The sequence below is a fragment of the Durio zibethinus genome, chromosome 1, assembly GCF_047325235.1.
Source record: "Durio zibethinus cultivar Kanyao isolate XHJ-2024 chromosome 1, ASM4732523v1, whole genome shotgun sequence".
NCBI classification, from domain to species: domain Eukaryota; kingdom Viridiplantae; phylum Streptophyta; class Magnoliopsida; order Malvales; family Malvaceae; genus Durio; species Durio zibethinus.
In genome coordinates, this window is record NC_143162.1 from 36,945,329 (window position 1) to 37,064,137 (window position 118,809).

The 118,809-nt window shown below is 32.6% G+C and overlaps 12 protein-coding genes, 1 non-coding gene and 4 pseudogenes across 46 annotated transcripts; 7 read left to right on the forward strand and 10 right to left on the reverse strand.

Moving 5' to 3' along the window:
- The first annotated feature begins 1,082 nt into the window (after positions 1 to 1,082).
- On the forward strand, positions 1,083 to 2,265 carry LOC111310853 (uncharacterized). Its single transcript, XM_022910234.2, has one exon. It carries the CDS (start codon positions 1,260 to 1,262, stop codon positions 2,115 to 2,117), a length of 858 nt encoding a protein of 285 aa, XP_022765969.2. The 5' UTR covers positions 1,083 to 1,259; the 3' UTR covers positions 2,118 to 2,265.
- Positions 2,266 to 12,423: 10,158 nt separating this feature from the next.
- On the reverse strand, positions 12,424 to 15,760 carry CYP722A1 (cytochrome P450, family 722, subfamily A, polypeptide 1). Its single transcript, XM_022910772.2, has 9 exons — positions 15,448 to 15,760; positions 14,841 to 15,162; positions 14,242 to 14,391; positions 13,782 to 13,965; positions 13,619 to 13,698; positions 13,355 to 13,520; positions 13,138 to 13,244; positions 12,925 to 13,043; positions 12,424 to 12,703 (listed from the first exon to the last, which is right to left on the reverse strand). The coding sequence occupies exons 1-9, from the start codon at positions 15,690 to 15,692 to the stop codon at positions 12,610 to 12,612; spliced, it is 1,467 nt and encodes a 488-aa protein (XP_022766507.2). The 5' UTR covers positions 15,693 to 15,760; the 3' UTR covers positions 12,424 to 12,609.
- Positions 15,761 to 15,972: 212 nt separating this feature from the next.
- On the reverse strand, positions 15,973 to 19,041 carry LOC111311397 (putative jasmonic acid carboxyl methyltransferase 2; annotated as a pseudogene). Its single transcript, XR_016346245.1, has 4 exons — positions 18,713 to 19,041; positions 18,179 to 18,583; positions 17,346 to 17,602; positions 15,973 to 17,097 (listed from the first exon to the last, which is right to left on the reverse strand). The product of XR_016346245.1 is annotated as a putative jasmonic acid carboxyl methyltransferase 2 (transcript).
- A 3,197-nt stretch (positions 19,042 to 22,238) lies between these two features.
- LOC111312740 (inositol-pentakisphosphate 2-kinase-like) lies at positions 22,239 to 25,673 on the forward strand. The gene is given in 9 exon segments (XM_022913291.2): positions 22,239 to 22,428; positions 22,506 to 22,614; positions 22,760 to 22,963; positions 23,063 to 23,210; positions 23,829 to 23,869; positions 23,992 to 24,102; positions 24,298 to 24,903; positions 25,277 to 25,423; positions 25,425 to 25,673. Coding segments are annotated over 8 exon segments (1,425 nt in total). The 5' UTR covers positions 22,239 to 22,428; positions 22,506 to 22,509; the 3' UTR covers positions 25,488 to 25,673.
- A 2,727-nt stretch (positions 25,674 to 28,400) lies between these two features.
- Positions 28,401 to 29,022, forward strand: LOC149520613 (heavy metal-associated isoprenylated plant protein 12-like; annotated as a pseudogene).
- Positions 29,023 to 30,131: 1,109 nt separating this feature from the next.
- Positions 30,132 to 39,208, reverse strand: LOC111312741 (phosphatidylinositol/phosphatidylcholine transfer protein SFH8-like). 15 transcript variants are annotated; one of them, XM_089768644.1, is made up of 18 exons: positions 39,102 to 39,208; positions 38,896 to 38,984; positions 37,235 to 37,535; positions 36,977 to 37,076; positions 36,533 to 36,799; positions 36,348 to 36,425; positions 36,134 to 36,235; positions 35,984 to 36,033; positions 35,793 to 35,892; positions 35,586 to 35,684; positions 35,339 to 35,452; positions 34,932 to 35,064; positions 34,125 to 34,516; positions 33,829 to 33,903; positions 32,365 to 32,433; positions 31,741 to 32,258; positions 31,414 to 31,663; positions 30,132 to 30,792 (listed from the first exon to the last, which is right to left on the reverse strand). In XM_089768644.1, the coding sequence occupies exons 1-18, from the start codon at positions 39,158 to 39,160 to the stop codon at positions 30,784 to 30,786; spliced, it is 2,805 nt and encodes a 934-aa protein (XP_089624770.1). In that variant the 5' UTR covers positions 39,161 to 39,208; the 3' UTR covers positions 30,132 to 30,783. The 15 variants fall into 15 exon arrangements, with proteins under 15 accessions (XP_089624770.1, XP_089624760.1, XP_089624784.1 ...); XM_089768634.1 differs by having other exon boundaries at positions 36,134 to 36,265; XM_089768658.1 differs by lacking the exon at positions 32,365 to 32,433.
- On the reverse strand, positions 38,988 to 42,888 carry LOC149520614 (bifunctional nuclease 1-like). 5 transcript variants are annotated; one of them, XR_016346639.1, is made up of 11 exons: positions 42,843 to 42,888; positions 41,958 to 42,272; positions 41,645 to 41,815; positions 41,506 to 41,555; positions 41,312 to 41,368; positions 41,097 to 41,162; positions 40,888 to 40,962; positions 40,044 to 40,193; positions 39,803 to 39,894; positions 39,343 to 39,407; positions 38,988 to 39,208 (listed from the first exon to the last, which is right to left on the reverse strand). XR_016346639.1 is itself a non-coding variant. In XM_089768688.1 (11 exons), exons 2-10 carry the CDS (start codon positions 42,253 to 42,255, stop codon positions 39,346 to 39,348), a joined length of 984 nt encoding a protein of 327 aa, XP_089624814.1. In that variant the 5' UTR covers positions 42,256 to 42,272; positions 42,847 to 42,888; the 3' UTR covers positions 38,988 to 39,208; positions 39,343 to 39,345. The 5 variants fall into 5 exon arrangements, 4 of the variants coding, with proteins under 4 accessions (XP_089624814.1, XP_022769039.1, XP_089624809.1 ...); XM_089768688.1 differs by having other exon boundaries at positions 40,044 to 40,156; positions 42,847 to 42,888; XM_022913304.2 differs by having other exon boundaries at positions 40,044 to 40,156.
- Positions 42,889 to 45,635: 2,747 nt separating this feature from the next.
- On the reverse strand, positions 45,636 to 50,456 carry LOC111312742 (transcription factor bHLH110-like). 3 transcript variants are annotated; one of them, XM_022913306.2, is made up of 7 exons: positions 49,524 to 50,456; positions 48,469 to 49,159; positions 47,739 to 47,867; positions 47,515 to 47,583; positions 47,139 to 47,204; positions 46,215 to 46,274; positions 45,636 to 46,042 (listed from the first exon to the last, which is right to left on the reverse strand). In XM_022913306.2, the coding sequence occupies exons 1-7, from the start codon at positions 49,658 to 49,660 to the stop codon at positions 45,875 to 45,877; spliced, it is 1,320 nt and encodes a 439-aa protein (XP_022769041.1). In that variant the 5' UTR covers positions 49,661 to 50,456; the 3' UTR covers positions 45,636 to 45,874. The 3 variants fall into 3 exon arrangements, with proteins under 3 accessions (XP_022769041.1, XP_022769042.1, XP_022769045.1); XM_022913307.2 differs by having other exon boundaries at positions 47,515 to 47,580; positions 49,524 to 50,454; XM_022913310.2 differs by lacking the exon at positions 49,524 to 50,456 and adding an exon at positions 49,273 to 49,375.
- A 5,446-nt stretch (positions 50,457 to 55,902) lies between these two features.
- Positions 55,903 to 59,442, reverse strand: LOC111312743 (cyclin-T1-3-like). Of its 6 annotated transcripts, none has more exons than XM_022913314.2 (7): positions 59,326 to 59,442; positions 58,706 to 58,880; positions 58,374 to 58,455; positions 57,844 to 57,978; positions 57,585 to 57,757; positions 57,316 to 57,467; positions 55,903 to 56,924 (listed from the first exon to the last, which is right to left on the reverse strand). In XM_022913314.2, the coding sequence occupies exons 2-7, from the start codon at positions 58,873 to 58,875 to the stop codon at positions 56,218 to 56,220; spliced, it is 1,419 nt and encodes a 472-aa protein (XP_022769049.2). In that variant the 5' UTR covers positions 58,876 to 58,880; positions 59,326 to 59,442; the 3' UTR covers positions 55,903 to 56,217. The 6 variants fall into 6 exon arrangements, with proteins under 6 accessions (XP_022769049.2, XP_089624835.1, XP_089624832.1 ...); XM_089768709.1 differs by having other exon boundaries at positions 55,903 to 56,957; XM_089768706.1 differs by having other exon boundaries at positions 58,706 to 58,984.
- A 5,769-nt stretch (positions 59,443 to 65,211) lies between these two features.
- LOC111312744 (alcohol acyltransferase 9-like) lies at positions 65,212 to 68,044 on the reverse strand. Its single transcript, XM_022913317.2, has 2 exons — positions 67,359 to 68,044; positions 65,212 to 66,344 (listed from the first exon to the last, which is right to left on the reverse strand). Exons 1-2 carry the CDS (start codon positions 67,785 to 67,787, stop codon positions 65,412 to 65,414), a joined length of 1,362 nt encoding a protein of 453 aa, XP_022769052.1. The 5' UTR covers positions 67,788 to 68,044; the 3' UTR covers positions 65,212 to 65,411.
- Positions 68,045 to 71,100: 3,056 nt separating this feature from the next.
- On the reverse strand, positions 71,101 to 76,004 carry LOC111312745 (AP-4 complex subunit mu-like). 4 transcript variants are annotated; one of them, XM_022913319.2, is made up of 13 exons: positions 75,805 to 76,001; positions 75,483 to 75,577; positions 75,011 to 75,214; positions 74,375 to 74,491; positions 74,162 to 74,290; positions 73,617 to 73,743; positions 73,165 to 73,268; positions 72,980 to 73,084; positions 72,779 to 72,873; positions 72,254 to 72,341; positions 72,031 to 72,091; positions 71,875 to 71,948; positions 71,101 to 71,652 (listed from the first exon to the last, which is right to left on the reverse strand). In XM_022913319.2, the coding sequence occupies exons 1-13, from the start codon at positions 75,866 to 75,868 to the stop codon at positions 71,554 to 71,556; spliced, it is 1,362 nt and encodes a 453-aa protein (XP_022769054.2). In that variant the 5' UTR covers positions 75,869 to 76,001; the 3' UTR covers positions 71,101 to 71,553. The 4 variants fall into 4 exon arrangements, 3 of the variants coding, with proteins under 3 accessions (XP_022769054.2, XP_022769053.2, XP_022769055.2); XM_022913318.2 differs by having other exon boundaries at positions 75,471 to 75,577; positions 75,805 to 75,996; XR_002692955.2 differs by lacking the exon at positions 72,254 to 72,341 and having other exon boundaries at positions 75,471 to 75,577; positions 75,805 to 76,004.
- Positions 76,005 to 76,087: 83 nt separating this feature from the next.
- Positions 76,088 to 76,160, forward strand: TRNAF-GAA (transfer RNA phenylalanine (anticodon GAA)). Its single transcript has one exon. It is a non-coding gene; the product is annotated as a tRNA-Phe (tRNA).
- A 505-nt stretch (positions 76,161 to 76,665) lies between these two features.
- On the forward strand, positions 76,666 to 79,732 carry LOC111312746 (mitogen-activated protein kinase homolog NTF3). Of its 2 annotated transcripts, none has more exons than XM_022913321.2 (3): positions 76,666 to 77,088; positions 77,289 to 77,714; positions 78,638 to 79,732. In XM_022913321.2, the coding sequence occupies exons 2-3, from the start codon at positions 77,292 to 77,294 to the stop codon at positions 79,331 to 79,333; spliced, it is 1,119 nt and encodes a 372-aa protein (XP_022769056.1). In that variant the 5' UTR covers positions 76,666 to 77,088; positions 77,289 to 77,291; the 3' UTR covers positions 79,334 to 79,732. The 2 variants fall into 2 exon arrangements, with proteins under 2 accessions (XP_022769056.1, XP_022769057.1); XM_022913322.2 differs by having other exon boundaries at positions 76,673 to 77,088; positions 77,286 to 77,714.
- Positions 79,733 to 101,090: 21,358 nt separating this feature from the next.
- Positions 101,091 to 102,722, forward strand: LOC111311398 (bZIP transcription factor 44 pseudogene; annotated as a pseudogene). Its single transcript, XR_016346655.1, has one exon. The product of XR_016346655.1 is annotated as a bZIP transcription factor 44 pseudogene (transcript).
- A 3,996-nt stretch (positions 102,723 to 106,718) lies between these two features.
- LOC111311399 (protein TIC 20-I, chloroplastic-like) lies at positions 106,719 to 109,164 on the reverse strand (annotated as a pseudogene). The gene is made up of 3 exons (XR_016346286.1): positions 108,766 to 109,164; positions 107,662 to 107,851; positions 106,719 to 107,450 (listed from the first exon to the last, which is right to left on the reverse strand). The product of XR_016346286.1 is annotated as a protein TIC 20-I, chloroplastic-like (transcript).
- Positions 109,165 to 110,404: 1,240 nt separating this feature from the next.
- LOC111312747 (uncharacterized) lies at positions 110,405 to 114,751 on the forward strand. Of its 2 annotated transcripts, none has more exons than XM_022913323.2 (4): positions 110,405 to 110,666; positions 111,296 to 111,736; positions 113,066 to 113,097; positions 113,266 to 114,751. In XM_022913323.2, exons 2-4 carry the CDS (start codon positions 111,406 to 111,408, stop codon positions 114,211 to 114,213), a joined length of 1,311 nt encoding a protein of 436 aa, XP_022769058.2. In that variant the 5' UTR covers positions 110,405 to 110,666; positions 111,296 to 111,405; the 3' UTR covers positions 114,214 to 114,751. The 2 variants fall into 2 exon arrangements, with proteins under 2 accessions (XP_022769058.2, XP_089624853.1); XM_089768727.1 differs by lacking the exon at positions 110,405 to 110,666 and adding an exon at positions 110,861 to 110,878.
- Positions 114,752 to 114,930: 179 nt separating this feature from the next.
- LOC111312749 (NAD(P)-binding Rossmann-fold superfamily protein) lies at positions 114,931 to 118,108 on the reverse strand. The gene is made up of 8 exons (XM_022913325.2): positions 117,518 to 118,108; positions 117,350 to 117,442; positions 117,098 to 117,176; positions 116,892 to 116,970; positions 116,441 to 116,480; positions 116,224 to 116,358; positions 115,652 to 115,789; positions 114,931 to 115,303 (listed from the first exon to the last, which is right to left on the reverse strand). Exons 1-8 carry the CDS (start codon positions 117,739 to 117,741, stop codon positions 115,033 to 115,035), a joined length of 1,059 nt encoding a protein of 352 aa, XP_022769060.1. The 5' UTR covers positions 117,742 to 118,108; the 3' UTR covers positions 114,931 to 115,032.
- Positions 118,109 to 118,809: the final 701 nt, after the last annotated feature.

The window sequence follows — 118,809 nt, forward strand, 5'->3', positions numbered from 1 at the left end:
AAAACCTTTGTCTCAACAAACATAATAAATTGTGGAGTACACAATCATATTGTTTTATCTTTTGTATTTTGAAAATCCCTTGAATTCAATGCATAGGCATGACCATCAAATAAGTTGATGAATCTCATTATTTCCCATCCCAAAAGTACTAGTGGGAATGATAGTTAATAATTGAACTGCAATTTATAAGTAAAGGTACCTTCTTCTATCAATTTTTTTTTCAAATGACAATAGTGAGGATAGGCTGTCAACTCTCAAAGCTACCAATACTAAAAAAAAATGGATTAAATAGTAATTTTACTAAAAAAAAAAAGGATCAAATATTATTTTTAACGAGATGAGATATTTTACTACAATGGTATAAAATTTTTTTTGAGAGGGTCATGACCCTGCTAGCCCCCTAGCTACATTCCTGCCAATACTTATAGCTAATGTAATCCGAAATTTCTTATATCAACAAATATTATCTCATATTATGAATTTACTACTTTACTATTAGCATCTAATTTATTAACCAATTAATGCTTTCCAAAAATTATTGATCAAATTAAACCTAATTAAGTTGTTATATAACAAAAAATCAGACAATATGCGTTGCAAAAGGGCTTAATTTTGTAAACAATGTAAAAATCTCAAATCTAAAACTAATCCTATAGGGAGTTTCATGCTTTATTAGGAAATGTATAATCGATATATACTCTTCTGATATTCTTAATTCTCATTTAATTCCAAAAATTAGGAAAGAAATGAAGAAAGTTAAAAGGCAACGACCCACTTTTACTTTTCAATATGGGAAGATAGACATGCCACACAGCTTAATTAGAAAAACAAAGTATTGGTGCGATCCTGGGACCCGTTCGGGCCTGTCCGTTTTCCTGTGGTGTCAGCAATCTGCCCACCACCTAACCTAACTCAATCCCCTCTTCCCCCCACGCGTGGGTCTGCCCTGGTTCAGACCCGGTTCCATCGGGTTCACTTTCTCTACAGTGCTCAACATTGTTCAATAATAATTTCGATTATATATTTTTTTATTTAATGCAAAAGCAATGGCCAATCCACCTTTATATAAAGCCCTTCGAATCTATTCAAATCATGCAGTTTCCCAAGCCCCGTATCAAAAATTATTAAGTACCCAAAAAAATACTCTCACTACCAGCTTCCAACTCTGTTTTTCTTCAATTTTCTTTCTGTTTAATAACCCTCTTGAAAGCAACCTTAAACCTTACCCTCCATTTCCCTCATTATCTTGTTAAACAAGCATGGGTTCCTTTGAATTTGATTACATTAAGGCAGAGAAAGAAGATGCTCTATGGAGATACAACATGGAGTGGACGCTGAGGATCGGTCTTCGCTTAATCGTGTTTTTGTTAGTTTTGTTTTTGCTGCAATGGTCTTGGTTCCCCACTTTGATTCCTGACACCGTCGAGGTTGCTGTAGATTTTCGCCGACGTTTTATCTCCACTTTTAACAATCCTCTCTTCACTTTCATCCTTGTAAACATCATTATCCTTGCTGTTTGTCTTTTGTCTAGCCAAAAACAGACCCAGAAAGATACCACCACCCCTGATATCTACGATGAGTACGTCAGTTCTCGCCGGAGTATACCCACATCCGCCGTCTCCACCTCCACGGAGGAGACTATGGTGGACAAACAAATCGTCCTGTTAGAAAATGTGGTTGCTGTTTCTCCAGTAAAGCAGCGGCAACGTACGACTAGAGTTGATATAGTTACGGAGACAAAACGTTCCCTTTCACCAGTTAAACAACAACAACAACAACCTACAACGACCCGTAGAGTGACAAAGACAAAGATTGCCGTATCTTCAACTGATCAAGTCAAGCAAAAGGAGTATCGAAGAACTCGATCAATGGTTTCAGAATCTCGTAAACAACGTCCGCGGGAGTTTAGAAGATCGGAGACAGCTATGATCAGCAGAGAGCTGGTGATTTCAGGTACAGAGCCGCCAAGGAAATCAATGGATGAGATGAGCAGTGAAGAGTTTCAATTAATAATAGATAGTTTCATTGCTGAAACAAAGAAGACTCTGATGCAAGAAAATACCGCCCATGACACCAGGAGGAAAGACAAGTGCATGGCTATTGTGGTTGAGAATTAGGAGTTATAGAAAATTACTGAGTTAAAAAAAATCTATCTCGATTTTCGAATTATTAGGTTTTCCGGATCATATAACTGTTTGGGATGTACAGTGATAACGTTCCCCAGGTTTTGTGGGAATAAAATTAAGATAATTAAGTTTTATGGGATCTTATTTGTATGCGTGTGTGTTTTTTTTATTGTTTTTTGTCTTTTTATTGCCTTTTTTCCTTTATCTTTGAATTGGACATTCATTTAAGTGATCTGTGAATCAATGTGTTTCTGCTTTGCTGAGTTTAGTTTGACTCTGAATCATAAGCAGTTCTGGTGATATTCTTTTATGGGTAAAAAATGAAGGTGCATTCTAAGGAAAGGATTTTCGGATGAGTGAAAAAAAATTCAGGGCTAAAAATAGGAGCTATAAGCCACGGAATTCAGGGACGATAAAGCTCCTAATGTCCTGCGCTGAGTTGGGTTTGGTTGGGTACAGATTTTGGAATATTTGAGTTTTGTTTTTCAGGAAACAAAAGAAAGTATGATAATTCCATTTTCTGTTGTTTTTTTCCCTCTGACAGGAGAATTCATTTCAACTTCCCTTTTCATTCAATTTATGCTTCCTCCAATGGGAATCCTTGTGTTTCCTTGTCATCTATGGCAAATTTTAGAGCCCAAATACTTCAGATATATCTATCTTCAGTTTCGTGCAAGTTTATTGGTTAGAGCAAAGAATCTCACGATTTGAAATACACAGATTATACGAATAAAAGATATAAAAATAATATAATTTAAAATTTAAATAAAATAAATAAAATAATTTTTTATTTTTTATGTTAATATAAATTATAATATATAATTTTTATATAAAATATTTTACATGACATGAATTTTCAAGTTTAGAATCAATCCTTTGGTTATTGGAATTTTATTTCAATTCCTTGTTGCTTTCATTCTTCACAATAATAGCATAAATTTGCACGCCAATTTCGGTCAATTATATCATTTTCTTGGAGTCCACCGACTTCCATTTCGATTCTTTCTCCTACTCGTGTTTGACTATTTATTTTTCTCTGTACTAAATACTAATCAATAACCAAAAATCCAAAGGGTACAATGATAAAAGGGAAACAGTTAAAATGCTACGAAATACCACATGAAAAGCACAAAAAAGGGTGGGCATTTGCTTCATGAATAACCAATCATGAAACTTACACTGATATTGTGATTATTTTAGCAATTGTGTTACAGTAGTCCTGCATAATGGAGTAATAATTTAGAAGGTTTGAGAATTTACTACCAAAAGCTTGAAATCTTCCAAGGGAAAGTCAATAACTTTTGCTTTACTTTAGGCATGTCCTGTACCAATAAATTAATTCGGCAGCTTGTTTATCATCATTATTTACACTCATCTAGTGGAGGCATTTAGGCAACTTGAGATGCTCTTAGAGCAAAAAAGACTATATTTTCCTGCAATTACAGACAAAGAAAAAGTTCCCACCGCCAGCTTTCTGATTCTTAATTCTGTGTATTGTCCCTTGCAGTGACATGCCAAATCTTCTTCAAGTAATTCTTTTTTCCTGACTTTTCTTTCATTTTAGACAAAAACACATCAAAAACTCAAAACTCTGAAACCAGTCCAAGTACAATAATTCAGGAAGCAGTTTCCATTGACCAGCCAGGCAATTCTAATATTTCAAACAGAAAAGAACATTGTTTTTGACAAAGGGACCCACTGAGATAAAAAAGAAGGGTTGAGGTTGAGGCAATAGTGGTTTAGGCGGTGGTTGCAAGGGAACATTGGCTATGGAGTGGGGTTGAAGCCCTTGTGGGCTGTGGGGTACTTCTATTTTGTATCTATACATGGGCTTCTTTGTAGTGAAGTACCCTCTTCTTATCCACTTGTTCTGAAAATTCTGCAACAAAAAGGGAAAAAGAGGTTTTCCCTTGTTTATTAGCCATCATCACTAAACATTTTTTTTTCCTTCCCCTTTTGTTGTTTCTCATATTGTCACTACTGCCAACTGGTGTAAATAAACATTAAACTTCTCAATTATTAGGCTCCTATTGCCAGAAACTCTTTTGTTCCGTACAAATGGCAAATATTCATTTTTTAGTTAAAAAAATGGTGTGTGTGTGTGTGTATGCCACATTTCAACATGATTGTGTTATCTTATAACCATCTGTATGCTTCACTTCGTCATACTATTCATTACAAGCAAATTGATTATTTTTTTAACAATTTATTCCCTGTTACTATCATTCAACTATGAATACAGATAAAATGAGAGCAAACTAAAATGTCATTCTTCCCAACTGACAGTGGTGTGTTTATTGATAAAATATTCAATTTGTAATTCAAATAATTAGGGTTCCATATATGATAATTTCAAATAAAAAAATCATTTTCATTTCTCTAATTTTCAAATTAACATTGATTCGATCTTTAGCTATGATTTGGGATCTTTGCAACTTTTATCTTATGAATTTCCCATATGTCAAGTAACCTCGGAAATTGGAAATATTATTCCAATACTATGATTTTGTTGGATATGAACTATATATGGATTTTCATCCTTAATTAGAGAAACACAATTTCTGTTTTCATGGAAATGGAAGACCCCTATATTTCTGTGAAAGTAGGCTGGTTGTTACTTTCATGTTTTGATAGTAATAGTAACAATAAATATCACACAATTATTATTAAATATGAAAAAATGAAAGGGTAAACCAATACCAACAAATTCAAAAATTATTTTATATAATATTTGTCTTCATATTGGAGCAATAATATCTTGTATCCACAGATTGCCATTTCCATTTCTATTCTACTGCTCACTAGCTGTCATATGATATCAAAGAGGACCCATCATTAGTTTTCCTTTTTGTTTCTGAATAAGAGCCACTTGACTCTCAGTTTTCTGTACCATCCAATGGCCCTCGTCATGATCAGGCAGCAGCCACGAAAGACTCCTTGAATTTTCTTTTTAATTGCTTAATTTCAGCTCTCAACCATTTTGGTCTTTGGAATTTTCTAAAATGGTGAGTACAAGAGAAAGAAAATTCAAATTTACTCTTCCAATAATTCAACAAAAATTTATATATCAAAAACTAAGTCAAATATTCTTTAAATTGAACTTTATAAATCTTGATTTTGGTTAGGTGAGAAAGCCATTTACTTATTTCTTAGAAACAACTAGGAGACTCAGATTAGGGGCCGATCACTAGATTACATTGAGTCTGTGACAATCAAAAGAGCTTTATAAACAAAAAAAAAAAAAAAAAAAGAAGCATAATAATGCATTGTTGATTGGTCAAGTCAACATCATGATCATTAGAATAAGATTTAACAGAAGAAAACTTAACCCATGTTGCAACTTAATTTTGAAACAAACATTAATTAAAAATAAACATTTTGTCCCCGCACATTTTTTTTAATACCAAAGTTTGCCAATTCTTTATTTATACTTTTGTTGTCAATAATATATACATGTGTGTGCTTTCTTTCGTTAAACCTATTGTCTAGTAGCAATTTTTCTTCTTTTTTTTTTGGGGAACAGTCAAGGAATAGCTAGCTGGGGAAAAATGTTAAAGGTGTTGGAATTTTTAAATTTACTTTTAATGCCACCACTTAAGAATATTTACATAAATTTTGTCTGTTGAATAAAGATTTGGCCATTTATTGAAGGTTCATCAACAATTCATTATTTAATTAAGCTTAATTTGTTCCAAAATTTTGCATTTAAGTTTCTGCTTTTAAGTTTGAATTAAAGTATACCTTTTCTATTAGTTGCTAGAGAAAAACAATAGAAAAACCAAGTGAATGATTAGGGTATAATTAGGTAACAGGTGAGGGGTTCTCGTCCAATATTCCATTGTTTTTGTTTGGTTGGAAAGAGACTGGTGCCTTTTATCAAATTGATTGTAGAGGAATGGGGGATGGCAATGGGTTCTGTTGGAACCAAAACAAAGCCACCCCCACTTTAAGGAAAATATTATTGGGGAAAACCAGGAAAGTAATCATGAAACCACAAAATTGGATATAACCTAAACTGCCTGTACAAGTGTCAGTACAAATCCTTCTTTGGCATGGTGAGATCCCAAGATGCTAACAGGCAAATTAATCTCATGTTTATATTGCAGCTTCCAACCATTCCTGAAATGGAATACAGAACAGAAGTTTAAAATGATCAAGGGGCGACCTCTGTACCTCCGTCCAATTTGGGTAAGGTTGTGGAGCAAGCTGGATTAATTCTGGCCGGTATAGACAACCTATTATTATTAAATTCGGTAAAATACATAATTATTCATTGGTGTTTTTAAAATGGTACTGTTAATATTTTTTAATTTAATCATTTAAATTTAAATAAATTTTTTATCACTCAATTATTAATTTCTAACTAATACAAAAAATGAAGTCACACAGTGCTTAATAGTTGAGATAGTAATATCATGTTAGCACGCCCGATAAAATTTAATATTTAAGTGAAAAAAAGCATTTATTTAAATTTATGTAATTAAAAAAAATAATTTAATAATTAAATGACTTTTAAAAATACAACCATAATTAAATAACCAATAATCTATTTTATCCTATTAATTCTATGCAGGTTTTTTAGTCCATATGCTATATATCTTAACTTAGTATTTAATTAAACAATGTTATGTATGATTTTTTTAAAAATTTCGTACAACTATTCCCAAAATTTATTTGAGCCTAATTTTCATCTTAAACGATTTTAAAATTACATTTTCTCATGCATTTAAAATTAATTTTACTTTCGAAATGTTATCTACAAAGATCAAATCCTGATTAATAAAAGAAAAAATTTATTCCTTACGGATTACTTATTGTGATTGTATTTATAAGATACCTAAAACATGGTATCGTTTTTTCTTTTCATTGTCACGAAAATATGGAGCATGAAGCAATATTATACTACAATATCTTAATTATTTAATATTGACACCATTTTATTTATTTATTTTTTTTTCTTTTCTTTTTTTTTTTGTCAACTTTTCTGACGGCAGTTGCATTGCCAGCCGCCTGCAAGCCGCCCTGACCCTGATAACCACTAACAGCCATTCTAACAGCCAGTGGCCGCCCTAATATTAGGCTACGAATTCTATAAATAGAGCAATAAAACTGGTGGAAAAAAAAGTAAAAAAGCCCAGAGATCTTGCAAAAAAAATAACAAAAAAATAGATAAAAAAAAAGACATTGCCAAGTTCAAAAAAAAGAAGCTTTCTGTAAAAAAAAATTCACCATCAAAACACAAGCAAAATCACAGTCCTTGAAACAGGAACCACAACGCCAGTTTATAAAAAAACAAAAAATAAATAAATAAGTCATTTTAATCGAATCCTTTAGGCTAGATTTATGCGGTTTAAGGTCTCTTTTTGTGAAACTAAGCTCAGATTCATGTTTAGGAAGCTGAATAGAAGATTTTGAGAGTTTTTAAATTTTTTCGACGACTAACAGACGACGATCGACGATCACTGACAGCGGTCGACGTGACGGGGTAATTATCAAATTTTGAGTTTTAGAGAGAGAAAGAGAGCGTCCGAGAGGAAAAGAGAGAAGAAGAAGAAAACTGAAAAAAACAGCTGATTAACCCTTTAAATAGGCCTCCATAACGACGTCGTTTGGGCAACAGGTAAAACGACACCGTTTTAACCCCAAAAGATCCATGCGATGACCTGTAACTCGACCCGAGATCCCCGCATCTAACTCAACTCATCCTTTGACCTTGATCGGTCCAGCTGAATCAGCCCAGACCAAATCAGAACGACTTTGAACCGTCGAATCACCTAGACCATACCAAATCAATGCCAAACCGTCGAACAGACCTAACCGCCCAGATTGATGTTAACCGAACCATTGACCAGTTAGGTTCAAGTAAAAAAAAAATTTTTTTGAATTTTTTTGAATATTATTTTTTGTTATTTTAAATTTTATTATTAATATTTATGCATATAAAAATGTTTAAATTTACCAAAATAAATTTTTACTGTTTTATAATAATAATTAATAAAATAAATAATAAAATAAAAGTTTTTGATAAGTATAATTAAATAAAATTAATATAAAATTAATAAAAAAATAAGAAAAAATAAATTTTTATCCAACAATGAGATTTAAAGATACTCCGAGTAGTGATACCTACGAAATCTCTATGTGACAAATTTTTTTTTAAATACTACCAGTGTATTGGAGTATTTATAAAAAGTTTTCAATACAATAAAATTTTTTTTCTTTAATAAAATAATAAAAATTAATTAATAAATTAAGAATAAGTAATAAAAAAGAGAAAAAAAAATTTTATCCGATGATGAAATTCTAAAAGTATTTCGAGTAGAGATGCTTTAAGAAATTCCTAGGTGAAAAAATTTTAATAAGTTTTGTCATTTTATTTATATTTAAATAAACTCTTATATAAAAAAATTTATTTATGTTAAGAGTTTATTTAGATACAAATTAAATGATAAAGGTTTTATTTAGATACAAATAAATGATTAAAAATTTAATTAAGTGTAAATTAAAAATTAAAAATTTATTTAAATGTAATAAAAGTATAAAAAATTATTTAAGTAAAACGATAAAATTTAGGAATTTTTTTTTGTTATTTTAATTAAATCACAAAAGAAAGTTTTAAGTAGGGATAAAGTAAAGAGTATTACGAATCTCTTTTTTATACTTTATGAATAATGATGTGATTAATTGGATAAATGATTGTTTTTTATAAAATATTGTATTGCGAACTTAAATTTCATCCATAAATTAATAAATATGAACATTATTTATGAATGATTTAAAATAAATTATTAATTAATACTTGTAACAAATTATTTGCAATTGATAATTTAAGGACAAAAATTAAATAAAGTTTTTAAGTAAAATTAATAAAGTTTGTTTTTAAGTAATTTAATAAAAATTTTAATAAAAAATCTAAATCGATAATTTAATAAAATTTAATATGAAAAATAATAATATATAAAAAAATGATTAAAATTAATAATATATAAAAAATGAAAATTAATAATATATAAAAAATGCTTAGAGGAGCTTTTTGAAGATGAAATTTTAAAGTTGTTGAGCCTTTGTTAATATGAGCTTTTTCAATATTAATTTTAAAGTTGTTGAGCCTTTGCTAAGATGAGCATTTTCAAGAATTTTTAAAGTTGTAGAACCTCTACTTAGAGGAGCTTTTTCAAAATAATTTTTTAAAATTGTTGAACCTCTGCTTAGAGGAGCTTTTCTAATATGAGAATTTTAAAGTTGTTGAGCCTCTGCTTAGAGAAGCCTCTTTCAAGATGAAATTTTAAGTTGTTGAGCCTCTGTTGAAAGGAGCTTTTTAAAGATTAATTTTAAAGTTATTGAGCCTCTACTGGGATAAGCTTTTTCAAGATGAAATTTTAAAGTTATTGAGCCTCTACTAAGAAGAGCATTTTTAAGAATTTTTAAAGTTATGGAGCCTCTGCTTAAAGGAGCTTTTTCAAAATAAAATTTTAAAGTTGTTGAGCCTATGCTTAGATGAGCTTTTTTCAAGATGAAATTTTAAAGTGTTGAGCCTCTGTTTAGAGAAGCCTCTTTCAAGAAAAAATTTAAAATTGTTGAGTCTCTGCTAAGATGAGCATTTTCAAAAACTTTTAAAGTTGTGGAGTCTCTACTTAAAGGAATTTTTTCAAGATGAAATTTTAAAGTTGTTGAGCCTTTGCTAATAGGAGCATTTTCAAGATTAATTTTAAAGTTTTTGAGCCTCTACTGAAAGGAGCTTTTTCAAGATGAATTTTTAAAGTTGTTAAGCCTCTGTTGAGAGGAGCATTTTAAAAAATTTTTAAAGTTGTTGAGTCTCTGCTGAGAGGAGCATTTTCAAGAATTTTTAAAGTTAATGAGCCTCTGATTATAGGAGCTTTCTAAATTAAAAAAAAAAAAAAAGAATAGGCTTTTATGCCCAATTTTTTTCTTTTTTCGAATAAAATGGTTGTTTGTTTATCTTTGCCTTATTCATGATTCTAAAAAATAAGCAAAAAGGGATAGTTGTTGATACCATTTTATTTTATTTTTTTTCTTTTTGTCAACTTTTCTGTTGACCGTCAGCAGTCGCACTACCAACTGCCTGCAAGCCACTCTGGCCCTAACAACCACCGGCAGTCGTTCTGATAACCAATGGTCGCCTTAATACTAGGCCACCAAAATTTCAGATTTTTTGAGATTTTGGTCTTTTTTTTTTTTTTGCTCTATAAATAGAGCAATGAAATTGGTGGAAAAGAAGGTAAAGAAGCCGAGAGACCTTACAAAAAAAATAACAAAAAAATAAATAAATAAAAAACACTGTCAGGTTAAAAAAAAAAAAGCTTTCTGTAAAAAAAAAAAATCAAGCATCAAAACACAAGCAAAATCACAGTCCCTGAAACGGGAACCACATCGTCAGTCTATGAAAAAATAAAAAAAAAAATTAGAAAAGCCACTTTGGCCGAATCTTTCAAGCCAGATTTACGCAGTTCAAAGCCTTTTTTTTTGCGAAACAAAGCTCGAATTCGTGTTTAGGGGGTGAAGAGAAGATTCTGAGAGATTTTAAATTTTTTCAACGATTGACAGACAGCGACCGACTACCATCGACCGCATCTAATGCAACAAAGTAGTTGTCGAATTCTGAGTTTTAGAGAGAGAGGGAGAAGCGTCTGAGACGAAGAAGGAGAAAGAAAAAGAAAAAAATTGAAAAGAAACAATTGATCAGCCCTTTAAATAGGCCTTCAAAATGACGTCGTTTGGGCAACAGGCAAAACGACACTGTTTTAACCCTAGAAGATCCGCGCGTCGACCCGTAACCCGACCCGAGATCCACGCATCTGACCCAATTCACCATTTGACCTTGATTGGCCCAAACCAAATCAAACCGACTATAAACTGTCGAATCGTCCAGACTGGATCAAACCGACGTCGAACAAACCTAACCACCCAGACCGGACTGTTGACCAATCCGGTTCAGGTAAAAATTTTTTTTTTTAATTTTTTTGTTATTTTAAATTTTATTATTAATATTTATGCATATAAAAATGTTTAAATTTATCAGAATAAATTTTTACTGTTTTATAATAATTATTAATAAAAATAAATAATAAAATAAAAGTTTTTGATAAGTATAATTAAATAAAAATAATACAAAATTAATAAAAAATAAGAAAAAAGAAATTTTTATTCGACGATGAGATTTAAAGGTACTCCGAGTAGTGATATTTACGAAATCTCTAGGTGAGAAGATTTTTTTTAAATACTACCAATGTATTGGAGTATTTATAAAAAAATTTCAATACAATAATTTTTTTTCTTTTCTTTAATAAAATAATAAAAATTAATTAATAAATAATAAAAATGAGAAAAAAAAAATTATCTGATGATGGGATTCTAAAAATATTTCGAGTAGAGATGTTTTAAGAAATCCTTAGGTGAAATTTTTTTTTTAAATATTACCAGTGTATTAAAATATTTATAGAAAATCTTCAATATAATAAAATATTAATTTTCTTCAAAGTTTTAAATGAAAAGATTAATAAAATGAGCAATAAAATTTCTAAAAAGGAGAATAAAATGTGTGCATCAACATGATAATATTTTACATTGCATGCACGACATAAATTTTTTACGAAAAATAAATTGAAGCCTCCGAAGATGAGATTCTAAGATACTTCAAGAAGCGATGCCTAAGAAATCTTTAAGTGAGAAAAAGTTCTTCTAATGTTACTAACGTATTGGAACATTTTAAGAATTATTTTGATAAAAAAGTTTTAATTTATTTTTCTCGAATAAAATTGAAGCACTAAATAAGTTAAAAAAAAAATAATTTCCAACAAATGAAAAAATAAAAAAATTATTCTTCAAATACTGAAAATAAGATTGTTTTATAACAAAATCAAAAGATAACACGTAATTAAGAGGTACCATTTTTAAACGAGCGCTATAAAGTGCTAATCCTTCATCACGCGTAACCGACTTTCAAACTCAAATTATTTTGTATACCATAAAATTATCGTTTTAATAAATTTAAAAATCTTATTAAATCGCACATAATTAAAAAAGATTGATAACGATTCCATTATATTTTTATTTTATTTTCATCGGACGAATACAAAACTGTTAAGACATTTAATATTTGATGATATGGACATTTTCAACAGCTAGCAAACACCAACCAGTGTATGTGTCATAACTCATGATCGAGCTGCACTTAAAACAGCTCATGTCCCAACAATTTTTGCTTCTTCTGTACCAACATATGCCCCTAATATTGTTGATCCCTCTAATACTTTGGTTTTTCCTGTATAAAAATATATTACATGAACCAACTGTATTAAGATTCAAATTTAATTATATGTACCTGATTATTACAACTATATTAATATAATCAACTATTTCACAATCCGTTTTTCTTCTTGGAAAGAGTTCAACTCCTTACTTAACATATTTATTAGTAAATTTGATGATTAAACCCTAAATAATTTGGTTTACTATGCTGCTACTAAATACGTGTAACGTGCACAGGACAACCACTCCTTAATCTTGAAAAAATTGCCCAGTTCTCAGTACTTGAATCCGAGTCCATCACCTTCCACCTGGAAAAAAAACAAAAAAACAAATCCCTTATGTTTTTGCAAATGAATAATTAATTTTAAACATATATCATTCATTGATTTTGGATACCCTTAATTAAAAACCTAACGACAAATTTTATTTATTTTAAGAACCAATGATTTAAATTTTTTAAAACATAATTATGTATCAATTATTAAATCAAGTATTAAAATATCATAATATAAAGATAATGAAAACTTGCTTGTATGTGGTTAGAAGACGGTGGAGAAAGACAAGCATCATAGCTTTAGCCATGTTCATCCCCAAGCAAGTTCTTGCTCCCATTCCAAAAGCTAGGAAGCTGTACGGCTTAGATTCATCCTGTGTGCAAAGAACACATCATTCCATAACTTCTTCCATTTTCTTGTCGAGAAATTAAAACTAATTAGATCTCTAACACCAGGAAGAGACTTACATCAAACCTTGAAGGATTGAAATTATTGGGCTCATTGTGGACCATTGGATCAAGGTGTATTGCTCTAGCATCAATGTTCACATTCCATCCTTTCTTTATCTTGTATCCTTTATAAAAAAAATAACAGCAAACAAACAAATATAGGGATTTTAATCACCAAAGTTCACTATATATATAGGATAAACTTTTGGTTTGATTTTGGTGTTAGAAATTGAACCTTCAATCTCACAGTCTTGAAGCACGAGTCTTGGAAGCCATGGTACAATAGATGCCATTCTCAATGATTCTTTAACAACTTTAGAAGCATAGTGCATTTCATTAAGATCATCCAGAGTAAGAAATAACTTTTTCGATGTTTTTTCTGCAAGGTGAAGTTGCTCAGCCTGCTCTAGTCATTAAAAACAAACCCAGAAGACAAAAGGTAAATTATTGAGAATGTGACTGAAATTTTCATGCATCAGAAATTTGATTTTCCACTAGCCTTAATTGCTTCAAGAGCCTCCTCATTCTCCCCCAGATACTTGACCATCCATGTGATTGCACTTGCTGTTGTATCTTGACCTGATTTCAAACAAATACTGATTGGTTATATATAAATATGAATGAACAATGTTATAATATTAAAAATGGGTTAGTTCGGGGACCTGCAATAATCATGGTCAATATATTATCTTGAATCTCTGCATCGGTTAGCCTGTGCAATCCACCCGAACAAGAATTATCATCCTTTGCCAGAAGATGCTGCAGAAAGTCTTCAGCACTAGCATCTAAACCTCTTCTTCTTCTACTAATGATCTTCTCCAACATACTCATGATTCTTTCTCTAGCCTAATGATCAGTAATTGAAATTGGAAAGGTTTAGTGCTAAATTATGATGTGGATTCAATGGGCCAATAGCTTTAGAAGCTCCTATCCAAGGTGATTTGGACGGGTCCAGCTCCCTTCCATTTCTTTTTTTTCTTTAATTTTCAATACAACTTTAATAATTTATGAGTGGAATCTACATACGTGAATGATAGTGATAAGTATATTGAAAAATAATGGAGAAAAAAGAATGGACAAAAGCCCTATCCAATTTGAACGAAGTTTGGGGTATCAAATAACCTGAAAGCCCTTGTAAAATCTTGTCCAGGGAAACCGCAAAGGGAGTGCAAGCATTGCTTCGCAAACCCGACCCACATCCTTTTGCAACAGCTCTAGTTCTGGTCCACTCTCCAAACTCAACAACATTTTGCACATTGCTTTGAAGGTTATCTGCACCAAATTCGATTCCCAATCTATTAAATAAGAACAACAACAATTTCTTGATTTTATATTGTTTCATTTTTCCATTTTTCTTCTAAATACTCGTATCTGACACAATTCAAAGAATATAAATATAAAGGTCCAATCCGTTAAATTTATAAAAAATAATAACAATAATAAAAATTTAACATATCCGTATAAGATAAATACCCAAAAGACCATATTCGACTATCACCTGGAGCCCAAAAAAATCAGATAGCAAGAATTAATTTTACTTTGCCCTATATCTTATTGGGGCTTACTTTGTAAAGGCCCCAAAGTATTCGGCTAATTAGGCCTGAATGAAGCCCAAATAAAATGACTATAGTACTGGAACACCTTGGGCGGAATATGCAACCTGTCATGGCAAATCATGCATATCATATAAATTCAGAGGAAAAGAATGTTCATCAACAAACCTTAAGAGCTTCGTTAAGTACAATGACAGTGCCCTCATCTTCCCAGACACCAAGAGCATTAACAATGAGTTCATCGAACTGTTGAACTAACAGCGATATGGAAGTTGTGGAGAACAAATTGACTAAGCGGCCACGGAGCAGTTTATGATGGTGGGGAGAAGCACAGAGCAAGCTTTGATTCCCCACTAACTCTGCTATCGACTTTATGTACCTCTTCGTGAATCTCCCCATGTCATTGTTTAGGATTGCTTTAGCTGATTCTGTACTCGACACAAAAACATGCGTCTCTCCGAATATGCTGGTTTTGAAGCAATTCCCGTATCTGTCAAAAGCAGCAAAAATAATGACCCATCAAAACAACACATTAATTTCCAAATTCCAAGCATGTAGAGTTGAATAAATTATATTCTGTAACAACTAGATTGGATGCTGACAAGATATTATTTGTTTTGGTTCATTGAATCTCATAATTTTTGTTCTCAAAACAATTCTTTCAAGAATAGATATTATTTTATGAAAAGAAGGTGCCAATTTTGAAGCTTTCAGACTATCAGAATTTTTCATGAAAGCTGTGTTTCAATTGACTAAAAGAGTGGAGACTAAACACCTGAGACTGCGTACTCGGACAAAGTCATAGAAGCCTTTGCCACTGTTGATGGCAGCCATAAACTGGATAGTCTCCCCAATAAGCGGTAATCCTAGACTACCCGGAGGAATATCGGCCCTGGATTCCTGATTAAGTTGCCGCAGCATCTTCCATAACCGACTCACAAGAAAAACCAGAACACCAAGAATCATAACTGCGTAAAAGCAAAGGCAATAAGGACCTACATCTAGCAAAAGCTGAAACATTTTTCTTGTGTACTGTCCTTCGTTAGGTGAAATTAATGAAAAATTTCATCAACGTTTATGTTGCCCTTATACTGTTATACACCTGTATATTATTTGAACTTTGAAATCTCATATTGATCATTGCATGGGAAAACACGTGTGCGGTTTAAAAATGGTGTGTTGGTGTATTGGCCTACATAGATATGCCTCAGCCAGTGCCTGTCGCTGGATCTTTCATTGTGAAATTAAATTATACGAAAGACATCATGAATCATGATGGGATCTTGAAATTATATGTAGTCCCTAATCTATTATTCATGACAGAAAATACCACTATGTATTACTAAAAATGGTCTGGGTTTCTATTGCGATGAAATTTGGTTTGCAGTAATCTACTATTAAGCAATAACAAACCATTTTTATGTGCTGTTAAAAAGTAAAAGAATTGTAGTTTCCATAGAAAGTTACTGCAAAAAATATATTATCAAATATCAATAGTTTTTATAGTACCATTATATATCACTAAAACTTTCCAACGAACTTTGAGCCTTTTTTTTTTTTTGAAACAAACATTGGAGTCTATAAACTTTTTGGTATCCAAGTCATGCATCACTAGTAGATTTGCAGTGATACTGATATGTTGAAATCTGTCGATCTGACTATATCGTGTGTTTTGAATGTCGTTTCTGCAGCGGCACAATCTCTCTTTATCGACTTGGCGTATACATGCCTTCCTGACTCTTGATTTACAGGATCCTTGATACTTGAGTGTTGAAGGGAAATGAGTGGTTGATGATAGTTGATTTTGTGGGCAGAAGCCAATCCAATGTAGTTTTAGAATTGGAATTAATTGGTACTGAAATTTGCTTTGGTGGTTTTGGTAATCGACAATACACGACTTCAAAGCGAGGTGTGGAGTACAGAGTTTCATTGCAAAGTTCTAAAAGAATACCAGTAGTCAAACATCCAAATGAATTGCTGACAGTACTCAGTAAAACAGAAGTACGAACTAAGAAATTGCAGACTTTTCTTAAGCTGCGCTTCCAATTTGATTCGATTAGCCCTTTTTAATTAGGGACATCACCAAATTGATGTACTTGGTTCTAGACTTTGACAAGTGATTCCCGACAATATCTACATACCTGCTGAATAAATCATCCATTAAATCTTTTCCAATTCCAAAGTGAGATTCCAGCATCGATTCCACCACTGCTCTGATTGTTTTTGCCACTTGCTGTCCAATCAACAGTTTCCCTTGTGTGGTATGGATGTCACTAACAGCACCTCCATCCCAGTGAATTTCAAAAGCTTCAAGGCGATCAATAATGAAAGACCCTTCCTTCTGTATCTCCACTTTTATTTCCTCAGCACAAGGAGCATAGTAAGGGGCATTGAAAGAATCAACTTTTTCCTCTTAAATTCGACCCTGGAAAAAGTTCAGTATAGTTACTTAGTTATTCAACCTGAAAGGAAAGCTCTTCCACTTTCACCAATTACTGATTTATGCCATTCACGGATTGATTCTAGTCCAATTCTTCACGTGATTCTTTTTTTTTAAGGGGAAAAAAGGGATAATAACATGAAAATTTTCACTTATAGTGAATGAACTTACCAATTGATATTCAATGGAATGCATGTAAAATTAAAAGAAAAGCCTTGCAGTTGCAGATATACCTCTCTAACCAGGCTTATTATTGCTTGGGCTAACAGCTCCCATTGATAGTAGCTTTCTTCAGTTGTGGGATCAGCAGATCTCCTGCCCATGAAAGAAAGGAACATGCAGCCTGGGAACGTGACTTTATGAACAGTGAAAAATCATTCTGGAATTGCAACGAGTATGCTTCCAGCACGCTTTGCGGGCTGGTCTTTGAAATATATACCTTTCTCTTATTTAAATGTCTGAGAGCATTGTGCTCCAGGCCAGCTGGAACCTGTAAAAATTCAGCATTTCTTCCTTAATTAGACACACCTAAGCACCATTAAAGTTCTATAGACTTGGATCAATTGTTAGTGTCCATTTAATATTAATTAAGTTAATTTATTATATAATTACTTAATATAACCTAACAGGTTATGTCATATGTGATAATCTTCTAAATTTGCTCCTGGAATTTAATTAAAAACTTAATTAAAAAAGCTACCTACTAAATTTAGGGTTCCCACGAATGGTTGGCCCACAGCTATACGATGATGCAACCTTGGAAATAATTATTGAACTTACGCGCACAAGTGGTTGAGTGGCATTCAACGTATACAGTGATTTGATACTATAATTTCTGTATGATATCCCCGATCAAAGAGATAAAAAGAATTAGAAAGTTATTACGGCCGAGGTTTTGGCTTTTATGACTTATACTCCATCAGAGATTCTAAATAAAAGGAAGACTATAACAAAAAATAAATAATAGTATCATCCGTACGTGCATGAGATTATATTTTAAGTACAATTTAAGGGTTGTTGAAACATGGAACTCCTTTCCATGATTTTTTGGTATCATGTCACTAACCTGGGAGAGCCAGTGAACACTGGAAGAAGAGTGGATGAAGTGCAGGCTGTGGCCAGGGAACAGTCTGCCATAGAAGGAACCTGGGACAGCAGATATGAAACAGGACCCGAATCCAATACCCTTCTCTTCTTTGAGTCTGTTGTAGAATGCTGGTAATGACATGAATATGTCATTAAAATCATTGCTATAAAGATCATTCAAGAACAACCTAAACTCCCGTAATCGGCGACCAAGATGAAGAATCGTGGCTTGTACCATGTCCATGATCTCAGATATCACGGATAAGGTGTTTGGTCCTGATGAGCAACCCAAGTCTGCAATTCCCATGCTTTCTATGACATTGTTGCATATGATTTCTAGTACTGCTTCCTCAATGATTGGTTTCCCGACGGATATGATTTTGCACTAACAAATCGAAAGAAAAAACAAGAAGGCAAAGACAGATTTATAAGGAAAAAAAAAAAAAAAAACAAAACACGAATTAAACGGCAAACATGTATCTGATGTTTCAAATGAGGAAAAAAAAAAAAAAACCTGAACCGTCTAGTTCTTTGCATAACTAGTCTCGCCATTTCCTTTGTTCATGTGAAGTACTTGCATTACTTCCATCGTTTTCTTGCTCTCTTAATTTCTCTGTTTTGTTTTTATATTTAATGGTTAGAAAGCAGAACGAAGAGAATGGTGGCATTAGTGCCATATATATAGAGTCGACTGAGTAAATGAAACAGTTTGTGAACCAAATTTAAGCCCGAAGTCAATTGTTTTTCATATATTCAAAAAATAATAATAATAAAGATGGAATTGTATATGCTTGTAAATTTAATGGTTACACATCAATAATCACGTCATTAATGGTGAAATGATATAGAAGAGGATAAAACCAAGCCATATCTTTTATCTGCTTTTTGTATTGATTAAATGTGTTTAGGAATTTTCTTTACCTATCTTTCTTTAAAAAAAAAAAAATTTGTTGGATCTATGATACCATATAAAAATGATAAAAAAATTTTTAAAATTTTAAATTTTCTAAAATTTAAAATTTTAATAAAAATAAAAATAAATTTTATATTTAATATATTAATCTAAATTATGGTATAATATTTTTATATTTTATATTATTTAATACGAAACAAATACAATAAAAATAACGCAATAATTGAATTTATTAATTATATGACATGAACCAAAAGCGGTCCCAAGCAACCGCTGCACTGCTGTATCATTTCATTAGGTATCAATTTCCAATCGCATTTCAGTGACTCGTACGAAAGCTAAAACCAGACCATAGAGACCACAACCGGCTTTGTATTTAAGCTGCATATCATTGTCGGAGCCGTGCCCACTCTCTTGTGGAAATCATTCCAAATTTGCAGCTTAAGTACTATATCCTCTTATTTTTCTTGGAAATATACTTATTATTCAAAAGGAAGGAAATTGAAATTAGAAAATTATGGAAACATACTTAATTTTTCATAATTTTTTTATGAAATTACAAGTATAATTATTACAAAATTTTACATTCATATAATTATTACTGAATTAAATAAAAAAACTAAATTAATATATAATAAATCAAATCTAATCTAAAATTATATCAAATTCACAAAATAAATTTAAATTTAAAACCTCAAAATTTTTAATATCTTTGTCCTTGCACGTAGTTTCAAATTAGGACAATGAAAATTTGTGAGTTCTTTGCGACGTCTAAAACTTTCTGTCTGTTGCACTAATTAATTTTTCCTATATTATACACACATTAAAGTTGTCCTTCACATGTTGAACACTTGAGGTGCATTGATGATATATTATATCGTAATGAAGACGTATGCAAATTGCGTGCCGAAAACACAAAACACTGCCTGGCCACTAGAAAAAGATGGCTCAAAAATGCGTCCCAAATGAGAGATAAGCCTTTAACTATAGATGTTTTAGCTTCCTAAAAAGAGAGAAATTCATGGACGAAAATCAAACACGATTGGATCTCGAACTCATCTAAAATTTTATCGAGTTAGCTTGAATATTTTCTTTTTTTTTTATGAATTTATTTTTTTTATATTTATTTAATTAAAAAAATAATATATATAAAATTTTTCAAACTTGTAATCTTTAAACTTTAATAAAAATTCTATACCAACTTATTTTAATATCAGTTGATATTAATTTTAAAATTTATATAAACTTTTATCATTAGGTTTTTTTTAGTTATTCTTTTTAATGTGCAATAGTAATGTGAAAAGCATTCAACTTAAGAAGAATTGTTCGTTTTGATTCAAAAATCTCATGATTTTATCTCATAAAAAACGTTTCACAGATTTAGATTTAAGCATCAACTTATATATTATAACAGATAATCAAAATATTTTGCTATGAGATTAGATTTTACAAATTTTTCTGTTAAAACTTAACATCTTCATTAAACCTGACACAAATTACATAAATCTATTAAATTACACCAAACATTGGGTTGACTCAACATAAAATACACATAAATCATTAAAATTACACCAGTCATTAGGATTTTAGAGATAGCTCTTATAATATAACATTTAACTCTCATTTAACTGATGATTATTCTGATATTATTTGTAAAAATTCACACTCAATTTATAAAATTATTCGTTTTGACTTAAATATCTTACAGTTTTATCTCACAAATATTTTTTTACATGTTTAAAATTAAATATCTATTTATATATCATAACAAAATTTTAAAATATTTGAATGTGAAATTAAAATGTTACAAATATAATATCAATAACTCTCTTCATTTAAGACCATCATTTCTAATATTGAGCCATAATACAGTATATACCCGAAGGAAATAAGAATCTATGTTATCTACCAGTGGTCTCAGGCTTTAGGGAAAAACTTATTCTTGCGTGAGGCAAAAAGAAGTTGAAAAGAAATAAAAAAAAAAAAAAAGGGTTTAACTATCCTACCCAAAAATATTCGCCAATTCTTAGTTATCTTTCAATGTTTAGCAGACATATTTAGAACTCTCCTACCTTTTTACTTGATAAAAGATTAAAAAATGTTTTTCTCGTTCTTTTCATACTGACTTAAAAAAAAAAAAAAAAAAGTAGTCCAAAAAAATTCCAAACTTTTGAAGAAAAAGAAAAGAAAAACAATATCAAATAAGCATTAGCACGGATTTGGACGGTGGGATGGAATTCAGATTTTTTTTTACAATATTTAGGATAAAATTTATATAAATTTTTTTAAATAAAGTTTGTAAAGTTTTTTTAAATAATTTAATAAACATTTAATAAAAATCAAAATATAAAAATGGAGAGATTTTAATGTAAAAATTAATAATATGTAAAAAATTATTTATAATTAAAATTTGATTAATATTTTTATTAAAAATATTTATTTAAATAATTTATTAAATTTTTTAAAAATTTGACACACTTAATTTATTTAATAAAATTTTTTAAGTTTAGTTTTTAATAATTAATTTTATAAATTTTATTTAAAAATTTTTTAAATCTTTCCCTGATATTTCGTAGTGTAAGTGGTGTCGGTGTCCTGCCCATCTTTAATCTTTAGTGAAGAGGTTTATTGGACTTTAAACGGTAGATTGTTTTGATCTAAAAATTAAAAATAAAGATATATTTTTTAATATAGCAATCAATTATTTTTCTATAAAATATTATATTTTTTCTCATCATTATTATTATATTTATATTTAAATACATATTTTTATCATAATTATTAATTTTATTATTACGATAATTAATATAATTTAATCCCACCCTTATCATTATTTTAAATCTCACCTAACTAATTTTGTTGTCCATTGTTGTATCAAATAAGCACAACTAAAAACAATCCGAACGCATTACATTTTTTGGGGTCCACCGAAAAAAAAAAGCAGTATAGTTTTGTTGCTTGATTTTAATAATTTAATGTCGTTCCAAGAATCTCAACATCCAAAAAGGGCAAATTACCCAAATTCTCAAATTAAAAAAAAAATTACATATAAATCGGGCAAGCAATTTTATAGACAAATCGCGTTTCCCAACACTTATTATACCCAAGGCGGCCAAATTTTTAATTTGTTTGTAGTCAACCAAAAGCTGAGCTAATAGTGATTAGAGTCTCGCTTTTTTCCATTAAAAGAAAAGCTGAGCTCCAATGCCGTCTTTTCACTTCTCTACCATTCCGCAATAACGACTGTTTGGCTGTGGTTTTCTCTATTGTTTATATCTTTTTATTTGATCTGGATCGTTCTTAGATTTTCCGATCAGGTATCCAAGGCATTTTAAGTTTTTTTTTTAATTAATTTTTATATAGTGAATCTGTGAATGAATCGCAGCTGACGTAGATAGATGGAGAAAGTGATTTTAGAGCGAAAGGATGCAGTTGATTGGGTCTACAGAGGAGAAGGGGCTGCTAATCTTGTTCTCGCTTACACTGGATCATCTCCAACATTTGTAAGTTGTTCAACAAATTTTTTATTTATTTTTTCAGAGATTTTAATTTAATTTAAATAATTAAACTGGAGTTTTAATTTGAAATTGTTGTTGTTTTTTTTTTTTTTTTTCTTTTGGTTTGGAATTTTATTGATATAATAATAAGATTGGGAAAGTGATGCGAATACAAAAGTCACAACGGAACGGCAAAAATGGAGTGAACGGAAACGGAGCTTTAACAACGCATGAACGGCTTCTTTGGCGAGAAAATAAGGAGCTAACAGCGTCGCCAAACAGAGAGATTGTAGAGCAACTTTACGTCAAACATGTCATGAGCCCATTGTTAGGCCCAACACATGTCGATGCCGGGGTATATATATGTACTGGTTGTCATAATTCTGATTTAGTTATTTTGGTTTGATGAGCTTTATGATTGCCTTTGGATTCTTGGTCTTTTTGAGTTTGGCAGATGCGTGTTCTTGTTTCTAAGGAATTCCTTGAGTCTGTTGAGAAGAATGTGACTTGTCAACGGCCTGCTTGGCGAGTTGATTCATCCTTGGTTGATGTAAATCGTGATTCTGCGCTCATCATATCGGATCATTCAATCTTTCCCAATGGTCATTTCGCCTTCTCTTGATCTAGTTTGTATTTTCTCATGTTGTGTTTAGAAATGTAAAGGGATGATAGTTTCTTTTGTCACTATTATAGACAGAATAAAACAGGACTTTGTAATCCTCTTCAGCTAAGCTTAATTAGATAGCCCTATAGCTGCCTTCCAATCTTATACTTATGAGACCAAAAGTACTACTTGCAGACTTACTTTTACTAGAATGCAGGTAACAAAATGTTTGCCTGGTGCTGGTTTCGAAGTAGGGAAAGTACTGGGAAGTAGCTCACTGTATATTATCTATGTTGAAATTTGTATATCTAAAATTACTTTGTGCAAACTGGCCAGTTAAAGAATCTTTGTTCTTAATGTGATTTTGTTAACTAGATTATACTTACTTGATGTATTGATGTGGGAAAATCCAACAATTTGGGAAGACCTTGTACACATATATATATGGTCTTTCTCATTTTCGTTTTTCTAGAACTTATCTCAAATAGCAGAATACAAGTAGTTAAATCTAAGCAAACATCAACCTGGATTTTCATCATAAATGATTAAAATTAGTTTATGCAATATGGCAAAGATTGCATTAGGTTTTTATATCATTGCACTTTCTTTATTTCAGGTGCCCTTAAAGGTGGACCATGTATAACTGTTGAGATAAAGGTGGATTTCTTTTTATGCCTTTTTCCCTCAATTTCTTTGTGTCATCCCTTTTTTTTTTTGCCTGTTATGCATTTTCGTTTGGTCTAATAAGTTTTACTTTTCCATTTGTTTTGATGAAGTAGCCTAAATGCGGATTTCTCCCAATCTCAAGATTCATAGCTGAAGAAAATGCTGTTAAAAGAACCATAACTCGGTTTAGAATGCACCAAGCACTCAAGTTGCAGAAACAAGAGGTAACTTTTGTTTCTTCATATTATTAGGTGTTTTTGGGTGCTAAGTTATTACTGTGCCCGCATGCAATGTGCAAGAGAAGAGTACCTGTTCTAGCAATTTCTCACCTATATATTAGTTAATATGGTCATTTTTTTGTTAATATTTATGTTTATTCTCACACTCTTAATATTCTGATATTTTAAAAAAAATTTCAGATATCAGAATGTAGTGAATATAATCCACTGGATCTATTCTCTGGATCCAGAGACAGGATATGTAAAGCTATCAAAGCTCTATATGCCACCCCTCAGAACAATTTTCGTGTATTTTTGAATGGTTCTCTTGTATTCGGGGGCTTGGGTGGTGGAACAGACAGCACTACTGTTCTGGTTGGTGAGGCCTTTGAAGATGCACTTAAGAATGTCATTCAGGCAGATAATGGCCTGCGCACTGCTAGTTTTATACAGCTTGTTACTGAGACAGTTTATACTTCTGGAGTATTAGATCAACTTCTCGAAGTTCAGAAACTCGATACTTATGACATTGAAGGGGCAATTCATGCTTATTATAACATAATTTCTCAACCTTGTATGGTTTGTAGAGAATTGGGTAAAAACAAATTATCACACCGCTATGCCTCTTTGCACTCCATTCCATTGGATGAAAGCTTGAAGATTGTGAAGGACTATCTAATAGCTGCAACTGCAAAGGACTGTAGTTTGATGATTAGTTTTAGACCAAAGGAAGATGGAGATTTACGATCAGGATCTTCTCACAATGCTGTATATCTAGGATCAACTAACCAAGTTTTTGAGTACAAGGTATACTCCCTTGTCATTTTCATTTGACTTTTACTGTTCAATTCATTGTTATGCTAAAATATTGTATTTAGTACTGTCATTTGTCACAGCATTTGAAAGCAATCTCTCAAAATACTTTTTGGGTGCATGTTTTGGTTTTGTTGTCCAAAACTTTTTGAGGTCAAATATTTTTTGCGGTTTGCTAATACAATTTTTTTTAGTCTATATTAATTTGCTCAATCTTTAAAACGAACCTAGAAAAAAACATTATATAGCTCTCTGTTTTAATATATTGAGGAAATTCCTTTGGGCTGACATCAAAGTCCTCTATGGCAATGTTTCTTTCTTTTTTCTCGTGTTACATGCATATCTTATGTAAGTTGCTAATTTCTAGGTGTATTTCATTGATCTGGATTTGAAACCTTTGAAGAAAATGGAGGACTATTACGAGTTAGATAAGAAGATTCTCAGCTGCTATTCTGTCAAAACTGAGCATAAAGCAGATGCTGCTGTTAGAATTGACACCCATGGAAGTTTATTGAGATAAAAGATATGTGTTAGAAGGCAGTTTGTTTACTGAAGGTTCTACTGGTAAGTGCGAGTAATTCTTATATGTTTCCTGAACTGTTGTTGTAAAAGTAAAGGTTGTAAGAGTGAAGATGAGTATTGCTCATCTTTAGGCTTAAGTTCTTCCTTCACCTCTTTTTGGGGCTTTTGGATTTCCCTTCGGGAATATAATCTGTTGTCTGTATCTTTTGCGTAAAGATTTATGCTAGATAATTTCTTTTTTATTTTTTCCTTTTTATGTGGAAACTAAATGATCTGAGTTCTTTCACAGCAGTTGCATATTAACTGATTTATGCTCAGATATACATATGTGAGAGACTACTTGGTCAGAAAGAATTTAATCTTTTTCCTATTTTTTGTACAATGTCCAATGTAATGTGGACTGCCTTAAAATCAGATAAACCATGACTCTGTAACTTGCTATCCAGTTTGTCTTACTCTTGCCAGATTACAGTTACTTGATAATTTACCAAATATGTTCGTCCTATACTTTGCTCTTTCTAGTCTATAATACTTTCTTTCTCTCTGCGCTGCAAAGCTCCAATATTTCTCAACCCTTTGATGTAAAATTCTTTTATGCTTTTCAAGTACTAAGTTGTCAGGAATCATCTATGCTGGGTTTTGCTACACCTTGCCATTGAACTTCAAACTGTTTCTTTGCTTGAAAGAGTTAATTAATTTTAACTCTTGCAATGTTATATATTTGTAATGCTACCATACGGGCATGTCTCATCTGGTTTCAGCAGAGTGACAGCAGGTTAACATTCCATTACTAGTGGGTGCTTAACAGGGGAGAAAAAGGGAAAATGACAGACCAAAATGGTCTGGACTAACTGGGAAAGTGATGTATCAACTACTCACTGCCATTATATCTTGAGCCCACATGGCCAATTAAATCATACAGCTGGATATTGAATTTACTGTTTTTAGTGGAAAGTTCAATGGTATTTTATGTTGATGAAAATTCTTGCTTTAAAGTTTATCAAATAAGAATTTTTATGTAAAGGCCTAACTAATGAATTCTGTTGTTTATTTCCTTCTTAAGCCTGACCAATTTGTGTAATGTTTGCATGTGAAGGAATTTAACATAATAAACTTCTTAGAACAACAGCTTGAGTTATGCATGGAAAGGACATTAAGAGCATGTGAAGGGGGCCTTGATTTTTGGATTACAATAATGTTCACATCCGTTCAACAAAGTGGTGGTTCTTTCTAGACAGCATGAAGCTCTGTTGTCTCTTTGATTTTGCATTAATCTTCTGTGCGAGGTTAGCATTGACAATGGTCTCCTGAGCCATAAGCCTGTAACTCAAACAAGAATTTGATTTGAAGATATAACCTCTTGGTGAAAGCTCTACAATGTTTTGGGGAATAGCATATGTGTGAAATCAGAATGATTCTAACTCTTCTTCATTTGAAGTTTCACGCTTGGTAAAATTATTCCCCTTTGGATACTTTGTATTTGAAGTTTTGCAGACTTTTTGTCCAATCAGAGCTGGAGAGCTGGAGATTTCAGTTCTAAAGTGCTTGGACCATTGGAGGAAGGTCCCCCGGTTTCTTAAAGTTATATGTCTGCAATTGCGACACATTTTTGGCTTGCCAGGTATATGTTTAATGCTTAAATTTTCATTTATTATAGTATCTGATGATTCAAGACTTTCTTATTACAAAGACATTTCAATGCTTCGGAAATTGTTTTTCACCTTTCTTTGCCCTTTTGGCTTGAGGAAATTCCTAGACTACCCTTGACTGCTGGCCCTTAAACTTACTTCACTGTGTGGACAAGGCAACTCAAACTTATAGAATTATGGTTGTCTAAGATCACAACCTAAAGTCAATGATCTTTCAGTAGGATAAAACAACTTCCTAATCCTGGTCTCAGTTCTAATAGCTTAATTAAAAACTTAAGCTTTTACCTTCAATGCTGAATTGCCATCTCTGCGGAGAAAATTATATAGAAGAATCAGCTAGTTTTGAGACCGTCAAGAGGGCTTGCTTTGTACCTTATAATCTCTAGGTATAAGGTACCTAAATGAGTGGTATAACTGTATAAGTGTGACTTTTGCCATTCAGCTTGATCAACCACTGACACACACACAAACTCAATGTCACATGTTCTCCTCAAGAGGAGATAGACACATGGGTAATTACAGAAAATCCTGCTAAAGTTGTACCGAAAACCTCAAGGTCATAGGGCTGACAGCCTTCTGCAATCAGAAGGAAAGGTTATATCTAGTTACTCTGACAATATGCTCAGATAAAGCATTCAACTGTATGTACTCTGTGCAAAAATGATTGTTTGGCTGCTGACTGTTAACTTTTCATTGAGTCAATGTCATATGTTATATGTGTTACTGCTTGTACCATATATTATTAGCAATAGAAAGAATTTTCCTTAATGACTAGGAGTTATTTTGTGAGCCAGGGAAACTGCTATATTGGTGTGTTTCATTCAAAACTCATTCAAGGTCATAATGAGTGAGAATTATGAAGTCATGTTTTTGTTTCTAGGTGTGTATGCAGCGCACATGCCTGTGAATTGTAATTGTGTTTGGGATCCACGTAAAACTCACATTTAAGAGTACGATGCGATTGGTAACCCAATCAAGAACCTTCTGACTGACATTTACTTGTCACCAACTAGCACTGTCAGTCCATTTAGTATCCAACCAAACTTCTATCCAAAAGCATAAGAAAAACCGTAGTAAAAAACACATTAAAATTACATATAATCAAATGAAATTGAGAGATGTAGTAATGATTTATAAATAGGAAATTCGAATCTATTACCTTTTCCTGGAGAAGCTTGTTCTCATCCAACTTTTTACAATTGTAGTTAGTGTGTGCTTTCTCGAAAACCATGTCAAAGGTTCCTTTCCCCTGAAAGCTGAAAACCCATTTAGCTTCCATATTGCTTTTATGTTATTTGAAGTTTGTTTTGTTATGCATTTATGTATTTGACCCATCATTCTGCTCTGCCATTCTTTCCCTGCACTTACATCCTTTTAGTACGTTTACAACTCATAGGATATTGGATTGACTGTGTCTGTTCTGAGCTCAGACAAAGTACTCTTTTTTCCTGGTGCAGAAAACTATCCTGTCAGTGGAGCTGCTTTGTCCAAAGTGCAGGCAGAAGGTCATGAAGGTAATCTCTGACGTTGTGGGGATAACTTCTATCATCCTTGATGCATCCAAAAATAGTGTAACTGTGACCGGTGATGCTGATCCGTTTAAGATCATTTAGAAGGTCAGGAAATTCAGAAAACATGCATCAATTGTAAGCATAGGGCCTGCAAAGGATGAGAAGGACGAGAAGAAGGATGACCGAAAAGATCTTATGCTGTACACTTCAAAGACATGCCAGAAATGCAATGTTTGGTATGTTGTGGGTGATGATCTTTACAGTTGCTGTTCCATTTTGTAATTAATATCTCGATTTTCCAATGTATCATTTGTCGTAAATTTTCAAATTCTAATTTCATTAGATTGCAAATGGCAATTCTTTCCTGCTGGTGGATAAACATACAGCTTTTCCCCTAGTATATATCATAAACTGGTGATCGATTGACAGAATATCTTGGACTAATTTTAGTATAGTTAAAGTTGAATTTTTGCTTTATTAATGTGGTCTGATATGGTATATGAATGATGCGATATTCCTTTTGTTGGATTTTGCCAAAAGCTTGATCGAAAGAAATGGCAATGTTTATTGCTGTTTAAAATAGTAGGTTTTACACTCCAAAGTTTGACTCAATTTCCTGATCCTAGTAAAGGGCAGTGAGCCGCTGCAATTATTACGGAGAACTTAGGAATGTTAATATTATTCAATTTGATTTCTTATTTGAATGAGATGGGAATAGGAATAATTTTAAATTTTTATTAGTTACGGAGATAAAGGCTTGAAATATAATATCTGTCTTGTACTTATATATTTTATATATATATATATATATATATTTATATTTAGTAAATAAATTTTTTATTAAATATTATAAATTATTATTTTAGATTAATTAAAATTAATATATTTTTATTAAATATATATATATATATCAATATATATTACTAAAAGAAATCTAAATATACAAGATAGAAAAAAAACTAAAAAAATAAATTTTTATTTTTATTTTTTTTAAACTATAGGTATAAAAATTACCTAATTAAATATCATAGATGAGGTTGAAAATAAATTTAAACTATTCGTTAAATATTGATACGAAAATAAGTATAAAATAAAATTTTATAAGATAAGATGAAAAACGCTTTATCCTGCTTGTTAACATCCCTATTAGAACTACCCATTCTTCACTGTATATATTTTTGCCTTTCCTAATTGGAAATAAATTAATTAAGCCAACGAGTGTCTGGTTAGCTCGGCAAAACACAGAATGTATCCATATTACTGACAATGGATCCGTCACTATACATACAAATTGAGATGTCGATTTGATGAAACTATGTAATATGATATAATCTATGAAAGCCGTCTCTTTTATTGATGAATCAATATATAATATCAACTTGAAAAGCTCATTTGATCCAATTTTTTTTGTAGGAAAAAGACTTTGGAAGAGACCCTCACATGTTTTAATTTTATCTTTTTAGGTGGCTATTAACGTTGCTTGCTTGCCCCTCATGCTTTCCAACTATAAAATGAAATTAGTTACATTTTTCGCATGGGATTGAACAATTTGATTACCCCTTTCTCTATTTCATCAATTTTTTTACATTTTAAGGAGTTTGAAAGAGGGAAAATTAGTCTGTAATTCACATGAAAACTTTTGAAGTTACTGAGATAGTGAGAGTTTCGAGTTACCAGGCTTTCAAGGGAGTGTGAGCTTTTTTGAAGATGATGGATTTCCCTCTTCGGCTCGAAAAGCAGAGTCCAGAGAAATCTAGTTCCTAATCTATTGTTTTATAATTCGGAAAAGCAAAAGCCCCCATTTAAGAGATTTTTCTTTCGTTTTCTCCAAGCGAAGCAAGCAAAACCATCTAAGTTTTGTTCTTCCTTTGCTTAGCCCAAACCTCTCTAAAACCCCAAAAACGAACTCTTCTGGAAAAAAGAAACATGCGGTTTTCAACCAAAACAATGCCTTCATATGAAACGAACTCTCATCGCCTCAGCCATTCTCTTTCCAACCATTGCCAATGATTTCATCCCGGATACCATCAAGGGTCGGTTCTTGTTGCATCTACAAAACATCTCCTCCTAATGCTCTCATCTCACAGTTATCATTGAAGAGTCTGATGGACTCACCACCGCTAACAAAATCTTCCATGCTGCTAATGTTTACTTGGGGAAAAAGTTATCCTCATCGACACGAAGGGTTAAAGTTAACATGCCTGAAAAGGAGAAAGGATTGCAAGTGACTACTAATAACTGATAAGAACCAAGAATTGGTTGATGTATCCAAAGGTGTGAAGATGAAGAGGGTATTGTTGTCCTCTTCAAGGAATCATAAGTCAGTTTCTAACAAGAAAAATGACACCAATGGGATGCTGAAGGAGGAAATATGGTACTTTGAGCTGAGTTTTCATCAGAAGAATAGAAAGATGGTGTTGAGTTCATACTTCCCTTACATTCTTTAAAAAATACGAGACAAGAGAAGAGAAAAAAACCATGAAGCTTCATACACGAGAAGAGAAAAAGACCATGAAGCTTCATACAGTTGATTATAATGGTACAGATTATTGGGGTTCGATAAATATTGATCATCCAGCAAGTTTTGATACCACGGCAATGCTCATATTCACATTTAAATACCAGCAAGAACAAAAGAACAAAATATGAGGTCAAGAACAGTAGATGCAAAGAGAATCAAAGTTAAAGACTACCAAGCATTTTGTATCTATCCAGTCAAAATGGTGCTTGCCATTTGAGATAATTTCTTGAATACGTCTGAAGTACATTTAATCATCATGTCTCTCAAGAATCATCCTTGGCAGGAAAGTATAGTTTTTTACCTCAAAATTGTAGGAATTTGAACTGCCATTAGACTTAACTTCATTATTTGAAGGAGAACCAGTTGCCACAGTTCTCACACGAACATATGTTGCAAAAGAAAACCGGATATAGTTTTCTACTAATGGCTTGGATAAGTACAACGGCCGGAAACAAGACAAATCAATTGCAGGAATGAAAGTATCGCAGTCGATGCTGGTGTCAATTTCAGTAATGTGGATGGCTTCACAACCTGGAGCATTGAGTGTTTCCCTGCATTATAAAACATCAAATATGTCTCTTTCAACAAAACTAATCAACTAAATTCAACAACTGCAACTCAAATTTACCTAAATATCTGGGCACCGCCAATGACAAACACCTTCTCTATCGAAGAACAATAAGGAATCTCTGCTAATAATTCCAAAGCTGATGAAATGCTCCTACATGTTACAACATCTTCTCCAGTTGTAATATGAGAACATTCAGAACGAGTCAGGACAACATTTAGGCGAGCAGGTAAAGGTCTAAACTCAAGTGGAATACTCTCCCAGGTTTTTCTACCCATTACTACAGCGTTCTTCTTCTCAGGATCTGATGTCGTCATTGTAAGCTCCTTGAAGAATTTGAGATCAGTAGGTAGTTTCCATGGTAACTTGCCATCTTTTCCAATCCCCATTTCACGAGTTGCAGCCACCACAACTTGGTAATTCCTCGGGGAATCACTCTTAGGTAGGCTCCTTAAATTATCACCCGACACTGCAGAAAATCCATGCGTTGCAGCCTCATTGAAAGATCTTAATAGCTGAGACGATGAAGACCCAGGAATGAGATTGGAAAACCCATTATTGTAACAACCCAGAAGAACCTGAAAATGGAAAAAAAAACACAGTTCGTGACACCAATAAGTTAGGTAATCGAGAATACCAACGCTGGGCAGGATGTAAAAAGTAACCCATATAAATTATACAAACCTTGGAGAACCTCTGAAGACGCATCAAAGTTGAGAAGAAAGATGAGACCCAAGAGCCAAAATTTTTGAACTTTGGAACAAACGACGAAAACAGTCATTAATACTTAAAAAAAAAAAATCAAGGGTTAGCACAAACAAACACCAGAGGTAGAATTACAACTTTTGTGGAACCGGGAACAATTTTAGTTGCTCTGTGTCTGTCTGAAACTCAGACGGTCGGGTGTCAAGCGTGATCCATATTATTTACCAATTTTTTGTCCTGATAATTTCTCTACAAAATATTTTTACATTATCTTTTTAGCTTTACACCAACCCCCCTACCCAAAAAATTAAAAAACCGTTTTTTAGTATCTTTTTTCTGCAAAAACTATTTTCCAATTAAGTTGGTAATACCAATCAAATTCCAATTCCATGTCAAAGAAGGGGAGTCGGCTATCCATTTTATAAAAAAAAAAAAAATAGTCCTAGTTTGTACTCTTTTTGTCCATCCTCGATCTCATTATTAGACTGAGTTTGTGTACCCTTCATCCCGATTCCCATGTACCCGATATGATATTTGGCAGTAGCATCGGTATACCTATAATTAAAAGAATCCTATGGCAAAGCAAGAGTTTTGTAGATATAGGGATAAGCTGTCAAGTTTAGACACTAATCTGAATGTTCATCTGTCCAAGACAAGGAAAGAGTTTTGTAAATTGTTGAGGGTATTTTTGGTAAACAAAATTGGACTTGGCGGTGACATTACAAAAGAGAGAGACAGAGAGAGTCAGATGAAAGAAAAATAAGAAAAATATTAATAAAGATTGATGTGAAGGGATAGTCAAAAGTCAAGAGAGAGACAGGCGCAAAGTGTGAGATCTGCTCTTTGGTCACCAATTTGATGGGGTAAATACCTGATCGGCTTGGGAGATGAAGGAAAAATTCATAAGACAAAAGAGAGAGAAAGGCAAAATGATGGGCTGTCAAAGGGGTGATTGGGGCAAGATGATAGTTACTGGGGTAAGGCGTTAATGGACATGGAGAGAGCCGAAAATTGGTGATTGGGAGCCCCAGGACCCAATATGCATATGAAAAGGTGGCAAAGAAAATAAAAAGTCTTTTATCTATTATTACTAATACACAATCAAACTGTGCAATAAACCTCCAAAACGACAACCAGGTACCACTCCACCTCCAGTCCAGACGACAAACTTAGGAGCCATCTCATCTGCTACAATTGTGATATTTAGTACGGTATTTTATTTACATTGCATCAAACCCTTCGTAAGAAAGTAATATAAAAAGTATTGAATGCTGATAGAAATTCCGCCAATTCTTTTTGGTACAGAAATCTCATTCTCATCTCACCAGCAAAAAAACTTCCTTTTCTGCAATCATGCAAGCATACAAAGATGCAGTCATTTATCTAACTAATGTAAATCAGATGGCATGTATTGATAGTTAACCACAGAGTCTTTTTACTTACCCGAGACTTGGCTTCTTCTTGACTATCTATATAAGCAAGGAGTTCTTCCTGCCGCATTAAAGCTTCATGAAGAGCCTGTTCATGTATAGAAAAAGAACAATCAATAACACAAACTCAGCCAAACATATGGAAGCTCCCATCAACAAGGAAGAGAACATGCATCATACATCAGACTCTAGTCTTCTAATTAAAGAGTCATGATAGTTGGGGAAAAAGATCAAGACAGGCTTGAAATGCTTCATAAGACTAATCACGACCTTGAATCAAATAAGAAGGTGGTATCAAACAGTAATTACCTTTTTTGTGGCAATTAGCTCTGCTTCTAATGCATCCACACGACAAACAGCAGCATTCAACAACTCCTCTTTCTCATGAGGCATCTCAAATCTTTTGGATTGTAGCACCTCAACCTTCTCTTCTAGATCACCCAGCCTTCTTACAACAGATGATAGGAGGTCTGCCTCGGTAAACCTTGGAGCAGGTGAAGGGGGACGAGTTTCCTCCTTGTCCGTCGACTCAACATGCTGGTCAGGAATGCTACTTGTCAAATCAGTTATACTCCGCTTCTTCATCAGATTTAACATCATGGCTTTGATAAGAGTAAAAAAGGTCAAGAAGGCAACAATTACAGCTACGATACAACCATAGATTCCTTTCGGAGTCTGCTCTACCGGCAGCAGGGGAGTTCCTGCAATTAAAGCCAATAGACTTCATCAAAGTCAAATATATTGAAAATATAGGAGATAATCGAGCTCTGGTTTTGGTTACACTGTTCTTATGACTCATGATTTGATTAAATAAATCTGTGACAATGAGCTAAAAAGCTTTGAAAATGTGAGTGAGAGAACGAGAAAAGAGAGATGTCCAAAGCCTGGCAACATTCTGTTTATTTTGACTGTTAATTATTTATCTCTCAATAAACCTTGAGGTTGATACCATATGTCTCGCATGAGAGTAGGACTTGTAACACCATTTAAAAGGCATTAAAATTTGGCTTTAAGCATATATTTTATAGTTGAGATGACACAGTACACAAAATAGTTTCTCCTGTCAGATTGGTGGGAGTAAAAAAAAAGTTTTTAAACACAGATCATATTGCTAACCTCTTGAAGTGTATGGACTATGATGGGACACTTGTATCTCACATTCCGAATCTACAACCTTGTCAATCATGGGCACATATTCATCATACTCGGACGAACCACCAGCAGAGATTGCCTTACCAGCCATTTTAGCCTATACAAACATCATGGTATGCTGTTATTAGTTCAAGATTTAAGAATTTATAGCGTGAGACTGTAAGCTTACTCCCTCTAAACCATCTTAGGATGTTACCATGTTATTTCATACAGTGAGCAAAGCATCCACACATATGCTAGCAAGTCAAGCACTATTGGATAGACAAAAGGGCTATCATGGTGTTGATGCTGTTTTAAACTGTGAATCTGGCATGCAATGAATGAAATCCTTTTTTGCCACTTAATCATTCATCACAATTTAAAGCACCTACCTCTTCGCTAACAGGAGCCAATATTGGATGTAAATAGCTTCTTGTTGTCTTAGGAGATGCAATTTCTTCCATTTCAGATCCTGACTCAGCTGCAGATGTGTCACTACTCTTTATCTGACCCAGTATGAAAAAAAAGAAAAGAAAAGCAGAACTAAAATTAGAGAATATTTGACTAAATTCTAACAATGTAAAACTCAAAGCTGAGAAGTCATGATATGACTCTGCAAGACAATCTAGTGAACCATACCACAGGATAACATGGCTTATCACAGGCAATAACCCTTCCTTCGCTGTTTGAAACTGTCACAATCTGTCTGGAAAATAGTGCTTCACCATTGGCAATCATCTGCATGAAAACATTCAATCATTTTTCTTAAAACATGTATGAGATAACACTGAAAAAGAAGGGGATCGGAGAATAAGGGGATGTTTGTTCAGAAAGTGCATATCAGACCTTTAATATGTTGGGGTCTTTCCATGGACCTTTGTCTGATCTCATGCAACCTCCCTTATCAGCACAGGTGCAACTACCTCCCAGAAATTGAGGCAACTCACTAACCAAGTTTAAGATATCAAAAAGCTTTAGTGTCCGGTACAATTAAATGTGAATTACCCAGCATATCTGCAACCATAAAATTTCATTACCTTGCATCAATAACTTCAAGCAACTTATTCTGGTAGTTGCTACCAAGAACCTGAGAGAAATTTCGAAAATGAGGTAACTTCTATTAACTGAGAACAGTAGAAACTTTAACTCCAGAAAAAAGCCAAACCATACCAAGATTTTGAACTTACAGTAATCTTACTAGCAGTTTTAGAATCAAGAAAAGATTTGGCAGCTTTCCAGCCCATCTTAAAACCAGGACCAGCATTGATGATGAACATTCTGTAAAGAGTCTGCAGAGGGAGAATTGATGATAAACATTCCTGACAAAGTTCTATCAATACTGAAAACACCAGCAATTATCACAAAACATCTGAACACATTAGCAACTGGTACAATATCTACCTCAGGATAGTTATCACTATCAATCTTCTGCAGCCGCCTCACAAGATCTTGTGCAGACTTGCTAAAGTTTTTAACACCCTATGATGAAAAATTCCAGGGAATGAAAAACATGCAAATGCTATTAAGCAAAACATAAAATGATGGCAGGGAAGATTATAAAATCTAAGAAACAACATAAAACATACCATGCCTTGAACATCCAAAATAGTTGTGTTGGAATCTATGTGTCTCTTTGCTGCAATGGTGCAAGCTGGAAACTTGGTTGCAAAACACTTTTCAAACTCCTGCACATGGTATCTTACATATCGTTCCAAAGTTGTCACTCGCATGACCTTGTCAGGTTCAACTTTTCCTAGCAATTCAATATAAACAGGTCTTCCTTCCTTATCCACCCCATGATAACCTTGAGGGTAGTATTTCAACACTTCATTCAACTCTTTAAACTCAAAATCCTGATTAAATCACAATAACATTTTCATAAAAGTGAGTCAGCATTGATCCATTTAAAACAGGCATTAAAAAACTTAGGACATAGGCAAATATTTAACACAAACTAACAAAGATCCCACGGATAACATGGGGAATTCCTGCAATAAGATGAAATAAATAAAACCACTAGATGAGATCACCTCCAAAACAGTATCAGTACCAAAATCTTTCCTCCATTGGATCATATTTTCCCACATGTTCTTTGCTTTTTCGATATCAAACTTCCTTGCTTTTAAGAATCTGCAAGAAAACACCTATTCGGAGACAGAACTTTCCATAAACACAGAGTAAACTAAACCAATCTTGCATCATTTTTTTTACCGTCTCGACAGGAACAATTGTTCAGGCAATTATTGATAAAAGTAAAGAAGATTGCGATCTCCAAGCTAATTAAGTACCTCAATAGTATATGATAATCGTTATGTCTAGCGTGAAGCAACTGCTCAGCAATTAATGCCTGACGAAAAGCATCAACAGTTTGCAACTCCTCAATATCTCGAAAATCCTTAATGGAAGAAGCAGAAAGATCACTTTTCCTCCTACTATTTTTCTTCTTAAGAGAACGTCTGAATTTACTCGATGCCTTCATTGCTTTCTTCTTAAGATTCCCAATTCTAGTCTTCCTATCATCTTCAGAGATTTCAAAATCCGATTTCCTATCTTTTTTTTCATCATTGCTAAAAGCAATACCTTCAAAACCTACATATCAATCAAAAGGAAGTTCATCAATAATGCTCCAAATCTTATTTAAAATTGATATTCTGAAATATTAATTCAAATTATATAGCAAGAATTCCATCAAAACACCGATAACCAACTTAAACAGAATTAACAGCAGTACAATTCAAGAAAACTAATGATATGAAATCAATAACCGACTAAAAACCCTAGAATTCATAACTGATAGAACAAAACGATTCAAAACGATTGGAAAGGGAAAGCAGAGAATTTTGGATTATGAAGAGAAATTTACTTACAAGGCCTTGCGAAACGATCGAGAGGACCGGACATGTTTAAAGGATCAATCGGCCAAAAAGCATCCAACGATCAAGAAGGCCAATAAGATTGTTTGAACCACACACACACACACACACACACACACACACACACACACACAACTTAAATCAAAGAGAGTTAAAAAGAACTAAAGGGAACTATTGGGATCTAAAAAGAAACGGTAGTTCAAAGAACTCGATGTTCGCAGTTGACGGGGTTGCTGAAGCTTAGAGAGAAAAATAAATAAAGAAATAAAGAAAATAAATAGCGTAAAAAATTTTTCAATGATTGGATTGTTAAAAATTGAAATGTAGTATTGCTAGTATTTATTATCGGCAAAGCAAACGACGGGAGCCTATTGAAACGCGGATGCCCACGTAACTACGAGTTTCTCTCCCCGTTAGCGGGTGAAAACATTGGAGTGGTCCCACTTTGACAAAGTTGAGAGGTGGCAAGATAAGGTGTCGCCGTGTGTAGATATTCTTGGACGAAATTTACTGACGCGTAACGAGTTTCCGTCGCTGTCTTAAATTGTTTAATTCTGTGCTTTTAAGGGCAGATGTTTTGTGTGTCATCTACTCTTCTTATCTACTCATCAAGAATTAATTATTTATTTATGTTTAAATAAGACTTGACTACTATTCCATTTTCTTTTAATTTCTGATTTTTTGTTTACACTAAACCATTCGTATGAACCTCTACTTGGATTTAATTTTATAAAATTTATCTTTTAAAAAATTATGTTTTTAATACATGAATTAAACGAGACACTCCAAAGTATCAAGTTATATTTTGAACACAACCTTTCAAAACTCAAACTCAATCCAATCTAATAGAAAATGTAATTTTATTAATAAAATATATTTTTATTTAATGTTAATATTAGAAAATGTTTAAAATATTAATAAAAAAATAATATTTTTAATCTGGTTGGAGGTGAAGCCCAACCAATGCATATGTACTTGCCATTTTAATTGTGTGGAACTCTTTTTCTTCCCAAACACAAGCATTGCACCAAAATGTTTTATGTTAGGACTACCAATGCATACCTAAAACACCTTACCTAGCGTAATTGAATACGACCAGACGACAACCCAACCTGAGTAACATGTCAACCCAATGGCCTTATTTGGATGATCAATGCAATGAATGCTGTTTAACCCGAACATGAAAATTGATAAATTGATAAGCATAAACCAACGTACTTAAACATTACATCAACATGTTTTTAACTGTATCTATACATATATTCACATACTTCTTACATACATATTTGGTAGAAGATTAGACAACTGATCGCTGCAGGATGTTGCCGCAACCCAGTTCATCAGCTTCCAACAATAACTCTATTTACAATTTGAAGTCACCAGGAACAACTGACACAAATAACAACTTGCTAATGTCAATTGTCTGTGCTCAAAGTCGGAAAAAGAAAGGGGGAGAAGAAGAGGATAGTACAGAACACAAATACAACTTCAAGATTCAACCTAATTCAATGTATTAACATTACCTGTTACGTGTACTTTCGCAAGTTCCTTTGAGCCCGAAACTGACCAAGTTTGTCTCTCAAGTCAGCTGTCAGGGTGCAACAGATATATTAACAAGAAAAGATGAGGTAGGTCATGCTACAATTCTAATTTACAACACATTGGTTTAAAGATGTTAGAAGATCTTAAGATCTTGAGCTTGATATAATTAAAATCCAGTCTACATATTAAATTGACTTCATTTTGGATCACAATTAAATATATAAAGAGTTACTCTTTGAAATTAGGGTACAACTAGGGTACAACTTTAAAAGATAAAGGCTACAACCTATAGTGGATAGCAATTCATCAATTAACCTCTCAGGTATCAAGGAGACAGCTATCACCAAGAGAAGAAGTGTTGAAAAAACTCCAACTCTAGGTCATTGGTTATGTTTTTTACAGTCAAATGAAATATGAAAGTGAGACAGAGAGAGAGAGTACCAGCATCCTGGTAGCGTTCCTGATTAATAGCCTCATTTAAGTCATGGACAATTTTGAACTCCTCCGTATCAAGACAATGCTGACCGCTTGGCCTGAAACCATAAATTAAAGCATGTTGCATTCTAGATTCTCATATTCAAGAACAAGAATCTCCTACAGGCTACAAGTGTTAACGCATCTAATTCTCCCAGGGAAAAAAAAAAGCAAATGAAAAATTCTCCAAAGGGGTTTCAAGTCTAACCGGTCCAGTTCAGCAAATAACAAGCCATCTGAAGCTGGAGAATGCAGCTTCCCTGATTCAATCACTCGCATGCCATCACTGTATGCCAAGTACTTGTTCACTTGTATAGGTACCTACAGAGCACATCAGGTAGGCTTCCAAGGTCATATTCTGAAAAGCTTTCACATTTGGGTAGAATTTAATCAGGGCAGATATCAAACAGAAAAATAGGTATAAAAAAATTTATGTTTAAACCATATTTCACAAAACACTCTAGTTTAGGCAGCCGAAAAGCCCAAAAATAAAAAGGGGAAATACAATATGAGGTCATCACAAAAGTATAGACAGCCACAGGAATACTTCTCTACAAAAGGTACAGGATTTTTGCAATCATGTCCATAGAAATGCTAAAGTCAATTTTCCAGGATCATTACCATTTTTAGAGGTTATACTGTACTTAAAGTAAGGGGGAAATTTTCTAACAATGTCCTAAGATATTGTGAGGTATTCTTGATCAATAAACAGGCATAAACATTCAGGACAATCCAAAACCATATCTTAGGCATTCTTTCTCCTCAACACTAATCTTTGAAACCATCAACAAGCATTGCTGAACCATCTTATGTGTTTTAGCTGTTGGAAAATACTATCTAGCAAGGATTTATAGTATCATGTAAAAAAAAAATACTAATTAAATATGTGTAGCATGCTTCAACAAGGACCATGAAAGTACCCATCTTAACCATTCTCATGATAGATTGTAGCAAAACAATTATAATCGAGATACTTCAATGCTACGGGTAAAATTCTCCAAATACTATTTGGTACACAAAGAATCATGCTAGATAATAACGAGTAAGAGTACCTTGCATCTCACAGCAATGTTGATGGCATCAGAAGGACGAAGGTCAAAACTGACAGACTCTGTTTCATCACCCAACTGTGAGAACATCCAACATGAGTCAGTGAAGACTACTCCCAAGAATATCCCGCAGTTGCAAGTCACACAAATATGCCAAAAGTGTGAGGGAGAGAGGGAAAGAACACAAGTTCCATTCTGAAGTAGATACATACCTTTGTTAGGTACAACTGAGCAAAATAGGCCAGCTGCACTTTTTTAGTAAGTCTAACAAGCTTTACCTGCAGAAGAACAAGATAAATATCACAAATTCACAATCCAGATCTCAAAGGAGTAAAAACAAGTCAAAAAGATGAAAATGCCAGCATCTAGTAATGGTAGTGGCATTACGATAATAAAATGTTGAGAGATAGGAACTGAGGAATCATACCGAGTAGCCCATCTTGTCAATTATGTCCTTCACCACTTGATACATAGTAGGTCTAGCCTGGAACCAATAGCCAAAACATATATCAGCATTCACATTTCAATGCAAAAACCAAGAGCAAAGGCCAAATTCAATAGAACCAACATGCCAGGAAAACCAGAATTCTGACGCAACCAGAAGAGAAAACAATAACATACAATTTGGACATTGCGCACTGCTGCCATGAGCAACACACTCGGCATCTCCACTGCAATTCAAAACCACAATTCAAATCAAACATTACTGGAAAAAATAACAAATAGAGCCCAATGATTGGGATCATGAAAGATCACATACAAACAAGGATTGGGAGAAGAAGACCGGTCCCATCTTCCATCTTCAGAACGATGACAGGATGCGGTGCATCATGCTGCAGATGCTCACTTTGAGGATTGTTATGGACGCACCTTAAATGCCTACCATCCCTCATTTTGATCATATATCCGTCGGCCCCACTCCTCAACTCAACTAATTACGAAATACCCCAGTTAATTACTACCACATATCAACAATTCTATACATATAGAGAGTTTATATCGAATTTAAAGGCAGTAACAACAACGAAGATAACAACAATAATGAAGTAATCATTGGCTTAGAATCCACATACCAGCTTCAACCAAACTGGAATTAACATAATTTTCATCGTTTTCATTGAAATTCTCGGCCATGCTTCCATTCTCATCTGACGATGAACTCAAACTACACTGCACCATGGTCTTACACTTTCGCAGTTTCAATTGACGAGAACTGGCACGTGACTGACTCTTTCCATCAGTTACCCCTCTATATCCCCATATATCACTTCTATGCAATCTTGCCCTCGGGAAAGGCCCATTCACCGGCAACGTATAAACTTGTTTGCTCCGAACGGCAGGGCAAATCACCGGTCCTTGCAACGAAACCATCTTTCCTCTTTCACCACCTACCCCACAATAAAAAATAAATAGATTGTCAAAAATCAGATATTTATAAATTGTAATTATTTCCTAGTGAGAAAATATCTGAAAGGAAATTTACGATTTATTTTTGGTATTGTTTCTTTACTTGAGCTCCCGATTTAGAAAGAAACTAAAACAATAAAAAAAAAAAAAAAGCAAGATCCAAAAATTTTATATATCATATTTAATTTAAAGGCGGCGGATGATCCTATTTTTAGAATTAAAGCATCAAATAAACAAAAATCTACACCTGAAAAGGTAATTTCCAAAAGCTGGAACTATAACTATACAGATGAATAATCAAAGATCGGTTTTAATCAGCGATCGATCAGAGTAAAGTTTTTTGAGATTCACAAGAATCTTTCGAAGTTTGAAGGAAACTCTTGATTGATTGATTGATTAATTAATGTGTGGAATATGAAGAAGCTTTTTTTTAGATCTAATTTCTAAAGAAGAAAGGAAGAGAATGAAGAAGAAAAAGCAAAGAAAATGAGAAAAGGAAATATCGATGGAAATAACGAGAGAAAAAGGAGCTTAAAGAGTAAGCAAATAACCGGCGAGGTGGGGATCAGATGACGGAATGAAAGACAGGCTGAAGATAAGATTTTTTTAAAATTATTTTTTGGATATAATTACATAACAAGTCTGCCCTCTCCCTATCGCGTTGAATCTACGCCCTTCATCAACCTTTGAAACTCTTTTATCAAATTACGCTTCTGTCCCTGTTGGGTGTTGGCTTTTTCTTACGCTGACTAATTCGGTAATTTCGCTTTTTTTTTTTAATTTTGTTTTTAATAGTATTTTCTTTTGTAGTAAATATAATAGATTTTTGGATTATAAACAAATATTTATTTTTCGAGAAAAAAATGAAAGCATAAAGTTCCTACTTGTTAGTACAAAAATAATTTTTCATTTCTCATTATATCAAAATTTGTGTTTCATGATTGAATTTTTAATTTAAGATAAATAAAATTAATTTAAATCTTGAAAAATAACTTGTTTTCTCTTTCAAATCTAAACTTTATTTTATTTTATTTATTTTATTAAAGTCAACAATTCATAAATTACAACATTTAATTGGGATCACAATTACAATGTCATGTTTGCTTTGAATTGGATGGTGGAATAATATTTCAGTTATTAAAAAAAATGGGTCCAAATTTTGGGTGTTGACTTTATATGGCAAATTGCTATAAAATTATCAATAGTGTTGCAAAATGTCAAGATCGATGGTGATGTAAATAAATTATATGTAAACGCCAAATATTGATTATGCAAGCTGAGATATATTTCTTTAAGCTAGATAAAGGCACATGCAACCTTTATTTATACTTCTTGAATAATTAATGTGATAAATATGATGTACCAAAGTGAAGTTCTGATTGATATTTTCTATGAACATGCTTTGCCAACCTGCAAATTTGTCCATGTATGGTTTTAATAAAATGTTTAAATTTTATAAAAAAAATATGATAATAAATTAAGCTCAATTTGATAGATTTTTTATTTATTTAAAAAAATAAAAATAAAACATTAAAATATCATAAGAAACTTTAATAATTCCGAGCAAAGCTTATTTATTTGTTTTTAATGCATAAGATAGTGTCGAGTCTAATTTTATATTGAATTTATTACATTGTTTGCTAATTAAATGATTTATTTATTTATTTGAACTCAATAGTTTTTCTTATATGTTACTTCGACTATGACGGTAACTTAAAAAAAAAAATCGTAAAATAACGGTTAACATTTTGGTGATATTGTGATGGATGGAAGGGTAGAAATGGGATTTAAAATGGAAGGACAAAAAAGGGCTACCTGGTTCTGATAGTGACCTCAACATTAGCCGGCCGAAGGAGACAAGATTATAGATGAGCGCCACCTGTATACTGATTCTATCAGACAATCTGGATAGGCTCTGTCCTTAGCTCCAAAAAATATCAAAGTTATGGCCGTCCCCTAAAAATATCAAAATTCATTATTAGGGATAAACCAAATCGTTTTGAAGGGTAGGGGATGAGAGGAGAGGGTAAAATCGTCAAATATGAAATTTCCATTATTAGATTAAAATTATTATTTTTTAAATATATTTTGAAATAATAAAAATAAAATTATCAACCTTTCGAATTTTATTTATAAATTTTAAAATTTTTATTGACGGTCGAAATTTTTGTTGAAAAGATTCAAACATCGAAGATGAAGTATTAATTTAGAATTATATATTCAATTATTCATTGAAAACTACTAATGTCGTTTCCAAGTTTGAAAAAGTTGGATCCAAGCTTACAATCAAACAAAGAGATTAAATTTAATCCCATTATTATTACTATAATATTAGCCATTGTCAATGAACTCTTTAATTAACTATTTCATTAATTTTTGCAGTGGAAAACGTGAAGAAATGAATCATTAGCACCGTTATTTAAATTTGCAAAGTGATTGATCGGAAGAGAAACAATATATAACAAGAAGTAGGTGACAACACCAATGAAATCAACGCTAGCCTTGTGGATTACGAAATATGTATATGAAGAGTGAAGGGTTGTTTTGTCTTAGCAATTTGGTTGGAAAAGCTTGGGAAGCATCGAGATTCCCTACTTGAAATGATTTAAAATTATATGGTCAGCGTCAAAGATTAATTCTTTCTTTATAATCTTAGTTAATTAATGCGTACGGCAACTAAGTTTTTTATTTACAAAATTTAATGACGTAAATCTTATTGTAAAATATCCATGTGGTTGCATCGAGGGTGAAGATGCATTTGCTTGATTTGGGGCCTCAATCATATTTTAATTTATTGAATAATTTTGTGTTGCTCTATGAATTTATTTTTTTAATATTTTAAAATTAATATAAACAATGAATTTTGGTTTCTATTGAATGTACATTAAAGTTTTTGCTCAAAATTGTAAGATTAAATTGACAGATTGACACTGACTGAATCTTTTGGATTTTTGCAATATATATGATTGATCGAACAACATCTTCATGAAATAATATTATAAGTAGGCATGAACTAAAAAAAAAAAATTATACTTGCTGGGCCAAAAAAAGGCTGTGGCTTCCTGATTATGAATTTAATCCAGCCAGCATTACAAGATGGACCAAGAAACATAAGAAAGCGTTTACCTTTTTATTTATTTATTATAAAATAAAAGTTGCTTTTAATTAATTTTCTTCAAGCTTCATAGATAATAGAATTATTTTTGATTACTAGCGGTAAGAAATTTCAACCCAAATGATGAACTTTGGGGATATTTCTATCATTTAAGGCTGAAACTAACTAATTTAGATAAGCTTTAGTAAATTGCAATCAATTATTGAAAAGACAAATGTGAAAGAAGCTCTTTTAAAATCTAGAAACTATATAAATTTAAAAGGTTAAAAGTACAAGAAATAATGTAAATGGATCAAACTTGGTCCATCTAGTAATTTTAGCAAGATGACCAAATTTGTTCCATAGAAACCAAAGCTAGAATTTATTATTCTATTAGTCAACATGTGGGCTTAGAAAATAATCAGTATTTTTATCATAATGTCCCAAGATTTAATATCTCCTCTAGATTCTCCATCGGTTCAAACTAAGCTAGCAGTTGTTGTTATAAGTTCCTCCGGTGAAGTTGGGCGGTGGCCAAATGCTGCCACCGCTGTCGTTAGTCACGTAAGACATGCACGACAATGGCACTAGACATAGACCTCGGCTTCTGAGATCTCGCTTTGCTTCTTCTTCATTACCCTCCTCCATTGTTGAACCCTAGAGATCAATATTATTACAAGAGTTTCAATGTTAAAAAGCACATATAGTAATTAAAGTGATTCAAATCCCCTTGTTCCCCCCCCCCCCCCCCAAACCCAAAGCTCCCTAATTCATGAAATGACTTGAAAAAGTTATTTTCCATTGGCAATTGTAGATTGGTTTTTCTTACCCCTTGCTTGGATCTGGATGTTTTATTGCGATATGACTTCATGTATGGAACGCTTAATGTCTGCAGAAAAAACAAATACATTACTCAATGAATAAATTTTCCCTTCTCCGAGCTATATATGAAAAAGTAAAAGAAAAAAAACAATAAAGCCGTTTTTCCATTTACAATTAATTAAGTCTAAATGGGTATGGCTAAGTTCTTTTTTTTTTTTTCTCTTGTATTTCTTTAACTCATTCTGAAGAAAGCTTATTAAAGCTAGGGTGCAGGAAATGGAATGAATAAGATAGCTTCTTGGAAGTCATCAACTATGGGCAATAGCTGTGCTTTTTCCACGGTTTTCCAAGTAAGGGTGATATTAATGCCCTTCTTTCCATTAGGAAATTGAAAAGGCAGAAACCCATACGAATCCTGAGGCGGATGTGAGACTAACGTCTGAACTCTAAAGGGAGGGAAAAACAAAATAACTTTCCACTGTAGACCACGTTGATCATAAGGCATTCTCTTTCTTTTTGTGCCCAAAGAATAAACTATAGAAACTCTGGAAATCTGGTCAGAATCCAAAGAAACAAAAAAAAGTTCCACCGTTAAAGTACACAGCCTACAATTACAGCTCCATAATTATCTTTATGTTTTGTTGTTCAATGGGATGAATAAAATATCAAGGCTGTTAAATTGAAGTTGGTAACTTGGTATACCTTAAGAGAGGAAGAGAAAATTATATAACCCTTATAAATTAAGAAGCAAGAACCCTAGGGAGAAACCCTAGGAGCTAGTTTGCCTGAGTATTTTAGGGTAACTTCTAGAAGCACAATTAGTTGAGGCTAGCTTGCACCCATAACTGTAATAGTAATATTTTAATAATGTGTAAGAGAATATATGTAAGAAATGCAAAATTCAAGGAGAATGTCTGGGAAGTAAAAGTACCTCGACTTGATTTTGAAGGAATTTGATATATCCAATAGCCTCCATTAGTACGGACGCTGTATCTGTCTGTAGTATTCTCCCCCCCCCCCACCCCACATGCAAAAAATACACGTCATTTTCCATTAATTACTCACTAAACCAAACAACCTTAAACTTCTTTCTTTTTTTTTTTCTTGCAGTGGTAATAGTAAGTTGTTTTATTATTGTGCTTCTCTCCACATACTTCAAAGTTTATCATTTGATTTATATGATTATTTTTAAGTGTTATATTTAATAAATTTAAATTTTCAATTTCAATTCTTATATTTTCGTTTATCCAAACTCAAAATTGCCTATTTTATAATAAATTTTTTTAAAAAAAGGGCAAAGAATTTACCTTGCCAAAAGGAGCAACCAATTGTTGGAGAGCTGCAATTCTATCTCCCAATTTCTCTTTCCTAACCTGTTGAATGCAAACGCAAATAATATAAGGTTGGAAACTGTAAAATTAGCAATCTTGTCTTTGATCTTGAAAAAGCGTTTAGCTACCATTAAAATTAATCACGAGCTACTAATAATGTGCTCAAAATCACGTTTTTTTTTTTGGTCCTTATTAGGCACCTTAAAGGGAGGGCAGGAAGCGCGTGACTCCAAACGAGATTTCTTGGCTGTTGCACCTGCTGTTGCCTTTGCTTCCGCTAAAATGCTCGGTTTCTTTGCCTCTATTATTTCAGTGGGGAAGGGTGATATCTTTCATGAAGTGCAAAGATTAAAGATGATCAGTTGAATGATCACCAAAAAGCAGTTTAAAAAACAAAATAGAATAAAATAAAAAAGGCATGAAGTTCTGGTAAAGATATATGCATACAAACGATTAAAGCTGAAGATACCCCATTGCTTAGCAAAAGATCAAAGGCTGTATATTTCCTTTAAGTGGGCGTTACTTGGAACCAGAAAAAATATTCTTACTTATGAATAAAGATATTCAACTTTTCAGTTTTTTTCCTTAGCCATTTAATAAAGTACTTGACTAATATTCAAGGTTGTTCAACTACCTATTAATGGAGTATTAGATTGGAATATATGATTAAGGTACTGAACAGCTACTTGATCTTACTGATTTCATCCAACACTCCGATCAGAATTAATTTTCATAGGAGCTGATAAGATTACACTGCATGATTTAAGTTGAGTGCATGAGAAAAAATAATAATAAATATTGCATGCAGTGCCATATATCTGAGCCATGGCCGAGCAGTGTTAAAATTATACTGGCAATAATGTTTTGTACTGAAGGTCTGGTTTGTGGCAGAAATGAATGCTGCTACAAGAAAGAATAGAAAGCACTTACTTTACTAGGGCTATAAGCTGGCCTCTGATTTGACTGCTGAAAATGGTGGTGATGAAAACCAAAAGAAGGGCTGATCTCTTTGTATATACCAAGATTATTATGATCACGCGAAGGATTGGTAAAACTGCTTCTGCTACTAAATCTTGCAGGACTTAAGAGATCCAAGGCCTCCAAATTCATGTCGAAGGAGCTTGGGATATTAGGGGAAGATGCTTGGCTCAAATTTGAAATATTTATACTAGGATATATCTGGCTGAAATTCCTTCTACTTGGTAAACAAGTACTTCCAGGGATAGAACAATTCTGGGTGGTTGAGTAAAATTCTGATCCAGCTGAAAACATTGGAAAACCAGAAGATATTGTCTTGAGCAATAGTTTCTCGCTAAGATCATGCAAGTCTTTTTGCTCATTATTCTTTAAGTAGTTTGTAGGAGGTAGCTGACGAGAATCTCCGACATCCCTTGATGAGGTGTCGCTTAACATTTCAGTGAATCTTGTGAGAGATTCTGAGAGCTCTTCCTTGATTTTGGCCAGGTGTATGTCATGGCAAGAATGGGTGGCGAAGCTTCCTTCATTGTTAGTCCAGTCTTGGATCATGGAACTGTTTTGAGAAGAATATGCTAAAATGCTATTTTTCTGCATTGAGTGTGAGATATCCCCATTGTAAACTGGAATGAACTCACTGGTGTTCCTGCAAAAAATCAAACAAAAAAAAGGGGTATAAATTTCCTAAAATGAAAGACAAAATGAACAAGCCACTGGAGGATATGGAAAGCAATTAAAAGATAAGTGATTTTACTGTACTTTGTGAACCCACAAGTTCAAGGAATCCAAAGACAATACAAATGAAAAAGAAAATATTCTCCTGAAAATCAATTGATAATCAACAAAATCAACCAAGTAAAATTTAACTACATAATTCTGATTGATGCACATCAAATCAGAAAAGAAAAAGGAAAAAGATTCCGGAGTTAAAGTAAATTCATGATGAGTGAACTGTGAAGAGCAAAATATTTGTGTACAAAAGCTTAATTAGAGAGAGAGAAGTGACTTACAAAATAATACTTGAGGAGGTTGGGGTCCAAGAATGGGTACTGCTTGCAACTCCATAACTGGGTGGGATAGGTAAAGAAGAAGACCCAACAAGCTGGTCTTGGAGCTGGTGTTGGTGATGGACATTTTCAGGCTCCATAATGACAAATTTTTTTAAAAGAAAAGGCTTGAAAATCCCAAGATTGAGTAATTAAAATTCCACTAACCAGCTTGTGTCCGGGAATCTCTCACACTAATCAAAGAAAACAGTTCAGGTGACAGCCACATACCTTGTTGCTTTTAGCTAAGCAACTTTTCTCAGTTTTCCTCTTTACTCTTTCAGGTTTCCATCTTAAAGTAGTCTTGAAAAGAAAGGAAGAGAAAACTTGAATAATCCCTTCCCCATACCTCTCTCTCTCTCTTTGTGACTTTAAAACTTTAATTATTTATTTTTCTTTTCAGACAAACTTTTTTGCAGCTATCCCTCAATGCAAGATTTCACTCAAAAAAAAAAAAAAACTATCTTTATGTTACAATCCTTTATTGCACTCACTGCAATTACAGGAAGATAATTAATACCTCCTCTAGGCGATGATTATGATCCCTACCTTCGATCCCAAGACTTTCAACAAAGGTCCGAGAAGAGAAATGATAGCAACGACCATGCTTTCTCTCTCCCTTGCCCACTCACTGCAATTGCTTCTATTGTTATCTATTTATAAAATCAGCAATCAGGCTTGGGCTATATACAGTGAACAAATACTTCTCCAACATTTTCCAGTGGAATATGATACAACCTCTTATATTAATTCTTCATCAATAACATGATTGACACACCTTCTCTGATTTCTTGTATTTCTTTGCGTTGTGATCGATCACCTTCAAAAGTACGTAACTAGATCCCGGAATATATTTCTTTAATACGATTTTTTATAAGACAATTCGGATTATTTTTAGGCTTTAAAATCTATACTATATATATATATATATATTGTTTTGTATAACTATAATATGTCGGCTATAAGAAATAACATATGATTTACTTAAGAATTTTAGACATGAAGTTACGTTTTGAACTTTGCCCTATCCGATTCTTCTGGTGGGTTTGCACATTTTCTCACTATCATTCATGGAATTTGTGTGTGGTTGAAATCCAATTTGAGTTATTGATGATCAGATCACACCATATCTAGCTATGATTTTATTGAAGACTAGCTAGTTAGTCGGAGTTTCCCATGTGTGAGGGGCCTCCCCCAACTACGTTGATGGAGTAAAATTATATATTCCTTTTTTCTTTTGTACTAGTAATATACTCCTTTGTTATTTATAGATAAGAAGCTTACATCTCACCCTTGTAATTTCCTGTCTCTTAAACCCGTCGTTTTGAAAATTTTATATATATAAATATTTATTTATTTATTTTTTGTGTAATACGGTACAAAAACCCAACTAACAAAGGATATAGTGTGGGAACGCCACAGCACCAGCATCCGCATTGAAAATTATTTTAATTCCAGGAGGTGGATCATGAAAGACGTTCAAGTGGGGAGATTGATTGAGACTCCATTTGGCCATCCAATTTGCAGCAAAATTATTTTCTCTATGCATATTGAGTTGCAATTCCAATTGACCCCACTATAGTTTACATTTTTTTTTTACTATTTGTTTATATTTAAATTAACATTATAAAAAATTAAGATTTGCAATTTATTTTTATTGAATGAAGATTTAGATATTATAAGTTATAATATGGTAATCATGTTTTTATACACTTATAATTTTCTAATTATTGTCTAAAATATAATTTTGGATTCACTCCAAAATTGTTTCTACAGATGACATACATACATGTATTTATTCATACTATTTCGTAATAATGCCTCGGATACAGACGATTCTGATATACATTTAATTTCTCAATGATTTCGTTTCTTCCCATGTAGGCCATAGTGGCAAACAATAACCCTAGAATAAATCCCTACCCTTTTCTCTACATTTATACATACTAATTCCTTTGCGATTGTGATCTACAACCTGTAATACTTCCTCTCTACCTTCTTCCTACTACACATTTAATTGTTTTTAAAAAAAAAAACTATTAAAATTTAAGTTAGAAAATAAGTATAAGACTAAAATTATACATGTATAGAATAAAACATTAATTGACGTGCTTAATGATGAAAATTTTATATTTTCAAATTAAATCTTGATGTATAAATATAAGAGAGGGGGGAGTAGTGATTCTTACGTCTGAAATATCCTTTTTGACTATGATGAGGGTGAGGAAACGAATCTGTCAAAGAGCTTAATTTTGTCTGCTTCTGAAGATATATATGAAAAAGAGAGAGAGAAGGGATACATATAGGTAGATTAAGTATGATTAAGCTGTGATTCCGTCAAAGAACAAGTATGATAATTTGATCACTTCCTACAAAAGTTCACATCATTCCAAAAGTTGATGGGAGAGAATTTGAGATGAGAAACAGAGCATGGGGCGTCGGCCATGGCCAAGCCCCAAGCTTCACTTTGCTTGCTTTTTTTCTTTTTTCTTTTTTTTTGGCCCTTTTACTCTCTCTTCAGCACGCCCATCGCGTCTTACACCTTGTATGATATGTATAGCTTTGTTTATTTATTCCTACTTTTTGTTTAACCCTTTTCGTTCTTTATAGCCCTTTTATTAAGGGTTGTTTTCTTTTTTCCTTTCTCTTCTCCTCCAAGCTTTTCTTCTTTATTGAGAGAGAGAACTTTTATCCTTTCCCTTGCTTGTGACCTTTTACATATTTCCCAGTTTCACTATCTTCCAAGATTCATTCATAAAAGCTGCTTCTTCATCAGATTTCAATTACAATAATGTCTCTCTCTCTCTCTCTCTCTCTCTCTCTCTCTCTCTCTCTCTCTCTCTCTCTCTCTATAAATGTATTGAATAAATTTTTACTCTCACTTTCATGAGGAATCTTTTAAAGGAGGTGAAACACTGTTTATATATTAATAGGATGGCCAGTAATTATTCATAAATTATCTGCTTATCCTTGAGTTAATTTTGCTACATTTTTTATCGATAATGTTGACTAAAATGATAAAGAAATTTTTTTTTTTTTTTTGTGTAAGTTCAAATCTATTCAAAAATTATAAAAAGATAATTTTTTATATTATATGAATTTTTAAATCCGATAAACTTACTTAGACTGATAAAAAAGAGAATATATTAGATAAAATTCAAAAATGTTTTATCGCTTAAAAAAATCGCCTCAGAGTCTCAACTCTAAGGTGTCATTATTGAGAATAAAATAACCTTGGGTGCCACTTGCTAGTGAAGGATATTTAGGTTTAGAAAAGGAGGGATGAATCATATAGAGAGCTCTTTCCCCTAATTGAGAATAAAACAAAACTTAAAAGAACAAAGCGACATATACAAAAGTGATCAACTCTCATTCCTTTTAACACTACAGTTAAAAACTTTTCCACTTTGCAAAGTGATTCAAAGTTTCCATCTTACAATAATTAAGCAGATTCATGGGTTTCGAAAGTTTCCAACCTTAGTTTAGAAAATCAAATACAAAGGATGGGAAAATAAAATAGTGATAGTAAATATTTAAAAGCAGAGAAAATGCTGATTCTTCTTCTATGGTTACACTAATATTCCGAATCCTGTTGCAAACAAGAAGCCTCATTAGCCCCTCTAAAAGCATTTTTGCTATGGTTAATCACTTTTTAGGGGTCCATCATCATCAGAAAATAAAGCCTACATCACCTTTGTTTTTTAAGTGTAGCAGTCAGTCCACAGTCAAGGGTCAAACATCCACTTCCTAGTAAGATATATACTCTTATCAGTTTAGATGGTAAAGTTATCCAAATTTGTAGATAATATTAGATTAATTTATTCTAACTTTTTTTTTTCTTTTCTTTATAGAAATAATATATAATTAGTAGGCCATGATAGTGAATAAAAGCATTAACAATGTTCAAATGCCTCCTTTTCTTTTGTGCATGGACTGATTGGAAAGTATGTTAGTCTAGATTTCCTTATTATTCAGTCAAGTTGGTCTCCAAATTCACATTTTAAAGAAGTCTATTTAGAGAACTTTGCCTAGAATATTCTCAATTTATAATCTTAATATTATCTTGTCCCAACTGATATGAATTCCATGATGACCATTCTATCATTCTCGAATTAAGTGCTTAGAGCTTTGAACAATTTATTATTATTATTATTTAAAGATGATAGGATTTATTAATATTTAATCATTAAAATTAAGAATTCAATACTTTATTAACAGATTATAAAATTATTGATAAAACTTCGATTAATAATGACAAGTACCTAACAATCATCTACATCTTTCCATTAATTTGTTTTTCTTCACACATGGTCAACATCTTACCACATAATTTTTTTTTTTGTACTATATGGATTGATAGATTCACTAATTGTAATATGCCATTATCATGTATAAATCTGTATCTATAAATGCATATATATTACAAAAGTTTATGTATATATGAACCGTTCTCAAAACATAAATTTTGCTTCCTAATTTTCTATATAAACTTCATAATCTTGGTATATTTGAAGACTTTGTTCAAAAATTTTAACTAAATAAACTAACATATTAAGTCAAAAAAGTTACTATAAAGAAATCAATCTTAAAATCATTTTAAAAAATTATTACATATTATATGCAAGCTCTTTTCCCCTTACCTTTTTCCATTTCAATTGTTTAACCTCTTTTAATGCTTGTGCTTTTCCCTACTGTATATATAGATATTGCAACTTTTTTGAGTCAAAAAAATTTTACAAAGCCCTTAAAAGTGGGTCTAAAGTTTTTGTAAGACTTAAAGGTATGTCTTAAGAAGAAGACAAACACTTTGTCATGGCAGAATATATGCTTTCTCTCAAGCTTAGGTCGCCATTGAAAATCCAACACAAGGGGCCAGTGCTTTCTATTCTATTACCCCCACTAAACCCCATTCATATAAATATTTCCTTGTTCTGTCTGATTCCTTTATCTTCCTATAATCTATTTATAGGGTTTTTTTTAATAGCTTTGGTACAATTAATGCAAGATCTTCCAACAATAACGGTGCAGATTAGCCACACGTTTGCTATCTTTGTTAATATATTCAGCCAGTCAGCCCAATGATTCAAACACTTTTGCTTATCCATCTTTCAGTTTCCATCTAAGAACAGACCACTTTCATCAAAGTTTTATCTTTGGTTCTTCCGATATGAAATCTTTGATGGATCATGTTCTCTACATAATCAAAAAAGGAAAAAGGGTTTGTTTCAAGGATCATATATAGGAAACATGTAAGACAGACAGTGTTGACCAGATTCTTTTTCTTTAAACATATTTTCCCGGATAAAAAGCTAGATAATGAGGCTTCAGAACTTGTAGAAATAACCACATGGCCGCTGCCCGGAGCTTTGGAGGAAGAACTTGGTGGGTGAAGAGCTTTATGTGCATGCTTTTCAAGGCAATTGAGGGTTCCACTCCATCTCCACCTCCCACTTGAAAGAAAAGTACTTAAATGTTTCTGATCTGCATCTTGCTTCTAAGCAGATTTTAATTTAACAAAGTTCTTAAGACGTTTCTTATCCAATTTTATATGATACGACCTTCGAAAAGAAATAAAGAAATTGAAAGAGATAAAGGAAAAAAAAAAAAAAAAAGAAAGCCTTTGAATAAGTGTACGGCAAGAGAGGAAGACACAATAAAAACAAAACTAAAGGCTCACTGATTGCCTTGGTTGATAGATGATTAAAAGTTAGACGCATCCAGAAATGCGATGGAAAGGCCGAAAAGGGCATGTGAGATGCATGGGAAAAGAAAGTAATCGAAACCAATCTTTCTCATCAATATATTTCACAAGCAAAGATCATCACTTCTTTATGAATGACTTGTATTAAACGTAAAACTATTCTTTCTTCTTTTTTTTCACTTTCATTTATCATTTAATGAAGTAACCTTAACATAAACGCAATTCAAACAAGCGAAATCATTAGATTTTTGCCGTAAAAGTTATCATATATAGGCATGTGTATATCATGTGCGTGTATATGTGCAAGTAAATATATATCTACATGTATGTCTGTATTGTATAGATTTTGTGTATAATAAAAATTATCAACAAAAAAGTGATATTTTTGGATGAATATGAAATTGACATGTTATTGCCAAAAGAAAAAGGGACAAAATTTGTCTCTTTCTGGCTACTTGGTATAACTATCAAGTACGTAATGAAAGAGGAGCAGCTGAGATTAAAAGCCAAAGAGAGATTTCTTTCAAGTTTTGATACACTTACCCAGGTGTTTACTTCCATTGTAAAAAATGAAAAAGCAAAATGAAACAAGAAGAAATGTAATACTTGCGCTGGATTTTCACGGAATGGAGTCAGGAAGAGTGACCAACAATGAATCTTTTCTGTTGTTTTTCTAATAAATTGTAGAACAACTGTACATTTACAATTCCACGCAAAAGAATGGCTGTGATTCTTGCATCAATGATCTAAAATATGAATACGACTTATCGCAAAAATGTCTGGAATAATTCTATTGTACCAGAAATTGGAAATAATTAATCATTCTAAGAGCGAAACAAAATTCAGGTAGTCTTTCTTGTAATGCCATAAATGTGCCAATGGAAGGTCACTTTGATGCACTAAGTAAAAAGATGTCTAGTTAGTGAGTATCTAGGCACTACTCCCATGTTCAAAACCTCAAAATGCCCTCCTTCGCTTCTGGGAAAAGGCAGATTCCAGCTCTATTCCGGTCTCCAGCTCTCTCTCTATCCAGGCTTCACTGTCTACCTCATCATCTCTGCCTTCCACATACTTCAAATTTGCAGCTCTATCACATCTCCTCCTCTTCAAGTTCTCTCTAATCCTGTCAGCATCACTCTTACTAAAGGTATTTCGAACAGATACAATCTTAACACTTGGGTTCAGGCCAGATTCCTCTGTTCTTATCTCACACTCGCCTTCACCATTGTCAACAACAGTACTTGCACCACTATCACTGGTTTGACATGGTAAACTTTCCTTTGCACTGACTTGTTTATTGCCACAGGCCAGTGATGAAACAATTGTAAAACTTGGGTTCTGGTCAGACACCTCTGTTCTTGGCTGATCCTTGTCACTGCCATTCTCAACAACACTACTTCCACCACTATCACTTGTACGTTGTGGAAAAACTTGTGCCATACTAACTTGGCTGACACAACTGTTCATAGATTTGCTAAGTTTGCTATTCTCAGGTTCAGCACTTGACTGACTCTTGGCAAGTGACACACTCAAAGTGCATGATTGCGTGCCACTGATCAATGCCTTTCCAGCTAAAGCAATGGAATGACTGGCCCCCTCGTGTCTTGATGGTAAAGTTCGTTTTTTGTCTTGCTCTAACAACCTGACCATCTGCTGAGTGACCTCTGAAAAATTTTGCAGTAGAGTTTTCAATTGAACTACAATAGTTAAGCACACACAAAAGCAATGAAAGATAGCCATCCCCAGTTTAAAAAAAAAAAGGAGAGTTAAGAACTACCATGCATGATATTTCAGAGAAACGTTGCAAAAAGCTTGAGTCATTTATATTTATTCCATAAGAAGAAAAGCATCTGTTAAGGTTAACGAAGGTGATTTGAAACAAGGAAGTTCTGCATGATCCATGTCTACCACTTTTTCAAAGTGTGGGGAATAAATTAGAACCTCACCCACGTGTTTAATTTTTGCATATTTCCTGTTCATTAACAATATAATGACCATGAGTAAGAATTAAAGCAGATACATATAAATAGGCAGAAAGATATCTGTATTACAAACCTTGTAATTGTTTAGGTGAAATATCAAATTCCAACCACCATACTTTCCCCTTCTCCATTGGCAGCTTTACTTTTTGGAATTTAGCAGCAAGACACAAGGAACCAGCTGCAATGTAATGGGGTTTGTATTGCAAGCACAAGGTTGTACGAAGCCTGCTAGTTCCATTCATGAAACTATTTAATATCATAAAGACACAAGGAAATGATCTAAAATTTACATAAAAATAGCATAAATATGAGTATTTTTCATTAGAATGAACAAATCCTCACCAATCATTCACGAAATTCCAAGCTACTTTTAAGAGGTTAGGAAAAATTTCCAATCTCTTCACAGCTGCAACAAGGGGCTTGTAAGGGAGTTGGATATCAAGATCAAAAGCAATTGTTGCCAACAAAAGCCTCTCCCCAATCAAGACCAATTCCTTCTGCTTATCATAAACTTCCTGCATAGAAAAAAGTGAGAAAAAAATTAGGATAGTATGATTATGAGAAAACATGGAGTTGTGCTGAGAAAAGCAAATTAACATACTCTCTTTCTGATTCTTCCTGGAGCAGAAGGATCCCGTTTATAGATAATTTCATAGCCCACAACAATAACATCCCGCAGCAAGCATGGTGTTTCCTCTATTTTGCCGGCAAGAAATGTGCTTACAGTTGCAATAGTCTGCACAGTTCACCAACATGTTCAGAATTGAGAAATTCAAGACAGCTAGATTTGAACAATTTAATATTTAAAAACATCTCAGCTTCACTTTCTCTATGTTAAGAAAAGCTAAGTTTTCCATAAGACAATTATCAGACAAAAAAACTAACAAATATTAGAAAATAAACAATAATACGTAATAGTATTATGTGCATAATCATTCATTACTAAAATCAAATCACTAATGTTCTGTTTCCAAACAATGCAGTTAAATTTTAACCTAATTGTTTGCTGATCATGCACAGTACTTTACATTTGCATCTATTCTATACTGGCACCCATACTCACAAACTGAAAGTTCTATATTTTGAATGAAAAAATGAAGAAGCATTAAAACAGAGTAATACAACATCTACCTGCCAATCATTCTTTGCGTGAGATTGACGCATGTAATACCGATGGCACAACATCATTGCACATGCTATAGCCACTTGAGGCCTGCAAGTAAAATTTTCAATCACCATTTCTAGTAGTATAGTAAAACATAAACCATATTTGAGGAGTTAAATTGGTGTATCAAAAAGCAAACAGATGTATTCTACAAGCATGTTTATTATTTTTCAATCTCAAGTACAAGGAGTATGAAGTAAAAAAACAATTGTTACACCTACTAAACACAAAGCCAAAGATTAACTTTTAACCAAATCAGAGTAGACTACTTCAAAATGGACATAGTCCCAGCACTTACACTTTAAGCTTCATCCCAAGCTCTTGAATAAACAAACAATACGTCTTTCGCAACTGTTCCTCTCTTCCAAGGTCGATCCCGTCCTTCCTCGATGGAGAATGGTTTTCAATTTCTTCTCTGCTAAAGTACCACTTGCGTGTAAATGAATCCGGCAGCTCTGACAAACACATGCCAGCTGCAAATCTCGAATTCATGTGCAGCAGTTTTGCCATCATTACAATAAAAATTAAACAAGCAAAGCTCAATTAGTGGTTGTCTTATCATAAATTTCACCTCTTTCTGTTAAATCAAGGAACCAAAGTAAAATTAAACCGTCCAAATGTTGGTAAATTTCTATAGTATAACTAAAAAGCCCAATATTTTTCTCTGTTACTAAAAAGGGTTATTTGGCTAAAAAAGAAAGGGTTTTAAGTTAAAAAGAAATTAATCAAGCCCTTCAAGGAAATTAAAGTTCTGAACCGAATTATTATTAATTTATGTGACCTGATTCATGATAAACATAATTCAAAATTGACGTAAAGCACATAAAATTAAGCAATAGAAGAAATCTGGTAGAAAATGGAAACAAGAAAAGAAACAGACAACGAAATAAAATTCAAAAAAGGAAAAAAAGTAAATACCTGGGGAAAGATTGACGAGAAATCTAAAGAATTTTGGAGCGGTTTCTGTTAACAGTAAAAGCCTAATTTTTCAATTACCGATGAAACTGTTTCCTTGTTTTCAGGCAAAATTGATTTGAGTTGTGTAATTGAGTTGACTCCGGTTTTCAAGTCTTTTTCTGTTTTCCAGTAGAAAACGTAGCTTGGCAGCTACGCATGCGCGTGAAGCGTCTTGTCTGAGCGCGTGCAGTTGGTATCTAAGTTGGGATCTCTTTTACTGATTCGAGATTCCAACGGCCTGAGAGCTAAGGCGGTAGTACCCATCACCCGGCCCTCACGAAAATCCAAAAACATTGCAAATGGACACAAGCCCAATGGTAAACAAGCAACCCATGACTCAATAATAATTGGGCTATATGCTTTTGATGGCCCATTATTTGATAGTGAGGGAGCCCATTCTAGATCCAGTGACTCTAAGAACTGGGCTAAAGTGTCGTGGCCTTTTGGAGGCTTCTTTGAGCTTAGTGTTCTTAGATCTTTTGGCAGCTTCAAGTTCATCGATTATTTTACGTAAATGACGTTGTAATTAAAAAAATAAAAATAATTTTATGAACTAATTTAAATTTAAAAATCTTTTCACGCCATTATTCTCAATTACTCTTTCTTGCATAAAGGGTTTTTACATTCACATCAACAACAACAATAATAATAATTATAATAATATTATAATTATAATTATTATTATATACGTAATGGCCAACCCAAGTGATGCAATGGATGAGCCAATAAATTATTTTAGTATTATTATTTTTTATTTTTATATATTAAAAAAAAAAAGAAAGAAAGAAAAAAGAAAAGAGATGTTGGGATTTTGACTGCAGTTCACGCGATGCTGTGGCTGTTCAAACATTTTTTCCTTGGTTACGTCAACAAGATTGATAATGCTAAAGAAAATGACTATTTTCTTCATTATTTGCGCGTTTCCATTCTTCCTTTCTGCATGGTATAAAAATGCAAGACCCGCAGCTTCTTCGTTCAATTGGATAAAACTATCTTTTTTAATAAAAAAATTTTGAATTCGAATTTCGTTAATAATAATTTATTGATATTATTTTAAATATATAATTTATAATTATTTATTTTAATTTATTAGATACAATATGTTTTATTTTAATTTAAAAAATTAAATAATTTATCTATTTTAAATTTTTTTTATTAAAAAAAATGCAAGCATAAAGCACTTGATCATAGTAGTTTGGATTTCATGAACTCCATCTTATGCAAATTTTGCATAATTCTATTAGATCAGAACTCAACTCTTGATCCAGAGTTAGAGTTCAATGACTGAGATGAAAAATTTGGATAGTTGTATGAGACAAAACGAAATGTGATTTCAAAGTTAGTGATAATATGGTACAGTTAACCACATTAAAAAAATATTAACTGCTAAACCCACTTAGAGGTTTTAAAACAGAAAATTAACTGTATGTTACTATTAATTAATATATACTTAATTGTACTCCATAATGAAAGGATAAAAGCGTCTTTAAATGCAAAGCAAGTCTCTTTCAAGAAAATTGAAATTAAAGAAACAGAATATTCATCCAATTGGGTGGGTAGTGGACTCATGTAAGTTTAAAATTATTGTACATTTCAACCATCAATTTGTCATCTCAAGCAAAATGGAAGTAAATCAAATCAAATAATTTAGGGTAGGTTTGAATGAGAAAGGAATTTTATTGGTGGAAAGATTTTCAAATTTTTAAAATATTTGGATTTCAAAAGAAAGATTTTAGAAGCTTCAAATTTAATCTAAAGAGATTAATTTTGTTAAATTAGGCATAGGAAACCGTTAGTTGAATTTAGGCAATTAGGCATAGCGCATGGGCATGGCCGATGCCACATTGCAGTTACATTAATTAATCAACATCAATGGAATCCTAATGTTCCACTTTATATATTTTGCTCTCTTATCTTGTTTTCATGGTCCCTAGGAAATTCACATTTACTTTTCTAATGATAGTGGGTACAAAAAGAAATATAGATTATCTCAATAATTTGAAGCCAGATTAGAAACATTTATTTTGAGTCGGATTTGGATATTAATAAAATATAATTTAAAATTGCACAAAAATTTATCTTGTCAATTGATCTTATCTTATTATTTTTTTAATCTTAAATTAGGTATGTAATTAATTGAGTTTGAATTAATACAATATTAAATCTGAGTTCGATTCAAAATTCGAAATTTAAAACTCAATTCGAATTCGATCGAATTTTATATTTATAGCTCTAGCTTAATTCGAGATAGAAATCGAGCTATTCAAACTCACTCGATTATATTTGATTAATATATAAAAATATGTTCAATTCTTATATTCGATAAAAACTCGATTATTTATATTTGAACTCGAGCTCGAGTTTGAAATATTTTATTAATTAAAATAATAAAAATATATTTAAGTATAAAAAATTCGATTAGACTCGTAGATTACTAAAATCGAGTATAAAAATCATTGAATTCAGCTCGATCAATAAGTTAAGTTACTCGAACTTGAGCTCAATAATAATTGAGTTAAATTCAAATTTTATTCGAATCGAATTTGAATAATTTACGAATATCAATATATCATTTATATTTCTATCTTAAACAAATGCCTAAATTATAAAAAAATAATATATCTAATTTATTAATAAATTAATTAATCGCATATTCATTCTTTAAAATTTTTGGAATAAAATCTTAACTTTCTAACATTTAAAGGTAATTAAGCACTTTCATTTAAACCAATAACACTCCATCAATTGTGCAAATTATATTAATGATACAACTAACTTTCTGACCGGTCTTTAAGAAATTGTCAAGTACTGCCATATACTGCATAATACAACAAGTCAAAATTAAGTGGATTTGCTTATTTGAAAATTTTTCATCAAAAAAATTTTTAGCTATATGGGCGATGTGAGTTATGTACTAACAATTTTTAATCTTATCTTTTCCTTTTTTTAAAGGCTAATAGGGTTTATCTAAATGCTGGCACTGCTCAGTTCATTTAATATTATTGTAAATAATAGGATAACGTTAAACCAGGGCTTAATTTAGTTAACTTTTACAATTAATTTTAAAAAATAATATTTAAAATATCTGATTCGAATCCCAACATGTATCTCATATCTCTGAAACGAGGGCTGTTTTATAAAATATATATATGATAACATTAAAGTTTGCAGAATGTAAGAAGATGTGGCACGTCGCTCTCAGTCATGAAAATGGAGATGACAACCATTACTCCACCCATCATTTACACAAAGAAAAAAAAAATGTTAGAAAGAGCACATTTTCAATGAGATTTTGGCTTAATAACAAAGAAGAGGATTTAAAACTTTGAGATTTTAAATTTAAATTTTATTATGTAAGAGTTTATTTTAATTTTATGTTAGATTTATTAATTTATATTTTAATTTTTTGATTAATTTATTCATTTGATTATTCAATTACGTAATATTTTATCATGATTATAAAATATATTTATAATTAGAAAAAAAAAGAGCAAAATTTGTGATTGCGCTTTGCCACTATGTTTCCTCATTACCTGTTAAATAAATAAATAAATAAGGAAAGAGAAGAATATAACTGGCACTTGCATTTGGTTGGGGCTTTTCCTACTGCCCGCATTCTGTATGCCCACTTTGTCATTTAAATAGAAGCTAGAGATAAGAAGTGCCTTTTTCACTCAAACAAAAAACAAATATATTATTAAAAATGGTACGTATTTGACATGTACTCGAGCATTTAGTGCATAATTTTTACTTAAAAAAAAAAATGGAATCATTTTCTTTTTATTTGAAAATAAAAAAAAATTTATAAGATAAGAATCACTAACCCAAACAATAATTATATTGTCTAATTGTTCTAACTTTAGCCCTCTTTAACAAATCATAAGCAAGTTCATCGTTTATGAAAATCATTAGAAAAACCCACCCTTATCTTATTGGCCTTGTCCTATAGTAACGAATTATTGATTTTTTTTTTAATTTTTATAAAAGAGATCTTAATATAAAGATAAAAAAAAATATAAGTACTTAAATTTATTAAATATTATTTTTAAAATAATTTAATAAATTAAATGAGTTAAATTTCAAATTTAATATTTTATATCTTTCACTTGCCCTTGATTCTTTAAAAACCGTCCATAACATTATATAGCAATTTTAAATTTTTTTTACACCATAATTTCCACTTAATTATTTGATTAGTATTTAACAATTCAAAATTCAAAATCAAGCAAAGTAAAATGTTGCGATAAAAAATTTAAATTTTAATTTAGTTAATTACATTTTAAAATATATATTTTTTATTTTAAAATTACGACCTACCTTATTCAAAAAATATTGTGGAATGTATATCCAAGTGCTTATAAACTGAAAAATAATTCCAGTCAAAGCATATGTAGATCAAATTTCATTGCTTAGCTGTAATGAAAAGGGGTTAATTAATGGTTTTTGTTATTGGGTTGATGACAAAAATGGCATTTAAAAACTGAGCATGTGAGTCATGAGAGAGCCAAGTCGGGTCGGACAACAGTAAAATCCCCTCCGTTTTCCTTTGAAATTCTTGAATGACGACGATCATGATTTGCTTTTCAATAAAGGAAATTTATTCTCTTGGATGCTCATTCCAATCGATATACCTAATTAATGTCGGTCCTACTATTAATTACTAGCATCTCTCCAAAATATGCTATCCCATCTGCTTCCATTATTAATAATAATAGTGGATTTTCTTAATGAATATGCTAAGTAGAGGAGCCTATGTGCCCCAGCTCGATGCATCCAAAATATTTTTTATTTTTTTAGGGTATTCTTTAAAATTAGAATTGGCAAAACCACTATATGGGTGAAAAAAAAAATATATTTTTTAATTTTTAAAGTGAGAATACATATGCATTCTTAATTTTATTTAATTTATTATTATTATTTTTAATATATTAATTTCACTTTACTTACAATGTCAAACAATATCAAACTCGATAAGAAAGTTTGTAATATTATAGATTATATATTAAGTAGTAGTAGTAATATTTTATTTAAAGTTTCAATACCTTAAATCGATTATCGACAAGTGATTGATTTAATTAATTGAGATTCTTCTTTTTCGATAAAAAATTTTTGAATTTAAATCCTGCAATTGATCGTTTGTGATTATCTCGAATGTATAATTTACAGTCATCTATTTTAAATTATCAGATTCGACATATTTTACATTAATCTGAATGATTAAATAATTTATCTACTCTAAAATTTATCTTGCCAAAAAAAAAAAAACCTTAAATCAATTTATCATATTAATTATCAACTACATTTGATACAAAAATATTTCTATAGATAATATTAATCAAATGTAAAATTTTTTTCAGACACTAGTTAGCAAAACCCGATTAGAGAATCAAATTCAATTTAATTTTTTTAAGATATAATAATTTTAACTTCTTAAAATCTATTTAAATAAATAATGAGATTAAAAATTATAATCAGAATAAAATTAATCATTATAATGATGAAATTAAATATTATAAAAAATGTCATAAAGTAAAGTGGGGCGGGCCATCTATCCATTTTTCATTGGTGGAAATTATACGAAATAATAGCTCAGTTCATTTCAAATGGAACCACAGTGAATTTAATTTTAATTAATTAAGGTAATATATATATATATATATATGATTTTGAATTTTCTAAACGATGATGACAACTCTGTTGGATTTATATGACTTTTTTGAGATTTTTATGTCTCTTAATTTGGCACAATCTCATATTTTCTTATCAATGAATTCAACGTATTTGACATTTTGGCCTAAATTTATAATGAAAATCCGCATGTATACAAGAAAATTAATTAGCAGTCTTCTTACTCATCATAAATATCGTATGATTAAGATTTATAAAGTTATAATAAAACATAAAATCATATTTAAATACTTTTCCAAAATAATAATAAAAAAGCAGTCAGATATTCACCTTAAGATACTGAAATTACAGTAATTTCTCTCATTATTAACAGAGAAAGTAAAAAAAAAAAAAAAAAAAAAAACTTTGAAGCAGCTTCTTCAAATTAACCCATTTTGTTCTCCATTATGAAACCCATTTATATCTCCATTTTCTTCTGTATCAAGACCCTCCTTCATGTAATACTCAAACTTTTCAACCATACACTCTGGCACTGAAACTTGCACTCTTACCGCATCAAAATTACCTACCACCGGTAAAAACAAGCAGTAAATATCACTTGTCAAAGGGCCCATATGCAAAGGCTTCCCTTCCCCGAAATCTAAATCCTCTAACCCCAACCTAGCCCATTGAGAAATTACCAAGCTCAAAGAAGTATCCGTTTTGACATTTTTGTCCTCCAACAAATCAATCATTGACCTCACATGACCATCGGTTAAACTCGATTTGGCTTGCTGGATTAAGTTTACCGCGTGGTGTAAATTCGCGGTGACTAAATCTTTTACCGCGCTCTCAGCGCAAGCGAGAACAAATCCATTCCCGTAATAGCCCTGCGGCATTTCCGGATTTAATTTTTTCCTAACGTTGACGGAAAACAGGAGCTTGACGTTAAGTGAAGGGGACATGCCCAAGAATCGAACCCACGAGCGCCACGTGTGCGAGGCCAGTGCCTCGAAGGTGGTGCATTTGAGGGATGGAACGCACTGTCGTTTGAGCCGAAGGACGTGGGAGGTGGTGAAGGTTAAGGATGTTGGCACCAGTTGCTGGGACTGTAAATACTGGCTGATGTCCACGTGGCCATTGCAGTCTTTGAGGTTATTTCTGGTATATCCGAGGTGGGTATGGGTAACTTGAGGAGGATCTCGGGGTTTCAACACGTGCCGGGAGTGGATGGGTAAAATGGGAAGATCAAGTGCTGGGCTAGTGACCAAGTGGGACCAAGCGTGCAGGAACTGGGATGTGCCAATGCCGTCACATATACAATGATTAATAGCGGTGCAGAGGATCATACCTCCACAGCGAAGATTCGTTACCTGCACCAAAAATAAAAAATTAAATTAAATTCAAAGGTAAAAAAAATAAAAATTTAAGATAAAGTACTCAATTTTACGCATAATTTCATATTTGACTAATTTTTTAAAGAGTAATTTCTCTATTAAATCAATATAAAAAATATATTCTTAGGATATCACTCATAAGAAATTAAATTCAAACAAAATTTAAAAATATCATAATTGAATTGATAGCTATAATATTAAAATCAATTTCAGAATTAAATATCTCTGATTTTAACAATAACTCAAAAGACATAAAAAAAAATCGAAAATGTCCTAATTTAATAAAAGAAGAAGGAGAAAGGATGAAAAAAAAAAAAGCTCTCCAACTGGCAACTGGTGAAAGGAACAAAAGAAGAGAGAAGCAACATTTGCGAGGAGAAAGGTCATTTTCTTTGAAAATAACATGAACAAATTTTTACAAAAGCAAGGGAAAACGGTGTCGTCTGGCAATGTAATGGTTGAATGACACCAGTCATCAGATGAACAGAGTGATGTCATTTCCCATTGCATTGTACTCAAGAATTTGCTTGATGGTTGCATTATCAAAGAAATATAGTAGTAGGCATTATTATTATTATTTTGTTTGAAATATTTGGTGCGGTAATTTTTTTATTTCGATTAATTTAAAATTAAATCGAATTGAATTATATAAAAAGATAAATTTTTTTAAATTTATTCTTTTTTATATACAAAATTTCCAATCAAAATCTTATTTAAAGAAAAATGAATTTTTTACTACTCATAGTAAAAACGTTGGTGCAGTAGGCATTTGTACCAAGGAGAAAGATGACATTGAAGAACTGTACTTATTATTTATCTATAATTAGTAAACTCAATGATTTTGGAGCATTAAACTAAGTTGGGAATCTCAACTCAAAAAAGAAAAATTTTTTTATCTGGGATGGAAAGGAACAAATTGATGGAACCAAGAATTAAATAATTATCAAAAGCTAAGTACAGGGAAGATTTATTAGTTAAATGAAAGCCGACCTGAACTACAAGAGGAGGTATATCAAGGAAAGAGTGAGCTTCAACCCTGTAAAGGAGCTTCCTCCAAGACGTGTTTGGTTTCCAGGAAACCTCAAGAAACTCATCGCAAGTGATCTCCATGAAAGCTTCAGCAAAGACAGCTCCTTCACCATTGCAATCAATCTCCAGCTTCTGATCGTCAAGGCTGCATGTCCTTAACCTCCCAGCTAATGGGTAGTAATATACAAGAACTTTGGAGAGAGAATGTTTCAAGATATCTAGGCTAACAGATTTCTTGAAAAGGTAGAGATATTTAATGGAGAATCTAAGGAACTTTTGATCATCAAGGTTGGAGAGATACAAGGAATGCTTTGGGGTTGGGGTGTTCGGACTGATTAAGGTTGGCTTGTTTTGGTAAAAACATTCTGGGAGTTCTGCTGATTTCAACATGTTTAAACCACCTTTTTGTTCTTGAAACAGTTGAGAAAGAAGCGGAGAAGGGAAGAGACAGAGAGACAAAGAAGTCAGAAGGAGTTGATTGAAAGACAAAGGATGAAGAGAAGAGCTTTGAACTTTGTAGACTATGAGAGAAAAAAAAAAAAAAAAAACAGTGGGACAGGTGAAGATCTACTGTTTGATATGGTGATAGTACGATCAGATTCCTTTAGGGGAGGGGCGGAGAGTGGGGTGGTAGAGGAGAGGCTAAGATGAGAGGTCACATATGTGTGCTTATAATGAGCTCATCTTTAATTTCCCTTTTGATTTACCCACTTCTGCTAAAGCATTTTTCAGTGACATGCCAAAACCGGTTTTTAAGTACAGTACATCAGTATGTATATATATATATATATATATATATATATATAAATTTTTAGGTATCGTTCGTGGTGGAATAGAATCTTGATTCCTGGCTCAAATTCTGGGCTAAGTACTATTTTTTTGGTCTTTCAACGGTCTGGCAAAACATGGACTCAATCCTCTCTGGCTCTGCGCAACCTCTTATTTGTATCCCCTCGATTAATTAGGATTGTAAATAAATTAAATATAAATGAATAGATGTATGTTTATATTTATTTATTTATTTTTAAAGATATTTGTATTTGATTCATGTTTGATAAAAAATTATTTTATTTGCTCATATTTATTTGTTTAAATAATAAATTATTCATATTTAATTCGTATTCGTTTAATTAAGTTAAACGAATTTATTCATAAACATTAAATGAATATATTTAAGAATATATATAAATGAACAATAAATAAATTAAAACCAAATAAATTTAAACAAATAAATTTTAAACGAACATAAATGAACTTAAACAAATATAAATGAATCTTAAAATATGATTAGAATAAATGATAAAAATATAATTTTATTAATATTATTATAAACGAATAACAAATGTATAGTAAATAAATAATAAACAAATGAATTTTAAACGAATCGTAAACAAGTTTATTCGTGAACATAAATAAATGAACATACAACTATTCATGTTCAATCTATTTAATAAATAAACGTACAAATAATATTCAAGATCATTTATTAAATTTAGTAAACGAATATAAATGAACAGAAACCAAATATATTCATGAATGATTCATCAAAAGTTTTATTCACTTACACCCTTACAATTACCACCAAAGCAACTAAACTCTTTCAAAGTATATATATATTTTTTTTGGATAGTCTTAAAAGATATTGTTTGATTTATAAGTCAAAAGTTGTAGATATGCTGTAATCTAAAAAGGGAAACTCAAATGCTGCTCATCATAGTTAAGGGCCATTTTCATGGTTTCCCTTCTTCCCTCCTGTTTCTATTCAAAACCATGGGAATTGGCACCATGCTAGCTGCTGCACATTTAAATTTTAAATGAATGATGAAAGTTGTCTATTTTTGTTAGTTTTGATGGGTTTTTTTATGGTGTGGGTTTGTTTGGAAGCAGAAAAACAGCGTATCTGCCACAAGAAAGAACAAAAAGAGGGTGAAAAATCCAAATGAAGGAATTGACGAAACATATTGAAGGGGGTTTGGATTTGGCATATAAGACAATTGAAGGGACTGTGTTTCCTGTTTGGGTGTTGGGAAACTGCATCATCAGCTGCCGGAGTGGCCTTTGATGGATTTCATGTGCTGTGTGTGTATATCTAGAGTTTTACTGAAATTGGTTTGCCTTTTCTTGTTTCTATTGGATTTATTTGTAATTTAAGAAAAAAAAAAAAAAACGGATAATTGTTGGTTAACCAAGAGAAGAGATAATTTCTGCATCAAGAAACAAAAAAAACTTGCTTTCAACTCTCTAAACCAATATCAATTCGACCTTTGCCTTAATGTTAAGATCTAAGAATCTTTAAGTTGACTAGCTCAAATCCATAAGAGTTCAATTTGTTTATTGATTTTTTCTTGTTTTTAAATGTATATTTATCTAATTATGTGTTTTTTTTTTTTAATTTCTAATGAGTTAATATAATAAATGTCTCTTAAATTATAAAGAAAAATTTAATATGATACTTAAATTTTAAAAATTTGTTATTGTAATAAATGAATTATAAATTTATTAATTAATATAATATTCATTTTTAACATGATTAATTTAAAATAATGATATATGATGAATAAATAAATTTTCATACTGTATTAATTAATAAAATTTATAATTCAGGTATTAAATTAAAAATTTTTAAAATTTAAGTACTATATCTAACATTTTACCATAATTTAGAATCTATTTACAACATCAACCCATTTCTAGTCTATTCATGAGCCTCAGTCTTTCTTTACTCTGAAAAAAATATCACGCGGTTAACTCCTATCAAACTCATAACCTCTAGGAATCTGTTCAGCGTGAATGTCCTGGATTGGCATCTGTTTGAGTTAAATTTGTTTCTTAATGTATATTAAAACTATTTAGTTATAATTGTAAATTTATCAATAATAATAACAATAATAATCCCATTGGTAATTTTTTTTTAAAAAATGGGATCAGATTATAGATATTACTCATTTAAAAAAGAAATTTTTTATGCATCATGAAACAAATTTACGTATGGATTAGATGGCTTTGGATGCAAGTCAACGACCAATAAGCTTCCATGAAATTATGATTCCCTTATAGAATGAAGACTCTTATGTTCAATGATATTATTGGTATTCTTTTTCCAGACTTGTTATTTAGTAATGAATCCACCTTTTTTTTTTTAGAAGAAAAAAAGACTAGGCTTTGAGTCATTTAATGAAATGTTAATATCATTAGTTAAAAAAGAGAAAAAGAAAACCATTTGAAAACTAAAGAAACCGACTTCTTTTATCAAGCATACCTTTAATTATGCTTACGAATACTAATCCCATCAAACTTTTAGTTTCATATTCTTCTTTCCAAACTTGGCTTTGAGGTTCAACTTACTAAAAGATTCACCATTCTTTTATGCTACTGGACACGTTTAGCTTTATATTCTACTTTCAACAACTAATAAAGCTTTGTTTCGTTTCCAGCTTCAACAAAGTTTAGTTATTTGAAATGATTGAAAGCGATTCCCATTGTCGACGCACGGTAGTCAAAAGAATTGGGAATTGTAAACATATGGTAATATCCACAATAACCAATTTTTAAAAGCAAATGTGGATCTTTAGATTTAGTTATATCCTTTGGAATCCACTTTCGGCTGGCAACTTTGTTCACCATTCCAAGGATGAGCGAAAGATTAGACCATTCAACTTTCTCTTCAACGCTAATTTGAAATTTGGGGTAAAGGAGAATCGAGTTCCAAAATATATGCTATGGTTCTTGGGAGATTTTCCACAAATAGTGAAAATTTTACAGTTTTTGTTCGAGTTTTCCGACAAGCAAATCGATTGACAATCAATTTGCCAGCAGTTGTGTCATTCTAACAACATTGCTTAGGCCACTTTTGGATGATGGACATTGCATTTTGCCTAATCGTATCAGTATCATGTTCATGAACTGCTCCTTTGGAGACAAAGCAATCTCCAAACCCAATATTCCCACCCTAGAAAGGACATGACTACGATGCTGATTCCAAAACCCAAAAGCACGGTGAATGGAGACTCAATTGCACCAACGACTGCTTTGCTTCAATTAAGGCACATCAACATTTTTTTTTTATTTTTCTTTTATTCCAGCCATTTGAAGTCGTTTAAGGTGTATGAGTCATTTAAAAAAGGAACTGAAAAGGAAAAACTCCAAGGGCAAGTTATCATAGTCGAGCAACATATGAATTTGCTTGTGTGACGTATCTCACCCATCGATATGGATTATAGGTGTTCGACTTCTTTGCTATCTGTAAGTACTTAACCTGAGCCAGAAATTAAATAGAGATAGTCAGTTTGAAAATTAAAATCATTAAAATCATAACATATAAATGAAGAAATTTATATTCGAATCCAACAGCCATCATTAGATTTCTTTATGCTGTGGTTTCAGATATTATATGCTCTAGGTGACATCATCAATACCTATATCAATAGGTATATCGACTTAATTTGATTCATGCAAACAACCAAGACGTGGTTCTAACCTTAAGTCCCGATGCATTGAACATTGGGATCGTGAAAGTCATGCTTACTGGTCCAGCTTCCTTGGTGATATTCCCTGTACCAAGTAACCCATGGCACTGATTATTATGAGATAAAAAGCCAAGTTGAAAATAACAAATTAAATGAAATTATCTAACCATGTGGTTCTTGTGCAAATGTCAGCTTTGCACGGAGAGTATGTTCAGACCCACCAACAATCTGCAACATATTACAAGACTGATGACTCAATATAACACTATGTTTAGATTGAAGCTAGAAAAGGAAAGGAAAAGAGAGGTTTTTAAAAGAAAGGCTGAGCAAATGCATAAACATCAATTTAACTATCCTTTGGGACACCCAAAAAGAAAAAGTATTCCTTACCTTCTTTAAACCCCATTCAAGTCTCTTGCTTGATTCCTTAAAATCAGTTGTGTTTCCGACTGTCCCAGGCTCCAACTCAAAGCTAACCCTAAAATTTAATTTGTTTGAAAAAAAATCAAATAGTAATATTGATGGAAGTCTGGCTTCTCCATAACTACCCCCTTTCCAAACAATACAACATACTTTGACCTTTCTGTAACCCACCCATAGCCTCTTCTCTTCCATCTTATAAAATGACTCATAAGAGTGATGCCCCATTAGCAATTAAGAAGTTTTACTACCAGAGTCAGTGCAAGGTTTATGCATCACTTTGTCCTGTCATAGATTGCTCACTTATTTATGATCATAAATGCGGAGGTGCTTCTATAAATTTAGTATTCTCAAGTCTACTTGAGCAATTGAAAATAAAATGTAGTGGTGAAAGAAACTGTTGAGAACTTTGTTGCAGTGCTTGGGCAGAAAAGCAAGCATTAGATTCTGTCCATTTACCCTTGAGAGAATGTAACCTATAGTAAACAGAAATACCTAGTTGTATATATTGGCACTGGCATCTGTACTAGAATACTGTTTGCAGTAACACTTGGGGAGAAGTCAGCACGTATTTTCAGTATCACTTCAGCCTGCGAGAAAGCACACAAGATATAACACAGATCGGAAGTTTAAATCCAACAGAGGAAAAAAACCTAGAAATTTAAATCTCAGATATAGGGGCAGCTTTTAACTCACCTTAAGTGATCCTGCTGCTTCAAGCAATGCATTAATGCGAAAAGGAGGTTTGAATTCCTGAGTCATTCGGTAGTTCATGACAGAAAATTCACCATCTGATGGTACCTGTGAGAATGTGGTTGGAAAGGGTTTAGTCTAGGATAAAATGTAAAACAAGCTAAGGATTTGTAAAAGAACATACTCACCAGAGTTAGGGTCCTGTCAATGTCAAAACTATCGAGATGTACTGATTCATGGAAATTACAGTCATCAAGAATCACAGCACCTGATCCATATGAACTACTATAATCTGTCGCAAAGAGCAGCAAAATAACATTACGCAACATAGAAATAACAAGTTGGCACAATTTGGTGAAAACATTATGCTGAAGGAAAGAAACTGCAGACCATACTTGTCAATCATACTGGATGACATGATAAAGATTTAAATTCAGTTTCTAGGCAGATGAAAGATGAAATCTTCTTAGCGACACAAGTTCTAAAATCATGAAGAAGTAAGGCTCATGCGGTTTTAGCCTTTTTGATAAATTTATCATATAGTTTGTCCATTTAAGCAAAAACATAGAAGCCAGAATGTATCATATGACTGAACCTGAAAAAAAAAAATAAGTCCTAAAATATTGGAGTAGAGAAATACCATAGATAGACCTTCCACCTCTTCCAATATTAAGGTCGTCGTTCAGAGCAAGCCGAATTTCTGGATTGCCTGTAAGGTAACTCTTCATTTGAATGGTGCCATCAATCTCAAAAGTAAGTATATAACCCTGTGAAACCAAGTATTAATTAAACAAAATAAGGAATAAAGTTAAATACAAATATGATAGGAGAAAAGGGAAGAAATAGGAATATGAGGCTAATAAAACAAATGGTCGCTAGAAAAAAAAATGAGAACAAGTAATCAAACCATTTGAAATTATTAAGAAGAACTATGAGAAGGGAAAAAGGCCCCTATGAAACTCTGTAAACTTAGGAGCAAATTTATTATGTTTCTTGCACTATATCAACCATGCCAGGAAAATGCAGGTCCTCCTATGAAAATCAGTTAAACTTACATCAGTCTAACTAACATCATTAAAACTGCACTCTAATGTTTCAGTTTATTTCTGCAACAAAACGACTCCAGTTATGACAGACCACAAATAGGCAATATTGATATTGAGGCAAATGAATGAAAGTACTCACGCTAGCACTGAAAGTAACACTTATTTTCTCAATTACATCCACAAAAATTTCCTCCCTCCTCCTACCGCCAGGTTCATTTGCTATAACTGATTTTGTAATAGCTGTTCCTGGCATTCTTTTGTTCCCTTGCTGAAAATAGAAAATCAATAACCGATTTAAGCTGAAAATCAATAAAAATAACACTATTATGTGATTTGTGATAGTAATTTTTACCATAAAGATAGCCGCTGGCCCAAGGCTTGGCACATGGGCCACATCAACCAAAATTGGCTCATTAAATACATATGATTTCAAAACCTCAGTAGATGTTGTTTGCACATAACCAAAATCCTGCATGAAATTTTAAGGATCACTTGTGTATTATGCAGAAAATCAAACAAAAGTACATAGAAAATATTTTCTTGATACCCTGTAAAACTAAGCATCATGCTTGTTCTCTTTGTAGTTTAATGAAAATATTACTACACCAACCACCTCCCCCTTCCTTCTCACTATTTTGGCAGGAAAAAAAGACCTTTCTAAGAAGAAACATTTTCAGAAACATTCTTTCCATGTTTGGATCAATAACTTACTCCACTAGAATAAGCCCCATTAAGGGAGAAAAGATCCTTAAAACTAGGAAAACTTTCAAACTCACTAACAACAAGTGGACAAGTAAGCACGTTTTTGAAGATGGCATTATAGAGATTGATCCAACACATTTAACTTGCCAATTTCTCCAAACATTAACCCCATAAAATAGATAGAAGGAACAGCTGATGTGCATGCAGATAAACAATCCAATAGCAGCATATACTTCTATGCTAAATTCGTAAAGTAAGGATAGAGAGACCCAATTCGCATACTTACAATGACTTCATCCAGCAGTTCATACACGAGCACAAAATTCTTTCGCAATGAATCTTCATTGAGAACACCAAGGTAATCTTTGATGACGCGTGCAATTCTTTGTAAAAGTTCCAACACAAGAGATGGTGACACATTAACTCTTGTTGTTGCAACAAACAATAATCCAGAAACCCTCACGTGAAAGTAGTTTACACCATCCACATTCTAATTCAACATGAAAATTCAACACGAAAAAAACACATAAGAACAAATTGCAAACAGAAAAATCAAAGTCTAGGATGCATAATGTTTAACAATTTAAGCCCTGTTTGGTTGTTAATTGTTACTCTTTAAGCAAATTTTTTTAAAAAAATTTTCCTCACTTTCTTTTTGATGAATTATCAGAGAGAAATACAAGAAATTTTAAAAAATAGCAATTAATTCAGGAAAAATAATTGTAGTAGGATGACGATTATATTACGAAAATACCTACAAATGCAGGAGGAGCATCGCCGTCTCCATCATCTTTCCAGAACTTTACTTTGCGAAAAAATATCTCCGCGCTGCCTTTCTGTACTTCGCCACGATCTGTGTCGCATTAAAAAATTAAATAAAAATTAAACAAAAACAATTAATTTTTATGCTACGATTATTAGAGAAATCAGCTTGGCTGCTTTTCCTTTTGTCGTTTCCATGTTCGTCTTAATTTTAAATTCAAACGAAGCTTCAATTAAAACATGCAAGAAGCAGATAATAAAATTGGAAAATTTTAAAATTAAAATGGATAAAAAGTTAACAGAGATGAACGAACTGACAATCACGGAAGACGATGTTGTCGCCTCTTTGAGAAAGCACAAAGAGCTGCGAAATCATGGCCATATAAGCGAAACCTTGGTCCGATCACCGTTCACTCGTAAATGGTAATGGCGATTTTCTTTCAACTCTGGTTTAGTTTTTCGAAGCCGATAGAGTGGAAAAGGTTTTCAATTCGTAATTGAATGAACGGAGACTTGGCTTCAGGATTGTGGTTTGACCGATAAAAAAAAAAAAAAGGATTTATTTATCTAAGAAAATATTTAACTGAGTTGCCTTATCGAAGCGGGGATAGCTCAGTTGGGAGAGCGTCAGACTGAAGATCTGAAGGTCGCGTGTTCGATCCACGCTCACCGCAATCCGTTATTTTTTTTCCAAATGACAAAATTATATTTAATATAAAATAAATAAGATAAAATTATATAAATGATCTAGATTTATTTGACCAAAAAGCATATAATTAACTTCTAATCCTATAATGGCTACTGACCAAATCCTTATTTTATGTATCATTACTTGTTGGTCAAACTAAACGACTAGGAATGCCTAAATTCGCTGCTTTCACCAAATAATTTTGACAAACGTCCATTTCGGGCCACAGGCTTCCCGAAGAATATCCTTCGTTTATCCACAACCAGAAAAATAAACGTCGTTTTGACGTTGTTTTCCACTTCAACCGGGACGACGCCGTACGCCCAGTTTCCTTCGTAATCTAATAAAAGATCGCCTGCTTTGTCACTGCTTCGGCGGGCCCCTACGTGAATGGGAAAATATCCGCAATCCACTAGCTTTCGTTACAGGAGCGAGATCCGGTGCTCGGTAAATGCCTTTAAAACCAAAATATAATTAATTATAATAAAAATGAAATTTAAAATAAAATAAAATCCTAATAATTTGTTTGGTTTCGTCGTTGTTCTGATGGTGACGACATAACGAATCTTCCTATCTGGATAGATCCCATCCAACCTCATCGTTGACGAAAAAAATCACATTACAATCGAAGTTTTTCTTTTTTCTCCGAAAATTTGCGGACCGTGAAAGTTTCATTGTCGAGCTTCATGTTGCAAAATCGAGATCGGCCTGGCCTTGCTCAAGCTCAGCTACGACGTCCTTTCAATTAGGGTTTTCATTGAAGAAAATAGAGCTTTAATTCAAAGTTTTTACCCAATTGTTTCTGAGAAATTTGAAATGAATTCGGACGTTGCTTAGCCAACGGTATCACGGGATATTTCGAAGTTCAGTTCTTTGGGGAAAAAGAAGAATCTCTGATAAAATTTTCAGAACAGGTAAAAGATCTCTTTATGTATCTTTAGTTCTTCGCCTTATTTCATTTTTTTTATTAATTTTTAATTTACTTTATTAAAAAGAAGTCAAACCATAATAGAATCTTTTTCTTTTCCTTATTCAGCACAGTTTTGTTTATAATAGAATCTCGTTATTCAGTAAATTTTTCTCTTTTTTTTTTTCAAACTTTTGGTAAAAGAAGGAAATGGCAACTCCAGTTGAACCTCCAAATGGTGTTCATTACCAAGGCAAACATTACTTTTCCATGTGGCAAACATTGTTCGAAATCGACACCAAATATGTGCCGATCAAGCCTATCGGAAGAGGTGCATACGGTATCGTTTGCTCTTCTGTGAATCGCGAAACCAATGAGAAAGTTGCCATTAAAAAGATAAACAATGCCTTTGAGAATCGCGTCGATGCACTGAGAACTTTGCGTGAATTGAAGCTTCTCAGACATCTTAGACATGAAAATGTGATTGCTTTGAAAGATGTGATGATGCCGATTCACAGGAGAAGCTTTAAGGATGTTTATCTAGTTTACGAACTTATGGATACGGATTTGCATCAAATTATTAAGTCTTCTCAAGCGCTTACAAATGATCACTGTCAATATTTCCTCTTTCAGGTATCTACCGATTCCTCTGCCAAGGCATTATATTAGGCTAATATTGGATAACTGCTCTTACTTTGTTGCATACTTGCATTACATTTCACTTGAAAGAAGTTTATCAATAGGAGCAAGGAACTAAAGGGGTTCCAATTTCGGATGCAAGTGTTTTAAACCTAGAGAGTGTGTTGTGGATGTATAACAGAACATTCACTGATATCAGCCTTACTTGAAACTTCGTTACAATTCACTTAAATGAAGTTTTGGACAAAGAAGAGAAACTAAATGCTGAAATTTTGAATTCGTGTATTCACAACCTGGATGCTATGTAGTGGATTTTTGTATTTCTAAAAGCATATCACTTGTTGATTTATGTTATGCTAGTATATAACTTTTTATTTAGATGTTTTATGTGCTTTCTATTCTTGCAATTTTCCAATCACCAACTAGGGCCATTGTCCAATTGTTATATTAATCCTTAGCACCATATTGAATTCTTGATGGAAAAGGTGATTGTTTCTGCTAATTGATCTCCAGTGTTTTAACATGACTTGGCAACATTTGGGGACAGATATGATGGGAGCTAGTTCATGATAGGTTTTGGGAGAAACATGTTTTGGAGATTCTAGCTTTTACTTTCCTCACTAATAGTTCCAGTATGATTATGCATCAACAATCTTTTATGAATCAATGGTGGCCTATTATTCAAAATGATTTCGTTAGGAAACATATTTCCAAGTTCTGCATCTGCCTGACTGCCACTTTCTCAGAGTCATTTGGACATAAAGAGACTTCCACCGTAATATAGTAATTCAGTTGAGATAATTATGTGGGATTGGGGTTCTGGAGTTCTGCATTAAAGCTTCTATTGTGACCAGGAAATGATCAAATATTACAAAATTCTGTACTTGTTGTGTAGTAATTCATTCTTCTTCTTGCAGTTGCTTCGAGGCCTGAAGTATCTTCACTCAGCAAATATTTTACACCGTGACCTGAAGCCTGGAAACCTTCTTATAAATGCAAATTGTGACCTTAAAATTTGTGACTTTGGACTGGCACGCACTAGCAATGCCAAAGGTCAATTCATGACAGAGTATGTTGTCACTCGCTGGTACAGGGCCCCTGAGCTTCTCCTCTGCTGTGACAACTATGGAACATCCATTGATGTGTGGTCTGTCGGATGCATCTTTGCAGAACTTCTTGGCCGAAAACCCATCTTCCCTGGTACAGAGTGTCTCAACCAACTTAAGCTGATCATCAACGTCCTTGGCAGCCAGAAGGAGGAGGATCTTCAATTTATAGATAACCCCAAAGCCAGGAAATACATCAAATCACTCCCATATTCTCATGGAACCCCCCTTTCCCATCTTTATCCAAATGCCCATCCTTTGGCAATTGATTTACTGCAGCAGATGCTTGTTTTTGACCCTTCAAAAAGGATTGGTGTAACTGAAGCACTCCAACATCCTTACATGGCACCCTTGTATGATCCTAACTGCAATCCTCCAGCCCAGGTGCCAATCAATCTTGACATAGATGAGGATTTAGGGGAAGAGATGATTAGGGAGATGATGTGGAAGGAAATGCTTCATTACCATCCCGAAGTTGCTACAGCCAATGGTGAGGTGTTTGCCTAATCTTTTCCACTTTTTGGTTCTGCACTCAAGCTTACGAGGTTGTTTTACTAATGACGAGCAGCGTTTTTTCTTGGTAGTATTAGATGTTATATTTATGTCTTTGCGACTTCTTTATGCTTTTAATAATGTTGGTGAAACATATGTGATGTGTCAGTTGTCAGCTGTGATGCATGATATAACTAAATTTTGTATCAATAGCTTGTTTAGGAGCTTGAGCTCTTTACTATAGATGCAGTTTCTTTTTTAAACTTGTATATCAGGTTGCTGTTGTGTATGTACGTGTTCAACTCTGAGAACTTATTTTTTAACATGTAAATTAAGTTTAGACATCAAGAACTATTATTACTAGCAGTTTAATATGTATGAAAGGAAAAAACCACTTTCATGTTGGCTGTTGCATTTTCACCTGCTACAGTTACTCAATGCTCACTCATGCTGATGGTTCTTTGAGAAGAACGGTTCAAAGCCAGGCACTGTAATATGTTTAAGTACTTCTAAACATTAGATTTGACTGTCCAAATTTGTCATTTTACCCCCGTCGGAAATTATTAAAGAGTATGGAACACTAGCAGGCTGATATCGTGGGCTGGGCTCAATGTTATTATTGTCTGATGATATGTGGGCTTAGTGATATTCGTTTGTCCGACTTATCTGGAATCTAAAGCCCAATAAGTTGTCTGACTTCAAAGGTACCATTTTTTGATAACAAGGCCCTCATATACTGGGGCAAATGAAAAGATAACAAAAAAAGAAAAAATGGTCAAGCAGGCTAAGTTGTTCTAGGTTGAATGAAATGCGAATTTTTTTACTTTTTCCCTACATCTGTTTTTTAGGTAGATTTGGACAAAAATCCCTAAGCAGGAAGCAGGTCCACTTTTGATTTGCTGGTCTCTTCCCCACACAACCCAGCATGCTGTTGCCTTCCAAGTTGCTGCTTGAGCTTTTTATTGTTCCTGTTTTGCTGCTTTACGGCCTGGGCCAACCTTCCAAGTTGGCTCCTTTTTGACCCAATTGCCATGCACCAGCCACCTTTTTATTTTGAGGGGCCAAGACTCAGTGAAGTTTGTCCCCAAAAGACAATGATACTATGATAATAGGCTTTGCCTTGACACTTACAATTACGTAGTAATTATCGTGTTCAATACACTAGTAGACGAGTCGTCAGAGTCTGGAGGCTAGAAAAGAAACAGAGGAGATTTGATCTCCAAATGATAAATTCAAGAATATTTTTTTATCAGTACCCTTCACGTGTAATAATACTAGAGTGTCACTCACTTTCTTTCTTGACGTTCGGTTTTATTGAACAAATTTGGCCACTGTTAAGGGTTAATAGGTGACAGCAAGCGGTAAATTCATGATTTTTTAATGTTAATTTATAATATATATAAGAATATATATAAGAAACGTAGATGTATTTATTGATTTTATTAATAAAACGTGTTTTTAGAAAAAAAATTTAGGATATTTTAAGTAAAATTTTATTTTAATTTTCTTTTGAGGTTGTTTAAAGAAAATTTTATAAGTATCCAATTTTTTTTTCAAATTTTATTATTTTTCATTTTTTTGAAGATGTCTATTAACATCCTAAAGCAAACTTTGCATCCGCGACTGGTCAAAGCTAGACCCAAAGATCGTCCTCAGCAAAGCTCAGGATAATGGTGGATTGACTAATGATAAATTCATTGACTTTTGAATGATTTTATGCGTAGGGGAAGGGAAAGTGAAGGAAAAAAAATCGTCCCTAAGCTGATATTTTTCAGGAAGAATTGATTTTCTCTGGCTCTGTCTGCCACTTGGGAGAACACAGTTAAACAGGTAAAGATATTGGATCACTGAAAAAGCGTCGAACAGTTGAATTGATATTGCGTTGCCAACTTGTTTACGTATTAATCTTCCTTATGAACCCTTATTTGTTAGTAGTGCTACTACTATTTTTTTTTCTTATCTAAAAAAATATGATGAAAGAAGCAAATCAAATGACAGATGCTCTATCAATGAAAATGGGTAATAAAATATAAGAACAATATATGAGCCTATGAACCAAAATTTTCTGCGGCTTATATGGGAATTTTCTTGGGAAAAATTAATCAGATGCTGATATGATAAGATCGAACCCTAAAAAGGTTAAAGTTTATGGAATTCTTTGTCACCTTATGGAAACCTCTTTTTGTTATTCAAGTACACTTTGTTGGAGTGTATGTTTCTAATTAAGTAATTAGGCTAACTAAAATAATTAAAGCTAATTAATAAACTTTTAAAAAAATGTATAAGGCTTGTACGTTTAAATGAAAGTAATTTTTTTTATTCAAACGAATTATTGTAGCCTATTTGTAGCTAATAATTTTAAGCTTAGTAAGCAATTTATTGCACATGTCTAACAAGAGTCCTATGGTAGTTAATATTTGTGTCACTCCTTGACATGTATAATAAACTTAGTGTCTAAGCTTGCCACTAATAGACATGAAAGGGTGCATGCGTCTTTACTTAATAAAATTTGAATTATTACCAACACGGATGTTTCTGTGAATTAGAAGACTTCTTGGATGATATGTTTTTTTGGGGTTTTCGACTGCCTTGATTGACAGGTTGAATGTTTCATTAACGTTGAATTGCTTATAATTTCCAGATTAACTGGTTAACTACAAAGTGTTGCTATACCAACATATCTTCTTCCAGTGACTAAATCTTCAATTGGAGGTTTATCTAAAATATGAGTTTATAAATCAATATGTTGAAACAAAATACCCAAACCATCTGCACATGATCTATTACTTTATCGTGAGATATGTTGAATTTCCTGAATCTATCCTTCTGCATGATTTACGTTCAACTCATTTCTAATTCAAGAATTGAGACAGCACAACAGCATCCAATTCAACTATAAGAGATTGGATGTTCTTAGCATCAAACCTTCTCTCATTAGAAGCAGAATATAAATAAAAAACACTTGGAATGTGATTCTCCTTAAAAATAATATATGTATTCTTTTCTTTAGTTAACATATTTTAAATTAACAAAAAAAAGTGGGAGAGAAATGATTTTTGGTTCCATTCCCACTATGAGCAAGTACTTTGAATATGTTTCCTTGTAGATTATGATAGTTTCTCTAAAAATCTTGGTTCCAGTCAACTTCCTTTCCCTGATTGGTGCAAATGGAATATTTTACAACTTTTTTTTTCATAGAAAATGTTGTCATAATCTTCTTTGTTCTTGAATTCCTACTCTCTAACACTCGAGAGATATGATCAGATTTAATTGTGAATGTTATCTGCTGACAAGCAAATATATAAGAATGTTTTGGTAAATTCAGATAATTTTTCCATATCCAAAAGAAAAAATCTCAATCTCATGCTTGCCTTCACGATGAAGGCAGATTCCAGAGTCATAAAAGACCCCTCCCTGGAGAGATACGAAGTTTGTAACAAAACTGGACCAAGACTAGATAACATGACAGCTCTATAATAGCTTGACTTTACTGTGATAATCACCTTTACACTATTCTTCCATGCACGATTGAGCTTGATATAGGAAACCCCTTATCTGCTTTTTCTTTTGGGGATGTTGATTTCTGTTTGAGACGGTTGGAGCCGAAAAGAGGGCAAAGGTTGGTGGAGGGTTTGATCTTTGATGGCTGCTTTTTTCCCTTTGCTCGTTTAAAGTAGCACGTGGTACGTTCATGCTCATCTTGGTTTTGTGCACCACGAGTCCAACAAAGCGACCCTGACTGACTTGACCAAAAAACTGAGACTGCTTGTTGATTAACTTGTAAAGATTAAAGAACAACCTGTTTAAAATCTCATAATCCGAACAAAAAGAAAGTTCCCCAGACAATCTCCCAATCTCAATTGTTAATTATGTAGCTTTTCCAGATTCTGTTTCAGGGATTTGGATAATTTGTATTGAATGTCTTTGAAATCATATGGTGTCTGCTGTCAAGGGAAAAGAAGACTTTGGCAGCTGATAGGCGAAAAGGAAAAGGAAACTCTGAGACCTACCAAACCCGCAAGTTGTTGAGATTAAAAGCTATAACCCGAAGAAATTGGGGGAAAAAGAAGAAAAAAGAAAACGTGTGAACATGATCTAGCGCATGGAAAATAGAAATTGAACTTGTTTTGGTACCCTTTTGCAAAAGCTGAAATAGACTCCTCTTTGACCCTACAAAAACCGACCATTATTTCCTTTTTCTCATCTCTGATATATTGTTTATTAATTGATCAAGAAGATTGTAGAAAAAAAGTGCAAAGAGTAATGGCAGATTGGCAGCATTTGGTTTTTGATCTATTTTTTTTATTCAGATCATATGCTAACATTAATCATGATTCAACTTTTTGAAAATTATTTAAGGATTGAAAATGAAGTTAATTAATTATTTTCCATCAACTAATGGAGCCAAAAAACAAAATAATTATGTGCCATTTTTTTCCTGCAACAACATTATTTTAAGATCAAAGGGCTAGCTAGAAAGAAGCCAAAAAATCATGATGAATACTTGAGAAAGGAAAAATGAAGAAAAGGGTATTACTGTATACTTGGAAAATAAGAAATACTTAAATGCTTATTTTTATGAGATTTTTTTAAATAAAATTATGAAAATTTTAAATTAAAATAAATAATATCTCGTAAAAAAAATATAAATTTTTACATGTGTAATCTATTAATAAAATATTAAAATATTAATTTTAATAATAAAAAATATAAAAACTACAATCACGTGCAATCGTAAGGGAAAATTAATGGGGCTAATGCAAATTCGGAATTATCAATTCTATTTGGAATATCTAATTAATTCTAAAAGAGAGTGACATGCAATTGGGTTATTTCATCTATGGAGCAATAAATTTTGAAACTTGACAGCACCACAAGAGAAAAGCCACCTGTTATGAACCTTATCTATGGTCTCCTTCATCACCGTATATCATATGTTGATAGGCAGATATCTATGGGTCTCCTTCATCACTGTTTATCATATGTTGATAGCCAGATACTTTTTCATTTGATGGGGAAACCAGTTTCTGCTGATTCCTACTTCGGACACATTGATGTGCCACCCCATCTTCCTATAATTAATAACAGGTAAAGGCGTTGGAGTTCTAACGGTATTTTACTTATAATTTTTTTAATTATTCAATCTTATAATTATTTAATTAAAATAAAAAATTATGTAAGAAGTCATTTAACAAATGTTTTGATAAATCCACGTAATTTTAAATTGTGATGAATTAATTTTAATGTAATTATTGTAAGTGATATATTAAAAATTAACTTGAAAAAAAGCAACGGTTTCAGACATTGTGGTTCAACAATTAACCACGTGTGCTTATAAAATTTTAGTTAGGTATTGACCTAAATATTCCAATTTAAGGTCCTCAAAATGCCACAATTACGTTCTTTTTTTCCTGATACATAGAACCAAGCTTGTAATTGGCATGCAAAAGCTTGGTCAAAAGCCTTGACAACATATAAATCGACAACACCTAGGATTTTCCTTTAGGAAGAAGGCATCAAATAAAAAAGTTAAAGTGAGTTTCTCCTCAATCCTTAATCTGTTCACATATGGTGTAGGACGAGGAAGTTGTTCATTGTCTACTTTAATTGAGTTCGAATAAGTAACAATCGGGTGGCCAAGGTATAAAATATTGCAAAACCATATAATATAACTAGCTTTATAAGCAGAGAATTTACCGAATTAATTAGATAAATGATAAATTTTAGGAGATATTTGATTCGCGATAATCAAAATATATTTTTGAATTGTCATTATATTTTATTTAGTTTTCACGTAACGCTGATTCATAGGTGATGTAGTAATTCAAGAAGAATTTTCTAAATGAAAGAATGTACTAACATTTCCCTCTCTCCTCTTATTTTGGATTTGGTTGAAATACAGGAACTTGGTGTGTCAAAGTATATTTGGACAAAAAAGCATATATTTAGGTAACAATCTTTTCCTGTGTGACTATCAGCTGTATTGCTTTATGCATAACAACCCTTTTTTTTTTTTTTTTGAAAGATGCATAACAAGCTTGTTGGATGGTCATTGAGATAGACCAAAATGTTACTTCAATTCAAGCTATGATTCAACAAATATTTGGGTATAATACGCTTGAGAACATGATTAATTAATAGTATATAATAAAAAAATCAGCTATACATTTGGTTTTCTTTTTCTTTTTTTATTTACACTTCAGAAAGTATGAGGACAAAATTAAATGATATTCAAATAAGTTGACAAATAATTATGTATTTATGAGATATTTTAGGAGTTTATATTTAATATATTATTAATATATATTATATACATTGTTAATAAATTAGATAATATTATCTTATTAATAAATTAAATCAAATGATTATACTTTATTATGAATAAATTTTAAAAAATATTAATTTTTATATATTTATTTTAAAAATTAATATTTTTTATTAAAAAAATAATATTATTTGATTCATTGATAATATATAAAAAATTATACATAGACAAATTAATGCATCAAATATAAACTATTTTACGATAATAATTTGGGCTAACTTCTAATTGGTTGTATCTGAATGTCCCCAAACAAAAGCAATAATGGAGAACGAAGAAAGTACAGATGTAAATATGGTCGGTGCCCCCACCATTCAGAACAACAGCTGGCATATACATATATAGCCTAAGCAACTTGGGGGCTTATTTGGGCCACTCTCTTAGTAACTTCAGATTAATTTTTCTTAAACAACACCCAATAAACAAATCAACTTTTGAAAGTTGTCCTTCCCCGTCAAGCATTTGTACAACAAAACACAACATTAGAAGTAGCCGTCAAACTAATTGTTAGGGGTATTTGATTGTCAAAAAAGTATAATAATATTTTTTTTAGAAGTTTTTAACAAATAATTAAATATATTTTTATTATTTATGTTGATTTGATATGTATGTTAAATCGATCTGATATGTTTAATGTCACATTAATTCGAAATTATTCTTATTATCTCTTACAACTTATTTATAAATATAAAAGTTTAGGTACTATTAAGGTAAGTTCATTCAACTCCTTTTCTCTTATTCTTACTTTTTTTTTATCTGAATCTTTCTGACTTATGCATTGGAATGCAAACGCAAGAACATACCATGCCTTTATCTCTAACGGCCCTTTTCCTTTGTTTTTTCAGGGATACCCTGAAGTTAGAGCTCCACATAGGTTTTTGGCACACCAGGTAAGAGACTTTTTTTTTCATTAACCAAGCATAAAGCAATGCTGTCAAGAAAGAGAACTTTAGAGGAAGGAAAGACAGCGGTCCCGATTGGAACAGAATAGAAATAGAACCATTGTCAGCATTTCGATTGACCAACCCAACCATAGGCAGGCCCAACCATGAAATAATTTCAAGCATTGATCAAACAGATACAAGCTCTCAAGAAAATATTATAAACTATAACCCCATCATAAGTTTTAAAAGTGTTTGACTTAATCACCCTTGGTCGAGAAGTTACTATCAGACAACCGAGCTACGAAAAGGTGGTAGCCTTTTTGGCCTTTAGAAAAGAAGAACACACAACCTCAACCCACCATTACCCCAGCCATAATTCAACACAGGTTACGACCAAAAAATCCAAACAAACCTCGAACCTTAACAGAACAAAGATTTAAAAGCTCAAATGTAGACCATGAAAAAAGAGCTAAAAAAAAAAGTAATTGCTGTTGAGGATGAGTTCAAGTTCCTAGAGACCTCGTCCTTTATCGAAGAAATCAAGAGAGCCATGCCTCTCAAAGGGTTTAAAATGTCGACCTTGGAAACCTACAATAATACTTCTGACACCTTCGATCATTTGAAACTTTATAGAACTAATATGATAATGCAAGAGGCAGATGAGGCTCTAATGTGCAAAGGCTTAGCTACTACACTGAAAAACGTAGCTTAGTCTTGGTATAGTAGCTTGGAACTAAGGTCAATGATAACGTTCAAATAGCTCAGCCACTTTTTTTTATCCAAGTTTATGAGTAGTCAAAGAGCAAAGAAAACGACTCTAAGTTTGATGTTAATCCACCAAGGATAGAATGAAACTTTGAAGAGTTATGTCACGCGTTTTAATGTGAAAGTTTTATAGGTCACATACCTCTAATAGATGGTGGTCGTAGCTACTTTAACAAGTGGACTCCATGATAAAAAGTACTACTTAAAGTTAACTTTGTCACTTAAATCGCCTAAAACTCCGGTCAACGTCCTATTGATAGCTGAAAAATACATAAATATTAAAGCTATGATGAAAACTAATCGAGGTGAAAGAGGCTCATCCTTCTTTCTCAGTCATAAGAAAGGCAAAGATTTCTACGATCGTCCTCCAATAAGGAAATGGCACAGACCTAGAAGCTTCAGTAGAGAAAGAAACTACACTGTACTAAATATCTCTCTTAAGAAAATTTTGATGCAAATTGAAAGAAACCTCAACCTCAGATGGCCAAAACCACTGAGACAGAACATGATAAAGAATTTAACTAAAAAATGTACCTTTTACAGAGATATAGGTCATAACACTAAAGATTGTGACTTAAAATTGAGATTAAAACTTTGATAAGAAAAAGTCAGCTTAAGAGATTTATGAGATAGAGAAGACAAGACCAATCTAGAATAAAATATAAGCAAAATCGAAAAGGGTCCATCCGGGGCAGAAAAGGAAAAGCAAAACATGAAAGAAAGAAAACTCGAGAAGATGAACCTATTCAAGAAGAGGTTCAAACAGATAATAACAGACTAATTATCGGAGTGATTAATGTGATCACTGGGGGTAGCTCCACCTCAACCAAGAAAAAGTTTAACTCAGGCATGATTATAGCAGTAGGTATCTCAACAAAAAAAATTAAAGAGATTAATTGATCTCATTTAGCTCAAAAGATCTTAAAGGAATCAAACACCCACACAATGATGCTATCGTAATCACGATCTTAGTGTACAACTATATAGTCACAAGAACCTTATTTAATAATGAGAGTTCAACCGATGTCATGTACTACGACTATATGAAAAAATGAAAATTAGTGAAAATCAATTAAAGTCGATCACCACGACAGTCATGGGGTTTAGGAATGAACAGGTACCAGTAAAAAAAAATCAAGTTTTTGATCTACTTGGGGATTGAATCGAAGATTATCACCTTGGATATAGAATTTATTTATGTAGACGTTCTATCAGCTTATAACATGATATTGGGCCAACCTAGTCAATTTATTATATGGTTTATAAGTTCAGCTTCTTATTTGAAAGTGAAATTCCCAACACCCAGTAAGGTTGAAAAAGTCCAAAGAGACTAGTCCACAATAGGACAGTGTTATGTCACAATAATAAAAGGTAGGACTAGGAAGCAAATAGGTAGTTCTACAGAAACTAAAGTCAAAATAAAGAAGGATGATCATAAAAATTTGATAAGAAGCAGAAAGTCACCAATGAGAGCTCAAAACATAAGATTAACCTTATAGAAATGTGATTTTAAGTCACTATTTGTTTTTAAGCTCTAACAAAAAGAAAATTTTTTTTTTTTAATTTTTTAAAGTAACTCTAAAGATGATCGAGCTTTTAAGCAAGTGTAAACAACCACATGTCATTTATATTGAACTAATATGCCGACCAAAATACAATATAAAATGAAAAATACATATCAATTTCACTACATACATATTCAGTAAGTTACCCATAGTATATTGATCATTATGTCGAGATATATTTTTACAAAAAATGATCTCGACCTAATTAAATAAAGAGAGATAATTGATCAAAAATCAGACTCAGATAAAAATTGATCTGAGCTGACTGAGAACCTCGTAATAATTTCATTCTAGGATAGCATTCCTAGAAAACATATGCAAATTGGAGCTAAACTTCAACATAAGGATTAGTTAATTCAACTTCTGAAAGATAATGCTTACATGTTCACTTGGACATCATCCGATATGCTCAAGATTGATACTGAGGTAATCGTTTATAGGTTACACCTAATATTAAGATAAAATCAATTTAACAAAAAAAAAAATCTCTATCTCAGAAAAACAACAGGCTATCGAGAAGAAGATCGATAAGTTACTGTAAGCAAGCTTCATTAAGAAGGTTTACTACTTGAAAGGATATTCAATGTGGTCATGATAAAAAAGTACAGCAAAAAATGAAATATGTGCATTGATTTTACTAACCTAAACAAAGTCTGGGCAAAAGATAGCTTTTTTCTCCCTAGTATAGATCGACTAGTGGATGATAACGCTGAGCATAGCCTCTTCAATTTTATGGATGCCTATGCTGGTTATAATCAAAACAAAATGCTAAAAGATGATAAGAAAGAGACAGCCTTTATTATTGATAAAGTCTTTTACTGTTACAAGATAATGTCTTTGAGATTGAAAAGTGTAGGGGTGACATATTAGAGGCTGGTAAGCAAGGTGTTTAAAAATCATATTGTCTGCAACATGAAAAAATATGTGGTCAACATATCATCAAGAGCAAAAGTTTCACCAAACACCTCAAAGACCTCAAAGAAACTTTTAACACTTTAAGAAAGTATAATATGAGACTTGACCCGAATAAATATGCTTTTGAAGTCACATTGAGTAAGTTTTTTGATAATATAATCAATAAAAAAAGGATAAAAGTGAACCTAAAAATTCAAGTGATCTTGAACATGAAGGCATCGACCTCGATAAAAGAAATACAGAGGTTAACTGGTAAAATAGCCACCCTGAGGTAATTCATGTTCAAGTTAACAAAACAATATTTGTCATTCTTCAAAATCTTTAGGAATGTCTTTGACTTTAAGTGGACTCATCAGTGCTAAAAAGCTTTTGAACGACTCAAAGAGTTCTTATCCTTTTCATATATTTTGTCCAAACTAGGACCCAATGAGATCTTTTACCTATACTTAGCTAGCACAGACCAAATCGTCAACTTGACCCTGATCTGAGATGAAAAAAAGAAATAAAGATTGAGTTATTTTGTAAATAGAGTACTAATAGGGTCAAAGACTGACTACAACGGCATAGAAAAGCTAACTTATGTTATTGTCACCTCAACCAAAAAATTTAGGTCGTATTTTCAAGCCCATATAATCCATGAACTGATCGATCAGTCACTAAGATAGCTCTTATAAAAATTTCAAATATAAAAAAAAATAATTAAATAGACGATGGAGCTCAACGAATTTGATCTACACATATTACCTAAGTTAACCTTAAAATCACAGGCACTGACAGATTTTATTGCAAAACTTACCTCGGTATACCCTGAAAGACAATTTGAGAAAAAAAAAACCTTGGATAAAGATGATTGGAAACTTTATGTTGATAGTGAATGAGCCAGTCTTATTTTAATAAGCCTAGAAGGGCTACATTACCTATATATCTTAAGTTTAAGTTTAGAGTATTCAATGATAAGGTAGAATATGAGGCATTGACAGTCAGTTTAAAGTTAGCAACAAAGCTGAACGCTTAACATATAATCACGTATAATAATTTTTTGCTAGTGATTGATCAAATAAATGAAGAGTTCAAAGTTTGAAAAGATGAGATTTGAAAGTATCTCCACAAAGCACCAACCTTGGTGGCTAGCTTCAAGAAAGTTAATGTGAAGAAGATACCGAGGTTAAAGAATTCACCAGTAGACTTTTTATCTAAGTTGGCTTCAAAAATAATAAAGAAAACCTCGAACCAAGTTCTGGTAAAAAAGCTAACACATAAAAGCACTGAAGATAAACTCGTAGGATAAATCTAAAAAAAAAAAAAATCTGGATGAAGCCAATCAAAGCATATTTTACCATGAGAGCAATACCCAAAGAAAGAATCCAAGTTAAAAAATTGATGAGAAAGGCCCTTCGGTACATAATGATTGAAAAAAAATTATATAAAAGATTTTTTAACCTGTCTTAATTAAGATGTGTTGATGTGAAAGAGGTAGACTACATCTTATAAGAAATTCATGAAAAAATATGTAAAAGTCATCTCAAACCTTGGCCATTGGCTTACAAAGTGCTTAAGTAACGTTATTATTAGCCCATCATCAGAAAAGATGCAACTTAACTGGTAAAAAGATGTGACAAGTTTCAAAGATTTACTCACATCCAACATCTTCCCTCAACCGAGCTTATTCCTATTATCAATGACTTTTTATGCAGTGAGAAATGGATATCCTTGGACCGTTCACCCTGACTATAGGTTAGAAAAGATTTGTCTTAATAGCAGTAGATTTTTTAGTCTGTGACTTTTTAGGTAGTGAGAAATGGATATCCTTAGACCGTTCACCCTGACCATAGGTCAAAAAAGATTTGTCTTAATAGAGGCCTTAACTACCACCATAGAGGCCCAAGTTAAGAAATTCGTGTGAAAAAACATAGTTTGTAGATTTAATTTATCTTGGTCTATAATAACAGACAATGGTAAACAATTTAAAAACTCAAGGTTCAAGGAATGATGTTTAAGCTTTCATATCGACTTTAGGTTCACGTCAGTTGTCTACCCTTAGTCTCACGAGTAGGTCGAAGCCACAAACAAGATAATATTAAAATATTTAAAAAAAGATTTGATATAGCAAAGAAAAAATGGGCTGATGAGTTACCATGAGTGTTATGGGCCCTGAAGACAACCACGAAGGTACCCACTAGTGAAATCTCATTTCATTTGGCATTTGAAACAAAGTTTGTGGTACCTGTTGAGATTAACTTTTTGAGCTTAAGGGTCGAATTAAGGTCAAAAGAGAAAAATAAATAAGTGCTTGGGACCGACTTTCACCTCGTTGAAGAATAGAGGGATAGCCGCTTACAATAAAAAATGGCTAATTATTATTATAATAAAAGGGTTCAACGTAAGCACATCGGGAAGGATAACCTAGTACTTACAAAAGTAAAGGTCTCAGGAATAGATGATCGATGTAAAAAATTAACCCCAACTTGGGAAGGATCATATATTGTTAACAAAATCATATATGATGTAACTTACAAACTACAGGACTTGAATGACGATGTCATCCCAAGGACATGAAACATAGATAATTTAAAAGTCTATTATTAATAGCTTAGTCTAAACTGAGTTCACACTTGTATTTTATACTCGAATATAGAATTCAAATTATGTTTAACGAGCTTACATCTACCAATTTAACAAAATCAAACCTACAATTTTGATGGATTCTCAAGTTAATTTAATCCAAGAGATTATGCAAATCTTTAGTTTAGTTAATCGGGTTGAAATTTCTATGATTAATCGTACTAAAATTTATGTGAATAAAGGAAAAATTATGATAATAAAGCTAAGCTGAGTTGACGTTTAGACTGATCTGATTAAGAAGTTATATTGATTAACTGTTATCAACCAATGATGTCAAGCAAATCATTTTTACTTGAGGTCATTACCAAAAATTGACCTCATACATTAACAAAAAAATTACAAAAATTAAAAATAAAAAGTTAAAAGAATAATTCATCAACAACATCAGTAGCAGTAATAGTGGGAACAACATTATCATCAGTGGAAGTAGTAATGATGACTTCACCCTCATCGACTTTCTCCACCTTATGCTTAAGCCCTAGAACTGCTTTCAGCTCGACTTTTAAGGCTTCATCATAATCATTCTCTTTCTCTTTTTTATCAACCTCAGGCTAAATTAGACGAGGCCTTAATCTGATATTGTTGATATCAATATAAAAAAGGTCAAGGTTGAGGGCAAAAAATTTAAATTGCATTTTATCTTTAGTTAGCTGGAAAGCATCGAGCACATTCTTCCTAGAGAACTCCACTTTCATTTGAAAACATTAATTGGAAGCCTTGAATATCTTTACCACTTTCTTTTTCAGGTCTTCCTTTATTTTCTCCCTAACCTTAAGCTTAGACCTCAGCTTTGTTATCTCAGCCTGAGCATTATTAAGCTTGAGCTTGGCTTGCTCTTTTATTAAGTCAACTGAGGCTTTGTCCATCAAGACGACCTTCAGTTTTGCTGTTAGCTAGTTAATTTTTTTTTTCTACTCAATTTTTTTTTTGTAGGATACATTGAGGCTAGATCTAATATTGCTTAGCTTGTTTGAGCTTTTCTTGTGCTCCTCAACTAAGATAGCCATGTCCTTCTCAACCCTAAGCAGGTGGGCCATTACGAGGTAGGAGTGGTGAAGGGTTTCACCAATGTTCTACAGCGGTTAAAGGAGAAATTTTTGTTGGACTATACAAAATGAACTTAGCAAAATAAAGAATACTAATAAAACTAAGCTGAAGTCAGTCACTGTTTACCAAGAGAAATGACCATGACTTTACTGAATCTCCTTGTCACAATCAGGTTAATTATAGGATCATTAGCAAGAATGTACTCAAAGCTGGTGAAAATTTCTCTAAGTTGGGCCTTAATATCCTAGCCGCAAGGTTATCGAGAGTGAAAAAAAAGGCAAGGGGAGAAAGTGTTGGTGCCGATGTGGAAGATAGATTTTAACTAGCCTTAGCTTTTATTTTTTGACCTACAGAAGAGCTATGTAATAAGGTATTGACAACTTTGTCTGTGCCAAGAGACGAGGCCCCAAGCTAAATTTTTTTTTAGCCTTTCTTAGGTCTAAAGGTGTGTTGGTATCGCCCGAAGTCAAAATCGTTGTTACTAGCCATCTTTACAAAATTGAGCTAACAGTTAGATAAAAATCAGGTTAAAGTAAAATTTTACAAGTTACCTTAAATCTATCATAATACTTCATCTCGTTTATTACTTTTAGGGAGATCAACTCGTGAGTATCAATGACAACATCCCTTTTTATGAGTATATTCTAAAATTTTGTCATAATTTAATAGATCCAAGATGAAAAGAGCTACCGGTACATCCATGAAAGTGTCAAGCATACTTATTATTCTCAGGCCTCAACCTAGGAAGCAGCCTCAACCCTGCACTCAACATCTTTATTTATTTTTTTCTTTTTTAGGCAAAGAAAGAGCAGTTTCTAATTTTTTATTAAGCTCAGACAATCAACAAGTAATTTTTTAATGGGTTGAATTGTTATGTAGTATCATTTACTATCATTATGGTATTTTTAAGATAAAAGAACTCTCTAAATAAAGCAAGAGAAAAAAAAATATTTAAATATTGACAAAGAATGATAAAGGCAATTATGTACTGTATAAAGTTATGAGTAAGCTGAGTGGTAGTCAAATTATAAAAATTAAAAATTAAAACAAATAAAGGATGTGGTGAAAACCTCAAACCAACCACGAAGGAATCCTAATACATATAGAGCCAATGTAACTCTAGTCTATTAGTGATCCAGTCTGAGGAGTTTGACATTAGTATACTATACCTCTCTTAGGGAAAAAGGAAAGTCGTAGCCAGATAACGGATGTGATAAGTTGAATACATGTTAAAACAATATTCAAGATTTGCTCTACCCTTTAGTTTACTTATCACGTCCTTGGGGATCATGTCGAGGTCACAGAGAGTATATATAGAGAACTTAACCAGTTTGTTTTACACCATAAGGTTGTCTTTTTTGTTGTCACTTTTTTTGGTTGAGGTACTCCATTCCTCTTGTTTTTTCACAAAACCCTTCTTTTTAGAATCTTCACCACTAGAAAATTCTGACTTATAAGTAAGAATAAGATTCTAAAATGAAACAATGGCTGAGAGTAACTTAATTCTGGAAAAAGAAAAACAAGGTGGAGACCCTTTAGGAAAGAAAGATATCTCAATAAGAATTAACTAAGGGAGAATAGAAATGACAAATAGATCATTGCTAGAGAGAGAGAGCAAAAGAAAAAGTAAATTGATGAGATTGAATGCTAGAAGGGAAAACAATCAAAGATGAAAAAAGGTCAACCATAAAAGATGGATCGATCTGAGATATAAGAAAAGATGGTGGATTTTGTAGGTTGAAGTCAATTTGAGCACATAGCTCTTTCGTGCTCAAAACATGTTCTCCTCTTGCTTGAGCATTCTCTTCATTTTGTTGCTATCTTTCTATGGATATCGAATTGAACTAGTAGGCTATCATCTCATAATTATGGACCTCGATAATTAGTGAAATCATATCGTCATCTTGTTATCCCTGTTGACCTCCCTTAAGTTCTACCTAGTAACCTCTAATCTCCCCAGAACACATACTAGAAGACATGGTTAAACATACGTATCGAAAAAAGTGTGAAAAAACTTTAAAGGTAAAAAAACTTTTGAAATTGAAAAGTTCAGGTCGAATTGAGAGTAAAAAAAAATAGAAAGGTGAAAAATAGAAACCCCAAAGGCTCTTTATATAGACACGTCGGAGATTAGACAAACGACATAGGTTGCACCACGTGTCGAAACAAAGGTGGGAATACATCTTTTTATCTTCTTCCTTTAAATTTTCTTGCTTAGACTACTTCTCTTCTTATTTAATACTATCAAACTGATTTAACTGGATGAACTCTAGGTCGGACCAGCTAAACCAGATGACTTTTCAGTGCAAACCAAGAACTCAGTTCACCATTAAAGTTTAAAGTAGAGGCACAAATCCAAGCTTTTGAAATAAAATACAAGTCTCACAACGACCAGATGAATTCCAACACTAACCTCGAATCATTCCTAACAATTATCATCTCAGCAACCTTTAAGTTAGCTACGAACTCAACCCATGATGCACGCGCGAAATCAAACAACCACAAAGTCGAACCGTGGCTCAAAACCAATCATCTTATAAGACCAACCTCTTTTTATAACATCAGCTTCAAGAAATCCAGGTTGTCTCTTTTTGCTAATCTGCTCTACACTAAAAGCGTCAAACATACATTCAACAATCTAATATTCAGATTGTTTGGTGGGAAAATAAGTGTTAAGGGTATTTGATAATAAAAAAGGTCTAGTGACTTTTTTTTAGAAGCTTTCAACAGATAATTAAAAATATTTTTATCATTTGTATCAATTGACATATCAGATCGATCTAATAATTTAATGCCACATCAACTTAGAATTGTTTTTATTATCCCTTGCTGATTCTCTACAACTTTTTTATAAACATGAAAATCTAAACACCGTTGAGACATTCATTTAATTCTTTTTTTTTCATTCTTAATTTTTTTCTGGCCTAAATCTTCTTGACTTATATGTCACAATACAAATGCAATGAAAACACCCTACATTTACCTCTAACCGCTATTTTCCTTTGTCCTTCCAAAAATGTCTCGGGATCAGAGCTTGACACAAACACCAACCAAAGCCCGAAACCAATCCCTCTGTCTATGTGTACTCTCTTTCACACAGCACTTTTTTATTTCACCGTAAACATTTTGTTAGCTATAGATTATGGTTTTACTTTTAGGCATGGATCTTTGCACTTTCTTTTGTGTTGTCACAATCTTGGAGGGACCCGAATTTGTCATCCCATAAAATCACCAACCCACCATGAACGTTTCATATATTCGTAGTAAACACTAACAAAACTTTACTCTCCTATGGCAATAATTGAGGTGAATGTTCATATTTTTAGCAACCCATTTTGATTTTAAAGCTTTTTTTTTTTAAATTGTAATTTGAAAACAAAAAAATTAAAAATATTAAAATTTAAATATTAGATCTAGATAAATTTTTTAAAAATAATTATATAAATTAATTGATTTAATTTTTTTCAATATTTTCATTTAAATAATTAATTATACTAGCCAGCTACTATAGTCCTTTTGTCATTGCACGTTAATGTTCCCAAGGATACGACTGTTGTTTTATGTTACATTCAAGCTTATTTTTTTATTTTTTTATTGGGATCGAGGATATAATTAAATGCTAAGTCGATATATTTTTGTTTTGTGTTGCATTAGAACTTGATTAAATACACCACTTGTTTGACATTAATCATCGATTTGATCCAAGTGGAAAGTCTACTAATTAGTAATTACCTAGCTATGAAACTACAAGTATGAAGAGAAATCAATGTGTTTTGGCATGCATTTATGCCGGTCCTGATCAATGGTCATTATCAAGAACCTGCCCTAGGAATTACTACAACTAAAATCACCAAACTACGAGTTAAAAAAAATAAAAATAAAAAATAAAAAGCTTCTAGTACGTAAACACAAGGAAGGATCCTGGTAAAATCAGATGGATTTCCCTACATTCATATCTTTTCTCCTTGCTTTATTTTTTATGGCAAGATGTTTCATTTTTTAACAAAAAAATGTCATAGTTTGAGGATAGAAAATGGATCATAAATATAAAGATTTGAATTTTAAATTTTTGAATATTATTTCCAAAGGATGTCGAAGAAAAAATATATATGGAAACTCTGGGGACTCATCCATAACAGTGCTTTAACTATTGCTGGTTGCCTTTGGCGTGATGATTTGATCAGCAGTTCAGCTATGAACATGTTAATTTCATCAAATTTCATAACATTGTCGGCCAGTGATACTATTATTAAAAGATCATGTGCATTAAAGATCGTCCGGAGAATATTAGATCACGGAAAACTTAAGAATAAGATCCTCAAACTACAATTTAAGTATTGGTAATCACACTTCTCATTGTAAATACTTCTTTATATATATATAAAAAAAAAGGTATGTATAATTTTTTTATATTTAAGATTGTTAGGATTTAAATTTGATAATCAAAATTAAAAATTTAGTATTCCATCAATAATAGACCATACGGCTGTTGGCAAAAGGTACGTATAAATGATCAGAGAAAGTCTCATTAATTTTCTTTTATATTTTAATTAAAAATAGAAATGTTTCTATTCTACCAATTGGAACATAAAACGGAGTCTATGTTATATAGGATTGTGTGTTTTGCATTATCATGGCTTTAAACAGGGTAAGCATATATGGAGTACTGTCATGTTCCTTTTGCATTTCATGTCTTTAATAGGGTTAGCATTTGGAAGAGATAAAATAACTTTAATGTTCTTTTCTTTTTGTGCTAAAGCAAAGCATGGGATTGGATGGTGTCATTTTCAGTGACATGGGCTTGCTCAACTATACTAACACAAAGGGGAAACCTGGTGATCAAATAGGCAAACAGTTTTAGTAGATGGAATATTCTAAAGTATAACTCAAGTTTGAAGGGTGGTATTTTTCCGATAGTTATTCTGCAACTGCTTCATCAAATAAATACATTTATAACAATGTTGATAATTTTCTATTTTTTTTTTCTAGAGAAAAGTCAGAGACCTTGAATTTAAATAAAGATAATAGAAAAAATGTGGAGTTTTCTAGCTGCATAATTGTGCTTTTCACCCAAGTTTTCATTGAAAGTCTAATTTCTCTGATCCGGTTTTCCGTTGTCAGGTAGCATTAATTCTTTATAAAAGATTTACTTATGATCACGCGCAATTGTCATGGGAATCCTTTTATCAATGCCATTTGCATCTTTTTCTATCTGCAAGTTGAAAGTAGACCATTGTTTCTTTCCTTCCAAGTCTCTTTCACAAACAAGATAAGCAATGAAGATCATCCAAATCTCTACTATCCACAAGAAGGTTGGGTTGGCAGCTGGAACAGTAGTTGTAGGCAGATGAAAGAAAATGGAAAAAAAAAACCCCATCCCTGTAACTGTTACATTAACATGACTGGAGTCTATCTTTTTTGCAAAGAATGGAACGAGAAATCTAGAATTGCACCAGATCTACAAAATCCAAGAAATAAAGGAAACTGATTCAAGACAATTGAATTAAGTGATAGATAATAATGGTCTGTCAAGCTTAATATTCCTGTTTCTGGCGAATATGATTTGCATGTCATCTTTGCAACTTGAGATTGGATTCCTGAGTTCCAACATTTATTAAATATATCAGAAACTGCTATTAGTGTCATCGCCCACATGGGTGGCTTGCAATTAAGGCTGGTTTTGTGGTCCAAGCTGCTAGCTAGCTAGTAGGTGTTGAGGCATTAATTTTTGTTTTTTTTAAACTTAGGTTTTATGGGATGTTGTCTTTTGCTATGTGTTTCACGATTCTTCAAAGCAATGATCAGTAGCGCCAATTAAAGTCTAAACCTTGATAGTTACTTTGTGCTACAGCCTCGGCTTTAGCACCATTCCTGAAGCTGCTGTGCGCACGGGGATGCTTTTGTTTTTAAAAGTTGGTAAAAATAACAAACAAGTCCCTGAATTTTATCATTTTTTTTGGAAAAATTCTTATATTTTTATTATCCTCAAATAAATCTTCAAAGTTTAATTTGTTTCTAAACAAACTCTTATTTTTTAATTTGTATATAAATAAGTCTTAAATTTTAGTTTATATTTAAATTAATTTTCATTTAGATATAAATTAAGGAGCAAAATTTTATTTAAGTACAATTAAAATATAAAAATTTATTTAAAAAATGAAATAATTTAAAGAATTTTTTTAGTATTTTAACTTTAAAAGTTTTAATGAAAAAAAGTTGGTCATTTTATATAAAATAAGCCGTGATGATTTTTTTTTTAGTATTTAATAAGGAATTGATGCGATGAAAAGAACAAGGTGCCCTCTTTTTATTACCAAAGAAAAAAAATTTGAACCAACTTTTTCTATTCAGGTCCAGTGAAGAGCTTCAATATGGCAAGCAATAATTATACATGATCTGCCTAGAAATCCGATTCGCCTTTCTTCCATTATTTTTTTCAATTATGTTTTAATACATACATTTAAAAAAAAAAATTTTGATAAATCTGTTCAGTCTTTCAATAAAAATAAGATATGTGGTATCTGATAAAATAAAATAAATAATTATAAATCTTACATTCGAGATGATACTAATAAATAATTATTGTCAAAATTCGAACTTAACATTTTTTTATTAGAAAAAAATAATTTTAATCGATTGAATCAAAAATTTATTAATAATTCGTATAACATCAACATTTATATACGTGATTTTCATAATTTATGAGTTGATCTTATAATGTGAATGATAATATTGAATGGATTAAAAAATAGTAAACTCGATTTTGGAATATATTTTATATATTAAAAAATAATAAATAAAAAAGTAAGGAACAGAATCAATCCTTGAAAATATTTTTATGACTATTGGATTGGTAGTACTAGTATTAATTTTAATTTATTATTTTTTATGATGGAATATGACAAAATAACTGATAAATATTAAAATTTATTATTAGAATAAAGGTAAAAAAGAAACAAAACAACTTCCTCTTTGGAGAAATCAAACAAAAGTTCTCTGACTTCTGATCTAGCCTTTAATATATAATAATAAGGGTGGGGCAGAGGCTGAATTGATGGGTTATTCTACTACTAGTACTCTTGTTTGAATATTAAAAAAAAAAAAGGAAAAAAAATCTTTTATGGGAAAAATCAATTATGTCAGTATTTAAAGATTAAAATTAAATAAATTAAAAAAAAAAAAGCAAGGGTCTGTGAGAACTCATTAGAAAACGATTAATAGTAGCACTAATCTTTTTTTAATGCCTAAATTAGCTTTTCAAGGGTTTGAAATGCCATTCCATCCCTAAGATTCCTTATGGTTTCGTGCAACTGCCACTTGTCTGAAAAGCACTGTGCTGAATTAAACAGTTAATTCTGGTACTGGCGGTGAAAGCACGGGTACAAGTAGCAGTAAAAGAAACTAGCAAATAAATAAAACGATAGAAAACCTGAAATGGTAATGGTTAAATAATAACTTGTTGGTCACCAGCTGGAATTGGACGGTTGTCGAAATTTCGTCCCCACCCGCATTCCTAATGGACTTCAACAACTCTCAAGAAGCAGTTTCCAATGCTCTTTTCTTTTTATTCGCATTTTTATTTTATTTTTATTATTTCACCATTTTGCAAACTTTCTTTCACTTACTTTTACACCCTTTTTTAATCTATAAATTGCCTTCTGAATTCTCTCAAAAACCTCTTCCAGTTTTGCTCTCTTCCCCCATATAGAATTTAGGCTGTTTCTGCTCTCTTCTTGTTTTCCTTTTCCCTTAAAAGAGCCGAGGCTCTGCTGGTTTTGGTCCACTATCTCTATTAGCTCTGTTTTTCCTGGTTTCCTCTGTTTCTTTCATATACTTCTGGTGGGTTTTTGCCCTTCAATGGAGGGTTTTGGTTGTTAAACTTTGGATGTTAGAGTCCACACCAAAGACCCAACGCGTCAAACTCTCAAAAAAAACTTCATTTTTCAGCAAAGAAAATATCTTGTTTTTGCTGAGATTTGCTGTTCTTTTTTTTTCTTCCAAAGGAGCTATCTTTTCTTCTTTTTTTTTTTTTTTTTTTTATAGCTGTTGTAAATCTTCATGCGACATAAGTTGTTGTTGTTGATGTTTGAGATTCATGTCTCCAGTTGTCAGTGAAATCCTCAGATCGGGGTTTATGATAAATTCCTCACTCAGACGCAGGACCCATCTTGTTCAATCTTTCTCAGTTGTCTTCCTCTATTGGTTCTATGTTTTTTCATAAATAAACTTTTGCTTGCGTTTCATTATATATATAATAATAATAATAATAATAATAAGTCAAATATATAACTGTCTAGATTAGCTTAAGATCACTAGTATCGGGGTCCTGTCATCTTGGAGGTTAGATTAATCCTGAAATATTAGTCTTTTTTTTTTCTTTTTTGAAGTTTTAGCAGTGATTTTGGTGTAGATATAATATGGCTTCGCCTAGTGGAAATTCCAATTCCTCAGGTTCCACTCTGATTCAGAACTGTGGCTCTGAAGAGGACTTGCGACAGTTGATGGATCAAAGGAAAAGAAAGAGAATGGAATCAAACAGAGAATCAGCAAGAAGATCCAGGATGAGAAAACAGAAGCACTTGGATGATTTAGTGGCCGAAGTGACACAGCTAAGGAAGGATAATAACCAAATTCTTACAAGCATCAACTTCACCACCCAGCACTATTTGAACATTGACACTGAGAACTCAGTTTTGAGGGCTCAGGTGATGGAACTAAGCCAAAGACTGGATTCTTTAAATGAGATCCTCAATTATCTCAACCCTCCCACAGCAAGCAATGGGTTGTATGAAACTGAGCCATTTGAAACAAGCGCTGACAGTTTCACCAACCCTTTCAACTTGCCTTATCTTAACCAACCAATCATGGCCTCTGCCGACTTCTTTCAATACTGATCCATCCTCATCACCATCTTCATTTCTAAATGGCTGAAACAAAATCTGTGGATGTCTTTACATTCACTTATTGGTGTGTTATTTTTTTTTTCGTGTGGGCTTCAATGAGTGGAGAGGAAAAAAAAAAGAGAGGGAATTATTATTTTTCCCCTTCTTTTATGTTGGTGTTATTATTAATATTTTAGTAAAATATTAGTCTTATTCCTACCTTAGAAGATGATGCAAAAGATGACTGTAAGAGAAATGGCAACTAGTAAGTAAAAGCTGCTTGCTAGGGATAAAACTATGAGTTTTGTGTAAATGGGAATTTCAGATATAAAATATGGTGTGAAAGGGTTGTGGATTATGTGGTCACCCATGTTATGTATTAGTATATATTAATTTCCTTCACTTGTTTGGTGTCTTCTTCTTCCTCCCATTCTTCATGATTGATGGTGTCTTCTCTTCTTGTATGCAAGTGAGAATAATTCTCTTGCTCTTTCTCTCTCTCTTTGCACATAATTGCTAATGCCAAAAGGGTTATCTTTGATTGACACAATTGTTGCATGTTCAGCCGATCCGTTTTATTCCAAGAGGCAAAACACTAAAGTCCTGCCTTTGATACACCTTAATTAAAATCATAAGTATATGCCAACAATTATTATGCATTTTATTAAATAGAATGATGAATTTTTAATTTTAATAATTTAATCTTCGTAATCTCAAAATATATATAAAAAAATGGCGATTTGGTACGTTAATTCATTCATAAATATGACTCTGACAAATTGAAGACCTATCAAATGTTATAGTAACTGTAGTTTCAAGTTTCTTATTACTTTTTTTCGTTCCTACGCTTTATTATAACATATGGAAGGAAACCTTTCAGCAAAAAAGAAAAAGATTCCTACATATATGTAAGCAATGATTAATAAAGTAATTAGCAAGTTTAGGTAATTCATTCTATGATATTTCTTTAAACATAAGGAGTCGGTTTGCTTGGGTTGCATGAAATTTGTTCCTTGTTATAGACTCTTGGAAAGAAATCTGAATACCAAGAAACGAATTTCATTGCCAATCAAATTTCTGTTTGTTGATTCTTGTGCCACTTTGAGGAAACACCCATTGTTTTGCTCGAGATTCAATGTACAATGTTTAACCAAAGTTTTAAAAATTTTGTTTCCATATAAAATTAAACATTTTCGTGTTTGAATTATGAAACCCATTCAAAAAGCGAGGGCTATAACATAATCATGCACCTAACTTATGGCTTATATGCATGTGTTAAAACTTTTATATCTTCTGAAATTTTGATCTTTTATAAACAAAAATCCAATGCTTTTGATATTTTCAATTGTAATGAGTTTTGAAGGTTTTGAAACAATTCGTATGACAAGTTTATTAGCAAAGGGAAAAAGAAGAATTGAACAAAGACAAGTAGACAAAACAATTTGACTAAAAAATAAGCCACCATTGTTAAAGTGAAAGAAAAAAGTGAAGCTCATCGATTCGTGGGGGTGTCTCCACTGTGACGCGCGTTGAACCAATCTTCATTTCCCAGAAATTTCTTTTTCTAACATTCATTAGTTTCCTCCAATTATACTTGTTTAAAGCAATAATCCACATTAAGCATACTGGCCATGTACTTGTACTTTTTTAAAGTTGACCCTTTAGGTCAGTGATGTGGGCTGGCATGTCCCCTTTAGATTAGTTTAATTGAGATGCCATCGTACCTTACCAATACTTAATTTAATTGCTTAAAAAAATCCGATTAATTAATATTTATAGCAGCTTGAAGATGTAATAAGATATTGTAAATATTAGAATTTGAATAACAAATCTTTTAAATGTTATTTTAAAAATAATTATTTAAATTAACTAAATTAAGTTTTAAATTAATTATTGAAATCTATTTAAATATTATTTACGCCGGTTAATATTACAAATTTCTTTTATTTTTTGCCCTCAGTTTGTTTCCTTCTTGTTGAAGGAGGGAAGTGATTATAACATTTTTCATTTTTCTTTCATCCATTTTCGTTCTCTTTGCCTTCCTACAAAACACACACTGTTTATAGAATGGAATCTTATACAAGATCCTCCTTTGCTGCATAAATGAAACAATACATACCACAAATACAAAAAGATTTGAAAAGAAGCCGACTTGAATTAAATAGAGCTTACTTTCCCTCCATTTATTGATTCCATTTGTGCCTAGAAATAGAAAATGTTGTTGCTTTATAGTGCAAGAAAATGCTAATGGAGGTTACACCAATTAAATTGGAGCCACCCAAAGGCAGGCAAGAAAGTGGGTGAATTTAGGTAGATAATGCATTTTCTAATACAGGGCATGAATATCTATAAGAGTAACCAAAGGAGACAATATCATCTGCCATTAGCATTAGAGTTGATAAAATGGACCCGAATTAAAAGCATTACCCGATTGACATCCTTTTCTATTGCTCTGTTGTGTTTGATTGCATACTAGAATTAAAAAAAAAAAAAAAAGGCTGAAAGAGGATTAGGTTAATAACCAAACTACGAAAGAGATGATGAAAGCATGACCATCAACAAGAAGGGCTCCATTGGAAGAAAATGGTGTCACATACATTTGCTTTTGTTAAATGGTTTTCATTTGTTACTTGAATGATAGTTGCAGAGGTGTGATAAGTTCAAAGCAAGATATAAGCAATGGTAACTTTGTATTCTTTTTATTTTCTATGGTGGGAAAATTTTTCCAAATAAGAAAAGGAAGACAGGCCAGCAAAAAGTAACATAAAAATTTCGATCATGCTACATTTACAAGCAAAATGACATCATCTGTTTCCAATCATTTTGCCTTCTGAAATATATGAGTAATTGGTAGGTCCAATTTTAATTGAATATCTGACTTAATTACTTCAAGCATTATCCATTTACATTCATCTACAATTAAAAAATTTCCTTTTTTTTTACTCAATTTTAGTATGTGCGATCTGATTCAGGATAAGACCTCATATTTATAAAGAAGAGTGATGCTTATAAACCCAATTATTGTCTTCTCTTTTCAAAAGATTTTTATAATATTAATTTGCCAGCTTTTAAAGAAAAATTTAAGTCAATTATTTTATACAATCATTTATTATTTATCAAATTTAAAATTTAAATTTTCATACTTTAAAACTATAATTTTTTCTCTTATCCCAAGTTTGGCCTTTTTTTTAAATAAAAAAAAATTTGCCAACTTTCGATGGTTTATTTAATTCCTCTCCAATTTGTTTTCGAATTTCCATTTCCATTTCCCTTTAGATATTTTAATCCCTTGATTTGATTATGGCCATGCCAAAAAGATGATAGACAAGTTCAATCAACACAATAAATGAGCAATCGGTTCATTTATTTTATTTTATTTTATTTTTTTGCCTTTGATGGAAAAGCAGGGACAGAACATGATGTAAGACTAAAATGACATTCGCACCTACACAAATTATATAAATCAAAATAATTGAGTGCAAAGAGACATAATGTTAATTCATCCAAAGATTAGTAGGTTAGAGTTGCATCATCTCAAATCATCAGTGTTGTAAGTGGGGTTCGGACAAACATTACTGAAAGCTTATTAGGTTACATGGAATCATTTTAAATCATTATCACATATTCGTATGAGTTTAGGGTTTTTTTTTTTTCTTTAATTAATAGAACAGAGAATCAAAGCTTATTAATGGTAGCGGTCCACTTTAAATGATCATGGGTTTTGACTCGACAATCATATACCCTCCTTTAAATGAAAGGAAAGACTTGGATTCGATATTGGAAATTGTTCAGGACAGTAACCTGACATCGTCCCTGTTGCTGCTGCCAAAGAAGGATTCAACTTGTATGACTTCCATTCTATTCATGCAATGAAACTTCAGAAGGAAGGTGAAACAAAGCCACCATAACTTCTTTGTCAATGATTAGCCGAGGTTAATAAAAACGTTTAGTGGGGTTGAGTTGTTGAAAAACTGGGTCATTTCATTTTGGATTGAGGCAGCAAAGAATTCAACTGAGCTGATGTGTTGATATCTACAACATACTTTTGTTAGCAGTATTTTGCCAACATTGAACTATGATAACACCTAGGAACCATTAGATGGCAAGCAAATAGCCAGAAGAACACGTTCAGACATTAAGATTAAATGCATCAAAAACATTACCTTTCAGAAATGATCATCAATTCACCATTACGGAAAGGGTAATCAGGATAGTAATAATGGTAACCAAAACCTAAACAGCATTCACACAATCGTCATTAAATAAAACAAAGAAGGGGGAAAAAGGCCCACTTGGGGGGTGGCGGGGTGGAAAGTAGGGACAAGGTGCTTGGATGGTTATCCTAAACTGGATAAAACTTAATGATTCCTGTATTACAGAAGCTGACCCAAGGCAATATTCAACTTAAAAAATTCATATCTGCTCGAAAATTTTCCAATACAAAATCAACAACACATTATTGAAATATAGAAAAGTTTCTGTTATATGTTTTCACTTAATCATATGGAATTCGGATATATGCAGCATTACATACAAATGGAATGTCAGCATACCTACCAGCAACTGCACATCGAATGCACTCCAAAACACTAAAGAGGTAAGCAAATGCCACAGCCGTCCAAAAGTGCATTCCAAACTTACCCCAATAGACTGCAAGTGGCATCCACCGGCTCACGGTCCCAATTACCTGCAAGGCAGTCTCCAATAACATGGCCATCACCACATGAAATCTAGAAAAGTGAGGCCATTCTTTCCTCCTCACCACACCCAAATATGCAAAAAAAAAATGCCATGAGGAACCAGCTTGGCAAACTTCCAATGGCTCCAAGGAATGGAAAGGTCAAAAACTCAAAGTCTTCCAAGAAGGTGTGTAGATGATATGCTGTCTCAGCAAACATCCATGTCTCATGAAGAGGCATTAAATAGGGAAGGGCATCCTAAAACTCTCCACCACCATCTGGGCTTCTTAGTCATTGGAGGATAGTGAAAACTGTATGGAACATCCTTTGATGCTCGAGGTAGCAAATTAGATCTGCCACGTCTTGGTAATGAGGGTAACACGTGACAGGCCACCTTGATCCCCACTCAACAAAGGAGTTTCTGCAGCAGAAAGGTGCAAGAATCGCATACCTACAAGATTGAACAGATATACGTCAGAGAAATAAGAACAAATGTTGCAACTTGAGACTTTCATCAATCCAAAACCACAGAATGGAAAATAAAAAAGCTGAGACTCTTATGGAGGTTTAGCCTTTTGATAAGCATGCAGTTGATATTTAATATTAATCTCCTGTGTACCAAATGAAGCCTTTAAAAGAAAAGGGTTAGCCATCGCTTAAACCTGCAACTGACTGGGATTTCAAATCCCAATAAGACCCTGAAGAACTACTGCTGCTGCTTTAAAATAATGTGGCAGGAAAATGATGAAAGCAAGCAAAGGTAGAGCTTCAAGGCACAAACTTAGGAAGCCTTGAACCCACAGAAACAGACCTTGAGGGAGAGGTGAATCCATTCAGAATCATGGCATCTACCTTGATGAAGACCAATGAAAACAATGTACAAAATTTTATCAGCATATGTGGATTAAAATGGAAAATGCTCATAAAAACTCAAAGCAACTATCCTATCCCACCCATTCAAATGATCTAAACATAATAAGCATTAAATAACATGGAAAGTAAAAAGTCAGTGTTTCCTGGATAACGTAAACATCAGGAAACTCAATAATATATTAGGCACTACGAAGTACCACAATGAAATTTTCATATTATGGATTATATCTTCCTGCTCCCAAATCATTATTTGCACACGATATACTGTACTAGTAAAGATTAAAGGAGACATAAGTATCATATTCCTAAACATGCCATCATTACTTGGGTGGTTATTCTTGAATCTTGATAGACTTCCCACAAAGCAGAGAATTAGTTTATGGGGGACTTCACTTGTTAACACAAACTGTAATCCATAGCTCAAAACAATCAATGGTCTCTCTGGTTCAATATTGTTCACATTTTATCATTGGTTCTTAACCTGAAATATCCCTACAATGCCTATCGCTGCGTGATTAAAATTACATCCAATGTTTCTTCTAAAGTACCCATACGAAGAACATATTTTCTTAAACATAATATTAATCTAAATTCCATTTCAAGTAACAAGTAATTGTGAAAACCGAAAAGAGAAAAACTTGTACAGAACTTACTCTGAAGCAACTGAAAGGAATGGTCTTAAACCAACAAGCTTAAAATTATCAACCCCAACAACTCAAGCCAAAACCCATTTCAACCGTCAAATCTAAAACTCGGTAACCATTTTAAGAATTCAATACAAAACTCAGGGGAGAAAGAACCAAAATTCCAGCAAAAAAAAAAAAAAAAAGAGCAAAGTCAATGAAAATTTTCCTTAACAAAGCTCTGGGGCAAATATGCGGAGGAAAACTCGCCTTAAATTGGAAAATAATGAAGCGAAGCCGCTTGAAATGCTACTCTTTAGCTTTGCCTACTCTCAGACTTTCCACATTGTAGTAATTCCATCTCTGTTCCTTCTTCCTGAGGCGAGGTTTCTGAGTTTTACTTGTGGGTCGGAATCCGATGCAAACATTTGCAAAAAGAAAATGCGAGGTTTAAGAACAAATGTTGTCACGTGGGCTTTAGCCATGAATAAATGCAGTCCAGTCTGATTAATGGATTGAGGTGGCCCATTTGGCCCAATCTACGGTAATTGTTTTGAACTTTTTTTTTAGGAAAAAAATAATCTGATATTGTGATATAGTTTTATATATGTCCACATCAACCAAATAGTGTATACTATAAAATAAAAATAAATATTTATTATTAAACCTGAGATTTAGTTAAATTAATTTATATAATTCATTTTGAAAAATAACTTTTGATAAATTTGAAGTTTAAAATTTTTTTATTCTTAGATTATGATTTTTTATATAAAAAAAATGTATGTTTAGCATTTACTTTTTAACTTATGATAAGGGTGTTTTAAAGATATAAAAATATATTTTTTCTGTAATTTGTAAGATGGTTTGACTTGGAAACCTAGCAAAAGCACCGTGGAAAAATTTTACATCTATCTAATAATAATGGGAAGGTACAAAAATTCATCTTATTGCTTAGATACTAGTGACCAGCCTTTATAATTTTCTGACTTGTGTTACAAGTCTAAACCACCAAGGCTCTAAAGTCAAAAACGATTTATAGTTGAAGGCTTTAAGCTAAAATTTATTGGCTCTGAACCTTTAAAGTTATAATAAAAAGGTTTTATTGAATTCATCTCTTGTTCTTTATTTGTTTTTTTCTTTTAAATGTAGATCAATCTTTAGTGACACCCATTAATCAAATCTTTGTTTTTAACGTCCAAATGATAGCATTTATATATATTGCATTTTAAAAAAAATAAAATCATAAGGAAATAACTTTAAATTTTTAAACAAAATATTATATAGTTCAATAATGCTTACATCCATAACATTGATTCGTTATATCAATTAAAAATTTTAATTCTATAATAAACAAATGTATTTTTTTGTTCAGGGTTTTAAATTTTTTTCTTTCAAAATCAAATATTATATATATCTAACATAATATACATAATTACTAGTGGAGAAATTATATTTCACCCCCCCAAAAAAAAGACAGAAGGGTAAAGGAAGAAACAGACATTCAAAATGTGAACTGAAACTCAGTCAAAGGTCGTTATCAACTTCCATTGTCGAAAGTTCACAATTTCTCGGGCCCACCAAATGAAAGAAAAAAAGAAAAGAAATGGTGCGAGTCAGACTCATCTTCATTCTTTTTATCTTTTTAATTTCTTCTTTTCTTCAACACCGGAAAAAATAAACGTATTTCTCATGCTTCTGCAAAGGTAGCACGTAGATATTAATAATATAAAAACGTGAAATATTTTAATTAAATAATGTTTAAAGTTTTTAATTTAAATTTAAAAGTATTAACCAAAGTATACACTTTATTATTAGTGACACAAGAACGGCCAAGGAGACCCGTGGAGCGCACTCCGCTTAGTAGAGAAGGAAACACCGCCTTATTATTCTTATTTTTTAAATTTAAGAAAAATAAATAAAGAAAAAAGAAAAAGTAAAATAAAAAACAAAATAGAGGGAGGGAGCGGAAAAACAAGAGCACTACAAACAGACGTGGCACAATTCCCCATACGTGCTATTGGCTCTCTCACATCCTTTCTCTGCCTAGCTTCCGTCGTGACCGTCGCCTTCCTTCCCTTCATCTCCTCTCTAACTGCCGTCGAAATTTCCGACGCTGTTTAAATCACTCTTTCTCACTTCTTCAGCTCCATGAATCCCTAATTATTGAATCTGTAAGTTTCTTCTTCTTCTCTCTCTCTTTTTTTTTAATCTAAAAAAATTTGAATGTTAAAATTGTTTTTGCATGTGTACGGTTGCTATTTTTGGGATGTTGAAAACTTAAAATCAGTTCAGATAGTGAAGTACGATACGTAACCATTTTTGAGCCCTAGTTGAAGCTTGTTTCCCCATTTCCTTTAATTTTAAGCGATTTTTTGGTGCAACGGTAAATATTTCGAACCTATGCTTGATTTTTTTGCTTTTATTTTTTTCTTATGCTTTTTTCTAGTTATAGAATTAACATAAAATTATGCTCTCCTGTAGTGGAAGACTTTAATTATGTAAGTATTCGTGGCTTGAATTTTTTAATTTACATTTTTTTTTCTAATGTTGGAGAATATGCTTCATTAATTGAGTAAGATGGTTCCTAGGTTTTGGTCCTGGAATAGTGAGGGAAATAAAGTAAAATATTAAAAATGCTCTTAAAAAATGAATTAAAGTGTGTTTAGCTGAAGTTTGAAGTGATTGTTATTGAGTTTGTTTTATTGGTTTCGGTTGTCTGTTCAATCAATTCATCCTTGCGATTTTTAATTATGAATTCTAAAATTCGCACCGTTTTTTTTTTTTTAATTTTATTTTACAGGAAATACTTGCTGTTTATCCTCTGAGGTGCTCTGCCTTGAGGTTTGCATAGCTTGAATTAGTGGTGCGAATTCATAATAAAATTCTTTTTTGGGGGGTATATGAGTGATCATGGGGTCGGCTTGTTGTGTTGCTGCAAGAGACAGGACCCTTACAAACAGAACTGGAGGTGAGACTATGCATAGAAATGTGGTGTGTTCACCATCATGGAGCTTCCGCAGGGATAATCAAAGGCGTGTGGCTGGTGAAATTGAAGAGCCTTCTTATCAGTTGTCTAATGGAGCTAGCAGAAACTTTAGCATGGAGATAAAAGGGACATTAGGCTCTGATAGAGTTTCTCATGAAGGAAGTCCGCTCGAGATTGGGAACTATGGAACACACACTTCTCAAAAATCACCAGTCCATGAAGAAATGGGTGGGAATGTGATGACCCCCTCTTCAGGTAATTTACTTACTAACTGAAATAGAATTTAGGCAGAGCTTTTCCTATCACCATCTCGACATAGAAAGCACGGACACAGCACACATGGCAATGTAAAGGAAAATAGACATGGTCTTCACACACTCTGACACAGCAAGGACACGCATGGACACTGGATGAAAGATGTTTGCGCTTAAAATTTTCTCTAAAAACAGAGAATTGTAAAGCCCATAGAGAAATTAAATCGAATGAGGAAGAATACCCAGCCACAATTAAAGTATAAAGCCGAATAACTGATGAATTCCATATTTAGATTCAAGCACACCTATTAATTTGTTAGTTGAATTTGAACACAGTAGTGATGCAAGGCTGGCATTGATGGTGGTGAGCTGAGTGGAGGCAGTGGAATGGTGCAAGGCTGGCAGTAATGGTGGGATGATGGAGCTGATGAGATCTGATTTTAACATTGTTGAAGGTTGAAGAAGATGAAGGATGGAGGAGACAGTGAAGCCGTGAAGGTGAAGAGTGGAGAAATATCCGGTCAAATAGAGAAATTCAATTTGTTTTAATCCTTCAGTTTTTTCTTTCCTTAGTTATTGTACTGTGCTTTTTTTTTATTTTATTATAGTGGGCCATGAATGAAGAATGGATTAAGAAAGAATGGAGCCATTGACAAAAGACTTTTTATTTTGATAAATACTTAGGGTAATGAACTCTAACTACTACAATTAAGAATTTTTAAGTCGGGGCTTAATTTAGTTATTTAATGACATAAACTAAGTTATTATTTTAGGACTTATTTACTTGAATATTTTAACATAATAAATATATAAAAAAAATTTATTGCCGTGTCCTGCTGTACTTGCGTCTTTATTTTTTAAAAATTCGCGTGTCATCATGTCCGTTTCTTGTCATACTTGTATTACATCTGTGTCGGTGCTTCATAGATCTTGACTATACATGGGGGTTTTAGGAAATTTTTGCTATAATTTTGGTTCTATGTTCATTGTTTGGAGATTATGTATTTTATATAACTTTGTCCATGAATGCAAAAGGCTCTAATGGTCTTCTAATCCCAAGAACTGCAGGCTAACAACTAGGCAGATAATGCCTAACCTTTAATATTCAGGTTAGCATGGTATTGAGTACTTATAATCAGAATCGCATGAATTATAAGAATAAACCTAAAACAGACATGTTTATGTATTTACAACTTACATGCATTCTGTTATTGTTTACTCTATTCTTTATTCTCCCAATGCAGTTCTGAGTAATATGCCTTGTAGTATGTTCCTATTTTTTGTGACTTGTTTGTGCTGTGTTTGATATTGTTTTATGTTTTTGATGCAGACTTATCAAGGGCAAGTAATTATTCCATAGAGGTAAGTTTGATTTAGTTGAAATTGACTTTAGTTGAATAAGCTTTTTGGTGAGTTTGATTTTATCAAGCTTTTTGACTTTAGTTGAAATTGACATATCAAGGTGAGTTTGATTTTATGTGTTTTTTGGTGATTCTCTATCTTACTCTACCCCTTTTGATTATCTTTCAGATGAAGAATTTGGCAGAACCACCAGATTTTGTGGATTCATCTACACCAAAGCTTTCATTTTGTTTACCTTCATCATTCTCACCACCAATAACAGATATGTTGTCTAGCCATGCTCATTTACTTCCTCCCAACTCAACCCCATCCGGAAGGGCTCGATGTTCACCTGGGCACCGGCTATTGAGGCAGGTGTCTGATAGTCGAATCTTGGGTTTGAAATCAGCAAATAATTATTCAATGTCTGAAGGAAGGTCATCTTTTGTGCTCTCCACGTGTAGCAATGAATTAACAGCTGGATCTCATGGTGGCTCCTCTGATGGATGGTCCATGCGCGCTTTTTCAGAGCTTGTGGCATCTTCTCAAAGAGAAAGGTGGTCTTTTGACAGTGAACACTTAGGTTCTGGTTATGGCAAGATAAGTGGCTGTAGCAGCAGGTTCTCATGTTCTCCATCCATAGATATGCAAGCTTGCGGGGCTTGCTCAAAGCTTTTGGCTGAGAGATCATCATGGAGCAGCAATGAAATTTCAGCGGTTGCTATACTTGTCTGCGGACATGTTTATCATGCTGAATGCTTGGAGACCATGACACCAGAGGTGGACAGATATGACCCAGCCTGCCCAATATGCATGGTTGGAGAAAAGCAGGTCTCAAAGATGTCTAGAAAAGCTTTGAAAGCTGAAGCAGAATTGAAGGCAAAACATCTTAAGTTATTGAAGAATAGAGTTACAGATAGTTTTGTTGATGATGGTTGTGATGATTTTGATCACCAACAAAATGCCAAACGAGAAGGAAAAGCTCCAAAGTTGGAACCCAGTTCAAGCCGGAGGAGCTCCTTGGCAAAGCCTTTCTTGAAACGCCACTTCTCAATTGGGTCTAAGTGGGGCAGATCTCTATCTGAGAATGATTCTGCCAGGAAGAAGGGTTTTTGGGTAAGATATCGAAAAGATTGAGTTGCCTCCTTTACTGGCATGAGGTAAGGAGCCAGTCCATTTGATCGTAAAAGTTTTATCACTGTCAGTAAATATGCTTCTGTTTCCCTTACTTAAAAGGGATTAAGAGAGAAGCTTAGAGTATGCTCTGTGAGTCAGGCTTCCAAGTTCCAATGCATTCAAATCTCAGTTTCTCAAGTTAGATATCTAACTTTAAGATATAACTAAATGTTGCCTGCTTTCACTATCTGCATTCCATTCTGGATGACTGATCTGAACGGAACTTAAACCTCCAACCATTGATAGATCAACTCAATGAAGCATTGAATTGATTGAGAAAATGACGATGAAACTTTCTTTGGCTTTGCAATTCTTCTTTGCTATATTTTAGGACATAATTTCTTCTGTTAACGGCACAATAGGCCTGTGCTCTTGTAGTGTCTTGGCGGGAGTTTACGGAGAATGGAGGACCATGTCTCCCGACCAGCCCCATTATCTGTAAACTTTTAAACTTCAATTTAGCAGTTGCTTAGTTAAACAAAATAGCAATATTCAGTTATATCATACCCTCCAAGAATGCATCAACCTTAAATCAAAACAACAAAAACAATAAAGAATTTCCATTAGATATCAACATTCTCTGTTTCGGTTAGCATGCCAACCAACATCATGTGTTTCATTTATTTAAAAGTTTCATCTTGTATACCCAAAATAAATTTGGGTATATACGAAACGACAAGAACATAAATGCGCATTTCGATTGCTTTAAAATGGATCGTTCAACAAAAAAAAAAAAAAATGTTATGGATTAAGTTTCTTAGAACCTAGCGGTTAGCATTACTACAATAGGATTTCCATCTGGTCAATTATGCTTTGCAATCCAGATCTATAACTTGGATAAAGAAGCTGCACTGCCAGTTCCTTCTTCATACGTGCATTGGAAACTCGTTTCTCACCTCTTGAAGTTGCCTTATGAAAAAATGATTCAGCTCTCTCAGGAGCAGTGATTCCCTTGATTAGGGCAGGCCACTTTTTCTCAACCAAATCCAAGGCATAAGCAAATACCTCTTTCCGGGATGCTGGATCATCATCTACAATATTGTAAATTCTCCTGCAAAAAATGAAATTCAAAGGAGCAAATCAATTTTTTTTCTTCTTCAGCTTCAGCATGCAAGTGGCAGTCTGCCGAATAAGATTCATTACAACCTAATGACTGGTGCCATTATCCAGATGGCATACACCAGATATGTGGAGGCTAACAAAAAGTTTCAAGAAACATGAATTTGCCTTTGCATGATGGGGTACTTTGAATTAGGAACTGAAACTAGGAAGCATTTTTTCCTTCTTCAAGTAGAGACAGTCTGATATTCTGAATTCCTGATTATGTGGACTTCTATTGCTATATATTTGGTTAAAAATGCACCAGCAAATCCAAGTACAGCTGATAATTAAAGCATACCCAGAGGATGGCATGTGAATACTGGCCTTAAGTGCTTGACAAATGTCCGCAACATGAACTCTGGATGTGAATTGTTTGGATATTCTCCGTTTTTGAGATTCTGATAAAGGTTCCTGCTTAATTATTGTGTCAACAGCACTGCAAAGGAAAGCAGCAGATAAACTACTCACTCATAAGCCTTTGGATCAAACTTCAAGAGCATAACAATAACCTAAAGTGAACATTGAAAAGCTCAAAGAAAATGTATTGATGATTAATTGTGACAATAACCCAGTACTGCTGCTCATAGCATTAATATATGAACGTGGAGTTAATTTATATAGCTACTCATACATGTACTACGAAGGCCAAAACTTAGATTTAGGATACTACTACTAGTTCTCTCCCACTCCTTACTCAATCCCCCATCTCTAATTCACCATCACAAGGTGGGTCAAAGAGCTGGTGAAGGCATGGAAGTAAAAATATCACTACTTCATATCAAGATAGAAGAACCTAACAGCTGAATTCTTTACTGGTAACTATTGATTCCAAACATCAAACATCTGGTTACAAAAATTATCAATCACAACCTTCTACCAGGGCCATAGATACCTCCAAGTCGAAATACTTGTGCTGTGATCCCAATATCATGGGCAAGATTCAACCATCCTTGCTCAGCACCTAACCTCAATTTAGCCAACTCATTTGTTGGGCTTGCGGGGTAACTACCATGGTATAATGCAAGAAATTAGTGACTCCAGATTGAGAGTAATTTCGAAAACACTAGTCCAGAAAAGAATGTCTTACTCCTCATCAACATATGCACCACCACAATCTCCATATACACCTGTCAGATCACAGAAGATTTCTATGTCAGCTATATCTTTTTGAAACAAAAGAGCAATTTAGAAATAAAGTACCAAATTCTATTACCACTTTTAAAGAGTAAATGATGCAAGGGTTGTTTACTTCAATATCACTTTCCCATTATAGGCAAGAACTTCTAAAATACACAAGGAAGCTCTCCAACAGATACCAGAATGCCTAATTATTGACAAGTAAAGCAGAATAATTTATGCATACGAAAATGTCCAGTTTATTTTTCAAGTTTCAAGGCTGAACATTAAGCAGACAAAGACTAACATAGATTTTCTTCAAGGATGAAACATTGTGTTTGTTCATTTACCATAAATGAGTCACTTATGTCTTACTAGCATTGCTATATTAATTCAAACAAGATATATGATCAAAGGCATACTAGTTGATGACAAATAAGAGAGCCACTGAAGATTGCCCCCCATCAGCATAGTTCTTAAAAGTTCTCCATGTTGAAGCATCTATAAAATCAACAAGGAAAAAATATGCCATATTAGAAACCTCAAAAATAAAAGGATACATGCGCAGAAAACTGATCGAATACAGTATGCAATGTAACCTTAAAAAAGGGAAACATTCTTAGCATACCGGATCACCAAGACCCACAACAGGAGGAATTGAGACAAGAAGATGTGTATAGCATTTCAATGTATTCAAGGTACTGATCCTAATAGAACATAAAACAGGAAGTAAGGCCAAAATTAATATGAAAAATTTTGATAAAAGCAAACATTTTAGCCTTTGGGCAATTAATTGCCAAGAACATTATTTGGTCACAAACTATTCAATATGCAATCCAAAGACAAATCGGAGATAAAAATAAATAACATTAATATTTACTCTGGCTCATTTGCATCGAAAAGGTGAACATCAAATCCTCTTTTCTCAAGCTCCCTTCTCTTCTTCATGCTTGTGCAAGTCCCAGAAACAATCCTACAAATAAAAGACAAAGAACTGATGATGCATGCTTCATAAACCATCGTATAAACCATGGATAGGAAATCTTACCAGCCTTCATTGAGTAGCTCCTGAGCAAAGAATTGTCCGACAAAACCCATACCAAGAATAAACATCGGATTCTGAAAATCTTGGTCCGTCCTTTCCGATTTGTAACAGCTAACCGCATTTGCATAAATTAAAAACTTTGGGATTCTAGCTAATTTTCTTAAACGATGGTTAAATTGAAGGGGACTGGCTGAGAGAAAACGTCCTGGCAGTTTACATATATCCATCTCATGACAGTGTGGCTTTTGCAACGTTATTTCTACTAATTACAACTAATTAGTTTAATTTTTGTTTGACAATGAAGATTCATTTACTCAAATACAAATTAAATCGACTTAGCTGGGAGAGACTACAGACACCTTTAATGCAAGCAAGGAAATCAGGAAAAGAATTTGCAGAGAGGTAATGACTAGTTACTTGGGCTGGCCTCTATTAATGGATTCAACACCATGAATAGTTCGGCCTTAGGTTATTGGATGAGAGCCCAAAAACCACTGCAGATACAAATGAAATGACGGACCTCAAGGATTAAACCAACCAACCCAAGGGTATTACTGATTTGATCGAAGAAAAAATAATAATCTCTTCTCAGATGACCGCAAAAACAGGCAAATCCGAAATACCGTAAGACTTGAGTGTTTAGGTATTAAATATAGAGTTTTAAGAAAAAACTTGGGTTAAAATTTATGCTCTAATGTGATCAATTAATAGAAAAGAAAATTTGTTACGATTTCATAGAATTTAATCATTTTAATAATTCAGGTATGATAATGATTTAACGCGAGACCAAAAGTTGTGTGTTGCAACTTACAAAGATAGTGGCTAGGAGTTAGGAACAAAGCAAGTTATGTGTGCCATCCCATCATCAAATTGTTAGCTCTTTACATATTGGAGCTTAATGCAAAGAAACAAACACAAGTTCTTTCTTCTGTTCTAAACTGCCCCGTATCACGACAATGGCAGTCTTCAAATATCCACCATCATCGCTTCTGATCTGTTGCTTTTGGCCTTCTTTGTATAACTTATGTCATTAACCTCTCTTAATTTCCTTTTCAAAACAAGTACAGATATTAGTTATATATGTGTTTCTTTTAATTTTAAATATTTTATTGTGTAGGCTTTGACCTAATATCAAACTTTCATTATTTCTTCGTAAAGTCAATATCAAACTCTCTTTATCAAATCCTTGCTTATTCACGTCAGTTATAGCCATGATCAACCGTAAACAAACTCATAATTCACTTAAACAGAAAAATTCTGCTACTGCAACACATGCCATACGTTGGCATTGTCGT

Bases quoted from the DNA above. Each gene is read 5' to 3' on its own strand.
- LOC111310853 (XM_022910234.2), top strand. From the start codon at position 1,260: ATGGGTTCCTTTGAATTTGATTACATTAAGGCAGAGAAAGAAGATGCT.
- CYP722A1 (XM_022910772.2), bottom strand. From the start codon at position 15,692: ATGTTTCAGCTTTTGCTAGATGTAGGTCCTTATTGCCTTTGCTTTTAC. The intron at 14,392-14,840 runs GTTTGTTGATGA...AATTTGGTGCAG, and splicing joins TACTTAACGAAGCTCTTAAG to ATAACCTTCAAAGCAATGTG. The intron at 12,704-12,924 runs GCAAGTTTTCAT...TTTTTTTTCCAG, and splicing joins CGTCTTCTAACCACATACAA to GTGGAAGGTGATGGACTCGG.
- LOC111312741 (XM_089768618.1), bottom strand. From the start codon at position 39,160: ATGAACTGGGTTGCGGCAACATCCTGCAGCGATCAGTTGTCTAATCTT. The intron at 37,077-37,234 runs GTACTTAATTAG...GTTTTCTTGCAG, and splicing joins GATTATCATATACTATTGAG to ATTCTTAAAAGCAAGGAAGT. The intron at 36,426-36,532 runs GTATGTTTTATG...TTTTCATCATAG, and splicing joins TTTTGGATGTTCAAGGCATG to GGTGTTAAAAACTTTAGCAA.
- LOC149520614 (XM_089768688.1), bottom strand. From the start codon at position 42,255: ATGGTTTCGTTGCAAGGACCGGTGATTTGCCCTGCCGTTCGGAGCAAA. The intron at 41,816-41,957 runs GTATGTGGATTC...TTTCGTAATTAG, and splicing joins TTCCAGTTTGGTTGAAGCTG to TTGAGTTGAGGAGTGGGGCC. The intron at 41,163-41,311 runs GTATGATTCCTC...GTTCTTCTGCAG, and splicing joins TTGACAAGATGGGCTACTCG to GTAAAGCTTGTTAGACTTAC.
- LOC111312742 (XM_022913306.2), bottom strand. From the start codon at position 49,660: ATGGAGCCTGAAAATGTCCATCACCAACACCAGCTCCAAGACCAGCTT. The intron at 47,584-47,738 runs GTGCCTAATAAG...GTTTGCATTCAA, and splicing joins CTTCCTGCCCTCCCTTTAAG to CAGGTTAGGAAAGAGAAATT. The intron at 47,205-47,514 runs GTAAATTCTTTG...AGAATACTACAG, and splicing joins TGGTTGCTCCTTTTGGCAAG to ACAGATACAGCGTCCGTACT.
- LOC111312743 (XM_089768698.1), bottom strand. From the start codon at position 58,920: ATGATGGCAAAACTGCTGCACATGAATTCGAGATTTGCAGCTGGCATG. The intron at 58,456-58,705 runs GTAAGTGCTGGG...TTTTACTTGCAG, and splicing joins CTTGGGATGAAGCTTAAAGT to GCCTCAAGTGGCTATAGCAT. The intron at 57,468-57,584 runs GTGAGGATTTGT...TGGAACTAGCAG, and splicing joins TGGAATTTCGTGAATGATTG to GCTTCGTACAACCTTGTGCT.
- LOC111312744 (XM_022913317.2), bottom strand. From the start codon at position 67,787: ATGTTGAAATCAGCAGAACTCCCAGAATGTTTTTACCAAAACAAGCCA. The intron at 66,345-67,358 runs GTCGGCTTTCAT...TTTTTGGTGCAG, and splicing joins TACCTCCTCTTGTAGTTCAG to GTAACGAATCTTCGCTGTGG.
- LOC111312745 (XM_022913318.2), bottom strand. From the start codon at position 75,868: ATGGCCATGATTTCGCAGCTCTTTGTGCTTTCTCAAAGAGGCGACAAC. The intron at 73,269-73,616 runs GTATTTCTCTAC...TCTTTGCGACAG, and splicing joins AGGTGGAAGGTCTATCTATG to ATTATAGTAGTTCATATGGA. The intron at 73,085-73,164 runs GTGAGTATGTTC...ACATTCTCACAG, and splicing joins TTGACAGGACCCTAACTCTG to GTACCATCAGATGGTGAATT.
- LOC111312746 (XM_022913321.2), top strand. From the start codon at position 77,292: ATGGCAACTCCAGTTGAACCTCCAAATGGTGTTCATTACCAAGGCAAA. The intron at 77,715-78,637 runs GTATCTACCGAT...TTCTTCTTGCAG, and splicing joins GTCAATATTTCCTCTTTCAG to TTGCTTCGAGGCCTGAAGTA.
- LOC111312747 (XM_022913323.2), top strand. From the start codon at position 111,406: ATGGGGTCGGCTTGTTGTGTTGCTGCAAGAGACAGGACCCTTACAAAC. The intron at 111,737-113,065 runs GTAATTTACTTA...TTTTTGATGCAG, and splicing joins TGTGATGACCCCCTCTTCAG to ACTTATCAAGGGCAAGTAAT. The intron at 113,098-113,265 runs GTAAGTTTGATT...ATTATCTTTCAG, and splicing joins CAAGTAATTATTCCATAGAG to ATGAAGAATTTGGCAGAACC.
- LOC111312749 (XM_022913325.2), bottom strand. From the start codon at position 117,741: ATGGATATATGTAAACTGCCAGGACGTTTTCTCTCAGCCAGTCCCCTT. The intron at 117,443-117,517 runs GTAAGATTTCCT...TTTTATTTGTAG, and splicing joins GAGCTACTCAATGAAGGCTG to GATTGTTTCTGGGACTTGCA. The intron at 117,177-117,349 runs GTAAATATTAAT...ATGTTCTATTAG, and splicing joins TTCGATGCAAATGAGCCAGA to GATCAGTACCTTGAATACAT.